Raw genomic sequence first — 141728 nt, 5'->3', positions numbered from 1 at the left:
GGCGGTATCGGAGACTGCGGGGTGCCGGCAGCCGCTCCCCCGTCCGCGCTCCCTGGGACATGCGCGCAGCCGTGCGCACAGGGTGCGCGCAGGGTGCGCGCCGCGGGGAGCGAACAGCAGATTGCGGGCAGCCAATGGGGAGGGGAGGCTGAGGTGGCACCAAATTTCCCGCAGCCAATCGGCTGGAGAGAGCAAGGAAAAAAAAAAAAAAAAAAAGGGAAAAAAAAAGAAACATTAAAAAAAAAAAAAAGCAGCAGGCATCATGCGAGAGCCTGGCCCGCGCCATCCTCCTCTTCCTCAGCATCCTTCCTCCCGCCTCCCGGCCCGCCCCGCCTCCCCTCCCGGGCACGCCAGGAGCCGGGCCCCCGCCGCGACTAGCCGCCCGCCGCGCTGACCCCGCGCATCCCAGCCTCGGGCAGAGGGTCAGCAGGAGGCCGGGGAGAGGAGAGTCCAGCCCCGCCAGCCGCCAAGCGAGCAGCCCCGCTTAAATACCTCCGCTGCCGCCTCCCCGAGCCGCACAGCTCGCCGGGCGAGGGGCCGACAACAAGCAGCCTTCTCCCGTCGCCGCCGTCGGGGACCTGCGCACCCGAGCACCGCCGCCGAGGAGCAGGGACAGAGCTGCCCCATGCCTGCGCACTTGCTGCAGGAGGAGGTAAGCGGGGGGCTGCCGGCGGGACCAGGGGCTTTGTTTTCCCTTCGCTGCTTCCTCCATTTCCGCAGGCTCCGGCAGCGCTGCGCTGCTGGTGTCTTGGGGGAAGAAAGGTCTGGCCATCCACGCGTGTGCGTGCACTCACACGTATGCACACATATGTGTGTGCGTTTGTCCCCTCCGTGCCGCTTCCCAGTCATGAGGTGAAGTCATTCGGTGCTAGCTGAAGACATCACCCGAGCCTCACGGGGAGATGTGAATGAAGCGGGGATACCCGCCTCTGGGATTAGCTCCCCGGAGCCTGTGTCCTCGGAGAGACCTAGCATAAAATACAGGTTTATCCTGAAAACATCCATCTAAGCGTGCTGGCAAGGGCTGTTCAGGAAAGGCTTTTGTGCCAAGAGGTAGTGGGAGTTTCGGTAACACTCATGCTCCGGGTTGGTTTGTTTTTTTTTAATTTTCTTAATTTTATTTTATTTTCGTTTTTTATACGAAAGGGCTTTAACTTGCAGCGTTTTTAAGCCAAATGTTGCAGCATGGAGCGTCCCTAGGACAGACGCAAGGTGAAAGCAGGCAGCTGCCCAGATGAAATGAATGACTGTGTCTTCATTGCCTGAGCCAAGCAAGCATACAATAGGGAGACTGCCCATTTTTGGCATAACAAGGTCTGAATAACAAGCCAGCACCAGGAAGATACATAGAGCTGGTTTGATCTTCAGAGTTTTTATTTTTGCCCTCCTGGCAGCCACCCTTTGCCCAAGGGGAGGCAGGGGCTTAATTCCTGGTGTTCCTCTGCTCGCCTTCTCATCTTTCCCCCTTCTATCCCAAAGAGTGGAGGTAAATCACAGCTTTGCTCTCTTGCCTGTCACCAGCATGCGGGATTTCCCCCGGCCCTTTTGTGCAGGTGGCATGACCTTTCAGGGATGCTGTGATGTGAATAATTTTACTCCTCTCCCCACCTAAAATGGATGCCAAAGGCAGTGTGCTCAGCCCAAGTTTCATAGTCTTGGCATGTATTTTGGGGCATATCCTGGAGGCTGGAAAGAATCCTGTCCCTGGGTCACGCTGGGCATATTCAAATATACTGGACCAGAGATTCAGTGCCCCGGGGCCCCTGGACTGAGCCCAGTGTCAGAGCCTTTGAGCTGCAGTTGGTTGTATAAGATGGCTAGGTGCCAGGATCACCTATGGTGTATTCAGTGCTGGGGAGGGGTGGTGGAGGTGGGGGAGCACATCTGCTCTGCAGATGAGAGCTGTGAAGTCACTCAGAAATGAGGGAGAGCTCATGAGAATGATTTAGCTGGCTTCCTCCCCCTCTCAGCCCTAGACCCCAGATCAATCCCCATTCTATTTTCGTTGGTAGGAGATGCAGAAGCCACCATGGCCATAAAGGGGTCAAAATCCTCTTTCATTCCCCCTCACTTCATTGGTCTCCAGCTAAATAGCTGCCCAATCTCCCTCTTCCCCCCATTCTCTCCCCCACCGAGTCTGTAATGGTGGAGCTGTGTTTATAGCCCATTTGATTAAAGAGTAGTGTATATGTGAGAAATGACCAGTTCACCAGTTTACACCAGTTCAGTGTATTCCAGCAGCATGGGTGTGCTGGTAAAATTCCTCATGTGGCTACTAGGACTCTGGAAGAAGCCTTTTTTTTTCCTCTCTGCTGTTTTCTTTGCACTCTCCCTCCTCCTCCTACTGCCCCTGTGTAACTTTGACAGTGACATAAGCTATCGCGGAGGACAAAAATGCAACTCCAACCCCACATTCTTACTCTGGGAGCAGCATGTCCATATGGGGAGCGTTACCCGTCTAATTATACCACCAGATCTCTGCTGGGAATTTTTCCTGCATAGACAAGTCTTAGGTCTTTTTGGTAGATTGTCTTCCAGCCAAGGAAGAAAACAGTGCCTTCGTTCCAAAATGCCAGATGAGAATATCTGACACTTTGGAATGGACAGGACTTTTCCTTGCCTAATCTCTGGATTAGAAGGAATTTCTCACGGCTCTTTTGGTGGGGGGTGTGTTGCCTCTAAACTCTTCACCAACTCAGAGTATCATATCCTCAGAACATTAAGTAGGAAAGCAGGCAGAGCCAGCCTGTAGCCAGGATGCAGAGATGCCGGGCCCAAGCTCAACAGCTGCCTGAGTTCAGTGAAAGCAGCAAGATACTGTGTCCAGGTTTTTTCCTTTCTAACCTTTGATTCCAGAAGAAAAACGAGAGCTCCCTCTGTAGAGATCATTTTACTTCCCAAGCCTGGGGAATCTGTCAGCTTTGCCAGCTCCTCCCTGTAGGAAGGTATGTCTGTAGCCTTCTAGTTTCTACCCTTGGGAAAGGGAGGAGTTGGGGTGGCCACGTAAGCTGCCTGGCCTGATTTTAATGCCTCCCTCAAGTAACTAGGCCATGGCAGGTCGGTGGTCTCTTGTGACTCCTGGGTGCCTGCATGGCAATCTACTGCTAGTTCAGGAGATGCCCCTATTGGGAAAGGAGCTTTCCTGCTTGGCCATGCTCTCTCCTGTGGCCCTGGCTCTCACATTCCTGCTGGCTGACCTTTAGTGCACATGGAGGCAGCAGTGCAGGCCAGAGGGATGCAGGTTCCTGGGAGGTCATACGATGGAGACAGCATGCCCTCCCACCACTTGCATCCCACATGCTTGGTACCCCTGGGGTTGAGCTCCATCTAACGCTTGGGCTCAGGCCTGACAAAGGGCTGTGAGCACCAGTAAGCACGTGGCTGTCATGATGGAGATGGAAATCTGTGATTCAGGGTTCAGTGACATGTCTCATTAGGGTCAGTCCTGCCTGCTCCTTTTGTCATGCATGCCTGATTGGGCAGGCTGTCCCTCCGCCAGGGCAAACAACCATGTGTGGAGGGAATGTTGTGTCACAGTTATCAGTCAGAGCCAGGAGCCAGGTTGAGCCAACTTGCTGCTTAAAACTTCCTCTCTGCATGCTGGTGGCCTTGGCTCAGAGGATTGTCTTCGCTTGCCTCAGTTTGCCTGTGGGTGGAAAGCGGGACAGGGATAAGAGGCTTAGCAGTAGGCGTGGGATAGAAGCTGTAGATCTAAATGGAAGTACATCGATTGACTGCTTCCATCCATTGATTTCCAAGCATGTTGGTCTTGCCACATCCCAGCCTGGAAGGTGAGGCCTGCAAATGATCTCACCAAAGCCACTGGTGGAAAAAAAACTGGCTTTCAAGTCTTTCTCTTTACTTTCTGTACCCTGGCCACCATTCACCTCCTCTCTCTGGAAAGACCAGGCTCCCTTTCAGGCCATGACTCCATGGGAGTAGAGTAGGCTCTTCCTGGTGCCAAGCTGAAAGAATGGAGCCTGCCAGGTAAACTGCAGGCTGCGAGTTTTGGAACTGCCAAGCCTACAGGCTCATGTTTCTATTCCCTGCACTGGTAACCGCGAACTTTTTGTTTTGTTTCTTTTCTTTCTTGAAAATGTCAATTGCTGCCTCTCCAAGGAGTTCTCCTCCGGTTCCAGCACCACCACTGTCGGCACTGTCACCTCCCGGGTGACCAAGAACGGGGATGCCATCATGGAGAAGAATGTACTCAATCATGAGGACTTGGCAGGAGACCGGGGCATGATAGATGATATCTTTGATGAGACCTACCAGGAGAAAGAGGGCCCCAAGCCTCCCATGCGATACGTCTGGAGGAATATCATCCTCATGAGCCTTCTCCATTTAGGGGGCCTATTCGCATTGACACTGATACCTTCTGCAAAGATCCAGACATTGGCATGGGGTAAGCACATTCCTCCATTTGTTTATTGCCATCTGCAAACCCCAAATCTGTTGGGTGGCATTTTGTCTTCTCCTCCAGGCCCACAGACTCAGGGAGAAAAAAGGAGGAAGTGGAGGTCTCTTAGAAGCAGCTGCTCAGCCAGCTTTGTAGCAGCCTGTGGGAGGGCTTGATAATGTCTCTAGTAAGGTCATGCATGAGAGGGGAGGATTTGGCAGGGGACTGCTTGGCTGCTTAAAGAACAAACTTAATTCACAGGCATTAGGCTTAGAAGTAGCCACTTGTGGGAGGAAGCACAGAAAATGTTTGATGGAATACTGTGACAGTCCCAGAAAGTTAGGAAGAAAGATGCTAGCAACAGCACTTTAAGGAGTGACTGGGGAGGTGAGGTACAGAGCATGATTTGGCATGAGGCTGCTGCTCAAAGATAAGAGCCATTCCTGTCCTTACCAAGGGAAGGTAGATCCCACAGAGCCTCCACATGTGTATGAGGAGAGACAAAATAGAGTTGTGCTGGAGATAAAAGTCAAGAATCAAGCGTGAAGCTCAGGTCTTTTGTCATTCCTACAAAAGCACAGATTAGCCCCCATCATCTCGGAACTAAGCCTGACAACTTTCAAAATATAAATAAGCAGCTCTCCAGGCAGCGAATTCCAGTGGAAAGCACAACCCAGCAGAAGGTAGCTAGGCGAAGCTCTCCCTTCTCAGAGACCTTGCCCTGGGCAGGAACCAAATCTCCTCTTTGAGTGTCTGAAAGGCAGCTGGGCGCAGGTCCCAAGCTGCAGGGGAGCTTCACTTTCCACCAGCCTTTGTGTGGACCTCTGGAGGAGTCAAGAAGCCAAACAGCTCCCAGTGGGGAGGTTGAGACTTTGCGTCCAGCCCCTGCCTTCCTGTAAAACAGAACATCCTAAAATGAATAGCGACAGTTTAATTTGAGACCTGCTGGCACGGCTTTTGCTGTCAGTGGTGCTCCTGCAGAGTACTCGGCTGTGAGCAGCATCCTGGTCAGGCCAGCTGTGCACAGGCCCTGGAGCAATCCACAGGGTCTGTCACACTGTCAGTGTGTCCTCCCAATGGCTGTGAGCAGCAAGCTTCACAGTGGGACTGGGAAAGAGATGGCTCCATTGTACAGCCAGACTGACTCTTCTCCTGGACCATCTCAGGCTCTCACAGGCAGAGGGGATGAGCATCACTAGAGGCCCCTGGACTTGGTCAGAGGCAAAAGCAGAGGCACCAATGTGTTCCCTGTGCAGCCAGCATGGCCTTTCTGGGGGGGACATTAAGAAAGAAGACTTTGCTGGGCCTTTCCCATGTGAAAACCTGGCAGGCTGCACATTTCCTCAACGTGGTAGCACTGGGCAGAACATGCAGCCTCAGCATGACCTTGGAGGAGCATTCCAGGGCTCTCAGTCCTGCTGTGAGTCCCATGCCTGGGATTGCAGCTGGAGGCTAGGCAGGAGCTGCTGTCTTCTCTCACTCACTGAGCTGACAGCCTGGGTCCTTCAACCCCAACCCAATACGTTCAGGGCACTGGGGCAAGGTGAGTTGGGTTTACTGTTTTCAATTCAAGCTGCTGAGAGGCACTGTGATTTCCAAATCCATCCAGCCCTTCTCGTCGGGCTCCCCTGAGATACTTGAGTAGTCTTGAGTATCTTGATTCAGACAGTTAGTGCTGCTTTGCATTCTGGTAAGCCCCACTCACCCCAAAATGGTATCTGAGGCAGTCTTTACAACCATGTGCTTGTTCAGGATGTCTGTATGGCATCCCATGGCATTTTGTGGGAATGTGCCTTGCTTTTTACCTGTTGCCATTCCTTCCTGCTCTCCTCCTTCAGTCAACTCTGATGTGCCAGGTTGGATAAGGCTTTGAGCAACCTGGTCCAGTGGAAGGTGACCCTGACTATGCTGGGGGGAGGGTGGAACTAGATGATCTTTAAGAAATGCCAGTTGCTCTCCTGCCACTGTGAGGCACTACAAGACTCCTTGGTGGCTTCTGGAGTCACAGATGTTCTGGGAATGGTAGATAGACATGGAATTTGGGGGGACAGCACTGTTCTGGACTGGCCGAAGATCCACCCTGCCTTACCAAAGCTGGAGTAGCCCCACAGAGCTCCCTGTTATGCATCGCTGGCACCTGTTCTAGAAAAGGACTATCTTCCATGCAGCCAAAACAGAGCTTTCCCAAACAGTCCATTCTCCTCTCCAGTGCTCCTCCATTCTCCTCCAAATGAGAGCTCAGACACTCTGGACCTCCACAGGTCTGGTGCCTCAGCAAGACTTCCTGCTCCTTCATGCACTGCCCTTTTCCCTGTTCATACTTTTCTTTAGCATATACAAGGCATTTGTGGCTGTCATCACAGCGACTTGCTGTTATTTCCCCAGCACCCACTTGTAGCAAGGAGAAGACTTTGGTTCGCATTTTACATACAAGGATAGAGCAGCAAAGACACTGCTCCCGGCAATACAGCTTGGGCTTAGGGCAGAGCAGCTGTCAGTGGTAGTTATAAAATCATAGAATCATAGAATAATTAGGGTTGGAAAGGACCTTTAGATCATCTAGTTCCAACCCCCCTGCCATGGGCAGGGACACCTCACACTAAACCATGTTACCCAAGGCTTTGTCCAGTCTGGTCTTGAACACTGCCAGGGATGGAGCATTCACAACCTCCCTGGGCAACCTATTCCAGTGCCTCACCACCCTAACAGGAAAGAATTTCCTCCTTATACCCAATCTAAACTTCCCCTGTTTAAGTTTTAACCCATTACCCCTTGTCCTGTCACTACAGTCCCTAATGAAGAGTCCCTCCCCAGCATCCCTATAGGCCCCCTTCAGATACTGGAAGGCTGCTATGAGGTCTCCACGCAGCCTTCTCTAGGCTGAACAGCCCCAACTTTCTCAGCCTATCTTCATACGGGAGGTGCTCCAGTCCCCTGATCATCCTCCTGGCCCCTCTCTGGGCTTGTTCCAACAGTTCCATGTCCTTTTTATTTGAGGACACCAGAACTGCACACAATACTTCAAGTGAGGTCTCACGAGAGCAGAGTAGAGTGGCAGGATCACCTCCTTCAACCTGCTGGTCACACTCCTTTTGATGCAGCCCAGGATACAGTTGGCTTTCTGGGCTGCAAGTGCACACTGCTGGCTCGTGTTCATTTTCTCATTGACCAACACCCCCAAGTCCTTCTCTGCAGGGCTGCTCTGAATCTCTTCTCTGCCCAACCTGTAGCTGTGCCTGGGATTGCTCCGACCCAGGTGTAGGACCTTGCACTTGGCATGGTTAAACTTCATGAGGTTGGCATCAGCCCACCTCACAAGCGTGTCAAGGTCCCTCTGGATGGCATTCCTTCCTTCCAGCGTATCAACCGAACCACACACCTTGGTGTCACAGGCAAACTTGCTGAGGGTGCACTCAATCTCACTGTCCATGTCACCAACAAAGATGTTGAACAAGACCGGTGCCAACACCGATCCCTGAGGGACACCACTCATTACTGGTCTCCAGCTGGGCACTGAGCCATTGACCTCTTTGTGTGCGGCCATCCAGACAGTTCTTTATACACCAAGTGGTCCATTCATCAAATTGATGTCTCTCCAATTTAGAGACAAGGATGTCGTGTGGGACAGTGTCGAACGCTTTACACAAATCCAGGTAGATGACATCAACTGCTCTACCACTGTCCATCAGTTCTGTAGCCCCATCATAGAAGGCCACCAAATTGGTCAGGCAGGATTTCCCCTTAGTGAAGCCATGCTGGCTGTCACCAAGCACCTTGTTGTTTTTCATGTGCCTTAGCATGCCTTCCAGGAGAATCTGCTCCAAGATTTTGCCAGGCACAGAGGTGAGACTGACTGGTCTGTAATTCCCCGGGTCATCCATTTTCCCCTTCTTGAAAATGGGGGTTATATTTCCCTTTTTCCAGTCATCGGGAACTTCACCTGACTGCCATGATTTTTCAAATATGATGGACAGTGGCTTAGCAACTTCATTTGCCAGCTCCTTCAGGACCCACAGATGGATTTCATCAGGTCCCATGGACTTGTGCACGTTCAGGTTCTTAAGATGGTCTCGAACCAGATTCTCTCTTACAGTGGGCCCAAGGTTTTCATTCTCACAGTCCCTGTGTCTGCCTTCCAAGACTTGGGTGGTGCGCTCAGAGCCTTTGCCAGTGAAGACTGAGGCAAAGAAGTCATTCAGAACCTCAGCCTTCTCCAAATCCTGTGTAGCCAGTTCTCCCGAGAGCTTCCTGAGGGGGCCTATGTTGTCCCTAGTCTGTTTTTTATTTGCTACATAGCTGTAGAACCCTTCCTGTTATCCTTAACATCCCTAGCCAAGTTTAATTCCAACTGGGCCTTGGCTTTCCTAACCTGGTTCTGGAGCTGCTGGGGGTTTTGCTTGTTTCTTTGTTTGTTTTTCAGATAATTTCTTCCTTATGCTATGTACATATAACATAAAATTAACATGGCCCCAGATGTTCTCTGCTGTGCTGCTACAGCCAGCTGTGGTGCCTGGTAGCTGATTATCTGCCTTCTATATAAGGACCAGGCCCCTGGTTATACCCTTTTCATCCAGGCCACTGTCTCCTTGATGTTCCTGTCCCTCTGAAACCAGTTATGTTGGTGACTGTGTCCTCTTTTGTTTTCATTTCTCTGTGTGCTAATTCCTCTTTGTCTTTCAAGCTCTCCAGCCCTGCCTTCATCATTGTTTGCTGTTCAGCACTGCTGTGTGCATTGTATCCCCTGATCTCTTTCTGGTACAGAGCTTCCCAGAACGAGCTAGGGTTGTTGATCAGGTGAGAGCTTGCCATAATGAGAGCTCTCCAAGCCCTTCCAGCACTGGCTTTTTATCCAGCTCTCTTTCTATTTACTGTCTTCTCCACTGCACTTGACGAAATCTTGCTCAGTCTTTTCAGGGATCACAGACAAGTTTCGCATCATTTGCCAAACAGCACAGAGACTGAGTCTAGAAGGGCAGGATGCAAAGGGGATAGACAGTTTCTTCTCTAACTGCTTTGACCCTCCATGGAGTCACAATCTGTAGATTGTCTTCCTGGCCCTCTGGTGCAGCAGACTGACAATATTTGTCTTAACCCCTGTTGGCCTGGCAAACAGTGTCTATAAAACAGTGACAGTTCCTCCTGACATAGTGCTCATGTGTGAATGACAACACCTCATCCCCCTTCAGTGTCAGAGGTGCCAGAAGCATGAGTTGATACCATTTTTTGTTGCTGCATCATCTTTGGTCCCAGGAGAATCTTGCTCGATAATGTAGGCAAATCTGACAGCCTGAAAATCTCACCACCCGGGATGTGTCCAGCAAAGCATTTACAGAAGGTTTTTGTTACATTCGCATCAAGACCGTGCTGGCAACACCTTCCCACTTAGTGTCCCCTCCAGGCCTAACTAGCGGATGGTGTGCTTCTCCTCAAGCGTGCAGGGGAAGTCAGGTTTTAGCAACAGCAGCTCCTATTGCTTCCTCTAAACACTGTTCCCCTTATGCTGCCTGCACATGTTTCCTTGCTCTTGGTATCCTTCTTCTGAGATTAGCAGGACCCACCTGGGTAGCAGTGACTAGGAGGCATGGAGGAAACAGTCTAAAGCTGTAGTTTTCCCTTGCACTGAGCAAGAAGCCCAAGGACATCTGCTAGAACAAGGACACCTCTTCATGTAAACATCCGTGGTGTTAACTGTAGGTGACAATACCTTTAGCACATTCCTGGCTTCCCATCATAGCTTGAGGTCTGAATCTGGGCCTTAAAGAGGTAAAGGATAGTGAGTCATACAGACAGGACTGAATCAGGAATATTTTGGGTGTAGTTTTTGAAACACTGAGTGCATATTTCTGCCAGTGGTCATAATTTTTTGTATCCCAGTTAAATGTGTCATTGGGAAACATCACCGGTGAGTTGACTGTCTTTTGGATCTTGGATACTTCAAAACATGGTGTGGAAGAGGACTTTGAAGCCTCAGCTGATGGAGTCTCTAAGTCCTTCAGTTTGGAGCAGCATCACAGGGCAGCTGTGAGAACCTGTGCTACTTTATTTCACCTTCTCTACTCTTTCCAATTTCATTCTTACTGGATGATCTTAAACGAATTTTTCTTCTTCCCTGTGAGAGATGCTGATTCCCTGCCTATGCAATGATCATTATTGTACCTGTTTGCAGGGATGAGCACTGAATCATTAGGGAGCTGTATTCATCTGGTTTCCACCAGACTTACTGTCACAACAATTCTTAGGCATGGCTGATGGAGCTAATAGTCCTCAAGTAGGCTTTAGGGTTCTGTGGGGCTGGATGCCACGTAAGCATAGACTGAGAATCAGCTCCTTTCACACAGAAAGTGTCTGGTCCTTAGATAAACTGCAACTGCTGCATATGGGCAAGAGGCAGGGCAGCACAGGAGTATAACTGGAGAGTTGTGACCATTGCAGTGGCCTGCAATGCAGCTCCAAGAGAAGTCAACAAGCTGCTGAGGCTCACGGGCTTTGGATGAAGAACATGACTGTTCTATGCCAGGGCACCCAAAAGCAGGGGGTACTTTCCCAAATTTTTAACAAAAGCTTTCAGGTAAGGCTACCTAAAAGCAAGTACTGGTTCTACTGGTTTCTGGGTCGGTTGGTGTCCCCACCACAACTGTTTTGTTATTCCCTGTGCTTGCTGATACGTCTTTGTTGCTGGCATCATCTCCTGAAGGGGATATCTACAGGCAAATTACCTATATAAACAAGATACAGATGAGTTTCCTCCTGCAAATCTTAAATACCACAGTCCTCAGCCAGAGGCATCTTCCTGGAGGCCTCTTTCACCAAAAAATTCCCAGTCAGCATGTGAAGATTCACCAGAGAGGGAAGCCTGAACAGGGCTATCGATAGGGCCTGTACTCACCCAACCTGGAATTTACGTTCTCGTGCTACTGAAGACCATGAAAGATTGCATAGTTCATTTCTGTCCCCAGTGCACCATTAACACATGCCTCCTTGCTCCACAGTGGAAATCTGGGATCTTTCCTTATCAAGCTGCACCACACATCCAATGCAAGCTGCCGTTGTTTATCCTGGACTCCCTGTATGGTGTTTCTCATAGAGTCTGTATAGGTTGGAGCTTAAATCCTGCTCTCAGCTCTGCCATAAACTGCTTGTCACCCTTAGAAATCTACCTCAGCTACTGAGGTATGCACAGTAGGTATAAAGCTTCCCAGAGGTGCTATGAAATGTGGTTTGCAGGGTATATAGCTGTTTATGATCAAGGGAGAATGGTGGTGAGTCACACTTCTGCTGCTAGTAGGAAGTGCCTGAAACATGCAGGAGTGGGTTTCGTTGTTATTGTAGTGTCTTAGACCAGAGAAGTTCTGCAAATTGGAGTCATATGTTAGGTGCTTTTTCAAGGTTTGCTTTTCTGTATGAATCTGTGGGGATAGTGACTGGTTTAAAATGGGATTTAAAATCTAAGACAAACAGGGAGCTGGTCATGAGCTAGTTCATAACTTTCAAGCCCACATCATTTTGCTTCAAGGGGTTCAGCATAATTACCTTCCTGTCATTAAGACCAAAGGGAAACCTGCTCCAGCATCCCTGCCTTCACCCCTTCCAGGCCAGATCCCGCTTCATTTGCATGCATTTTCACCCCTCTTCATGACCAGTGACTGCTTGGCCCCTCCAAGACACCACAGAGGTGCTGGGAGACACGAGGCAGAGGTATGTTGGTCTGAGGCTTGCGCTGTATTTGGCAGCAGGTGAGAGAGCCACAGGAGAAGATGAAGAAGGGAAATCACAGTCGGATCAGCAGAGAGAGAACATCACTGTTACACAGCAGGATGGGAGCGAGGAGGGTTCATGGAAGTTTATGGGGCCAGAACAGGATGTCAAATCAGTCGAGACAGGCTTTTAGCAGGTAAGAGATGAGGTTTGGAATTAAAAGGAGGTGACAGGAGGAAGAGAGAGCAGAGGATGATAGAAATAAAGCCTGGATTATTTTGAATGAAAGAACAGGGCAACAGTGCCTTGTGCATGTTTCAGATCTCTGATTTCAGACAAGTTTCTGGCTCAGTATCTGTTTTTCTGGGTTCAAGATAAGCTCAGTTAGAGCCATTTGGCTGGACTGAATAGTATTGTCAAGCATTCCAGCAATTCCTCTCCTTGGGTTTATGTGTAAGAATAAGGAGCTGTTTTCATGATTGATCCAATTGGCTGAAATCTGCAAATTTTACACGAAGGGAAGAGTTTTTCCCTAAGGGACTGATAAGAAGGCATCCTCTACCCCAGGAGACTGAAGGTGGATCAGTTGACCTGTGCACAGATGTCCCTCTCAGTGTCTGAGCTTGCAGGGCAAAACAACTGCTGAATGCCCTCCATCATTCTGCCAGACTTCCTGACCTAGAAGCTTCCATGAGAAAGAGTTAATTTCCAGATACAATTTTCTTATTCCCAGCATCCTAGTGCAATGCTACTATGCTTGTAAGTGTCTTTTCTCCATTTTAGCTCTAGGACAGGATGCTGGGACCCAGGTTATATTCCAGACGTCTCAGAAGGACATGTGGGGGAACACACAGCCCAGGGCAGACAGAAACACACGATCCAGAGGGAAAGGGATGTGGTTTTTACTAGCTGCCAGAAGGCATACCTTCTGACCTGTGTGGTGAAGGAACACATGGAGCAGCCTCGAAGCCCAGCCACATCTATTTCTGCAATGGGCATGACTTGCAATGCCCATGTCTGCTCTCACAATGAATTGTTGGACTTACATACATGGTGCTGGAGCTGAGCAGATGGGGGGTCAAAAAGACCCTGGAATGGGAATCTTTAGGCAGATTTTAAGTGGGTGGTGTAGATGAAGGTGAAGCCCAGGCTTCAGTAGGATGGTAGGTAGATCTTCTAGCCAGCTTCTGCTTAGAAAGGGAGCAGAAGAGAAGCCTACCCCTGGTCTTGAGCCATCCCCCCAAAGATGGGGGGATGATGTAGAATCATCTACCAACATGAGATGAAAAGAATGCAAATGAGATGTAGTGAGGAGTGGTGAGATAGGTTATTCAGGGTGGGAGGGAAGGGAGAAGCTGTTCTGAGGTTGACTGCAGAGCTGTTACCACAGGGCTACATGGAAGCAGTCACTTTATACAGTCTTGATCCTACACCATGACAGATGGCACAATGCTGAAGAACCAACCCTTGTGACAAGTCTTGAGGAGAGCCTCCTCCCTTGTCAGAGTTGAAGAACTGAAGTGATTTGCTCCATGTTGCTTATGAAGCCTGTTGTAGCTTGTGTACTCTCACATTGATTTTCATTGCCCTGATCTCTGCTCTCCATGGGTTTCTCTCTTGCTTATACAGCTTTGGGGCAAGGCTCTGCCTGAAACTCTGCTGCAAGCTGACTTGCTCTAACTGTTGCACCATTTTCTTTTCCTCTCCAGCCTTTCTGTGTTTCCTGCTGAGTGCTCTTGGGATAACAGCTGGATCTCACCGCCTCTGGAGCCATCGGTCCTACAAAGCCACGCTGCCCCTGCGGATCTTCCTGACTATTGCAAACTCCATGGCCTTCCAGGTAAGCACCCCCTCAGTGTGCCTCTGTTCCTCAGAAGGAGTTGCTCCCCTGAACCCCTGTCTCAGATATGTGGCACAAGCTGATGGAGAGATTTCTCCCTCCTACTACCTCCTGTTAGGAAACAACCTGTCCTTTCCGTGCTAGAGACTGTCTCATTGTCTCCACTTTGTCCCATCAGAGGGTGACTCTGAGAGGAACTGGGTGAGGAGAGGACTGTTGGCCAAGACAAGGGCTAGGAAAGTTCTCCAAAGCAGGAATGTACCCTTTCCCCCAGGTGTGGTCTCCCTATGCTTGCTCCTGTTCCCATGAAAGGCATGAAAGTGCTAAGTGCTCTCCTAGTGTTACCTCACCCTCCTCTTGCTGCATGGCTGATAAGGGGGGAAACATCTGCACAGCCCAGGCAGTCAGGCTGTGGAATTTGCTGTTGCAGAAAGACCAAGGACTTACTGAGATTATGCAGTTAGGGGGATGCGTCTCTGGTTCAGAAGAGCGATAGTTATGAATAACCCTGTTATAAGTCACACCAGTGGCTTCCAGAAAGTCACCCCAGGTCAGTGATGTTTCAAGGAGAGAAGGGTTGGGCCCAAATGACTGTGGGCAGCTGATAAACACCTCAGGATATTACCTAACCACTCAGAGAGTACTTCACAGTCCACACAGCAAACAAACTGGGACTGTAAAAGAGATGGCCTTTAAGAAGTCAGAGTGAAAACCCAGATTGGCACAGCACAGAAAAACCCTGGGGGCCTCTTGGGTTTGCTGCTGGAGGCAGCTGTAATGGCACTCTGTCCTCCAACTGTGCTTGAAGGGACTTCATACAGGCTTGCTCGTCTGTAGGAAGTAGTCAGGAGGGTGGCAGGGTGCAGCACTTTCTGCTAGAAAAAGGGGAAGAGAAAAGCATCAGTGCTGTGCCCCTCAGTAATTCTCCAGCTGAGGTATGGGGGAAAGGTAAAGCCCAAGTGGACCAAGTATTTTAGACATTATCTTGTTTCTCCCCACTGTGTAGCCATAGAGGATATCACCTCATTGACATGTAATGAAAACAGGCTGGGGATGGAGTCTGGGTTTTTTCTTAGCCTTGAAAAACTTCCTAAAACACCGCTGACTTTCCTATTCTCTGTTAGTACCAAACCAGTCTTCCATGAGGAACGACCAAGGTGCTGATTCCAGCACCTGGTCCAGCACTCAGCAAGAGAACAGGATGGGTTGCATTGGCTAGTCCTGTACAAAGACCATCTTTCTTTCACAGGGTTATAGGGCAGAGGGGGAAAGAATTTGCTGAGCTATTGCTGTAGTGGACAGGAGTAGACAAAGATGAGAGACAGACAAATATTTCAGCTTCAATAGGAACTAATCCAAAGTTTTACTGAAAATTCAGTACTGTTCCCTGTGTATTTATTTTTTTTTTTCTGAACAGTTAGTTTCAATGAGATCCAGAGGAGGTTTATTTTCAATTTATCTCCTTCCTGTTAGTGGCAGCAGCTCTGAGGCCAGACCAGTAACTTTTAAGGCCAGAGAAGATTACTTATTCTGAGGTCCTCCACAAGATGCCTGTTGGCTGTTCAGGGATCTGAGGCTTCTGATTTCAGAGAATTTGGGAAATGTGCACCTAGTCACCTCTTCCACCTGCAAGACAGGCAGCTGCAGCACAGCAGAAGCTCTTCGGGTTACAGCCTGCAGCTGGTAACTCCCAAGGAAGGAGGCATTCTCCTAGGTTTTGCTTGCTGGGCCAGGAAAGCTGTGATGTTCAGACAGTGTTGAAGCGAGAGGTGGTCCCAAAGTAAGATCTATAGAAAGATAAAAGGCTGGACTTTCTCATGTTACATGACACTGTGTAGGGGCTGGAATATGAAAGGGAAACCTGGGGCACAGGTGAAACATTTCCTACATGGGTACTGGTTGTATTTCTCTTCTCTTTTTCTTAGATAGGGAAGGTTGCTGAGCTACCCTCTTCCGGGGGAATGCTGAGTGGCCACGCTCTAGCTAACAGCAGTGCATAGATCAGATACTCTGAGGTGTTCAGGATTTGGCTGGAAGGAAGGCAGCTGTTCCCAGTATTTGGAAACAAATGATAATTGAATCCTGGCCCATGTCTATCACTGGCTTGTTGCATGGCCTGCAGGTAAATAATGTTATCTCAGGTTAACGAGGAACAGTTACAGCACTTGACATGGACTTGAAGAGTTGTTTCTCTGCTACAGGTTCCCTGTGCGGATAACTCTCTTGGTCTTTACAGGCAATAAATAGGGATGATTATGCCACTTCCCTACCTTCAAAGTGTTTTGAGGAAAAGTCCTATGTACTTAGTAGATTAAGGAGCCTTTTGTGTAATACAGGCAATAGAGGTGGGCTTGGATCTCTGTTTCACCAAAACCTTGGTATAAAGGAATGAGCATCAGGCTCATTAATATCTTCTCTTAAAATGGACTAAAGCAATCATTTCGTAATACAAATGATGGAAGATTTGACATTTTCCAAACTATTGATTTTCCAGCTTAACAGAGTGGTTATGGGGCTGAAGGGGGATGATTTTGACAACTGTCATTGAAATGGTGTATTTATTTTATTTCTGAAGAGGTGTCTTAATTTTAAGACTGTTTTGATTTCCAACTGAATAAAAAAATAACAAAACCCTTGCCCCACGTTTAACAGGTCTGATTTGGCAATCCCAGGAAAAGCAAGGCAGGCTGACCCATAGAAATGTCAGGGTGAAGGCAAGGGGCAGGTTGATCAATCCCAGCTGGCACTGTGTAGGGATGGGGACAAGTGACCAACAAGAATGTGTGAGGGAGGAGGCACTAACTGGCCACTGGCAGGGGTGGAGGAACAGGCTGACCCGTCAGAGCCTGTGATGCTGCAGAGGATGTGCAAACCAAAGCTCTAGGTTAGCCAACTGAAAAGATGAAAAGGCAGCCCACAAAAGAAGCAGATTTCAGAGAAAGCTGAAGAGTGAGCAAAGAATACCCAAACTTTGTTTTAAAAGCCAAAAACTCCAAATGCTAATGAAAGATTAAAATGACTGATACAAGTTCAGGTCAATGGGATTTGGGTGTATAAATGTTTTAGGCCCTTTTATCAATTTGAAGAAAACTTCTCCCGCCCTGGCCCTTAGTCTCCACTCCGGTTGCCTTGCAGAATGACATCTATGAGTGGGTCCGGGACCACCGTGTCCATCACAAGTTCTCCGAGACAGATGCGGACCCACACAATGCGATGCGGGGCTTCTTCTTCTCCCACATCGGCTGGCTGCTGGTGCGCAAGCACCCAGATGTCATAGAGAAGGGCCAGAAGCTGGATCTGAGTGACATAAAGGCTGACAAAGTGGTCATGTTCCAGCGGAGGTGAGTGGTGGGTTCAGCCTCAGCACAGAGCCACTGTGGGATGGAGCAGGGACCCCACAAGTGCTTTTGATGGAGCATGAAGGGATTAAGGGCATTGTGAGAAATATGAGTCTTCAGTCTGCCCTTTGCAGCAGGATGAACTGTGAGAAATAAGCTGTGCCACTCCTATAGGAAGCACTGAGTAGCTAGTGATGCCTCCAGCCATCCCACACCCCTTTCTTGCCCACCTGTCCTTTAGCATCTTGCCAGCAGCAGGCTGAGCTTCCCTCCACAAAACACCTCCATGCCTTCCCTGCACACAGCCCAGCTGCTGCTTTGGCTGGCCCACAGCCCACCTGCAGGTGCCTGCGGGCCATCTTTGGAGATGATGTGGTGTGCCTTCCAGGAAATGACTCTGGCCCCTCTCCCACCAGTCTTCTGGAAACAGTGTGGTGAAAGAGGGGTTGAAAGTGAGGACATGAAAGAGGCATTAACCGGGAAGGACAGTCTTGTTTTGCTGGTGCCTCTTGGATGGGGTATCTCTTAACTGCCTGGGGCTACAGTGGAGCTGATCCCCAGAGGAGGTGAGCCTGTTACTAGGGCTTCAGGGATGGGGAACTGAATCCATATAGTAATTACCCTCGGCAGGTCCCTAGTTCAATCCCACACACATCACGCAAAAGTTTATGGCTTCCCTCCTTTTTGTGTCTGTGATTTTTCTCATGGGTGATCAGAGTGGTTTGGCTTTCTCTGCTCCCATGCCTTTATTGTGAGAGACCCCACATGCTCATCTGTTTGATGGCAGAGGAGGCCAAAAGCAGCAGCTGGTGTCTGGACTCATGGTGATTGGGATATTGCTTTGTGCACATGTGAGATTGAGACAGGGAGAACAGGACTTGACTTTGAGTTTCCTGACTGGTGATAAGACTTGGGAGTCTGCAGGCATGGCTTCTGCACATCCAGGACAAAAGATACAGGTCTTAGGGGTAAGGTATTTCTGCACTCAATTCTCCCTGTATAGCTGAGTGTAAATCCTCTAAAGGTAGGACTGAACCAGCCCTTGCTGTCCTGCTGCCACCACTGAGCGCTTTCCTCCTGGTCCCTTCCTTTCCAGATACTACAAGCCCTCGGTGGTGTTGCTGTGCTTCATGTTGCCCACCTTAGTGCCCTGGTACTTCTGGGATGAATCCATCATCATCAGCTTCTTCATTCCAGCCATCCTGCGCTACACCTTAGGGCTCAATGCCACTTGGCTAGTGAACAGTGCTGCCCACATGTTTGGCAACCGGCCGTATGATCAGTACATCAATCCACGGGAGAACCCCCTGGTCAGCCTGGGGGCTCTAGGTATGTTCAGCATCCATGTCTTTTGCTGTGGGTATACTGTAGAGTGTGGACTGCCCCTTGGGACTGCAGCTGCTTCTGGGAAGTTCTGTGAATGCAGGTGTCCCTATTTTCCCCTGCACCATTCCCCTTCAGCCTTTGCATCCGGGGGTGTTTCCCAGGCTGGCCAGTGAGTACATAGGGCAGTGGGGTTATCAGCTCCCACCAACTTCTTTTTAGACTGGAAATGACTCTGCTACACTTAGCACCTCCTTATCTCATAGCAATATTTTATTTACCCTGCTTGAGGGTCTCTGCCACATTCATCAGACTGAAAAACCCATGTTGCAGTCTCTGCTTATCTGTCTTAGATTTGTCAATTTGAAAACCAGCAGATGCACATTTGGACATGTTCTCAGGGCAGCTGATGATTTTGAAGGTACTTGAGGATAAGACAAGCCAGATCATCTCATGTGTTTTCTGAAATTTTGGGGCCTAGGAAAGTATACCCCCGGGTCAGGACTTGCCCTGATCTGTTCTCCCAGGCCCAAATCCCGAGTGGGTTTGCATCACTGTGTATCACTGGGGCTGCACTGATTTCCACCTCTGAAGGATCTGCTCCTGGGTTTTTAACAGGGAGGGGTTTGAACTACAGAGACTCAGGAGGGTAGGAGCAGGAGTCCAGGCAATGTCACTGAAGGGGTGAGGGAGCACTGAATACAGTGTTATGCATCTGGAGCAGATGGTTGCTGATGGGTAGATCGCGTAATAGAAGTCTGTCTGCATTATTCCCATCTGGAAATGTCCTTTGGATTTGGCATTAGGACTGCCAAGTTTTGCAGAAGTATTTATTAGCCTTGCTTACTGGGGATTTGCTGCAGGTCTAGCTGGTAGCTGAACCACCACTAGGTTTCTCATGGTGGCAGAGGAAAAACTGTTACGATTCCCCTGGTGTTTTGGTGCAATCGGTGAGCCAGGGCCTTTCTCAGTTCCTCGCCACCCATTCATTTTTCAATAAAGTACCACAGGTCCTCTGTGACTGTCACTGCCTCATTTGGGCTAGCCTGGGCATGCTGGAGCACACCCAAATGAGGTGGGGTAGATTGCAGAGGCGAAATTGGGCTGAGAGGAGCCTGGACTCAATCCAGAGCCTGCTTCAGGAATGTGGTGCTTTGGGCCAAGTTAAAGGGGCCATCAATCTAGAGCTCTGCAACATCCTCTCCCTGGTTGTGTTTTGCAGGAGAAGGCTTCCACAACTACCACCACACCTTCCCCTATGACTACTCCACTAGTGAGTTTGGCTGGCGCTTCAACTTAACCACAGCCTTCATCGACTTCATGTGCCTCCTGGGGCTGGCCAGCGATCGCAAGAAGGTCTCCAAGGAGGTCATCCTGGCTCGGAAAATGCGGACTGGAGATGGGAGTCACAAGAGTGGTTGAGTTCCTGCTCCCTTCACACACACATCCACACCTCTCCTTCCTCTTTTTTTTCTCCCTTTCTCCCTTCCTGACCCCTCTGAACACGCTGGACAAAGATATAATGTTCTGTTTACTGACTACTGAATAATGCTACCAGTTTGCTTATGATAATGAGTTTTAACCCCCCTTCCATGCTGTATTTTACATGATGTACTTAAGATCTAGGACTCTGCCTTTTATAACACAAGGCCACCCCTTTCCCTCCTCTCCTTCTTCTTTCTGTTCTTTCTCTCCAGCCCCCACACCCCAATTCCCACTGCTTTATGTCGTCCTGGTCTCTCCCTGGCATAGGAGCTGGTAGGAAGCAGCCTGGGGGAGGCCCAGTGCAGCCGGCTATATACTATGGAGTTAAAGGAAGCCTGCACCAGCCAGCTGAAGAGTTGAGCCATAGTCAGTGGCCTTCTCCCCCAAATTCTTTCCTCTGTCCCTCCTCCTTTCTGAGGGGCTGCTGACAGATGTGGCATGGCTAAACTGCTCTCCCTGGGAAAAGTAGCCCCATTCACTTCTCTTGCCATTGGAAAGAGATGTCTCTTGCAAAGTGTTCTCCCCCTCATCCCTATGCACAGCCTGTCTGGCTGGGGAGGAGAGAGCCCCCAGAATCTCTCAGAGCTCCAGCCAGGTCCATCAGTGGCCAGGATGTGTGGTGGCCACAGCAGGCACTGGAGGGGGAGCCTTGGTGGCCTTATTACCTCCTTCCCCTGGCATCACAGCCTCCCTCCCTGCACTGCCTGCTGTACCCTGTGATACCAGGGACTGAAGGCAGGGCCACAGTGATGAGGGGGATAGTTGGAGGGGTGTGCCAGTGGTGCCATGGGATGGCACCAGCCTGGGGTAGTTTTGTTCACCACCGCCACTGAGAATTTTGCTGGTGAATAGGACTTTGCCAAAATAGATAAGGGGAGAAGGATGTAAACCAAAGCTCCATGGCTGAGTTAAGCTGCTTTATGTGCTGGAGAAACAGGGTCCCCACTGGGTGGCAGGCAGGTGTCCTGATGTCCATGCCTGCCCTGCGCCTTCACATCCTGTGCTGAGTGCAGGGACAGGGTAAGGGAGCACCTGCAGGCATAGGGAGGAGAGTATCTGCAAGAGCATCCCTCCATTATCAGGGGCTCTGCTCAGTCGATAAACAAGTGCCTGAGAAGCACCAACACAGGGCCAGGTGGCACAGGGGCTCAAGGGAGTCAGGACCTCCAAGATGAGACACTGCTGCCAGTGTCTGCCAGCTCCGAGCTTTCCTGCCCAGGGCCCACTGGGGTCGTTTGCCATTCCCTGCTCCCTCCTAAGTCCCTTATCTTGCCTCCCAGCCCCCTCAGCAAGCCATCTCACCACCTCGCTCCTTCACTGGCGAGACAGGCAGCGAGAGTGGCTGCAGAAAGATCAGTTATATCACTGATATGATGTGGGCATGAAGCTGGAGAGTGCTGGGGAAAAAATCCTTGTGGGTGTTGTTTCCTGTGAGTTGCAGAGACCACAGGTTGAGTTCAGGCAGTGGGTTAGGTTCTGGGCTTGTGGCCCGTAAGCCCATCACTGGGATGAATGTGCTTCTTTTTTTCCCCCTTAACTCTCCCCATTAATATTAATTTTTATTATTATTATTAGTTGTAGTAATAGTATTGGTTTTGTTGCTTAAATGCATCAAATGGAGCTGGAGGAAAGCACAAGAGGTGGGTGGAGTGAGGTCATACTGGACAGGGGTTTGCAGCATCTCCCTTATTCAGGCAGGCCACGGAGGGCAGAGACAGAGCAGATACCAACTTCCTCACCTCAGCTCTGACACGTATCACCCAGGAACATTTCACAGGAGCGAGTCTCTGCACCTTTGCTTTCTCTTGCTGCTGTGAAGCTCACTGGGAGCTAGGACAGCCTATGATGTTCTTAACAAAAGCATGCTTGTTACTCAGAAAAGAAGTCCTTCTCCTCTCCGTTTCTCCCCCCGCTACCACCATGGCCTTGTTGTTGCTCAGCAATGGGACCTGTCAAGGTTTTGAGACATTAGTGGCAATGTGATGTTCAGCCAAGGGTACACCAGGGAGGGTACAGAGCAGGGAGCCCTTCAGTTCCCAGTGTTAGGAGATAGCATCCTCACTGCTCTGGGGCTCGTGACTGCCTGGAGACTGGCTGAAGCAAAGGGGGTTGTGGCTAATATTGTATCTTACCACCGAAAATGTCCTCTAAAAAAGGAAAAACTGTTAGCTCTGTAATTGCAGGCTCGCTTGGCCATAGTCTACATCTCTCTGAACTCACAGAAGTCTCCAGAGAGGATAAGTTTGCTTCTGCCAGTAATTTGAAATGGGTATTGGGAGGGGAGAAGGTGAGGAGAATGACTGCCTTGCTCCTGGTGCCCTTAAGGTGTTGTGTGACATACCCCACAGTAGGGAAGCATGCTGTGACATGCTGCAGTATTTCACATCCTCTCAGCAGAGAAGCAGGGTTTGATATCAAGGGTTCCTTTGAAATTTCAATTGCTGATTTGGGTCCATAATCTGGAATTAGGATGGAAGCTGAGGAGTATAACCAAACAGTCCTGGTGTTTGCACAGTCACTTTAACAGTAGACTGGCAAATATCTCTGGGTGCCTTAAATCTTTCTTTAATATACATAGGAGTATTGACAGCTATTTGCCATAATTTTTTTTTTCTTTTTGCTGAATTATGAACATTCGAGGGGTTTCTTGATTATTTAATTGCCTACATTGAACTGTGGGTGCAGGTGATTTTGAATGTATTTGAGTTAGAATTTTTGTTAGATTAAGAAACAGATACAACACTTTAAGTAGAACTTTGAGATATATATATATATACCTATAAATATATATATATATTTTTGGTGGCATGTTTGTATCCTGGATGCGTTGTCTGTATGTTTAGCTTAAATGAGTCTGTAAGAGGAGGAAGCAGAGAAGGCAGCAGTGGGACCTTGTAGCTAGAGCAGCCGTTCTCCTGGGACTTGTTCCCAGCTTAGCTGCCCACTCACTGCGTGACTTGGGACAAAGTGACTTAAAAGCTCTCGGTGCCTCAGTTTCCCTATCTGTCGCAGGGGGTTACACCCTGCCTCCCAGCAGTGCAGTGAGGCCGAGCGTGGAGGAGGGACGCATACGTACCACACGCACACCGCTGCTGGCAGAAGCATGGACTGGTTTGTTTTCCAAAACCATTCCCAGCCCCGCTGGTATTGTGAAGCGCAGATGTCCAAGTGTTGGGTGTTCAGGGAAGGATTGGAAAGTTGAATCTGCACATTGTCTAAGCTCTGTCACTGTTGAAATGTGAGTAGGATACGGTTTTTCACAGCGTAGGGATTTCTGCATAGTAGTATCTCTGTTTTGTGTACTGGAAAAGAAAAACAACTTTTTGAAATAATTTCTACTAATACAGAAACAGATATCTGGTTGTGCTGATCTGAAATTTTATTTGTTCGTAATAAAAATGTTACTTTAAAACTTGTTGTGCTGATGACATGGTGAGCTGGGCTTGGCAAAGCACACGATGCCCCATCAGGATGGATAACACTATGCATTACTGTTTCCAACCCATCCTCCCTTCTAGGAGAACAAGGAAAAAACTCCTTTGGCTCTTTAAGCACCATGAATGAGCAGATTATAATGGCTTTCATACTCCAGCGCAGCCCGGGCAGGCACACCCCGCCAAGGCTGCCCCTGCACAGCGGGGTTACTACAGGTTAATTCCAGCCGGTGCCTCTTGCCAGAGCCTTGCGGCTCATGGATATACATGCAGCATAACACGTAATACCGGCAGCCTGTCTCCCAGCCAGGCACGGCCGCCACCACGCCAGGCGGGTTCATTAACCTCAATGAGGGGGAATTTTTCTCCTGCGGGAGCGAGTGTCCCTGCTCACCGCACCCCTTGTGCAGCTGGAGGGAAGGGGGAAATCCCTGGACCAAATCTCATCGATGTTAGCTTCCCTGTTTCCCCCACCAGACTGCCTAATGAACATCTGATCATAGTGGAGAATAAGGCCATCGCTGCATGGCACCAGCCCGCTCCATGCAGTAGCACGCAGAGGGGACAGCCTTGTCTGCAGCAATACCACCACCTGCAGCATCTGGAGACCCCCTATCCAGCCTGTGTTTGCTGGTGTTGCCAGTTCCTTGCAGCTGGCATGCCAAATCCCTCAGCAAGACTGGTCCATGCTTTTGTTTCCAGCTGTGGCTACTGGAAAGTCCTTTGGATGGGAAGGCCAGAGCAGTGTGCAGCAAAACAGAGCACGAGGGACAGCAAAGGAGGGAGGGAGGGAGAAAGGGAGAAGAAACCTTAGGGAGGAAGATGTTGGCTCTTCCAGCAGCCACATTCTCCCAGGTGGAGGTGTGCGACTGCCCTGGGCTCTGGAAAAAAATCAAATGAAATGCTGTGGCTCATCACTGAGGCATAGAAGTACATCCCTGGAAGTGACACAGAGCTGCTGCTTCGGATAATCCAGTGCACTTTTGATCCCAGCTACGCTGGCACAGCCTCTCCTAAAACAAGTGAAACACAGAAGGCAAATCCTCAAACCTCCTGATTATTCAGCCAAGTCTAAAAATAAAGTTAATGATCCCTCGGTCTGGACTTCATGAGAGTGGAACTCCAATCTCAGCCTCTCCCTCTTTGTTAAACACTATCATTAAATCCCCTGCCCAAAATATGTTCTCCTATACTACCAAGCCCTTCAGCCATAGCAGCTCAGCATTCTGAGCTCGTTTCCTGAGTGCTTTACACCAGTATTATTCCCGGTTGCCTATGTAATCCATGAATTTGGGTTGCAATTTCAGTGCTCCCCAACTTTGCTTCTCTGAAGACGTTCCACCCACCAGGGAAGGGGAGGGAAGGGTTAACACACCAGCCAGCTCTGCTGGGTAGGAGAGGACAAGCAAACAAGTGCCTGCTTGTTCAGACCCAGCTGAGGGAGCTCAAGGAGGGTTGGAGGCCTTGGTTGCTGGCTGTCAACAGTGAAGCGGAAGGTTTGCTGCATCTTCTCAGTCCAGGCATAGTACACAGGAGATGCCAGTGTGGTGTTTGGCTGGGACACCAGGTTCCAGCTGCAGCCCCCACTCCAGAGTCAGGATGCAGTGAGCACAGCTGTGTGGAGCCCTGCGTATCCAGGCCAGGACCCTGGGAACAGGTTCCAGAAAGGTGCCCCAGGGAAGGCAGTGGTCCCACAGAGAGCTGCCCAGCAGTAGGGGTAGGTGCCAGTTCTGCACGAAGCCATGTGCTCCCACCAGTGAGGAAACAACTGCTGCTGACCCTCCAAGGAGGAACAGGGCAGCAGGAAGGCTGTGTGACCTCCTGGGGAGCAGGGGGAAAGCTGTCCCGAGGCTGAGGAGGGGAACAAAGTCCCAGGAGAGCGCAGAGGTGGCACCACAGCAACCCTGTGTGCCAGAGGGATGGGGTGGGTGACATCTGGTTAACACCTAGCCAAGTAGCCTGAGCACTGCCACAGTGGGGCCTCCTTTCCTGGGGAGCTCAGCGGCCACCCTGCTCTGGTGCGCAGCGCTCTGGTGTATGGCTGCCATGGGCGCCTGCGGCAGTGTGGGTGCCAGCCCGTCCCCGAGGGTGTGCCCACAAGCACTTTTGGCCAGAGATGCCGCGTTTTGCTGTGCCCCTTGCCCGGCTGCCCAATGCCAGCAAGGCCCTGCTGCAATCCCCGGTGTGGCCGCGCCGCAAGCGCCTCACGCAGCGCAGCACAGGCCAGCGAACGGGAGAAACGCGGCGGCAGCGACCGCGGCCTGGGGTTACTGCCGGTCACCCGCCCGTGTTTACCACCGCCCACAGCGCCTGACCTGCGCCGGCCAATCCGCGGCGCCGCTCGCTCTCAGCCGGCCTCACCCGAGCCGGGGCACGGCGCATGCGCAGCAGCGCGGTGTGTGTGGGCCCGTGTCTTCTGCCTGAGGCGCTGTGCGCGGTGGGTGTTGCCTCGCTCCATCCTCGTGGGCCGCAGGTGGGAGGAGGGAGCAGGGTGGCAGCAGGGCAGTGCTCTGGAGCATCTGCCTCATGTGAGAGCTGGGAAGACTGCGAGGGGATCTCATAGTGCATATAAATACCTAAGAGGCAGGTGCCAAGAAGATGGTGCCAGACTTTTCAGTGGTGCCCAGTAGCAGGATGAGGAGCAGTGACCATAAACTAAAACACAAGAAGTTTCACCTCAACATGAGGAAGAACTTACTTACATTGGGGGTGGCAGAGCACTGAACAGGCTGCCCAGGGGGGTTGTGGAGTCTCCCTCTGGAGACGTTGAAAACCCATCTGGATTATGTGCCTGTGCAACCTGCTGTGGGTGCCCTTGCCTTGGCAAAGGGTTGGACTAGATGATCTCCAGAGGTCCCTTCTAGTCCTCGTGATTCTGTGAGATGACCTTTCCAACGGGGCAGCAGCTCTTCTGCCACCCTTGGTGAGCATCACCCATTCTTAATTCAGCACAATTGCTCCCAGCTGCTGTCAATGTTAGCACTTCCTCATAAAGCATCAGCTCCTGGAGTCATGGGAAGTAAGGCACTTCAGCTTTCATTTATAAACGAGCTCTTTTTTTAGCTTTAAAAAGATGGTATAAAAAATGAGGAGACAAAAGATTATAGTCCAGTATGCATGTGGACACAGGATGCACATAGCCTCAGTCAAATACGTATACATACACCTAAATAAACACAAGTCTCAGTCATAAAGTAGAATAACTTAGATTTGGGAGAGAAGCTTAACATATTAAATATTAGTTGTGTTATAATCTGGTCACTTTGTGTCTATACTGAAAATTGGCATTACATGAAAACAATCAAATTCTTGCTTACCCAGAAGTCTTAACTCAAAAAGCAACCTGTAAAGCTATGCCTTTCATTTCTTTTTAAACTGCATGGAAAGATACAGCACTTTGCAGAACAAACAGTATTTCATAATGGAGACAATTGTGACGACAGCTGTTACATGCCAGTTTGGCTCTGTAACAAACACGCATCTGCTTGCTTTACTTTTTTTTCAGTTTTCCTAAAATAGCTTTTTACAACCCCCTGGTCTTCAGCACTGAGTCTGAAGAAATGCCTACCAGTTTCGAAATGTCTGTAACCTTCAGTAACTCTATAAACCGACTGAGCAAAATTGACATTTTGACAAAATGATCATAAATACTTGTCCATTTGTTTCACATTCTGTCACACTTATACATAAAATTAATGGTTTCTAAGCCAATCACCCCATTCTGTGGTGTGATTAAAGGAGAGATTTCTGCCATGTGATTTTTAACGTTCAGAAACAGGAGACTTACACAGTCATAATATTGCTCTTTTTCCTTGCCCTTTTTGAGCTGCCCAATAAAATAATGGTGATCCAGATATCATGCACTTGACTGTTATTTTATCACCTAAAATAGATGTGGCTTGACCCTGAATCCCAAAGAAATTATGCTTAGATACAGGGCTCTTGGGTGACCACTGGGAAGTGCATCATTAGAAAACCAAGAAAATGAATTTAAAAGCCCTGCAATACTGCAGCTGGGACTGAAGTCAGGATGTTTTCCTACCTCAAGCAGGTGTCAGAGTGTCAGGCTACTCTGCACTCACCTGCCCCATGTTGCACTGCAGCCAAAATTCTTCTGAGATGACTTAGAGTTCTGGTGTCTCTTTTCAGAGGGCAAAGATGGTGGGGGCCACTTTCAACTAACTTCAGCAATTTTAGACTTCTGTATTAAATCCACTCCAGTTAAATAAGCATCCTTTAGAGTCAAGAGAGACAGGGAGGTGTTCGCGCAGTGACTCACAGTAGAAATCTGAGATACCTGTTTTAGAAAAGGGTGAATCATCTGCTGGTGCTGCATCTGGAACTTCTATATACAGATACCTGGATTAGTTGTTGGACGCCTACCTTTATGAGTTTGGTGCAATGAGTTCCACGCCTGGATTTTAATAAGGAGAGCCCTCAACTCTCCAGCAGCAACCCACAAAAGTGCAGGCTTGGAGTGCATAGAGCAAGAAATATGTCATCTGAGGCTTCTTGGTGGCTTTGGGCTGTGACTCAGCTTCCTTGTTGAGAGCTAAGGAGGTGCAAAATGCCCCAAGAATTACTGGAAACTTGGAACTGGAAAATTTTAGATGTGCTTGACAGATATGAGGACTTTTGTTTTTTTATGCAGGGGATGATAAACTTCTGGAAATTATTGCCATAGGATATTGTGGCAGCAGACAGCATCAATAGGTTCACAGAGGGTTTAGAGAGAGTCACAGTAAACATGGTCCATAAACAGCTGGTAAAAGCAGAGGTGTGCCTTCTGACATGCGCAAACACAGAAGGTTTGTGGACACAGGTCTGAAAGGAACAGACCTCAAACAGCCCCCAGGTTTGCAGGCTCTCCCTAAACAGCCTCTCCGTTTGCCACTGACAGAGAACGTGAAGTGGGGCAGGGTGGATCATTGGTATGAAACCGTCACACCATTCTCAGGCAGGTACAGCTAGGTGAGGAATAGTTGGCAATAGTTACCCTGCTCTAAATTCCGCTCTTGTGACGGCCCCTGCCTCAGCACTGCAACACAAAGGGCTGGAGTCACAGCCCCAGGATCCTACCTGGCTTTGGAGGCAGCAGTCCTATTCCTCAGTGTCATTCCTTCCAGATCTTTCAGTTCACTTCCCCCACTCTTGTTTTTAATACTGCAAGCTTCTGAGAAGTCGAGCCATCAAATTATAGAGCTGTCTGATGGCACACAATAAATATTGAATCTTTGGGAATGAAACTCGTAACTCAGTTTGCTACTCCTGGCTAACGAGCCCATCTCAAACTCATAAATTAATATGTTCTTTGGACTAATGACCACATAACATGCTGGGATTGATGTTGTGGAAGATACTGCAGACACATGGGAGTTTTCAGGAAATATCAAAGCTCTTTAGAACCGCTACTAACAATGCACTAGCTTTGTTTTAATATCCGTGTGGGATTTATTTTCTGTGTTTATGAGATTTTTCTTTGTCTCTAATCTCTCCAATTCCAATTAAGCTGAGTCATATGGAGGCAGAGCAAAAGGGGTTGTATTAGAGGAGAATCAAAAATGGATTTTTTTGTTTCACAGAAATTATCAATATCACTACTAGCTTTTATTTGGATTCAGAAAGGTGAAAAATAGAAGGAATAACTTCCTAATCCTTTTGGATTTATCTGAAGACAGACAAAAAGCCGTGATCTCCTAGCTGTCTTGTCCGGTTGCTTGTTTGTGAAGCAGTTTTCTCTTTCAGCCTTGGCAGTGTTTTCCTTCCTTTCTCTTTGACTCCTTCCATTATAATCAGCACTTCTGCACACAAATACAGCTGAAGTGTCTTTTCTAAGCTTCATCTAGAAGCATTTCATTTTGAAAATACCCAAACCAGAACATTGCAAAATGACCAGAACATTTATTTATTTATTTATTTACCCTCTTAAGATGGTATTTCTGGTTTCAGGCAACATTTCAATTATGGTGTCCACATTTTCTGCTGGCAAGAGGACCCCTCAGTGGAATTTAGCTGGGCAGAAGGAGGATGCACTTTTATACCCCTTTGGCTGGACCAGCCTGGAGTCTGAGTCACTACTAATGCATTTGTTTGGTTCCCACTCTCTGATTGGCTTCTTACATGGTATTGTGCAGGTCTCCTAATCCTCCAGAAATTGGTGCAGATGCTGCTTTCCTCCTTCCCTGTTTTTCTGCTGTGCTGTATGGAGAAGAGACTTCACATTCCACATCTAGTACAGGGGAGCCAGAGTGTGGTTAGGGATGGTATAATCCAAATGGTTGCAGTAGAAACATACTATATTATCTGTATTGTTAAGAGTTCAGCCATTCCTGTTTCTGTGAGGTTCACAAGGCTGATCCTCAAGCCATCCTTCAGACTTTTGAGGGAAAACAGAGGAGAATAGTACCCCATCCTTTACTGCTGCAGCATCCTTGCAAACCAAACACTTAGGCAATGAGAGTCATTGAAGCACTGAAACTAAAGGACCCTCTCCCAGAAGATGCACGCACGGGTTTTTTCTCTTAAGGGACTTAAATCAGTTCTAACTGCATATTTAAATACTTAATGCTTTTGAATGATTGATGGGTTGAGGTACAGCTCTCTTACCTTGTTTGTTCTATGCATCCTCATCTGGATGTTTTGAGCTACCAGAACAGCACAGACTAATGATAAATGCTTATGCCATGGGAACTGGACACATTTAATTCCTTAGCAGCATGTTACTGTCAGCTCCTTCTTCTACCTGAACAGGTACAAGACATACTGCAAGGATCACTAATTCCCTGACACATCTTTGTCAGTATTCAGCTCAGCTGAATGTTTCCTGTCTGGCTGAGTAACTTTTGTTCAACCCCAGTATCATGTTGTGCTGTGATGTCCATTCAGTTGGAAAAACCTTTCTCTGTCTATTGCCCAGCCCTGCTCCGCCACCCAGCAGCACAGTTACTGAGCTGGGGGCACAGGTGAACTCTAAGCTCAGTGAATGCTAGAGACAGTCTCTTTGCCCTTTAGTTGCACAATAAAATACACCTCCCCTCTGTACAGCCAGCACATACAGGTATCTATAACCCAAATGTTTGTCTGGTCATAGTGTGTGGTGTCAGTGCCAGTGGCCTCTGACCTTATCTGGTCTCCAAGAGGTAGAGCAGATATATTTCCTGGCCTGCTGGCCTCAGCTCTAGCACAAAGGGTGAGACCACACACAAACTTACAAACATGCTTGCTGTTTACTGCCATGCTTAAATGCATAGGACTGCTTAAGGCATATAAAATGTAAATATTTATAAGGTCAGTCTAGGATCAGGCATTGCATCTTTCATGCAAACTCCAGAGCACATTAGCCTTCTTAATTTAATAATGCACTCACTTCTCTTCTGTAAAAGGCTACTGGAGAGAAAAGAATCCATTTCTGCTCATGAGGTGGGCCAGTGCAGCAGTAAAAGAGAGCAGTTAATAAGTGAGTTACTTAAAGGTAGTCTGCCCCTTAGAGATGATTCCCCATGTTCTCAGTTAAAAATACAGAGACACTCTAGATTAGCTGGCATAGGTAGCGTCTCCCAGGTTTGTAACTACTGAAAAAGTGCCTCCTTCCTCCTGTGTTTGGAAATAGCTTTTCCATGGTTGAGAGGATGGGGTGAGGCAGCTTTTCCTTTTGGAGGAGGGGGGATACCAATACAAAAATGTTCAGACTGCATGATAGGAATTATGAGAGTATCATCTTTTGAGAAACAGGCAGCAGAGGCTCAGAAATCACCTGGTTGCTGAAGAGCTGTTTGACGGAGGCAACAGGGAGCTAATTCCAGTTACAGGGCATAACAGATAACAAATGGCACCCTTTCAATGGCTGGCAGGGTGTCTTTCGCAGTGACATAAACAAAGAGAGAAGGCACTTGGCACTGCAAAACCCCCAGCAAAGTGTATGCAGAGCATGATCAGTCAATAAGGGCTGCACGTGCCTCTGATTTCCCAAATGGCAGTTCTTTAATAAGCTGGATAAGAAACTTGGCTTTGTGAAACAACCTGTAACACTTCACTTAGCGTTTAAATCCACAGATACTGACCCTTCTTTACCAACATGTTAGCATGGCCTTTTGATGCTTTCCTGATGGTATATACTCTTTATCATATGAACCACAAGCCACCATCTGTTTTAAGTTCTGTGTGGGACTTCTGAATACTTTTGAAATCTAACCTATGTTAGGCTGTCGACCATCACAGGTAATAGCTACATAGCCAGTTGTCAAGCACAGCGGCACAACCCTCTCAATTTTCCACACAATGTTATGTGGTGAATGAAATTATTCTCCACTTGCTTGCTTCTAAGAAGACAACTCCTCCCATTTTCTTGCTTATACTAGTCAGATCCCCCCCATGCCTCCTGGTTTCCCTGCATCTGACCATCATGTGAGTCAGTGCATAGGGCAACTGGCAGATCAGTCTGGGTCCTCTGTCTCTGCTGACTGCTCTAGTTGCACTGAAAGCCAACGATCCTGGTAAAACAGGGAACAAGACCTGGGGCATTCTGCAGTACAAGAGGGTCCATATAATGGTGATCAGGAGCCCACAGACTTCTTTACTACAGTGTCCCTTTACCCAACCCTTATTCCCAGCCACTTTGTCTGCTCAGGGCAGGAGCCTCTTTGTGAGGTCAGACTCCATGAAGGGAAAACAGCAGGGTTGGAATCAGGAAGTTTCAGAACACTCACCTCTTTCCTCCATTGTGGACAGCCAAGATGATAAACACTCCTTTCTCCAGTCTTGCTGGATGGCGTTAAATTGAGGCTTGCCAGCTGCACGCCAACTACAGCTCAGACTTCTCTGGAGACCCTGGCTGTGCAGCCAGCAAAAGTGTTTCCTCTTTCAAAGGCAGGAGACCAAGACTCATATGGGCAAAACCAGGGAAAGCCAACCAAGACCATTGGCAAAGCTGCCAGACTGAGCCAGTGCTGCTCACAAAGGAGCCAGGCTAATTGAGACCTGCTGAAGGAGCAGAATATCTCATTAACCACATGTATAGGAAAGCCCCAAGCAAACCTTTTCATGAGCAACCTGTGCAGCATGCCACATGGCTAAGATCCCAGAAAACTCTCCTGGTTTAAAAATTTGGGCCATCCTACTCTGCTGTGTTCCATATATGGCAGAGATGTCATTTGCTAGCTGCTGGATGCCATTCAGTCATGGTGCTCCTTTTAATCCGTCTAGAGTCTGCAAGAAACTGTTCTTCACCAGCAGGCAGGCTGGGCATTACCACACAGCTCTTGGAGGAGGTCTTCACTCCACATTTGAGACAGCTGGACCACCAGGAAAAAACTCTGCATGTCTAGGTTCAGTTCTGTAGAGTAAGAGTGTTAGAAGGAATGTCCTGGAGACAGAAATGCTGGGACAGGACAAAAGTCCATGGATACCATTAAAGATCAAGAACAAGAATTGGTCAGCCTTCCGTGGATCCTATTAAAAATCAGGAACCAGAATTTGTCTACCTGAATTTTTTGCATGCTTATGTATCTCTAAAGGTTGTAATTGAATAGTTTTGGTCAAAAGGGGAGATAGGAATAGTGGTCATACAGTTGGTCACAGGCCCAAGTACATGCTTTAAAACTGGAAGCGAATTACATCTCCATGGATGGAGAGACCTAGGGGACAGCAACAGATGGGGTGTCCCTAACAGCCTGCAAAACACAAAGGGCAGCTGTGGGAGGAGGCACTTTTTTGTCACATGTAGGCTGTTAGACCAGTTGGAGTAGATAAATGTTGACTCCATTCATGTAAAGGTGATGGTGACCGTGTGCTGAAGTACTCATCCACCCAGCTTAGTCCCTGTGAATTTGAGCCCACCTCATGCCACAGTATCACATATTCTCCCGAGGACATGTATCTTCCACCACCCCAGGAAAGTGCTCCCCCCAGTATCATAAACACCAGCTTTGTGCAAGTTTGTGCTATTAAGCTGTATGTTTCTATAGACTGGATGGAGAAATAGTTATCAGAAGACATCACAGGCCAAAGACAAGAAAGACAGATGTTAAGAAGATAATATGTGGAAGTTGCCCAAGAACATATTATGTGAAAGTTTCCCAAGAAATGATAAGCTATGGAAACAACTAATCCTAATGAATTTGCAAGAACTGATAGACTATGAGAACTAATGCTATACAAGGCTGCCAGCAAACATTAGCATCTACAACAGGTTGTATAACTTGAATCACACCCAGTAGGGCAGTGGCTGCTATACACAGATAAAGAACGCAGAGTTATGTATACACCTGGTGAAACAAAGTGCCCTCCGAAGGAATTTCTAAAGGCCTACCTAGAAGGCAGTGGTGCATGAGGATGACCTCTGCTTCTGACTGTGCATGTTGGGGTTGGCCTCCAAATGACTGCTCCAGCTAATAAGTGAATGTGAATGAGCAGTACATGTGAATAGTTACCTGCTATTACTAACAACACCTTGATTCTATTAACAACAACAGCTAATGAATAAAATCTGTTTAAAAAAATAGCAGTTTGAAGTCTGTGTTTTCCCCTAATACTATCCCCTATGAAGGAAAAAGGAATTTATGCCACCTATTTGGGAGAAACATGCTAAAGACAGCATGACACTCATAAATCTTCATGGTAAGACCTGCAGGTAGGACAGATGGTGTTAGCACAGCACAGCTCCTTTGTCCAAACAAGCCACTAACCATTAAACGATTTGTTGAATTCCCAGTGAAATCCTTGCCATTGCTTGTCAGAGGCAGTTGGTGACTGTGGGGAATACATTCCTTCTCCTGAAATGTGCTGTACGAAATTCAGCTAAATCCAGACCTGAGGAGGGACTTGACAGGAACCACGTGCATGTTTGTAAGGGTGAGATCTGTTCAAAGGGAGAAGGTCCCACATAAAAGCCAGCTGTCTGCTCCGTCACCCACGCATTGTTTTCTCTGCATGCTTCAATGCTTGGCTGGGGACCATGACCTGCCAGACCCAACTGTGACACTTAGCAACTCTATAGGCATGGGTCATTCTTGAGTCTGCTTGTTTTTGTAAAGCATCTCCATAGGTGGTGCCTCGTGCCTGCCACTGATGTCCAGAGAAACTATGCAGACTCAGCACTTCTAATGCAGAAACCCAACAGGTGTTGCAGGTTACACTGCTGAAAAAAAGGAGACCCACAAGGTTTTATCTTGTAAGCATCCCCCTCAATCTGCCTCCAGGTAACCTGCATTTCTGTCTTTCCAGGGCTGTCAAGTTTGTACTTCCACTTAAGGAACCGTCAGATCTTTCCATACAGAAAAAGAATATGAGGTTGCTTAAATAACTACTGCAGCAAAACTAGGTTTCTTGAGTCAGACCAAAAGTATCCTCTAACTAACCACAGCCAGCAGCACATGCTTAGAGGCCTGTTGAAGTACAGTCAGATTATATGTGGACCTTTATTTTTAACAACTACCAACAGTTTAATCCACTGTGAAGCACTCCTTGTGTGTTAAGTGCTGAAAGGCTCGGGCTAGACCACAAGAGTCTTGCAGCTCCTACCCTAGAGAGAGTTTATAACCCAAGAGGCAAAACCCCCGCATACAGGTGCAGTCACAGAGCTGACCTGCAAGAGGCAGCCCAAAGCATTTGTGGCAGAGCTGAGAATGAGACGCAGTCTCTTGTCACTAGATTATATATTTTCAAAACCATCTGTCCAAAACATGCTGGAAAAGATTAAACTAAACCAACAAAGGCTTTGACAGGTGAAACTTCCTTCCAGATTTTCTGGTGGTGTTCCAGCCTTGATCACTGAAACTTCACATGCACACCCGACCTCTGTGAGCACAGTGCCAACACACGCCTAGCTGAAACACCATTCAAGCACAACTTTTTGCTTGGTGAGCGTGTTTCCTGTTGTTTCCAGTAACTCCTTCAGTCCCAGCACAGCAATATCAGCAACACCATGATTTACTAAGACATGGAGTAGAGTTCTTCCAGTGTTTCACCCCTCCCCATTGTTACCACTGATGAGGTCCCAGCTTTGAGAGCTTTCTGTGTTCAGGCAACAAGAGCAGGTACCTCCAATGAGCTGTGGTCAGCAGACATTCGCAACCAGCAGCTGACTTCCCACTGTCACGGGCCTGCTGGGGCAGACAATGAAGTGCTTTGCTTTTGTGCCTAACACCTCGCTCTAAGGGCAAAAGAAGGTCCTCCAGCCTGTGGGATCTCCTGAGCCCACGCGTTGCCTACAGCTGTTGGATTTATTTAACGCCCAAGTAAAAGAAGCCAAATTGGGTGTGATCAAAGAATAGGGGGAAAGTGAGCTGGCTCAGCGCTGCTTTAATTGTATTAGTCATGATTTTTACTCATTCAGAGTCCTCAAAGCTTACTTTCCTTTTTTTCCCCCTCTTATCTCTTTCATCTGTGTGAAACACAGGCGATGTCTGTTCTGCTGAGACAGTCCTGGAAACTGCATTTAGCTCTGACACTTTTGCCTCTACCTCAGACTTCAAGGAAAACCTGTGAGATGTCAGCACCTGAAAAGCTAAAGGGACTCCTTTCCAAACCTCTCTGCCAGTGCCAAAACAGTATCAAATCCCCACACTTCAAGCAGAAGTGTTCATATTTGAGAAAGCAACATGCCTTTCCCTCTACCTCCCCTGCACATCAGCAAGCAGGGTAGCTGATGGCATGGCTCCCATGCCCTCCACATTTTCCAAACCACCACTGCCAGTGACCCAAGCAGATGCCACCTCTGGTGGCATGGAGAAAGCCATAGTGTATAAAGTAAGAGTTCTCCAAGGCTCTTATCACCAGACTTGCTAGAGAAGAGTCAGCAAGAACTTTAAGATTAAATCCCATTACTTTAGGAGTTAAATTAATTACAGTGCAGATGGAGTGGGTGAGGGAACATGTACAAAGTAATTAACAATACACCTACTCAAGTTAAACGCCAGTGACATCCACTCCCTCCCCTCAGAGAAGTGTCTCCAGTCTGGGCCTCTTTGTGACAAGGTGAACATACCAAGTCTTCCACCAGTGGGGTAGAAATTCCCAACTCCCCTTCCCCTCTCCCAGTCCCATGAGGATAAAAATGTTAGTTATTTTTTTCACCTCATGCATGAAGCGTGAACCGGACTGGGGCTCAAGAAGTTTGGATGCTCATTTCCAGTCTGCCACTGACCACCTGAGCAACCTCAGCCATGCCCTCTGGTTCCTTCTTCGCAAGGACTAATCCCCACCTCATTGAGCCTTATGCAACATACCCTTGCTGCAGCTTATGTGATATTGATGCCCCCATTAAAGGAATAAATGGATCTTCCCTAGATGGCCAGAAGCTCGAAGATCAAAAATCTGCAATTTTCCCTCAGATGGGACATCCTGCCAACCACTGCGGGGACATAGTCATGCTGACAAAAGTGCCAGGTTCTCTGTTTGGCTTCAAACACCAGAGAGTTGCTGCATGTTTGGCTGACCACAGAAACAGGAGAACAGTAAACTTTATGGGTGATAAGACTGATGCCAGGCAACGAGGAAACCGGATGATTGATGCACATCCCATGATCTCTGACATGGGAGGAGCAAGGGGTTACTTAAGTGACATGACTTGAGCAGGCACTGTCAGCACACAACTGTTAAGGCTGAAATCACCAAACCAAGACAGCAGCTCTGGGACAGACATCGTCCAAAGGTGGCCTCAGACCCCAACTCCTCAGATGACACTTCATGAGCTCTGCCCCTCCACCCCAGTATCTGCAAGGTCATCAGCTGAGAGACATTCCTGGCTTGGCCAAAGAGACCCAGCAGACCTGCTCTGGCATAGGGAAGATCCTACAGATTGACTATGAAGTTCTTCAGAGACCTAAGAAAGTGATCTCTCCTATGCCCCTAGAAGAGGGCACAAAGGCACTTCAGATAACACCTATGTATCCAGAACTAATTTATAAACAAGCAGAGAAATGATACATAGGAGGTCAGGCTGCCACATCATCAGAAGAGAGACTTTCACAAGCCTTCATTGCACTTAAGGCCAGGGAGAAAGGCACTGTTTTCCCCAAGGGCAGGGGACTTTTCATCTGCCAAAACCACTTGCAGGCTCTGGAGCCTCAGGACTGCTTCAGGTTCCTCTTTCTCACTACCCAGAGCACATCTATTCACAGAAAAGAGATGGAAATGAGGGAGAAAACAAAAGATAACTCGCTACTCAAAAAGCATGCTTACTTTCCTGAGAGCAGGCCATGCATTGCTTTGCTCCCCTTCCCCTACACAGTACCAGTTGTACTAGTTAGTTTCCAAATATATCTGCTTCCCCTTTTCTCTAGCAGCTGCTTTACCAGCCTTAAACAACTGCCAAAGCCACAAGCAGAATTTCTGAGGCTTAATCTCTAAACCTACACTAGAGTTTTGCTGCAGCACATCATTACTCCAGCACATAATATCAGCAACACTCTATGTACTCTCACCCCCCAAAACAACCTTCCAGAAGCTCCTCTCCCAGCAGGCTCCTTTATAGGAGAGCCCCACTGCCCAGCTGCCCTCTACCCACTATGAATCCCCATCCAGAAGGGGCTGGGCTCAGCCTGGCTCCCTGTTAGGGGTCAGTCTACTTTTCCTCAGCAGAGAAATGACAAGCTTGTGCTGATTTCAGTGCACACTTCCCAAAATGCCCAGGCTGAGCCTGTAACTATGCCTGAAAGAAGTTTGTTAACACGTTTGAGTGAGCATAGGAGAATGATCCACCACCGTAGACTTGCATAGAGCATCCAGCCCAGGGTTTACATATGCAGAAGCTGGTTTTGGAAATCCTGCCAAAGGTACTGTGAAGCACCCAGTTCTCAGAGGGCATGGTCTCTATTTTTTTCTGGAAATAAGGATCAGAGAGGATTTTATGAATGTTGGTTGGGTTTTTTTTTCCTCAGATTTTTCTGAGTTCTGTTCTTGGGAACTTGCTGATAATCATCAGCTGTTTGGCCAGCAAAGATGGTGGAAGGAACAGCTCTGAATCCAGAGATTCCCAGGCAATCCTACAGGTACAGGAAATCCCACAGGAAATCGTACAGGAAATCCCAGGCACAGCTACAGGCTGGGCAGAGAAGAGATTCAGAGCAGCCCTGCAGAGAAGGACTTGGGGGTGTTGGTCAATGAGAAAATGAACATGAGCTGGCTTCTGTGTGTGCTTGCAGCCCAGGAAGCCAACCATATCCTGGGCTGCATCAAAAGGAGTGTGACCAGCAGGTTGAAGGAGGTGATCCTGCCCCTCTACTCTGCTCTCATGAGACCTCACTTGGAGTATTGTGTGCAGTTCTGGTGTCCTCAGCATAAAAAGGACATGGAACTGTTGGAACAAGTCCAGAGGAGGGCCACAAGGATGATCAGGGGACTGGAGCACCTCCTGTATGAAGACAGGCTGAGAAAGTTGGGGCTGTTCAGCCTGGAGAAGAGAAGGCTGCGTGGAGACCTCATAGCAGCCTTCCAGTATCTGAAGGGGGCCTATAGGGATGCTGGGGAGGGACTCTTCATTAGGGACTGTAGTGATAGGACAAGGGGTAATGGGTTAAAACTTAAACAGGGGAAGTTTAGACTGAATATTAGGAAGAAGTTCTCTACTGTGAGCGTGGTGAGGCACTAGAATGGGTTGCCCAGGGAAGCTGCGAATGCTCCATCCCTGGCAGTGTTCAAGGCCAGGTTGGACAGAGCCTTGGGTGACATGGTTTAGTGTGAGGTGTCCTTGCCCATGGCAGGGGGGTTGGAACTAGGTGATCTTAAGGTCTTTTCCAACCCTAACTATTCTATGATTCTATGAATTGCCATTTAGCTGATGATAAAAGCAACATACCTGGGGCCACCTTCACCCCGGTTTTATAGAGCTTAAAACATTTCGAATGTGTGAGCTTTGACTCAGCTGAGATGAAGCCCCTGCAGTGTCTGCTGGTGGTCCAAGCCAGAAGGATCACTCAGCTCTCCATGAGCAATATCACATGTAGGACACACTGGGGCTGAGGTCAACAGTGGAGATGGCAGTGGGCACTGTCCTCAGTTGTTGGGACATTGAATGCAGAAGTCTGAGGACTGAGGGGTTTTGTTGGAGGTCCTACAACTTTCCCTGTGACTTGTAGGGCACTTGCTCCTTCAGTGCATGGCAAGATGGCAGACATGGTAGGACACTGCTGAATTCTCCTCTACTACATCATTAATGCAGTTGCTTTGGCAGAGAAGGGAGAGATAGAGACAGAGTCTTGATGTTCAGACCCTTCCTCCAAGAGGAGACTTTGCTTATTTGGGTCGACTTAGCAAACACAATGCCATTTGATTAGTCAGCTGTTTTCTGGGTCAGTATGGCCAGAAATGATTGCAAACTGCTTTGCCTTTGGGCAGGCATTTGATAGAGTGCTACATTATGTATTTATTAAGGGAGTGGAGAAATCCTAACTGGATAAAAATAGCAAGTCTTGGATTAGAAACTGGCTGGCAGATGAGGAACAGAGGTTCATTGTTGCTTTAGGATGCCTAGTGTTGCCAGGAAGATTCTGCACAGTGTTGATGTGGGTCTGCTAAGCTGGGGCAGAGAAGACACAGAAGACACAAGACTGGCCCGAGGAAGCACAGTGAAAAACAAAACCAGGTCTTTTGGATGACTGATGTCTTGATCAAGAGAGGTCGTAAGCCAATGAAATAGACTCTCTTTGGTAGAGACTGAACACAGATCAGTAGCATAGCAAAGATTTTTAGCCTAGCAAAGCTGGAAGACATGCTGTTGGAGGTGAGGTGCACAGTGGGGTCCACTCTTCCGCCATGCAAGACAGGAAGTTCACTCTGTTAATGACAGGTGTAGTAGTATTGGTGGTCCTCACGTTATTTACAGAAAAAGAGCAAATACTCCTATTAAAAATGGTTAAAGATGGAAAAGGGATCAGAGGGTGCAGTCTCCTTAAACCTTTGGGTTTTGGTTTTTCAAGGAAAGTCAAGGTTACCTTTGTAATGAAGGTGCCAGTGTGCTATTAGCCCTGCTCCCTAAGGAGTTGATCTCTGCAGAGAACACCACAATTGCTACAGAGTCGCTCTTTGGAATCCAAAACCAAGACCAGGAGTTGACTTCTTTCTCCCCCACAGAAGAAAGCTTCTAGCAGGCAGTGTAGACAGTGTACACATCGTGTCTGAGCTGCCACTTGGAGGGCAGTCACCTCCGCTCACAACCCAGGTGTTACATCTTCAGTCACTCCAAACCCAGAAAGTGGTTTTACATACACACGCTTTCCTCTGTCACTTGTTATCACACATGCGATCTGGAGTCAGTATGGCCAAACGATTGTTCAGGTAAATTAATTCATATAAAGACTTTGATGCTTCTATTAAGATAATGAGTGATGGCTGACATCAAGATCAAGGTCTCATTGTGCTGAGTGCCGTACAAACCCACGATGGGACATACCCACTGTCTCCAAAAGTTTACAGTCTGAGTAGGTGCTTGAATAGGGAGGGAGACAGAGGCATGTCAAAGAGGATTAATTTGTTCATGGTCAAAGGCTGAGCTGGAAGGAGGAGACCCTGTGTCCTGGTCAGGATCTGCTATCTCCTCTTCGCATCACCACCTACCAAAGGGCGATACAGTCTGTAAATACTCATAATGAAAAGCCTCCCAGAAACAAGCCACACTTAATTCCTGAGGACATTTTGTTCTTTCTCTGGTTACAAGCCATGGGCGGGTAAGGGCTGTTTCAGCAGCTGCGTGCAAGACTTCGGACATAGCAACAGCACGCGGGCCGTGGCTGTATGTATGACTCCCGTCATATGCAATCATCTATCAGCACACCCTGTGGTGCTAATGAAAACCCTTCACAGAGCGAGCGCAGTGTGCATTATTAGCTGAACCGAGAGCTGAGGCAGCATCGCCATCCCTGCGTCGGAGAGGGAACTGCAGGGAAAATGTGCCTGAAGTTGGTGCCTTCAGTGCTGCTGTATGTAACATATTCCTCATTGATCAGCCCGATGCCATGAGGTCTGAATCATATTGCTGTATTTCTGAAAGCTGAGGAGAGGAGGGTGGGATTCTGCCTCCAAACAGATACTGGGATGAAATCTGACAGCAGAAATTCTTCTTTCTTCCTTTTAGAGTGTCAATGGGCAAGGACAAAACTGCCTTTTTGTTTCATTCTAGAAAATACCACCCAGTGATGAATTCATATGAACATTATTTTCTTCTAATGTGGTGATGGTTGGGTGGGTTTTTTTGCTTCTTCTCATTTGATGTGGTAATGAATGCTTTGTCCTCTAAACATGGGGCTCATTCCTGCTTTGCATGTGTTAATGTAAAACCAGTGCAAATGTTGCTGTTTACTTTCATTCTGAGACCAGATACAGGTCCCCATATAAACTCTGATGTTTGGGAGGAGCTGACTTTATACAGCATCCTCTTTTGCTCCTGGGATGGTGCCATCCCAGTGTACTGGGGTCTTTGCCCACAGCATTCTCTGTCCAGAAGCCAGAAGGCTCTTCCATTCTTTGGTAGGGTGTCCCCCTTTTCAGCACTGATATGTTGTAAGGGTACCCCCATCCCCCTCTTCCTCTCCCTAGTAGCAGGCTCCTAAGTGTACTGCAAGGTTGCAGTAGAGACTGCTGTTGGCTACTGCAGTAGCAAACAGCTCCTAAGTGTACTGCAAGGTTGCAGTAGAGACTGGCTCCTGGGGTGCTGCAGTGATGAAGGCCAGGTAAGGATGACTTTGTACAGCATTCATACAAAGCAAGCTTGCTTGCTGTCAGTTGTGACAAATGAACTGGCCAGAAGAAAGTTTGCCATCATGCACTGACTTCCCTCAGCACCACCTGACCGACATGAAGTGCTTTCCTAGCTGTGCTTCAACAGTGGCACTCAGAAAAGGGTTATTATTTCTAGCCACAGTTCTCTTTCCTTCACTTTCTGGGTCTCTGTTTTTTAGGCCTTAGTGGAAAGTCCTCATCAGGACATAGGCCATGCTCTTAGACTGAAACCAAAATGTCTGGTCCCTTTAGACAGGAAAAGAAACGCCTCCTTAAAAGAGGGTTATGTTTCAATAAAGCAGCTCTTTGTGATGGCCTTCATCAGTGGTGAAATCTTATCCAGGCTGACAGTATGAAAGCCAAGGGCCTTCTCCCCAGCAGGTCAACAAAAGTGCTGCTGCGTTATTTATGCAGCAGCCTGTTTCTTGGGACACTTAAAAAAGAGGTCAAGGTTGTCCAACAACAGTGTATCTGCAACATTTTCCCAACAACCATCAGTAAAAGTGCCTCATGCTTGAGATTTTGACAGGAAGCTGGATTCTTGCTCTGTCAGCAATGACATTTGCAAGGGATTGGTGATAGATTTTGTGGTGCCAGTTTATCCGGACCATCTTGGACCTGTTTCTTCATCTTGGCTGCCTGATTCAGCCTCCACGTTTCTCATCATCACCATTTATTGGGACTGACTGACTGTTTTGGCAGAGGAGATGGTCCCAGTCAGTACGGATGACACTGGGAAAGCTGGAGCTGGAGCCAAATCCTGAGCCCTGTTTTTTATTGGGAAACAATTCAGCTTTCCTTACAGCTCGTGGGGGGCTCACCACTGAAATGCAGCCACTCCCAAGGTGAAGAGCAGCAACACACTGAAGGCCAAGAGAAGTTGTTGGCCAAAGGCAGAGCAGAAAAGAACCAGTATTATAATGTATGAACACTGTGTGAGATCTCTCAGGGAAAAAGCTAGGACTCATACTCAACAAGCTTGGGCAATGCAGAGAGCTCCTATGTGCATTCTCAGCCTCCCTACCTCCTGTGATTTATGGCAAGCCTTTTGACATTTGGTGTTCATTGGAAAGCCCAGTTGCCCAGAGCCCAAGAGTTTCAGCTTGCCTTTCATGCCAGAGAACAGCATGTTCCCACCCCTGCCAATTCCAGAGGAAACAAGCCCCAAGAGTACCTTAAATAGCTCCCACTGTGTATTATTTTCAAGCCAGTCTCATGATTTTGCAGGCCTGACTCATTCCAAGTAAATGCCGAAGGTTACTCACTCTAGTCATCTGTAGGCAAAGAGGAAAGACCCTACTGGACTTATGCCAGCACAATTTTTACTGCTGTTTTAGGGCACAGAACTGAGCCAGATTTTCAGACCCCTGACCCTGGAATTTGTCCTAGGATGTGTTAGGGGACACACCAGTGAAAAAGTGTGGATCCAGTTCTGTGCATATTGCTGATGGCTTTACATCCATGTCCCTGCTGAGAGCTGATGAGCACCTGATCCTTCCCAAGCTAAGGACAGGTGTCAGCAGAAGACTGATGGGCTGCCACAGCAGCTGGCCCGTGGGCAAATGTGCCACAGCACAAGAGTGGCACTGTGGCACACTGGACAACCAGGTCCACCAGGACAGCTGACATCAGCACTGCTGCCCTCTGCCCCTGGGTAGAGCCGCCAGCAGCTCTGTACCACTGCTGTGAACACTGAACAATTCATGATCATTTTTGGGCTTTAACCCATGGAGAGGCCTCAGGGTGCTCAGTCTGGAGAAGCAGGAAGGAGGAGAGGAGATATTTTAAGCCCGGATTCCCTGCAGAACCTGTTGTCTGCACTGTACATGGCCATGCCCAGCACAGGAACATTTGCCTGCATCTCTGTGATCCAAGGATGCTCTTGAGCAGCAGCAGCAGCGCTGAGCCCCAGCCTGGCTGCAGACTGAGCCGGGAGCACCATCTGCCGGCTTCAAAAAAGCGAGCTGGCTCACCAGAGGACAAATTACAGGGTAAATCAAAGCTACGTATGCCGCTGCATGGTCATTAGACCACATAGCAAATTGGAGATGAGAAAGATCGCATGATTGCATAAAGCCCTGAGCTGAATCTCCTCTTGTCTGTGTTACAAAAAGCAGTCCAAACCAGTCAGTCTCTGCACTAGAGCCGAGGTAAATTGCTTGCGTGAAGGATATCCAGTTGTAAGTCAGCTGGAGCTATTTACAGCTCCTGCAAAGCTTGTGGGCAGTTTAAGCTGAAAAGGGTCACAGCATGTCACTGGGCAGTTTTCTTAATAAAAAGGATTTATTTTATTCAATTTGAAATGTGGGTTTGTTTCCAAATATTCCTAATAATAGTAATATTGAGAAGAGCACAGAGAGCCTGAAAGGAAAAAAAATATATGTCTCTGGTGCAACAGTGGGCCATTTGAAGCAGCTCTGCATAGATTTTTCTCGGGTTCCTCAGGTCTGCCAAAGACACAATCTAGCAACTATTTACACCGCACTGCTGAGACATCTTCCTGCTTTACCTGCCTCATCCTTTGGTTCACTGGACTCCGCACACCTCAGACCCATAGCATTTTCCTCCTCCAGCTACTAATGCTTCTGGCCAGTATAGAAAGCTATCTCTGCCTGGTTTTATTTTTATCCTTTTTTCCATGTCCTAAATCTTTATATGCAGAGGCCAAGCATGTTCCCCCGCTGAGAAGCAGAGCCCTCATGGGTACTGAGGAGAGGCTCCTCTTGCAGAGCTGCCTGCATTGATGACTGTGAGTGACATTTACTTCCCATGACGCTGCGCTTGTCTGTGCTGTGGTGAGCCTCTCTGAAGGACGGTGGCAGGCCCCAGGATGAGCAGTAGTGTGTGGCCTGGGCTGTGCTGGGGAGTGCCATAGCTGCTATTCCCTTTGGGGGTGTGTCTTTCCTTCGAGGTGCACAGCCACACGAGCGAGGTGTGGCTGGCAAGCGGCCAGGGTATGTTGCTAGACTTGGGAGCTCAGTATGCTTCTGCTTGCCTCCAGGGTTATCTCACCCCCTGCCAGCCAGCCAGGAACGTGCTTCGACTTGCTCAGTCCTGCTCTTCCTAATTATACCTTCCTGGAGAGCTAGACGTAAATCCCCACCCATCCTCACTGTTCTTCTCCGAGCTTGCCCTTTAATGGCACACCTTTTTCCTTTGATTCTCATCCCCAGCTATTCCACCTCTCAGCACTTGTGTCCCTTTCCCTCTTGCAGCCCTCAGCTGCTGGGTTGGTGAGTGCTAGAAAAAGATGCCCTGGACTCATACTTGCTTTCTGGACTGTCAAAAGAAATACTCTTATGGCTAACACAGCTTGAGCCTGTGCAAGTCATCACCATGGTAAATCAAGACCATTCAGAAGGAATATCCTCTAGTATTGTAACTGAGAATATGTGATAAACGAATTGTTGTAGCCCAGGCTAAAGATGAACCAGAAATTTTGAAGTGCTTTAAGGTCACTTGCTCCGGAGCACAGCCATCTTCTACATACCATGGCTAAAGAGGATGTTTCTCTAGACACCTTTGACTTTCCTTTGAAGATGATGTAAATAATTTTCTTGTGCACACCTTAAGCTTTTCTGCAGCAACAGAAGAACAGCCCAAACATCTGAGCCTTTCCCCACAGTTTGGTGGAAAGCACTTCCTATTGGATATGAGATGGACGTGTCCAGTCATACAGTTCACCCCAGGAGGCAGGGATCCACTGAGCTGTTGCTGCATGAACTGTAAGGAGAAACTGCAAGTGTGGGAATACATTCAATACTGGTGAAGCACAGCAGACCACAAGGGAGGCTGCTCAGCATGTCACCCATGCAGAGAGCAGCGTTAGGAAACGTAAAGGTTGCAAAGTCAAGCTTACAGCAGAGAGGCCACGGAGAGGTTTATGTGTCGAGGTGTGTCAATGCTGTCTTTAGTGGTACAATCTCAGATTGTAATATAAATATAAAAAACATATAAACAGACAAGTTTCTGGGCACATCGGCACCTTTCCTGTCCTTTCAGAGCCAAAATGCTTCAAAAACATGTTTGCTTCTCCTGCTGCATATAAGTTGATCTAATAAAAGCTATTACCTTTCCCAGCGTTTGTCTGCCTTTGTTTCTGGAGCCGCTTGACTGAAGGACCAGAATAGCACGGGGCATGTTCAGTACAGGACTGCAACCAACACACTTTCTTGGGAATGTTTTGACAGGCATTAGACACCATTGAATCTGTATTTAGCTTTTGCTAAAGGCGAAGCTGCAGTCAAGTCAGTGAAAATCTGCTCACTGCAATGGGAAGCCAGAACTTCCTGAGACTTTTTCAGCTGTTGCAGGGTTGAATTCTGTGTGCTCCCTAGACAACATACATTTCTATAATTTAATCATGTACCTTTCACATATCTTTTAACATATGAGACTTTCAGTTCCTTCTCAACCTTTTTAATTGTCTTTTTCTTACAAAAAAAATCTGTCATTTGGGCACACCAGGAAACTTTTGAGGTATCTGTGAGCCAGACTTGGAATTTTTACCCCCAGTCTTTAGCCTCATTTTTCATATCCATCATTAGCACTGGTACCAGTGTGGAAGGCAGCAGGAGTGTTACTCATTCTGTGATTACTTGTACTAGCTCCTTACGGACAGTTCAGATCACCCCTGTTCTCTGAAAATTAAACTTGGATATTTTATATTAATGTTTTGGGTTGGGTTTTTTAACAAACTGCCGTAGATGGCAGCAGGTTCTGTACCTCCTGTTGTCCTCAAACCCTGTCTGCCATTCTGCGAGATGAGCAAATAGTCAAAACAGCATTACAGCACTCAGTGCAAAGGTCAGTAGAGATCTGTATTGGCCAGGAGGTCAGATGTGATAATATACCAGTCTTTCTGGACATAAACTGTATTTTAATGCTCTTTGGGACCATTTAAGAAACTTTACAGAGCTTTTGTCAGTAACAATAACAAAATTTGAGGAACATTATAAAACAATTTTGCATCTTTAGAGAGTACCTCATAGAGCCTATTAAACAGCCTTTGAGAGCTGTAATTAAATCTTTGAAATATGTCTGGGACAGTTTTGTTTCAGACTTGCCTCCAGCCCCTTTGACTTGAAAAAACATGCTTGTTTCCAGGAATATGGCTGTTGCATTTAACTGAAATGAGAAGTTGACTGGGGGGGCTGCTGGCTGTGAAACACCCTGGTGCTGCTGATGCTGCTCGGAGCTTGGAGGAAGGCCTGGTTGCCTCTGGTAACAGCTAATAAGAAAAAGTAAATTCCTCCTCTTTATTTAGACGCACTTTCAATTATTTATTTCCTCATTTTTGCAATACTATTACTTAATTTGTCTTGGAATAAACAAAAATAGTTCACCCCATAAGCCCAATAGTGTTCTTCCTTTCCAGTCAGTTGAGACACGTCTCAAGAGTTGCATGATTCAAAATGCTGTTGCTGCCGGACCTGAGGAATTAAAAAACTCTTGTTCAAGAGTCCTGAAGCAGGCATTTGGAGACTAGATTTCTTCTTCCTGCCCTAGGAAATAAATGCCAAGTGCAGGATGGGAGCATCCCCTGCACCTCACCAGCACCACCCTGGTGGGGCTGAGCCCCTGCAGGGCAGGCAGCCTCAGCAGCCCTTCAGCTCCCCTGAGGCAGCATCAACCTCGCAGTTGCACTCTGCATTGGGTCAGGGAGGGGCAGAGTTGTGGGAGAGAGGGCACAGCCACCAAAACCATTGAATAAACCCACCAAAACCACTAAGCCCTGCTAAACATCACAGCATTGAAATTCTATTTCCATATAATAAATAAATAATAAAAAGCTTATTTCCTTCACCTTTCAGTTTCTGGTGTTTTACTTTCTATTAGATAAATCTTCAAGTTTTTTCTCATTGTACGTAATACGTTGAAGTGCTCACAGCTCCTCAACCTAGACCTTTACTTACTGCAAATACCCTCAGCCTTGCTGCAGTAGGATGCAGCTGGGAAGCACAGCTGGCCCTGGGATCAGTAATTGCATTTTCTCCTCACCTAGGTCCTTGAAAACTGCTCAGCCACGCCTAGGGTGAGAGCTCTGGGGCAGCCCTCTGGGCAAAGGTAGCATCTTGTCAGCAGTACCCTGCTTGTGCCTGGCTGGATCACCATGGCTTGAGCAGAGCTGGTCTCTGGCAGGGGATGGCCAAGTCTAGCTGAGAGCAGATCTCTGCTGGGCAGGTTTCCCTCCCCAAAGCTGCACAATCCAGGAGGGATTTCCATCCACCTGAGGTGGCCCCAAGAGCTCCAGCCAGCCCTGCCTGATGACTCTGCTGCAGACTCACTCCCCTTCAAATCCTGCCCTGGTCCAGGTCTTCTGCCCAGCACCTGCACCCCAGGTGAAATGAGTTTGACTGGTCTTAGCCCAAAGTTTACCTGATTATGTCCACAGCACAGAAATGAGCTCTATAGTGTGGAGAAGTTGCTCCTATGACGCTGGGACAGGGTGGCACAGGTGGCCCTCTTGAGCTGGGGCTGGTCAGAGTGGCTGTGGTGGGCAGTGTGACAGTAACTAGGCTGTCTTAGGTGGCCAGGGGCACAGGCTGGATGCACTTCAAAGTAGCTCCAGCAGCTATTTGCCTGGAATAAGATGTCACTGAGAAACTGCTGACTGTCCCAAACCAAAGACCACCTCCCATGGACTTCATAGGAAATCCCAAAAGTAAAAAAATAAGGAGGAATGGGAAGGTTTAGTCAGAGGCCTTTCTACTGGAATGAGAGTGGCATGTTGCAAACAGGAGGTGGAGAAGAAAGAGCAGGTCACCATGATGAAGGAGGAGTGGATGGAGCTAGGAACTGGTCCTGATTTCGCTTAAATTCCTGGGGGAGACTGAGGCAGAGATGATGCTCATGTATCTGTTTCCCAGCTATCTCCCTGAGGCACACTGCATGGCCTCCAAGCAGCGGGCACAGGTAGCCCAAACCCAAGCCCACCACCCCAGAGCACCCAGCACACCCAGCGATGTCTCCAAGTCAAGAGGAGGCGAGGGCACGCTGAAAGCAGCCCTTCCAGTTGCCATTGCAGGGGATGGGAGAGGCAAGGCAGTGTGGTAGAGATTGAATCTAGTGATTATTTAAGGGATTTGCTGTCTCTTTCGTTATCCCTATCTCTCTTTTTCCCTTTCTTTCTTTATTTTTTTGTTTTCCCCTTTTCCCTCCCTCTTATCCCTTTCGTGGTGCATTTGTCTTCGAGGAACCTGGGGTGTTCTTTTCATCAGTTCAATCTCTCTCTGGCACTTGAGTCCTGATTGGCTGAAGGACTTAGGGAAAAAAAAAATCTTTAATTAAGTAGATAATCTCTTCTTAGGAAGTTCTGCGGCTCCATTTCACCAACCCCCTTTAGCTCTTACTTTAGGATTGGTTACCCTTCGCAGAAGTTGGGATTCAGGAGGCATATGCCTCTTCATCACACTAGGACCGCGGAGTGGAAAATAGCTCCATCCCTTCCCTAATTCTGTTGTGTTCCCTTTTTTTTTTTTTTTTTTTTTTATTTTCCTCTGGTGGTACCCAAGGTTTTTTTAGGATCTTTCTCTCTTTTTATTTGGATTTTATATTTCACATGGACCCTTATCTGGGCATCTTCTTCCTCACTCCCTTCTTCCAATCCTGCTGTGCCTGGTGAGTATTGAGAGCACCTCAGTCTGTGTCACAGGCAGGTGCTCTTCCTGGACACCCTAAGGAAATTCTTCTTCACCTTCCTAAATGTCCCCTTTCCCTCTTAGCTCCGTTCTAGTCTTTAATGGGACCAGATATTTAACTAAGTCCCAACATGCCCGTTGGCAGAGAGGTTAGATCTAGTTTTCCCCCACACCTCCCAGCAATAACTATATGGGCCAAATCCTGAGCCAGGGTAGAAAAGAGTAGGCAAGAGTGGAAGCAGAGGATCTGGTCCCTCACTTCCAACTGGGAAGATAACGGGAAAGCCAGGGATTTCTGTTTCTCCAAAGACTCACAGTCAACTTGTCTCTGGTCTTAATCAAATCAAGTGGGGCTTCTCCCGTGCTCCCCAGATAAGACAGTCCCTGATTAAGAGCTCAGAGCCAGCAGGGGTGAGTTAGATCTGCAGAAGCATCACTCCGGATGAGCAGCCCGAGACCCAGGCTCCTTGGCAGGCACAGGGTCAGGATTACACGTCTGAAATGCACGTATTAGGATTTCCTGGGGAGAAGCTTTTGCTGCGGAGATTGCTACAGCTTGGTTCTCATCTACCTGAGTCCTGTCAGACCAGCTCCCCTGTCTGCAAACCTGCAGTCATCTCCTGTGGGCATCCTGCGCTGTCCTAAAGGTGGTTTTAGATTTGTTTTATGAGGGTAAGCAGAAAGGCATTACAGCTGCATCAAATCTCATATCATTCCTTGCAGAGTGTATTTATACCATACCCAGATGGACTAAACTGATCTGCCTCTGGAGGTGTTTTTCCTTGGTGGTTTTTACTGAGCAGTAGTAAATTTTACTGAATTTATTCTCCATTTCTGTGATGCCCTGGGGAATCTGCTTCGCAGGTAACAAACTCATCGCTGACAGCAAGGAAACTCTTCTCCTGTTCAATTACCAAAATCCCCTGCTTCCCCCATAGCACATCTCCAGGGTTATTACCATGGATGGAGAAACCAAACTTACAGAGAGAGAAACTCAGGAGTAAATGGGAACTTTCTCCTGTTAGGCTGGGAGTGAAATTCATGTTCTTGCAGAGATTTTCTACTCCCTTCATTAAAAGAATGTGTGTCAATTTGTATCTGTCTAAATATTATACAGCAGCAAACTCCAGATAAATCTCCCTTCTGGAAAAAGAGGAATATGTACTTTTTGCAGAGATAGGCAAGAACTCATTCTGATTTTATCTTTCTGCTGTCTGTGTCTTGCTTTCCTCAATATGAACAGGTTTAGAATACATTTATTTTTTTTTTAATCAGCATTTTAAAGAAACAGTTCAAAGGGGAGAAATTTCAGATCACAAAGTAGACTTAAATACAGAAATCGCAGGCATTTTCAATGGAAACTGGATGTCTAAATTCACTGTCTGCCTTTCAGAAGTTTTTACCTAATAGGAAAGTTTATATCAAGAAAGCCCTGTTTCTTCCTGCACGGGGCTCATAGGTAATGATTTCCTAAGAGAAAGTAAAATTGCAAACTTTATTCAAAACTATCATATTACAGATCCTGTCCCTTAAATGTTGAGGAGAAAAAAAAAGCAAGGTTCATGGGAATCATACAATAATCTGCTTGAAATTTTTGCTGGTCTTCTTTATCTGATCCAAAAGCTTAAAACACAAGAAGATAGTTTCTTCCTATGATTTAATTGTGAGAATTGGGACTGGGGGGCAATATAGTTCAACAATAATGGTTTATATGTATATATGTTGCCACTTCCCTTCTGTGAGCGTGGATTAGATTCTGCCGTGTTAGCTAGGTTGAATGATCAATGTGTTCCTAGATGAGCAAAATGTCAGGGTTGCATTTAGGAACCTAAAAAGAAATAGAGCAGGAGAAATGAAATAGAATAAAAAAGTAAGGCTCCAAATGCTACTGAGTTGCTGGCTGTTCTTCTATCCCCTGGGAATAACGTTATCAACCTCTAACAGCAGCTTGTTTCTGAATGTTTTTTACATTTCATCTGTGCCATTGCCTTTAGTTTTTGGTGTCACTGGTTTTCTAACAACTTAGGGGAGCAGTACTTGAGAATGAAACCCAGATCCAAAGCAAAATTGTATCCATTTTCTGTATTTACAGTAATGTCATTAGTGTAAATACAGCTTTATAATTTTCTGAAGAGCTGAGCCAGCAGCACAGTAGCATGAGCAGCTGATAAGTTACCAAATACTTTAACAGGAGGTTTCGTAAGGCTCTTGAGGCATATTAAACTGAGGAGCGAGGTGGTATTATTGCTGAAAGTTGCAAGTGAGCAGAAATTACCAGAGGCTTATTAGCATCAGATATGTGTAAAATATAATGGGACAGCTGCTTGGCAGGGTTATTTGTTTCCTGGTTCAATAAAATTGCAATCGAGAACTCCTGTTACAGATATTAATTAGCTTTGAGACAATTTCCTAATAGCAGATGCAAAGAAAATCACTTGCCCTAGATTTGTCTTTTACTTGAACGCATGGAGTTTCAGTGAGGGAAGCAGCGTGCCCTTCCCAGGGCTCTGCATGGGCTGGGAACAGGGCTGAAGAACTCGGTGGGACTCCTCTCTCTACCTTCTGATCTCTGCTCCACTTCAGTCCTGTAGCACTATGCTGGAGTTTGAAGGTAGAGGGAAAGAGGTTCAAATACCTAAAACCCTGTGAGCTTTCTTAGATAAGGGAAATAATTTCAAATGGTTCCTTTGAAGTGTGTGATTCCAGAAAGTTTTAAATCAGTGTGGTGACACTGAAGTCACTGGGGGCTGGTTTACACCTGCTGTGGATGCACCTAGCTGGTTAGTTTTTAGCATTACATTCCACTTTCCTTTACAGTGGTATGGAAAATTAGTAGAACTAAACTAAATAAAAATCACACTACAGAGACAAAAATCAAGAGAGATTAATTTTCATAGTGATTCCTATTTGTAGCACGGGGATGACCCTAGTAGCATTAACAGTTTTGCACTACATCCGTGGCTTAATTATTCCCTGCCCTTGCTGGAGACCATATCCAAAAGAGATACGCATTTTGCTTAGCTAGATCATATGAGCAAAGACAAAGAGCACAGATTTTGTCTCTGTTATTATCTTCCCTTCCCTCTCAGTGTAAAAATGAAGAATTTCAGCTAGCCTCCAGCCACATAACAGTTCCGTCTCCCCTTCTCCCAAACCCACTTGCAGCTGCAGGAGTTAAATGTGGGGGTCAGGTGTACCAGTCTAAATTAATCCTTTACTTTCCTAAGTCCTACAAACCTGCCCATCAGCGTGCCTGCCCGTGGATCAGAGAGCTCAGGGAAAATGCCTTCTGTCTCTCTGACTTAATAAAAAAGTTCAGAATATCCTGCTGTGAAATTGCTACTGTACCGTTTATTCAGCTGCAGGTGATGAACCAGCATATCCTGAACTTGGCCTTTTTGTGAACCTTGAGGTTTATCCTGTGAGGAACAGATCCTCTGCTTCAATGCAGTTATGTCAACTGACTCCTGCTAACAGGCTGGTTTGCTGTAAACCCTGAATTTGTGGATTACTGTCCTCCTCCTAAAGCTACCCTTCTAACTGCTCAGATGTTCCTAATCCAAGATAAGGCCAGCAAGGGTTTGCAGCAAATCCTTCTTGAACGCTGTCAATTCAGCTTTTCCTACCCAGGTAGGAAGCAAAGCAGATGGGATGTATCTCTTGTTTTGGCCACAACAGCAAGATAAGAAAGGACTTGCAGTTCTCTAGATCTTGCCTATATGGGAGCATTTTGCAGCGCTTTCTTACAGCTGCTACCAGGGGCTCAGATTCACACTGACACCATCCTGAGTGTGGTCCCCATAGCAAAGCACTTAAGGTCAAGGCAAAAGACGTGAGGGAAACCAGATGGAAAAATGACTTGTTCATGCTGCTACCCAGTTGCGTTAGGATGGGGACCCATGGAGCTTACACAGTCTGAATAGCCCCAGGTTCATGGCCCTGTGTGATTCAGGTCACCCGATGCTCTAATCACCCAGCTACAGATGCCGTCTCTCCAAGTCCCAGGAAATATTTAATTAGCTGTACAATGCAGAAGCAGCTCCCAAAGGAAAATTCCTCTGCAAAACAGCCATCGACTTCGTGCTAAAGTACCCATGGGGGCTGGAGCGCAGCTGGGTCTGAATCCCAGGCCTGGAACAAAGGGAAGGGATCTCCTGCTCTCACAGTGCTCTGGCACAGCCCTCTCCCTCCTGTTTTGGCCCAGGGGAATCTTTCCCAATGCAAGCTCCATCAATACAGATGAATTTCCACCAAAAAAAAAAAAAAAGAAAAAGAAAAATTAGACTTGCCAGAGTAGAACTTTGCAAACCAGTTCTCTCAGTTCTGACTAAACTGTGAGCAATAGCAAAGGGTGGGTTTCTTGTGATTTCTACCAAGCTGATCACCTTTTTGTGGTGTACTTCGGAGAGGACCTCTGAGGGTAGTTCTAGTGCAGGTGAACAGGCTCGCTGACCACATGAGTGGTTTTCCAGGGCAGGGAAACGTCCTCTCTAAGTCTCTCGTGTCTGATGTCTGAGCACCAGTCCTGCCACCCTGTCTGCCCCTATGTGCATGGCATGGCTGCAACATGGCTACATTTTGTTCCTGGTCTTGGATGGCAGTGCTTGCTCGTGCCTGTGCTGAATGCCACGCTGGGATGCATCCACATTCTCCATGCTGGATTTGTAGCAGAACAGGACAGTGCCTTTCTCTCCTTTACCAGGGATACCTGTGGCTCCAGACAGCACCACTTGAAAACACACAGGGAGAAAAGCTTTACCCTAACCTGCACCTTTCTCCTCTACATCTATCCATGGTCACCCAGCTACTCTATTTTCAGGGAATGGAGAGGAGTTAGAAAAAGTAGCAAAAATCACTGCACGCCAGGTAGCCCAACTGCAGCTTTGAGCTTGCTTCTCTACTCAAGGGACAGATGTAGGTTAAGGCTCTATAAGGGAAAAGGAGAGGCATCCTTCACTGGGAGACATCCAGCATTTGGAGCAGAACATAATCTCAAGGAGAAGCCCAGTTCCTCTCAGTGCCTGCTCTAGCATTTTTCCCACTCACTCCCTACAAGGTGAGTACTGGATTCGCAGTGGTGGTCACTGAACCTCATAGAGTCCTAATGCTGACTGATATTTGGACTGAAACAGGCTTTCTTGCTGGAGGAAGAGACTCGGACAGGCCAGCATTGGGTCTGCTCTGCATGCCTCTGAGGAGAGTGATGAAGACCAGCCTTGCAGTCCTTGGAGATGATCCCTTCACACCTTCAGTGGGAACTCCAGGAAGTCGTTTTGGCTAGAACATCACACCTTCCCCTTGTACCCTCACTGCCCCCCATGTAGTGCCCAGCAGGATGGGAAGGATAAGCGTGTTTGTGCTCAGCTACCACTCCAAGGGGAGAGTGCAGGCAGCCAGTGCTGGCACCACAAGAAAACAAGGGACCGTGAGCTGAAGGGATGCTGCCAGGACACACACTGTGAAGGAACAGCGGTGTGACCTCCTCCTTCCCTTGGCATAGTCCAGCTCCTGGCACTGGGGGCAACACTACCCCCAGTTAAGCCAAGAAAGGTAAAAAGCAAGGCTGGTGGAACAGGAAAACACTAGAAAAACAGAGGGATTGGCATGAAGGGTAGATGTGCAGAGAAAAGGAAAAAGAGGGAGCAGAGGGAGGGTTGCATCCTGGTTGGAGAAGCAGGGTGTGGGGGAAGGAGAAAGCAGCATCCTGTCTCGCAGCAAGGGGAGAGACCAAAGGTGCTTGCAGCCAGGAGACAGGCAGGCTGTGGGGGCAAGAGGAGAGCCCTGGGATGCCAGGCATTCCCCAGGCCCCTCCACCATCACCCCCTCCCTCTGACACTGTCTCTGTCTTCCAGGTCAGTGAATAATTTCCTGATGACGGGCCCCAAGGTAAGAGAAATCCCTTTGATCTCTGTCGCTGATTCCACTAAACCCAGGGAGGGAGGGACTGCTCCTTCCCACTTCTCTCCACGCAGCCTTAGCCAGAGCTCCCCTCACCCCCATGTTGCCAGCAGCAAGACAGGACCACTGGGAGTAACCTGCTACGAGCTGCAATTCCTTGGGCTCCCCAGCCAAAGGCTCTTTTAAGCTGGTTGGGGCCAGATTTTGGAGTTTGTTGGCACCAGCTGAGGGTGTCACTTGCCATCTATTGCCTCCTGATGATGAGGTTAGCATCAGAACCCACATTCATAGAGCTGGAAAGGTATTTTCTATGGGCCTTGGAGAACACACCTCTCCAAGGAACACAACTGGAATTGCCAGGACCTTGTACAGTGTTTCTGACCCCATGCCTCCTTGTACCCCTCTTTCAGAGGCTTTTTTTCCTAGCCAGGACCCACTGTAAAATTCACCCCATTTTTGTTCTGGCTGTTCTCCAGGAACACCTCCAAGCCCATCTGGTTTTTTCTACAGGTCTTAATGCTACACTGGAGTGACCTTGCCCCAGAGCACTGTCTGTCCCCTGGGTCTGCAGTGAAGGAGAGGGCAGGCTGCAGCAGCGCTGGCCTGGGACTCCGTGGTCTCTGAGGAGAAGGTTCTGCCTCCTCTCAGGCTGGGGAGATAAAAGGCTCTCCATGGCAGGGCTGGCTGGCACACAAGAGACATTTCATCTCTGCAAGATGGCATGCAAGTCATTTTCGATTGAAAGCCAGCCTCCTGGGGAGCCTGGGGCCATGTTCTGCCTCTTGTTTTGCACTGTACTTCACCATCCATCTAGACCCCAAAGCAGCAGGACCCACAGTATGCAGCACCGGGCAGGAAAGCTACACCTGCATCAGCCCCACCGCTGAGGCTGGGGCTACACCAGCTTTGCACTGTGTGTGGTGGGAACTAGAGCTCTGAGTGCCTGTCCTAGGAGTAGCCTGGGGACATTCCCGTCCTGTCACCCACGGGGCTTGTCTCTGCATGCTGGCCGTCGCACCCAGGCTGTTTTGCCACCCAAACGCCTGAGGTTTTGCCCCATTGTTAGGGGGGCTGACCAGGGCACCCACCATTCCCCTCCTGACCTGCTGCTGTGCTCCTAGGCCTACCTCATCTACTCCAGCAGCGTGGCGGCCGGGGCGCAGAGCGGCATCGAGGAGTGCAAGTTCCAGTTCGCCTGGGACCGCTGGAACTGCCCCGAGAGGGCACTGCAGCTCTCCAGCCACGGCGGGCTGCGCAGCGGTAAGGAAAGCAGTGGATACCACTACCGACACCCCCCCCCCGCTGCTTCAGGTTAGGGCCGGGGGGACCCATCTCTTCTCAAGTGCCTCCTTTTCTTCCCCATCCCAACCTGGGATGTGCCTCTCCCAGGAATGCCCAGGGGTTCTGTACAAGAGACAGGCGTGGGTGTGGAGGGACTGGCAGCAGGCAAGGGACCAGGGCCCCAGGCAGAGGGGAACAGAGGTTTCAGAGTGGGGTCTTGCAGAGGCAATTACAGCACAAGGTAATGCTCAGGGACTGGGATCAGGTCCCATCAAGATTATCTGCTCAGATGCAGGCCTTGCAGGTGTTAAATGAGAGCCAAAGGCTCAGTGACGTCAGGCGATTGCTACACTGATCCTGGTGGCTAGGTGTATGGTCACTGCTCCGAGCCCTGCACAGTGTCCAGTGGAAGGGAAGACTCGAGGGCGGTGGGGAAGGAGCTGTTTGATCCTTGGAGAAGGCCACTTTCCCTCTGGGGTGTGTTAGTGAGATACGAGGACATTTGGCTGGCTGTGCTGTACCACCACTGCCGAGCTCCCACAGGGAGAGCCAAGTGCTAAATTTATCTGCACTCTTGGAAATGGCACGAGTCAGTCTGGTTTGCATTTGGGAACTTCTTTGTGCAGTTCAAGCCAAAACAAAGCTGATCTGACATATAGGGCTTCATCTCCCCTCCACTCCGCCCTGCCCATTGCAGGTCTCTTCCTACACTGTCTCCTGCATGGCAGGAGTCATTTCCAACACTGTCTCACTGTGGAATCTGCTCCCCTTGTATTCCCACTTGGCAGCAAACCGGGAGACCGCTTTTGTGCATGCCATCAGCTCCGCAGGCGTCATGTACACGCTGACCCGGAACTGCAGCCTGGGGGACTTTGACAACTGTGGCTGTGACGACTCCCGCAATGGACAGCTGGGTAAGGAGAGACCAGCGGCCATCCCTCTTCCCATCCCTGGCAGCAGAGACAGCTCTTCTCTCCTCTGCTGAGGCCTTCAGAAACAAACAACTCCTCTTCCTGGTCCCTGCACCTGGTAGAAGTGCCCAGAGCAAAGCTTTGCCTGGCTCAAACCAAAATAGCTCTGTGGAAGCTAATGAGGCCACCTCCAGTTTACACCAGCTGAGGCCAAGCCCTTGATGTTTTCCATTACTTTCTAAATGAGCATGAAAGCAGAATGGGGTGGCAGTTTCCCTGGCTCAAATTAAGAATGACTCTGTTTAAGCTGCTGGAGGGAATGACTGTACCATAAGGCAGGGGAGAGGATCTGATGTCGTGCATCTACATGGCAGGTCTGGTTAGAGCAATACTGACCAGGTACCTCAGGACTCCCAGGGTCAGCAAGACCTGGGTGGCTCCAGAGCAGACTTACCAGGAGGGAAAGCAGGGTGGCATTCATAAAGCCCTCCAATGTTTGCCAGCATGGCAGGCACACGAGAGCATAGCCAGGAGAACCGCTGTGGTAGCAGACAGCCTTTATCCCGTTCCCATCACAGTGGTACCCAGGCCTGCAGCCACTAAGGAATCCTGTGTAGAGAACCCCCAGCTGCACTGCTCCAGCTCTTGGCTCAGCTTTCATTGAAAACATTGACATTTCAGTCTTTTGTTTCGAAATGAAAGATGTCTAATGTCAAATTACCAAATCTTAATTTTAAAAGCCTTGCCTCAAGCAGCAGCACCAGCGTCGGTATGTGTCAGTTTATGACAAACTCCCCTGGAATATCCAGTATTTAACAAGTTGCTTTATTGGCTAATAGTTTTAAAACAGCCACTGGTGCTTAGGTGTCTGAGATGTGGGGTAGCCCATCTCTAGCAGAGCAATGACACACCAAATTTTATCTCTTCTGGAAAACAGAGTTACTCGTGCTACACTTCCTTGCTCCCAAACAGCTGTTTTTATGAAAATTTCCACTATAAACTGAAAACCTTGGGAAGCAAAGAAAACATTTGCTTCAGTCTGAAACTGTGATTCAATTCTAAATGCCGTTGCACTGAATCCAAGTTGGTGAAAGGTTTGCATTCTCGGTCCCAAGCACTTGATTTGGACTTCATTATCCACTGTAATTACCCACCTCCCATGAGACACCCCTGCCTCTCCCTGAGAGAGGGGACTGCCATGCTCTGGTGAAGCCCAGGCAAGGGCCAGGCCTTTCAAGAGAGGCTCAAGGCCATTAATCCACAACTCCCAAGATGTACCTCCAAGGTGTGTTACAGCCAGAATGTTCCAGATCTCAAATCTTCACAAAGGATGTGGTATTCTTCTCTAGGAGGAAAAGCAGCAAACCACTTGACATGTTTCCAGTCAGCCGAGCTGTTACCAAGCTCCCACGCAGTTAGGAAAAGTACCCTCCACATCTTCCTATGCAGTTTCCCAGTTCTGTGCTGATTCCTTTGTTTCTTTATGATAATTGGAAAATCAGACCCTTCTGGGGCCTGATCATCAGGATTCTGGGTGTACCAAAAAGAGGGCCTCCTCGATATGTGTGTGCCAGGCAGGGGTTGTTTGCTAGCAGAGGGGAATCTGTTCTCTCTGACCAGGATGCCTCCACCAGTTTGCTAATCCATGTTAGCAAGACGGTGTCCCTGCAAGTCAGACTGAACCAGCTCAACTCAGGGGTTGAGGGAAGTTGATGAAGACCCAAAGCTTTATCAATATAGCTGCTGGCGAATGATAATGAACTGCTTCTGAATCCTGCACCATAGAAAGCCTGGGAATTCCTGAGTTTGTCACACAGGACATTGACTCATGCAGGCAATGTCCTATGCTACTATCCAGGCTTCAACACAAATGCATGAGCTGAAGGGGAGGGAGTTGGGGAGTATCAAGAGGCAAAAGGCTGGATTTGCCCCACAGCCTCCATTCCCTCTGATCACTTCTGAGACCCTTTCTCATCCCCAGAGCCACAAGCCAGGTAGGCGAGGGGCTGGCTCCCTAACATCACACATCTCATCTTTCCCAGGGGGCCAAGGCTGGCTGTGGGGTGGCTGCAGCGATAACGTGGGCTTTGGGGAAGCCATTTCCAAGCAGTTTGTGGATGCCCTGGAGACTGGACAAGATGCTAGAGCTGCTATGAACCTGCATAACAATGAGGCGGGTAGAAAGGTGAGCCCCTCTCTCCCCCCAGACCTGAGAGTGCACACCAGATTGGCTCTGGCCATTCACTGTGCACAGTCACAACTTGCTGTGGCTGAAAGCACATGTCCAGAAGAAACAACCACCCTGTCAAGGAGAAGGAGATGGCAGCAGTGCTGACGTGATGGGTGGCGCTTGTTGTAAGGTAGCAAACCTTCTGTGATTACACTGTTAATGGCTTCCTGCTGCCCTCTTTCTCTCTGTTCAAATAGAGGAGTACCATTAAGAAGCAAATCTACGAGCTTTAAGCCAACAAACCCTGGGCAGGACCACTGTGCAGGGAGGGTCAATGGCAAACCCCTCCTGAAGGGCCTGGAGCCATGTTTCTCCATGTACTGCTGCATGAAATGACCCCTCTGGGTTTTTCCTGAATCCCCTCTCTCTCCCTCACCCCGTAGGCTGTGAAAGGGACCATGAAGCGGACTTGCAAGTGCCATGGAGTGTCGGGGAGCTGCACCACCCAGACCTGCTGGCTGCAGCTGCCTGAGTTTCGGGAGGTGGGCACTTACCTCAAGGAGAGGTACCACAAAGCCCTGAAGGTGGACTTGTTGCAGGGCGCAGGGAACAGCGCTGCCAGCCGGGGTGCCATCGCCGAGACCTTCAGCTCCATCTCCAAGAAGGAGCTGGTCCATTTGGAAGACTCTCCTGACTACTGCCTGGAGAACAAGACGCTGGGGCTACTGGGCACGGAGGGCAGGGAGTGCCTGAAGCGGGGCAAGGCGCTCAGCAAGTGGGAGAAGCGGAGCTGCCGGCGGCTGTGTGGGGACTGCGGGCTGGCGGTGGAGGAGAGGCGAGCTGAGATGGTGTCGAGCTGCAACTGCAAGTTCCACTGGTGCTGCGCTGTGCGGTGCGAGCAGTGCCGCAAGCGCGTCACCAAGTACTTCTGTGTCCGCAAGGAGAAGCGGGAGCGCAGCGGCGGTGGTGGGGCCGGGCGTAAGCTCAAGAGAAAGCTCTAACTTGTTTCTGCTTCTCCATGGTCCCGTCTGCCCCTCTCCTCTCCTGCCCTCCCCATCAGCCCCCAGCACCATTTCCTTCAGCTTACTTCTATTTCATCCCCAATGCTGCCACACAAGGGGCTGGGTAAAGAGCTTATATGAGACTCCAGGCCTTAGCCATACATGGCGTTTCCCATTAGTGTAGTGGGTGGATGACTTCTGGGAAGACCCTTAAGTGTTGGCAAAGCAAGGTGAGATTTGGTCCGTTCAACTCAGAGTCACTCTATCCAGTGACTATGGTTTTCTTGTTGGAAACACAGGCAGTCTCAATGGCTCCTGCTTGTTTGAGCTTGTCTGTTCCCCAGCAACCAACTGCTCTGGGCTTTTAAGTGAGGTCAACACTTAGGAAAGCACAAGGAAGCAAGATGGCACCACCAGAGTTGGGAAACCCAGAGTGGTAATCTCTACACCAGAAGATATTTCTAGTACCCTAAAAAAATAGAGGAATTAAAAAAGTTGTTACTGCCTTTTATTACATACTACACTATGAGGGAATAGAAAAGGTGTGCAACTCCTTCCTGCAGTAAGCCAGCCTTCACGAGTCCCATAGCGTCACTTCCCATCCTTTGACAGCTTTGCTAAGCTCTCCAGTGCTTTACTTTGAATTTGAGATGGCAGAAGCGAGATTGAAGCTTCTGCCTGATCTGCCTATTAAACAGCCATCCTAAAGAGGAGTCCCATCATGGGGTTTTAATATGTTTTCTCTCTATCTTCTGAGCATCCAGGTATGGTCTCCCTTTTCACCCCAGCATCCCTGCCAAAGCCCTTGACTGATGCCATAAACATGCCCTCACAGTTCTCCAGTCCCTCTTTCCTCCTATATCTCTCCCAGAGAAGAGCTGCCAGCTGAACCCATTCCCCAGTTCCTGGTGTACTTGCCAAGCACTCTTACCCTGTCAGCTAACTAACTAAATACTTCCTCCTAGTCTGAGAAAATAATGTCAGTTACTATTTAATGGTGGTGTAAATAGGAAAGTGAAGCACTTTGAAGTTTAATTTATTGCACAGTTACTGTGATGTATACATAACAGTTTTCCCTCTACCACTTATTGTATATATTCTATAGGCTAAGCAAGAAGCAGGAAGATCTGGTTGAAGCATCTCTGTTCCCTTGCCTTGGTTGGGGTAGGGAGGGAAGAAGCTGTCAGCTGCAGTACCTGGGGAGGCTAACTGCACCATCACAGTGATCTCCCCTGGCCTGTGAGGTTATCATCTGCTTTGCTGTTTGAAGTGTCCTTTAGCCACATGAGAAGCCAGCAGAGCTGTTACTCACTATTAGACCTGTCTTGTAGCCAATACTTGTAAACCAATAGCCAATGCAATAAATCAGTAGCCAAGTGCTTGCAAAACGTTGTTGTGTCTAAGTAGTTGGTTGTCTTTGGATGTACATAGTTACAGTGCTGGAGAGTAAAACCCAGCTGCTTACCCATCTGTTGAGCACCAGAAGAGCAGACCAGTTCCCTCCACACAGCACAACCTCAGCCCCCACCAGGAGGAGAATCAGCCTGCTCTCTCCTTGAACTCTCTTGAGGTTACATCTAACTGCAATGCAGTTGCCAGGAGCAAAGAGTGTGGGTAGGGGGCCAGACAGGGGCCCAGTTGCCCACTTCAGAGATGCTACATTGAAGACACTTGGCAGTCTGTATGTCTCTTTTATTTATCAAATACTCCCTTGATCCTAGGACTGCTTCACTGGGTGTGGCAGTCTGCACCTAGGGCAAGCTGGAGTCTCTCCAGAGCAAGAGCATTCATGTCAATCTGGCGCTTCCAAAACTGCAGGAAACAATCTTGGCCCATTCTCAGGGAAACCTGAAACTTCCCCTTCACACACAGATCGCCAGCTCTTTGCGCACAGGTTCTTACTAATACAGTGACCTCGCCCTCGGTCTCTTTTGCATTTCTTCCAGCAGCTCCTCCACCCGTTGACATGGTTTAGTGGTGGTCTTGGCAGTCCTAGGGTAACAGTTGGACTTTATGGTCTTAAAGGTCTTTTCCGACCTATTTGATTCTGTGATTCTATGTCCCTGTGGTGGGAATGCATCCTTGGACAGGAAAGCAAAGATGTGGTGAGAGCCTGTCACTTAGCCGGGAAAGCTCCAGCACAGGCTGGCTTGAGGACCACTGCAAGGCAGAGGACAGCTTATACCCCCATGCCCCTCTGTGCCCACCATTCCATGGCCAGCTGGAAAGGTAAGAAAAGGAGAAGATGTGGAAGCCGTTTCCCACTTCCTCCTCACTCAGCACCTCACAGGGACAGTACCACCCCATCCCTCCCCTGCCGACAGTACTGCCCCACACGTTTGCCTGTGAAGGCCATGGCAGAGCCCAGGACGTGCCCACTGGGCGCAGTGCCTCCTGTCGGCGCAGGGGCCGCGGGGGGAGCGTTACAAACACAAGCCCCACCGCCACACGCTCCTTTCTCTGGGCGAACACAGCGACACCGCAGCTGCAAAATGTGCTGACCTCAGCAGCAGGTCGGGGCCGCAGGGTCCCCCCTCCCCGGCGCAAGGAGCCCCGAGCGGTAAAAGCCCTGCTGCCATTGTGCGGCAGGATTGGATGCTTCCATGTATTCATTTCGGTTTAATGAAGGCGCATTCCTCAGAGGAGAAATATTTACATTCAGCTTCCCAGGTGGTCACCTTCGCCCAGATGACACACAAACAGGCAGCCCCCCGCTCCCTTTTCCAATCCAAACCTCTTTAGAGGGCTCGGGGAGGAGGGGGGCTGCTGGGGGGAAGCAGAATAGAGAAGGGAACAAAATGCTAATAAACCAGCCAGCCAGCCCTTTTCCCCTCCCCTCTGTGGAGTCAATGGAAAGTGTCATTTCACATGCTAATCCCCCTCCGCTCTCTTCACAACACCTTTTCCGAAAAGTGTTTGGGAAAAGTCCTTGTGGCCCGTTTACAGCTCCCTGCCGCTTCGGATTCCTTCTTGTCTAAGGCCGCGGCCCCCGTGTGGGTCTCTCCCTCCAGCAGGGCTCCTTACAAAAAACATCTCAACAAAGACTTTGGAGTTCATCAGCCTCCCACTGAAATTCACAGCTGCTGAACAAACTAATCCCCTCTCTTGGCCTTTCTTCTTTTCAATGGGTTCTTGGCTTCAAAGACACTTTGGGAAAGGACTTTGTGGGGACTCACACTGCTCCCTCAATAGAAGTTAGTGCAAGCATTATCTTCAGAGCAAGTGGCTTTACAAACAAATACTGCCTAACAATCTCTGCCCCTCCAGCTCCCCCAAACACACACAAGCCTAGCCTGCAGACATGATGTTATCGGCGACAGGATTAGAGCTCTGTTCTCTGTGCCCAGGGATCTTTCCTACTGCCCCCCCCGCCCACCCCGCCCCAAATTCTTTGTCAACCCAAAGGCCTTCTCTCCCAACAGAAATGGTTTCTCTGTCGAGCTGCAAGGGGATGCTGTGGTAGCATATGCCCACATGGGAGGAGGCAATGCTGATGAGCTGCTGTACATAGACCAGATGCTGTTACCAGCCAGCTGAGATAGTGCTGTAATCAGAGGAGCATTTTCCAGCGGGGTTTGCAAGGACATATACTGCACCATGGCCACTGAGCTTCCACCACAAGACTCTCAAAGACCCTTGAACAGGTCACCTTGCTTCCCCCTGCCTGGTTTCCCTGCTACAAGTTTTAGGGACAGTGCTCACTGGGGTAAACCTGAAGCAGAACTGAGCAACAGTAGGACAAAGGGGCAAGCAGGAAGGACTCACAGCAAAGGCAGGATAAATAGCCAGTCTCTGCACGAGTCCTTGGCAGCAGGAGTTGTGTGTGCTGGAGGCAACTAGAGTCAAATACATCTGAGAAATACATGGAAAACACATGCTTATTTCTCAGCAGTACAAGTGGGCTGAGTTAAAGGGAGGGGCTGGACTGCATAGGGTGTATAACTGGATCCAGAAAGGCACAATCTAAGAAATACCAGGCTTGTTAAATGATCTCAGGAAGCTAGGACTTCCCTGATATACTTGTTAAGCAAATGCCACCTCCAGGGCTACCAGCTCACTTGTGTTATGGCCCCTTCTGATGCTGTACAAGTGCTGCCTTTGAAAATCAGCTTCCATCTCCTTGGTGGGGGACAGCCAGGAAGCCAGACTGGTTGCTAACTACTCCCAGACCAGGCTGCAAAAGCTATTCCTTACACTTGGAGTTTGCCTCTGCCAGCAGCAGAACTAACAAAGGCTGGCTTTCCCTGAATGCGTGTGCTGGGTCCGTAACACCACAGAACTCTCATAAGCCTTGGTTCCTTCCCAGCAATAGCCCTTCAAATCTTCCCCATCCAAACAGGCTTCCTCAACCTTTACTTCCTCCCATATCCCCCAACCACAAGCCAAGTAATACAGTCCTGCTTACTTCAGAGTTTCATGAGTGCTGGCTGACAGCAAAAAGGAAACAAATTTGAGATACTCTTTTTTTGCAGAGCTAGTTGGATCCCCCCAACTAACTTAGTACTGACGTTCTATCAGCTTCAGCCTTCTTACCTGTTTGAAAGCATAAATAAAATCAACCAGCAGATTCAGAAGTTATTAATTATAAGAACAGACAATTCAATGGTATAAACCTGATTTCCACATAGGTCAAATCCTTGTCCTGGCTTAAGTGGCACGGCTTTAGTGGTGTAGCACTGATTTGCAACAGGAAAGGATCTCATCAAGGGCTCTGTTTACTTACTGACATACTTCCAACTCCCAATACCAAGCATAAAATCCCCAACACTGCTATAATTCCCCAAGGGAACCTCAGCCATCGCACGGACCTTGTTTCTAATGAGATGAACAGCCACAGCTGAGGCAGGTGATCTGGAAAAGATCAGTTCTCTGATCCTGCAACCTTAAAGAGCAGGTAAGGCCCAAGGCCTCACCACAGCAGGATGCTTGCTGCCCACCTCAGCAAAGCCCAGAATCTGGCTCACCCCACACCATTCTCAACTGCCTGCCTCACCAAAGCTGAGAACTCAGCTCTCAGTGGGTGGCCCTGCACACTGAGGGAAGTCCCTTGTAGCCAGAGGTGGAAAAAAAAAAAGCTAGCAGCATCACAAAACACAGCTTTTATTTCACTGTTCTGTAATCTCAGTGCATCAAACCGCAGCAATAGAAACACAGCAGCAACAAGGAGGCACTTGGACCTGGAAAGGACAGAACGAGTGTGTCCTCTCCCTCCCCTGATTCTCCTCCATCCTAAGTCTCATGGTATAGCAGGCTGATTCGTGTTAAGTCACTGAACCACAGGCCCACGATGGTATTATTACTCAAGCAGCAAGCAGAGGAAGTAGGAGCTGGCTGCAGCCAAAGGTTGGGAAGAAGCCTTGCTCCCAGCTAAGGCCCAGTGATTACACTGCCTGGTAAGCATGAAAGAGGGTCAGAGAGGAAGAGAGGGAAAGACACACACACACAGATATGCCCTAAAATTCCATCTGCCTTTCCAGACTTCTTCCCCACAACTGATACGTTTCACTCGTCTATTTTACCCTAAATGGAAAAGCCACAGTGATGAAAAGCTTCAGCACAGCCATATCCTTGAAACCTGACAGCACCAGCTCCTGCAGCATATTCCCACCACCTTTGAGAACCACCTTTGCATGCATCTGTTACTTGTAGGCAGAATGAATGCACCACTCTTGGAGCAATGAGCTGTCTCCTGCTCAAGTCTGGGCTAGTCAGAGTAGCTTGAGGGGATTCTTATGGGATCTGAACAATCCCTGCTGCTCTTACAGCCCCTAAACTACCTGAAAAGCCCAATGTAGGAAGGCTTTAGATAACACCAGATGGCAAAAGGACAACTGTGCTAACATAAAGGAAGTGAAAAAGGCCAAGAGCCAGACAGGATGGCTTTTAGCCCAACAACAGGATGTGACTGGCTCTGGGGAAGAGCGCACAGAGCAGCCCAACCTGCTAGCATCCCTGAACAGGAGAGTCCCAAGAGCTGGAAGGGGGAATCAACCCTGGGCGTGAAACATAAGGGCTCAAGCCTGCAGCCTGAGAATGGTGCCATTTCCCTATGGGGAAAAAGATATAAAGGAGGTGGGATAGAGATTATACAGGGGTAAACAGGAGACTTGACTATGAAAAGAGAAGACTGGGTGAAGAATAGAGAGTACACCAAAGCTAGCCCAGAGAAGGCTGGTAGTTAGCCCTAGTTGTAGCAGGGTATTGTTGCAGAGGGGTGAGAGGGTGAGTCAAGGATAAGCATGAAAAGAAAGGAAGAACCAGAGGAGAGATCCTCACTGCAGCCCAACAGAGCAGGGGCACCCCAGCTAAGGTCCCAAGGGCACCCAGGTATCACTCAGGCAGTTTACACTCCAGCAGGGAATACAGCCTGAGGCTCTTCTGTCTGGTGGTGGAGCTGGTGCCAGCCCTGTTTGTTTCCTAAAGAAAGGTGCCACATCAGCCTGGAAGGGAAGGTGTTTCTTCTTTGTGCTGGGGATACAGGGAAGAAGGAGGATCTCTGTGCAACCTGGACAGCCTGAAATTGAGATTCCTCAGCTGGGAAGCAGCCTCAGACTAGTAAGAAAGAAAAGAGAGAGAAAGAACAGTCTCCAGGAGTCTCAGGCACCAGCGGGCTGTCTGGAGAGTGGATGTGGCCAGGCATGCTGGCCCAGCACAGTTCCAGGCACTGGCACAGACTTCATTCTCCAGAGTCAGGAGAATCCACAACCTGCAGCATATCAACAGGTGAGGCAGTCCAGCAGCTCTCAGTCTGCACTGTTCCAGATGCTCCACACTTTACACATTCAGCTTGCCAGCAATGGTCATGAGGACTTTCAGAATGGGCATAAAACCAGAGACCTCACTGAAACTGCTGCTGCTCACCACTTGGGTGTGAACCAGGAGACCCTGTTGGTAGTTCCTAGCCTCAATGCAGTGGGCAATTTCATGGAGACCCATGAGGATGGTTGGAGAAAGCTGCAAGGAGGGAGCAGAAATGAGTCAGCAAGCTCAGCATGTAACACAGACCCCCTCCCTCCATACCATTCCCTCCTGTTCTTCACCTCATCTTCACCTCATCCTCACCAAACAGCACCTATGCAGTCAAGGAAGGATAGCCTGCTTCCTCCTTGGGTTTCCTAAACTAAACAAACATTAATCTAATACCCAGGTTCTGTTACAATGAATGCAGGTCCTAAGTAATGACATTTAGGCATTAATTGAATATCTGATGTACCTGAAGAGGTCAAAGGTCTATATAGCAAGGAATCCTGTCTCTGTTCAGGCCTAATATAGACAACTCAGAGAAAGGGTATATGTTAAAAGGATTCTTCCCCTGACAACTATCCCTCCAGAAATTGCCATCAGCAGATTCAGAGATTTTCAAGCTAGAGGTTCACACTTAACATCTACCCCCAGCTGCCTCTTTCCGTCTAGAACTTGTCTATATGCCTATGTGCTTCCTGGGGGTAAAAGCACCCTGCAAATACCTTTCCAGCTTTTTCTTGTGCTATGTCTGGGCCAAGGTTAAGGAAGAAGAGATAAGGCTTGGCTGGATTCAAGGTGTGTTATAAGGTTTGGCACTCCCCTAGCTGGTAACAGCGGGACAGGCACCAAGGCCCACTACCCAGTGCAAAGGTGGGATCAGGAACCCAACTGGAGTACAGGAAATAGTGGCATCTACTCACTGCGTGCTCGCGGAGCTTCTCATACAAACACTCCAGCCGCTGCAATGCATCCTCCAGCTTCCTCCGGGTTTTCTGAAGTGAAACAGGTATTGCTAGTTCCACCAGAGCTTCAAAGCCATCTCTCCCAGAACCAAGTTGTTCTCACTCAGTCCTTCCCCCTCCCCTATTCTTCCCACAGCACCTTACAATTCACTGCATCTCAGCCTGGCTCTGGGCAGCCTTAGGACCTCAGGTGCACTGCATTGCTGTACTAACCCAGCTATTCAACCTTCATATAAGCCAAGTGCTTAAGCCCAAACCAACAGGCATTTCTGTCCATAAAGGGGACCTTCAGGTTATTTCCCAGAAGTTGCTACACTGTACTCCCAAAGCACACAGCAAACATGATGAAGCTTCTGCTACATATAAATTGTCTGACTCTGGGATAGCAATTTGGGCTCACTGCTTATCCCAGCATCCACTAAGCAGAGGTATTCTGGAAGGCTTCAAGGTGCCCCCAAACTGTGGGAACACTTAGGAACCTAACACAATGCTGCCAACACCACTTCTCTGCTTCCAGACAGTGTGGCCTGATGCATTCACGCAACATGATGTGTATGCCAAGAGCCTTCCAGGAACCAGGGTGGAGAAATTACAGTGACTTGGACACAAACATCATCTGGCTTTCTATTCCAGCCAGGATATCTCAGCTTTTCCCTCTAAGCTCTGAGGATGACTGGTAATACCAGCTCTGCAGGAACTATCTATAGATCAAGCTAGTGAAAAAGGAAGCTGAATAGCTTTGCTGTTTTCTTCAGCTTTCCTCAAAGAAAAGAGTCAGAGAACAGAACCACTGCTCCAGAGAGGCAATGAGAAGCAGTGGATAAATGCTAGAGAATGCATCTCAGTTCCCAAGAGATGGCCAAGCCTACAGCCTAAAGAAAGGAGAAAGATAGAGATTAACTTGGTTATAAGGACAAGACTCTTCCTCTTTTTGCCCCAGCCAAAAGTGAAACATCTGTGAGGGTAAAAAAGTTAAAGATCAGAGAATGAAGAACTTACTGGATCAGTGGCGACAGCAGAGCAGCGCTGCACCAACCCTTCAAATGTGGTCTTCAGAGCTTGGTGCTCAGGGGGCACCTCCTTCCTCTCAACCTTCTCCACGGGTAGCTGGTGATACTGACAGAGAGAGAAGCAGCTGAATAAATGCAACAGGAGCATGAAAGGCTGGAGCGGGTAGATTCCCCTCCTGCAACTATGGACAGAAATAATCTCACCCCTTCGCAAATCCCGAGAATACCTGGAAGCACGGAGTTAAATTATCATCTTCAGACTGTGGTTATAGCTTCAGGCCTCTGGATTCCCAACACTCAGCAGGCTGACAGCCAACCTGGCCTCCCTCCCTCTCTCCCAACTATACCCAGGTGTCATTTTCCACCCTGGCAATTAATCTAACACACAGGCAGAGGTGTCTTATAAGGGCTGGGGAGCAACATAAGCCCTGCAGCTGCCAAGTAATAAGAATCTCAAAAGCTGAGTTGTTTTGCACTTGACAAGGAGCTGGTGGCTGGGGAATGCGCCACTTTCCCTGGGTACCTGCAGGCTGCCTTCCTTTGGTGCTCCTGGGGGTGACTGGCCAGATTCTTGCAACCTGGACAGCTGAGGATGGATCCCTTGGGGCTCAGCGGGCAGACTCATTACTGGAGCTGTGATGGGGGCTGGAGGAGTAAATTTCTCAGGCAACTGCCAGCAGAAAGAAAGAAAAGAAAAAAGACAGTATCAAGAAAACCAAGTCCATGCAGGAGGGTCAGTTACACTCTCCACAGTCAAATCCAACTTCCTTTCTAATTTGCAGAGTGCCCAGATCTCAAGATGATGTGTAACACATCCCTGTTCTTTCAGTCCCCTGTCTGAGAGTGTGAGGCCCTTCCTCTTGCATCCCAGATGAACAGTCAAAGCGACAGCAAGAAAACTCCTCTGGAATTGTTCAATCAAACAGATCCGTTGCCCCTGAAAGCACTGGTCCTCAGAAAGCCGCCTTGGCTCTGCGACGGCACGAGTCCTGAATGTAGAGATTAGCAGCAGTAAAGTGTCCAACAGAGCAAGTGTTGGGGAAAATCCCACGACATGGGGGGAGAATCCTCTTGCAAACACTTCATCATGCCCCTGCTAAGCCAGAGAGTCAGGATAGATTCACTCCAACAGGGCTAGATCAAAAGGAGATGGCTTTAACAAGAGGCTAATCCTGTTGTAGTGAGCACAGCCTGAAGCAGGTTCCCAGCTACGCTGCCAGAAAAAGGGCGAGAAGTCTGTTCCTAGATAAAGAAGAGGAGTGGGGGGTGGGAATAGTGCCAAAGAAGCTTCTTATCACACCTGCCAGCAGTGATAGAAATGGGTTACTGAGAGCATTGCTGCAAAAACCTCAGCTCACAGGTCTTTCAGTGCAAACACTATGAGGCAGAGAGCAGTAGGAACAACATGGAAGGCAGCTCACAGCTACATCTGTCCCAGCTTCTTTCAGCAGAACTGCCTTATCAGTCAGCATCAGCATCTGAGTATCACTCGGCTCTCACTGTGCCGAGGGGAAATACTGCCCCCAGCTGTCAGGTGTGAAGTAAGTGTGATCTCCCCAGCCATGATCAAAACTACTGTGTGGGCAAGGGGATAAGATTAAGTCCGTATTTCTGGAAACAAATGACTGGGAAAAAGTCAGCCTGGGAAGTACTGACAGATAATGCAGCATCACAGATGATAATCATGTTACAAAACAGCCACGATGGAGAAGAGCATGCAGGTTTGGATGGCAAGTATCAAGATGACATAGACTCCAGTCCTGGCTACATATGTAATGCAGAAGTAGATAGACCCCTGTAGAATGAGACCTGCTGAGTGTAACAGGGAACATTTACAGGAATGTATCTGTTGCATGGAGCTCCATCACTAAAAGACAACCAGAAAGAGCTCACCTTTTTCTTTTGAAGGCCTCCTTTTCCAGCAGTAGAATCAGTCCAAGATTCCTGAGCTGCCAGGAGATAGAACAAGACACAAATGTCAGAGGAGGTGGCCACAGCAACAATTTATAGTTGCTTGCATGGTTTGGAACTTCCCTCAACAAAAAGGCCCATGGTTCCGATTCCCCCCCATTGACCTTTGGACCATTTCAACTGAGGCCCAGATCATGGGCCCAAGAACTGCTCTTGCTTCCCTTTCTCCTTTTTAATTATATTCTTAGCATTACAGTATGTGCAGAGCCATCATGAGGTGATGCCTGATCATACTGAACAGGCACACACCCGCTCCCACACAGAAAGCTGTTTCACAACTATCTGATGCTTTCTGCATCCTGCACAAGCTGTGGAAGACAGAGAATCTGGACTATGGTACCACAGTGTTACGGGTGAGAGAGGGCTTCTTACCAACACTCACAGGAGTGCCTCACGGTAGCAGTCTACAGCAATGCAAGCTGCTGTCAGAAAGGGGGTAAAAGTTAGGGTGGGCTAAAATTTTCCCCTTCCAAAATCATGTTCAGAATAAAGATTAGCAAAATTTGCTGCCTTCCCAACTGGAATAAAACAGACTTAACCAGTAAATGCTTTGGAGCAGACCCCTCTGTGGTACCTAGCCTCTAACCTTACTCTAGGGAATTAAAAATCCATCAGACAACATGACATCAAAAGAACTGTGACCACGCTTCGTGGCGCAAAGGTCAAATTCCAACTACCTTGTCTGCTGCTGTCCTATAAGGAAGGGTATCTGCACGTCTGGACAAAACCCCAGTGTTAATAACCTCAAGCCCGTAACACAAGAATATCTGTGAGAAAGTGGCATAATTCTAAGGGGCAATATCAAAATTGCTGGAGCTCAGTGGCACACTTAATGAGCCACTGATCCTGAACTGAGCTTTAAAAATCACAGGGGAAAGATGCAAAAGGTGCTTCATTACTTTAATTACCTTTATTATTAAAATTCTGGCAGCCTCTTTTTGCCCTCCCTTTTCCCATGATTTCAAGACTCGCTCTCTGATGAGTTTGGATCAGTAGTTTAATTAAGCTGGCACTTATTTCTAGCTTGGGGATTCTGTGCCCTAGAACTCTGCTGGCCCCCACTGAGCCTGTGGCCTAGCAATCCTTGGCACTATTCCAACCCAGTGACACTTTGAATCCTCACAGGAAACAGCTATTTAAATTTTAGTCTTTAAGCCAGGCACTTAATCATCAGACACAAGACAAGAGGACCCTGCTTCATTTTGCTGGGATGAAACTCTATCTTGCCTATAATACTTGTGAAATAGGATTTCTCACCAACCCTGAAAGGAATGCCCCATGGCAGCAGTCTCCAGCACTGCTGGTCCTAGAAAGAACAAGACTCTCACAGACTGGAGTCAGGGATTACCCTGGCCAGAAAGCAGATCAGCCAACATGTTGCTGCCCTTCACCTGTCCCTGACAATTCCCAGGAGCATGGGATTTCTGAAAGTGGAGACCTCTCTTCACTGCACTAGTAAGAATGTGCTTGTGAGCTGTTCAGGTCATGTTCAGGAATTTCCAAAGCAAGCAAGTTTGGCCAGTCAGACTGAGTGATCTTACAGTCCCTTTCCAGGCTAAAGTACCCATCAAAACCATAACAATAATAGCAGGCAAGAAAGTACTCTGACGGAAGGCAGTTTGCACTGCTGATCTAGGCATGCCATATGCTGCCATTAAAACTAGGGGTAAATGCTGCCAGAAGGGAGCTTCCCAGCAGTGCATTCCCACAGGGCAATTTCAACCTGAGCAACTGCTTGAAATCCTTGGCATGCAATCATCTTTCCTTTAACAGGGAAACACTGGGGTCTTCAGTTTCTCTGCTGAAGGAACAACTCCCTTTCTAGAGTCCCACTCCACTCAGCAAGGCTTGCTTGGTGCTGTAAGTAGCTACTGAGCACTCAGATTTCCTCAACAAAGCTGAGACTCTCCAAATAATCTTTTGTGCCTGGCAGATGGTCTTTGGCACAAGCAGCAGTCACTGTGCAGAGACAGCTCACCAAGAGCCTTACCCCACTGACAACATAGACTGGAACATACCTACTCTCCATCATCAATGAATCAAAGGAGATAAATCAGTACAAAGCATCAGTCAGAAAAGTTCTACAGATCAGATTCTTCCCCGCAGACGGACTGATTCAAAGCCAAACCTTGCCCTGTAACTAAGGTTAAGAGGGCTTTTTATCCCCTTGGAACAATCCCCGGATTCTGCTTTGGAAACTCTATTCCATCACTGCTCATGCTGGGACCCGCTTCTTTAAAACTACCTGGGGAAAGCATGAGCTCAAGTAAAGCCATGCATAAGGCTGGGAGTGTAACAGGGAGAAAACAAGAAATGAGTTACAGCCACTGGCCTGCTCTTTTCCTAGAGAATCAAGAAAGGAAAAGAGGATGATCTTAAGGTCCTTTCCAACCCTAACTATTCTATGATTCTATGATGCTTCTCAAAACTGTTGGCACAGCAACTGCCTGAATGGGCAGAGACACTGAGAATATTCTAATTCCTCCAGGACTGGGGGAAAGTAGAGAAGGAAGGAGATAGAACCTCTGTAAGAGCACAGTGCTTTCATTCTCACTTCCAGCTGTCACTTACTAGTCCTCAGGACAAGTAAGTCCACTACCCCAGCTGTAAAACCCCCCAGGCACGCAAGGACACAACAAACAGGAATAAGCATGCATGCATGCACACACAGTAAAACGTGCACACCCCTCCACATTTCACAGCAACATCGCCTCCCCAACAGGTCTGGAGGCTTCTCTAGGTACTACCTGGATGATCCACGTGTGGATCTAGCCAAGGGAAGAAACCTGAAAATCAAGGCAAGGTGGAAGAGTCATCATCACCAATAGCTTTTACTCAGCAAATAATGTCCCTGGACTACCATCCCTAATAGATTTCCAGAAGGAATTTGTCCAGGTGTAGCTCAGAGCCTTTGCATATAGTCCCCCCAGGTTTCACACTGTGGGATTCCCTATCCTTGGTTAAACACAGCTCAGCAAAGGACTCCAGTTACATAAGCAGGGGCTAGATCAGCAGTCTTTCCCCTGGAACCACCACCCTTGCAGTCACAGCAGATACCTCTGGAGTGGATGACTACTCAGGGTGCACTCAGGACCTGAAAAGACAGCATCTTGTAACCACAGCCTGAGGGACAGAGCAGCTGACCAGTCTGAATGAAACGCTCATCACTGCTGTGTTTTACCACCACCACAGCAAGACTCAACACAGTGTGTCTGTGAGGTTATCCTCAGCACCACATCGAGCCTTTATGGTGACAGACCAGACTTCAGAAGGTCCATGTCCATTACGTACTCCAAATTCCATCCAGGAGTGTCCTGGTCACACAAATCACACAAGTAGTACTTACCTGTAGGAGGAGGAGGAATGCTGGCTGCTGGCAAGGGCTTAGTAGACGGAGCTCCAGGACCTCCCTGAGGGTAACCCATATTCATGGGGCAGTTAAAAGGTGCTGAAGAGAAACCCAGAGGAGGCTGGTTTGCCACAGGGAGAGGACAAGCTGCCGGAAGCTGAGATGATGGGACTGAGGCTGGAGTGAGGAGGGCAGGTCCAGGTGGTGGAACACCAGGAGATGTCATGGGCATAGACTGTCCTGTCAGAGAAGGCTGGCTGGGGAAGGAAGCTGGACCAACAGGTCTGAGTCCCGCTGGTCCGAATGGCTGAGACTGTGATACAGCTACAAATGAGAAAGAGAGGGTACCAGCATCACTTATTTAATATGTGAACTACTCCTGATGCTCTCCTTCATGCTATTAAGTCTTTCCTTCTCCAAGCTATACTCTAGAATATCCACCTCAGGCATATCCCCCATAACCCATGCTACATCAGTCAAATTCAGTCACAGACTTGGTTGTGGCTTTTCCACCCCATATATGCTTAATATCAGTGAACGTGCAGCAACCATTGCTAAAACAAGATGTGTCAGAAGCACTGAGAAGCCTCTCAGACAGCTGACTTGTTCTTCATAAGTACAATAGGCCTGTGAGGAAGAAAGCAGAGCCATCCATGTTGAAGGCTTTAGTCTAAGAAAAGCTGGAGAACAGACACGACCATAAGACAATGCTTACCTGGCCCTGAAGCAGCTGCTGGGATGAAGCCCATGTTGTACTGCGGGTACGGTGGCCCTCTGGAATAGACATTTGTCTGTGGACCCGTGCTGACCTGGGGATGGGCAACGTGGTGAGGTGTCACAGACATTGCTGGCACTGGCTGAGGCGTGAAGAGGGAAGGCACTGAAGGCTGAGAAGGTGCTGAAGGGGCAAACGATGACTGAAAGTTGGGCTGCAGTTAAAAAAGAACTTGTAAATGGATGACACAGTCACACACATACACACAGAAGCAGACACACTTTATATCCCTGTCACTTCTCAGGCATGAGAAGATGCTGCTGCTGCCCTGGATGGACTGCATCAAAGGCCCTTCCCACCACATAACTTGCTTAACAAGGTGAGCACCACATTCTTCAGACTTTCTCCAGCTCCCCAAAGGGTTAGTCCTTTTGGGTTAGCCAGTTCCCATGAAGTGATTTTCTTGAAGCACAACCAGAGGAAATAACAAAGGAACAATAATGAAGTAATAGAGGCTGAAACAAAACTTCCTAAACAGTCTTCTTCACAAGAACTGAGACTAATTTTACTGATATGTGAGTGAGATGGGTGTAGGAGTGTGAACCACAGCCCCATTCTTCCTCAGTATGTGAGATCTCAGCAGACCACTACATGTAACAGTCTCCTCCAGTGACTCCATGTGGGACAGAGTTTTGTGAAAAGCTGCCAGACAGCCTGCTTTTGGATTATCAGAGAGCTCATGTTTGCTCCAGTGAAGGGCATCACGATGAACTCCTCCATGCCTGCAGTCTGTGTCATCTCATATTACCTCATATACCTTCCACAACTCAGTAATCTTCATCCCTCTCCCCAAGCCATGAACACCTGACTTTAATGCCTACCTTCTCTGGATGTCTGGAGCCTGTTTTGTGGGCTGCTCTGTCAGCGATGGAATCACCTTTGGCTGCTGGAGATGTGTGTTTAATGACACCTACATTGACACGAGTGTAGGGAAAAGGGGGTGGCTGCTGATCACCCACATTCTCTCCTTGAGCATGGAAAAGCCGGTCTCGGAGCTGTTCAGTCAGAAGCTGAAACAAAATGTGCTTTAGAAGTGCCTTGAGGGCCTCAGATGGAAGGTGCTGGGGAGGCATTCAAAGCAGACCCTAGCCCAAAGTACTGATCATCAACCTGCAAAACTAACCATTTCTCCAGCAGTCACCAGGGAATAAAAAAAGCAAAAATCAAACCCAAAACCAAACCAACAGAACCCCTCCCCAAAAAACAAAGAGGCAAAACCCTGAACAAACAAAAATAAAACCAAACCAACCAACCAAAACAAGAGGCCAAACAGTCTGGGACATCACTTGCCATATTCCCAGGCAGATGAAGACTCACCAATCCTTCCCTGAGTCTTTAGAGCATCCCCTCCCCAACTCCTACCTACATTTGGGCACTAGACAGATTTGTTTCAAACTAAAAGGTAACCTTCTCCCATTCCCTTCTTCTAAAAGCTAGTTTCAGGAATAGATGCAGCTTCTCTGGAGAGCTGCCTCCCAGCATTGCTCTACAGGAACCATTTTACAATTCTATGGCTCCCTTTTCCCTGGATCAAAGGCACTACAAAAAAAATGTAACTGAAGACAAAAGCTAGAAAAAACCCAAACCCAAACACATCTCTATTCTCAAGTTACCATAATTAAGGTGAAAACTTAAGTCCTGATGCATGTTAAAACCCAGGATCTCTCATACAAAGTATCATTTTCCTTCCCATACTACTTCTTCCCACAACAACCCGTTTCTCACTCACCTCTTTAGAGCTGCTGGGCAGGTAATTCATTGCAGCTGTGATGCATCCTTGTGATGCCAGGAGACTGGCATATTGGGTGATTCGTTCTGCCAAGACAGGGCCTGGTGCTGGTACTGCTGTGCCTCGGAGCATCTCAATGGACCTGCTCAGCACCATCACTTTCTCTATGAGATCCTGAATAAGTCAGGAGGAGGATAAAAATAGACTACTCAATCTGACTTGCTTTACTGGTCCATCTCGTGCTGAGACAATGCCAGATGGCTCTTTCCATTTTCAGCTGACATCAGGCCCAATGTGACTAGAAGTTACTCTGCCCCAGATGCTATCACTGATCACCATTTCTTAAGGTGCACTTTGCGGAGAAAAACAGGAACCAGGAAACAAGCCCTGACACTACTACTTCTATGGTAAGGGCGAAAAAGATAATCGGAAGCCACAAGGACATTCAACTCAACTGTGACCTTTCCAATAGGAAGTTACTACTGTAACTCCAGAAGTTACAAGCTATGAGCTTGGAAGAGGAAGGATTAAAACCATACCAGAAGAAATTCACTAGGAAAAATTACTATTGATCACTGGCTGATAACTGGTAACTGGGAAGAGGCCAGTTTCAGACATAACCAGGAATGCTGGAGATGCCTTTTTGTTGCTGTTACTTACTAGTCAGGTTGCAAACCCAAGAAACTCCATACCAGAGGACATTATCTGCAGATACCCGAGTGGAAGACTTGTCTAGACCACTCTAGGGACCGATGGACAAAACCTGGGTTAGTGACTTAGTCCGGACTGGTTTAAGTGTAACAGGTAAGTAAGAACACTGACTGAAGCCCTGATTCATCTGCAAGCTGTGACTTCCCATACATGATCATTCTACTTGCAGTAGTGGTATGCTGTCTTGCCTTTATTTTGCCAGAGGCTGTTCTGAAGGTACAGTAGATAACTGGAGCATTACAGTTAGACATGACAAGCACTGCAATTGCAGTCTCAGGCAACAAAAGCAGGTACTGTCTAAACTTCACTAAAAGGAAGCTCAGAGATTACATCAGTATAGAAAGACAGGAAGGTGAGCTGTAAATCTGTCCATGGCTGGATTTATGTGCAATCTAATCACTACTCCCTAAACACACAAACCATAAATGTTTGAAGGTGAAAGCCTCCTTTAGATGTGAGCCCATAACCCAGGCTAGAATGAGATACCTTGGTGACTACAAACAGGTCTTCACTGTCTGCTGGTAGCCAAATACTGTTTGATGAGGTAGTGCAAACAGATCAAGGCTACCAGAATAGCCCAAAGAGGAGTCAAACCAACATTATAGCACCTGTACCTGCAGGGCAAGGGGTGACGAAGTCTCATGGTTTTTTACCCAGCATTCCACCAACCTCTCCACATTGCCTGATGAGATATAGCAGAGACAGGCATCATTGGATAGGGCCGTATCTCCCTCTGACTCTAGGCGGGAACCTAGCATGTCTAGAAAGGAAGAAATACAACCAACATTTAACACACTCTTTCTGAAGAGCTCATTAACTCCAGTGCTCTTCTCTTAACTATCTTACTATGGCTTGAAATGAAAAGCTGTTGACAGTTTTGGATCTGCACCTAATTAGAATCATAAAATCATTTAGGTTGGAAAAGACCTTAAAGACTGAGCCTAGCCAAAAACCTAACACTGCCAAGTCCCACTAAACCATGTCTTTAATTGCCACATCTACACGTCTTTTAAATACCTCCAGGGATGGTTACTCCACTACTTCTTTGGGCAGCCTGTTCCAATACTTTGTAACCCTTTTTAGTGAAAAACAAAATTCCTAACATCCAGCCTAAACCTCCTCTGGTGCACTTTGAGGCCATTTCCTCTTGTCCTATTGCTTGTTACTTGGGAGAACAGACTGACCCCCACCTCACTAGAACCTCCTTTCAGGCAGTTGTAGAGGGATAAGGTCTTCCCTCAGCCTTTTTTCCAGACTAAACAACCCCAGCTCCCTCAGCTGCTCCTCATAAGACTTATGTTCTAGACCCTTCAGCAGCTTTGCTGTACAATTCTTGGATAACACAGAAAAATGGACATCATTAAGGAATCCCAAAGACAACTTGGTTGAAAAAAGAAGTATTTTTTATATATCTGCCAATTTTTATGTGTCTTTCCAGATGGGCGACATTACTGTGGGGATATGTTACAGACTGCCTGATCAAGAGGACCCTGTGGATGTTCTCATGGGGGACTTCAACCACCCTGATATCTGTTGGAAGGACGGTACAGCCCAGCACAAGCAATCCAGGAGGTTCCTCGATTGTGTGGAAGACAGCTTCCTTCTGCAAGTAATACAGGAGCCAACAAGGAGAGGTGCCATGCTTGACCTCGTGCTCACCAACAGGGAAAGGCTGGTTGGAAATGTGATGCTCCAGGGCAGCCTTGGTTGCAGCAATCATGAGATGGTCGAATTCGAGATCCTCAGGACAGTGAGAAGAGCATGCAGCAAGCTCACTGCACTGGACTTCATGAGAGCAGATTTTGGCATCTTCAGTAACCTGCTTAGTAAGGGTCCCTGGGATATAGCCCTAGAGGGCGGGGGTGCCCAAGACTGTTGGTTGATATTTAAGGATCACCTGCTACAAGCTCAGGACTGTTGCATTCCAACTAGAAGGAAGTGCAGCAGGAGGGCATGGAGACTTCCTTGGATGAATAAGATGCTGCTGAGGAAACTCAGAGGGAAAAAGAGGCTTATAAAAGGGGAAGCAAGGACAGGTGGCCTGGGAAGAGTACAGGGATGTTGTCCGGGAAGCTAGGGACCAGGTCAGGAAAGCTAAGGCCCAGTTAGAATTAAACTTGGCTAGGGATGTTAAGGATAACAGGAAGGGATTCTATAGGTACAATGCAAATAAAAGACAGACTAGGGACAACGTGGGCCCTCTCTGGAAGCTCTCGGGAGAACTGGCTACACAGGATTTGGAGAAGGCTGAGGTTCTGAATGACTTCTTTGCCTCAGTCTTCACTGGCAAATGCTCTGACCGCACCACCCAAGTCTTGGAAGGCAGACACAGGGACTGTGAGAATGAAGACTCCAGGCCCACTGCAGGAGAGGATCTGGTTCGAGACCATCTTAAGAACCTGAACGTACACAAGTCCATGGGACCTGATGAAATCCATCCGCGGGTCCTGAAGGAGCTGGCAAATGAAGTGGCTAAGACGCTGGCCATCATATTTGAAAAATCATGGCAGTCAGGTGAAGTTCCCGATGACTGGAAAAAGGGAAATATAACCCCCATGTTCAAGAAGGGGAAAATGGATGACCCAGGGAATTACAGACCAGTCAGTCTCACCTCTGTGCCTGGCAAAATCTTGGAGCAGATTCTCCTGGAAGGCATGCTAAGGCACATGAAAAACAACGAGGTGCTTGGTGACAGCCAGCATGGCTTCACTAAGGGGAAATCCTGCCTGACCAATTTGGTGGCCTTCTATGATGGGGCTACAGAACTAATGGACAGGGGTAGAGCAGTTGACATCATCTACCTGGACTTGTGCAAAGCGTTTGACACTGTACCCCATGACATCCTTGTCTCTAAAATGGAGAGCCATCAATTTGATAGGTGGACCACTCGGTGGATAAAGAACTGGCTGGATGGCCACACGCAAAAAGTTGTGGTCAGTGGCTCAGTGCCCAGCTGGAGACCAGTAACGAGTGGTGTCCCTCAGGGATCGGTGTTGGCACCGGTCTTGTTCAACATCTTTGTCGCAGACATGGACAGTGGGATTGAGTGCGCCCTCAGCAAGTTTGCCGATGACACCAAGCTGTGTGGTTTGGTTGATAATGCTGGAGGGAAGGAATGCCATCCAGAGGGACCTTGACATGCTTGTGAGGTGGGCTGATGCCAACCTCATGAAGTTTAACCATGACAAGTGCAAGGTCCTACAGCTGGGTCGGAGCAATCCCAGGCACAGCTACAGGCTGGGCAGAGAAGAGATTCAGAGCAGCTCTGTGAAAAAGGACTTTGGGGTGGTGGTCGATGAGAAAATGAACATGAGCTGGCTTCAGTGTGCGTTCACAGCCCAGAAAGCCAACCATATCCTGGGCTTCATCAAAAGGAGTGTGACCAGCAGGTCGAAGGAGGTGATCCTGCCCCTCTGCTCTGCTCTCATGAGACCTCACTTGGAGTATTGTGTGCAGTTCTGGTGTCTTCAACATAAAAAGGGCATGGATCTGTTGGAACAAGTCCAGAGGAGGGCCACGAGGATGATCAGGGGACTGGAGCTCCTCCTGTATGAAGACAGGCTGAGAAGGTTGGGACTGTTCAGCTTTGAGAAGAGAAGGCTGCGTGGAGACCTCATAGCAACCTTCCAGTATCTGAAGGGGACCTATAGGGATGCTGGGGAGGGACTCTTCATTAGGGACTGTCATGACAGAACAAGAGGTAATGGGTTAAAACTTAAACAGGGAAGCTTACATTGAATATAAGGAAGAAGTTCTTTACTGTAAGGGTGGTGAGGCACTGGAATGGGTTGCCCAGGCAAGCTGTGAATGCTCCATCCCTGGCAGTGTTCAAGGCCAGGCTGGACAGAGCCTTGGGTGACATGGTTTAGTGTGAGGTGTCCCTGCCCATGGCACGGGGTTGGAACTGGATGATCTTATGGTCCTTTCCAACCCTAACTATTCTATGATTCTATATATAAATGAAAGAAAAACCCATAAAAATGAGAGATTAATTCAGTGAAAAAAAATCCAACACATTTTTTATCCCAAAGAGGGATGAGAATCTCCACCAGTAGTATCCAGTATCAGGGACAACTGGCAATCTGGCACTTGTCAGTGTTTAGCAAATGCCAGGAGATAAAGATGAACTGGAGCTATCTCATTATCACCACAACAGCCATGGTCCACCCCCACAATTTGGTCTGTAAGAAATGTCATGTTTTCTTGCATTTCAAGTCGTATCATCTTACTTGTATAAACTGCTGGCATTTCTCCAACAGCACTTAGCTCTTAGCTATTCCCATCAGCCAGGAGCAAGTTCCCAGCTAAGCAACATGAGTAACTTCATCAGATTCAGTCACTAGATTGCCTCTAACTCTGACCCTCAGAACAACCAGTTGCTGAGCATGTTGAACCATTAACAGAACTGAGGAAACTACTGAAGTCATCAAATGTTCATTAACCCCTATTTCTGAGCTTAAAAGGGAAGGGAATGTGCAGGAAGGGTAAATCTCTTTCAGATGGGAGTGAAGCTACCTGACCTTTTACTGTCAGAGAATCCATTTCTCCTTAGAATGAAGTTGTAAATATCACCCTTTTAGTGTCTCAGCCTAGTGCCCATCCTGTTTTTAAGCATGCTTTTCATAGAGGTGACATGATACATCAGTATATATAACTTCATACCACGATTCTCAGCTACAGGTGCATTTATTATTATCCTAACACAACTGTCCACACTTAAGTTCCAGCTGGCTGTAATGAATAAGGAGCGCTTTACTTCCTCAACTGTATCCACTTCTTTCTGTAAGTAGTTCAGAGGTGCCCTCATCTAGGGAAACCATATCAAAACAGTACGCTACATACCACAGAGCTGGGTATAGTCCTCATGCTTTGAGTATGTTAACAAGATGGCCAGTGCCTCCTTCCAGCTTTGCAGATCACATGTGCAAACAATATCTTGCCAGTTCTGTTGCACAATGGAGGAAAGCAGCTGTAAGGGAAGCGAAAGACCTGTCAATCACTGAAGACAAAGATAAGCTGACTGCTTAAGACCTACAGTGACAGCTCACTTTCAGACACACTTCCCACACTATTACAGTGAGCAACTAGTTCACCATTCCATCAAGTTCCACCAATCCCAGCATCCCAATCTTAACAGCATACAAAACCAGATGTCTCTAAAGAAAGTAAAAAAAGCCCAACAAATTACTTAAGAGAATACAGAAACAGCTTCACTAGGCAAGACTAAAGATCTGTTTAACATGTCTTGTTTCAGAGCAGCTAGTATCAATGACAGGGAATACAGTGCTAGGATATCCCAACCCCTGTTGCACTTCCTAATTTGTAAATTAATAAGCTAGGACCTTCCCAGCTTAACTGTAGATGGGCAGTATGCTCCACAGGTTACAAGCATGGGGAGCTAAGGCACAAACCATTACATAAAAAAAAGGATCAGAGAATACAGATATTCTATGTGGGCAAGATGGAATTCGTCATAAAACTATACCAGAAGTAAATGTTGAGTCAAGAGGAGTTGCGCACATTCTGCTGACATTCTACTTCCTGCCGAAGTATTTCCACATCCATTCAGACAAACACCTGCCAAGATATCACACACCTTCCCCAGCTCAGTGGGTGCACAAACCACAGTGGGTCACTTACCACAGAGAGTTTTGTCTTCTGCTTGGCAAAGTAGCGCTTCTGGGTCTCCTTCAGGAGGTTCTCCCCACCAGCAATCGCTAAGATGATGGCATCAGCAAAGCGCTCTGCTCGCATGCACAGCTCCACTGCACTCGCAAAATTTCCCAACAAAAGGGCCTGGCTGATGAGTCCATCTGTATCTATAGAGGTGAGAAGCAGAGTCAACCCACAGGAGCATCATCCAGATGTGCTGATGATGCTTGCTTTAAAGAGCCAGCAGTAAAAAACCAGTAACATATATAAGCCCAGCTAAAAATAAAGTAAATAATAATTTGGAAACCCAAACCAGATCTTGCACTTCAAAAAAACCCCACTGACTTAATTGCTAGTCCATAATCTAGAAGATTCTCCTATATTTTTAATGGGTCTCTTATCTAGAAAGAGCATTTCCCTGCACAATGCTGAGATACTGTGTGACACTGGGAAGGGCCATGTGTTTTAAAAGTATCCATCTGCTGGAGAGGACCAGGTTCTTTGGGTCTCTAATTTTCCAGTTTTTCTTCCTCTCCTCTTTTCTTTTAAGGGAAGAAACACACTTTATATACCTTCTGTGACAGGAATCTCCAATGTGCTCATATTCTGTGGGATGAGGTTGTCAAAAAAGGCTGAAGAGGAGGAAACAGCAGCTACATCATCACTGGTATTTATCAAAAGCTGTGCGAAGAGCACAAGAGGTTAATTAATTTATTAAACACACAGATCTTGTCCAGAACAGGTTTGTGGATTACAGAGTGGGGTGGGGCTGCTCTCCATTTGGTTGAGCATGCTCATATAAATCTGATTTCAACTTGGAAACCCATCATGCCTCCTGTTACTGCTCTATCAACCTGCACAGTTTCACCAGGGCAGCAACAAAGAGCAGTTATAAGACATGCAGTGCCACCAGTATCACTGGCCAGCATTCATCAACTCAACTTCCAGCTCCTGAGCAAGTTAAACGATTTTGGACAGAACAGGAACAAGCCAAGCAAGTGACACCTGTAACTCACAGGCAGGATTACAGCCATGCTTCGTGCTCCATTGAAATGCAGGACACAATTGCTACCCCTACAATATCTCAGCCAGTGTTTTAGGCTTGTGAAGATTACTAATTTGAGGACAGCAGTTTTAGGTACCTTAGAGGAGCAAAATTTACAGTGCATGGTGAACCAGGCCTTGGAAGGCATCTGAAGATGGACATCCCAAAATCATGTGAGAATACATTTAAAGGATAGAGGTGAAAGGAAAGAAATGCAAAAGAAATACCACAGCAGAAGCTTCACAGAGGAAATCCAGAGCTGAAGCATGAAATTAAGCTGGAGTGAGGTTAATTCTATCACTGAAGAAATCAGCACTGGTGAAGCAAGCCTTCTTGCAGTGCTAAAAGCCAGGAGCCCGTCTTCATCATTCATTGATTTGTTTTAAAGCCAGCAGGGGCCTCTAGGATTGTTTAGGCTGACCCTGTGAGTGCCTGTGGACTGCCTTCTGCAATGCTCTCACTGAGCCAAATGATTTTTGGTTGGAATTAAACCTTCCCATTCATTCTGCCCTCCACTGTTCTCCCAGGCTGGCAAGACGTACAGGACATACCTGATCTGGCTGTGCAGCATTTATCACATCTGCCTCAGGAAGGGATTGTGTATCTGGGATTCCATTACTCAAACATGAAGTGATCTAGAAAAGTAACAGACATGCAGAGATTGAAACCCCTAGGCGACAAAGCCACCAAGTGACTGGAAAGCCCCAGACACAATTCCTGGAGCTCCTTCACCTGTCTGAAAAGCTCTACCTCTCTCTATTCCTGGCTGGTTGCGTATCAGAGGTTATTTATCCTTTTCACAGCACTGTTCACACAAGGAAGTTTCCTCTCCTGCACCTCCATCAGTGCTATGCCAGACTGTCCTCACCTGCCACCTTCTTCCTGGCTAAGGAATCCCCTAAGACACAGAGAGCTGGATGCTAGATGCAGCTGTCAACTGCACTATTATTATACACTTCCCAGAGTTCCAGCAACTGGAACCAAGATACCTGGGCTCAAGACCCCTTTGATTTGATCCAGTACAGCTACAGTACCCCCTTGTAAGTGCCCACATTTGCTTTTTAATTAGAGATACCTAAGGTGCCCCTCAAGCATCTGAAATTTCTTTTGTGTGCTGTAAGATCACTCACTCATTTTCAGTACGGACCCTACAACTCTCCTGCAGCAGCTTCAGTCCAGTAAAGGTTTCCTTCTATTGTAAAGACCCCATACCTTTTTTTCCAGATCCTCTTTACTGTAGCCCAGCAACTTGAGGAGTTTAGTCCTGGATTCCTGCTCCAGGTTCACCTGAGTCCCAAAGGATATCAAAAAGACAAGAATATATGTGAACTCTTAGACATCTCCTCACTGTCAATGTTTATCAGCATCAAAGTTTAGAGCTAGTTTATACATAAGGAACTCAATTATGACAAGTCCACCTAATGATTAGTGTGGGAAAATCTATGTAATTTAAGTTATAATCATGAGAAAAGGATGAAATTCGAATCTGTCACATACTTAAAACTACAAATCAGGGCTGTAACTGTATGCATACCTGTAGTATGTAGTGTAGTTGGACATTAATTCCCTGGATAGTCTAGGAATTACCAAGCTAATCTCTGCACAGAAACAGTGGACTGATTTGAGTCTGGATGAAACTGAGACAAGGTGCTTGCCTGAACTCCTACACAGCTTCACAAAAATTAGTTAACTAACTGGCACAGAAGCTCCCTGGGTGGGGACCTCAGACAGTCCTAGAGATCCCCACACGCTGCAAGCAACCTAATTGATAGGTTCTATTTGCATGCTTTAATGCACGGCTAACATTCTGCAAGGAGAATTTGTCTCAGTTAAGTCCCAGGCTGTTCCTACTACAGGACTGGTAAACTGTTCTTGAAGATATAAAAATGGTCATGAGGGGCAGTCTTTTGTACAGAAGCTTGGTTTGTAGTTTAAGACAATAAATAGCAATAAGTCTTGTATGTTCTATAGTGGTCTCATAGGACCATAGGCCAGCTGGATTACAAAGATTCACTAGAACGACAGTTCAAAGTATCTCATCCAAAGCAGCTGAAGACACTGTTGCAATGACCCTTGCAATGAAGACTATTTCACCACCTAGATAACCCCTGGCTACCCTATTCAAGAGATCTGATTCCCCAAGCAAATGTAACACTCAGGAAAAGATAGCAATATTGTGCCAAACACACAGTCTGCCAATACGTGTCTGTGTCTGTAAGGCTCTTCCAAGGCTAAGCCCTGCCTGTCCAGAAAAGTGGCCACTCCTCATTACCAAACTCTTTCATATTACCAAAATTGTCAATGAAACCATTGTCCTATGTAGGGCTACAGTCAGTCCTCATGGCACCACAGCTCTCCCCCTCATTACTGGGGAATCTCATTGCCTATTTGGAATTTGCCTTGAGAAATAATAGCTCCACAGGTAGCAGGCAAATATAGCGTGGTAGTGGACTGAGATGAGAAAATCCAGTTTAGTACCTTGACAGGAGGCCCAGATGAGTCCACTGAAAAGCCCATTCCTACTGAAAAATAAGACAACCTCCAAGAGCTCAAAAGCAAACACTTTTCTTTGGATGAGTAAGTAAACAGCCTATTCAGCTCCATTTTATATCTTACAGAACAGGAATATAAAGGGCTATAGAGGACCATAATGAACACATTCCACCTCAGGACTGTAGAAGAACTGACCTCTGTGTTTCATCAAAGTCATCCTACCTTCAAAAAGTTCCAAAGATTCTCATCAAATGGAAACTTGGCTGTCTGGATCTTGCCCTGGCAGTAATCAAGAAGGTTGCCTGACTGCAAGGCCATCTGCAGTTCTCTGGATCGGAGCAGGAATTCAGTTTCAGTAGTGACTTGACTGATGAATACCTGGTGTGGGTAAGTCTGCTGCATTTGCTGTCCAGGAGCTTTGGTAAGACCAAAGGTAACTAATTTTCCTCCAAACTGAGAAAGACAAGAGGCAGACACAGTAAGCACTCTTACAAATGAAGGTCAACACAATTCACTCAGCTTTTCATTTAGCAAGGCAGACTCAAGCTCAAGCTGTGATCACAAGGAATCCAAACAGTTTAATGTTTATGGACAGTAGGGACACAGGGAGAGCTCACATCACAAGCCCTTCAGCTAAAAACTGAAAACCATGACACTTGTGTATGTGCTATCAGGCCCAGCCAACGGCAAATGTGAGAGAGGCATAGAGCAAATGTAACCTTTGGAACTGTTTGCTCTTTTCTGACATGGAGAGGAAAGCTGCAGTGATAAAAACTATCATGTAAATGTCACGCACTAAACTGACAGAGGACAAGTCAAGCCACAGGCCAAAAGAACAGTTCAGCCTTTTGATTTAGGAACAAAGAAGTGAAGAAAATTAAAATACCTGGATAGGAAGGAGAAAGACACAGGAGAATAGGAATGCATGTCATAGCCTACAAGGACAGTTTTAATGAATCTTCCTTATCTTTGTTAACTCCTACTTATAACCTCCCATTCTCTGCTATAGGACTGTCTGGTTGGAAATACATCTGAATGCTGAATGTTGAGCTGCATGGGAACCCATACTGCACCTTAAACAGGCATTAAAACTAGTAATGGGAGGATAAAGGTTTCTCTAGGGAAAGAAAAGGACTGTGTTGCAAGATGACACATCTACTGCATTTTAAGTTAAGGATGCTCCATTCACTTACTGCAAATGAAACCCCCACAGGTCTGCGAATCCACTTCGGTGGCTTTTTTAATGGCGGAATCAAGGTGGTCTGAGCTACTTGCTCTGGCACCTGCAGAGGAGGGAGGATCTGTCCTGTCCCAAAGGGATCCAAATTGTTGAAGGAGGAAGAAATCTACAATCAGATGGAGAAAGAAATAAGATATAATTCAATTTCTCTCAGCATAGAGTAAGCACTAAAAAAATATTGCTTAGTAATTAGTTGCTTTCCCTGCTGATGAAGAAAGAGGCTATTAGGCTATTACAACATCTCTTACTGGAGTACCACCAAGACCCTCTGTGAGGTGAACTCTATTTCCAAACAGTTCCTGACATAATTTCTCAAAAAAGCTTCACCTTCAGAGATTTCCAAGTAATTCTTCCCTTGCAAGGTGCAAATTCCCCAACAAACACTGCTTGGCCTAGCGTCCAACTAAAACACAGAAGTTACAAAATTACTGTTTGATGCAAGACAGTGACAACACACAATCAAAATTTGTCTAATTTATTCCTTTTTTTGCTCAGACAGGAATGCTGTTTCCCTTTCTGTTGCTGGGGTCTTTCAAATGGGTTAGTTTTAAGGACCGTCTCAAGCTTTTATAGCTTAGATGAAGCTAGTGAAAAATCTCTCCAGACTTTCTTGCCTACACGAAAGAACATCAAAAGTGGCCCCTGACCTGGATTTCTGACCCTCAGGAAGTCAGGGAGCATACATACAGTGCTGTTGAAAAGAATTCTTGATTTTTAACATTGTTGCTATTGATTTGTTGTTTGCTAAAGATAAGCCTCTTCAAGATTTTTGTTCGCTAACAACTCTCTTCAAGTTTGACTGGATCACAGGGCATAGCTCCAAAATAGAGCCAAGCACCATATATGAAAGGAAGGCTGATCAAGCTAAGGTTGCCAAAGAATCACAGACAACACCTACGTGTTTTGCCTTTCAAGTCTTTCTTGAGGGGAAACCAATTCCAAGGAACGACCATTTCCTGAAGGAACAGCTATACCTAACAGATCAATCAGCCTAAATCTTTGATGAATAAATACACACTACCAGGGTAGCAGTAACATCAATCACCAGGTCTTCAATAAACTTTCTGTCCTGATATCATGAAATCTGGATAAAAGACCTCTCCTATTTGTGTTTTTACTTGTTATTCTGTTTATTTAGGAGTTATTCGACAATACTGTTCTCAAATTTAGAACAGTGGAAGTGCGGTACATGATCATGAAGAATGCACAGAAAGAAAATTCTCCATGGGGTTAAATAAATCCTTAATCTCCTACAGCTGTTGCTTGATAAAGTATTTTCTATCTCTTGCAAATCCTATGAAACTGAACTCAGTCAGCTGTAAACTACTATATAAATAACACTTAAGCCAGCTCATATGTATTCACTTAAAACCTGAATTGTTGGCTGGGAGAGAGGAAGGGAATTAAAAGACTAGACACCAGATTAAAACTAAAATTTTAGACAGTACTGGCATTTAATCTGTTCAGACGTTGCCCATCTATTCATTGGCCAAGTAATGGGTTTCAGTATCAAAATATTAATATGCTCCAAATTACAGTAAATTGACTTGAGGAAAATTGCTAATAGTGGCTTATAAACAAAGTCTTAAAATTATCTTCTAAACTAATAAAGAATCACATATTGTATCAACTAATATCAACGTATTTAACATCACAACGAGACAAACTTGTTGCTAGCAGATGTACTGCTTTATTTTTAGTCTAGTAGCAATAACCATAAAATATATGTAACATTAAAACTACACTTGGCTTTGCTTGTCTTTACACACTAATGAATTTTACAAGAAATACCGAGACACCTTTGTCCAGAGCAATGTAATCCCTTTGGGACTTGGTGGACATTAAGAACCCCACACCGGTTCCCACACCACGCAATTATCCAACCTGGTGGATGTAACAGACTGCATCACATAAAATTCATATTGTTACACATGTGCTTCTAGTGCTCTCAGAAGTCAGGTGAGTAACTGCCAATCTGTCAAGCCATAACATGTTCACAGGACTTTACCCTGTCAGCCTGCGTCTTCTGCTGAGCTTCTAAGTTCCCACCCATGACAGAATAAATGTTGATCCACCCATCAAAAGTGGCAGCAGAGAAGACTGAAGGATTCCTAGGACACCACTGGACATCAAAGCACCACTGACTCCGAATGGGCAACTCGTAAACCACCTATCAGAAAGAGAGAAGGCAGATGCACAACATTAGTCCTACACTTTCCCCAAATTAGTGTGACACACCAAGTGTGTCACATCTTATTTGCATATCACCACTGTATATGAATCTTTTATTTTTGCTTCTTGAAGGACACATTTGCAACTGAGTTGTAGAACATTTAGCCCAAAAAGCAAAAAGACACAGAAAGCTGATATACAACAGGATTCTGATTGTTGTATATATAACAAAATCCAAAAGCAACAAATCAGTTTTGCTCTGCTTCCTAAGTACTACAGTATCAGAGTGGCATAATATTGTCGCACCTGCTGTTAACCAAGGGAGACACACATAAAAGAACACAAGAAAAACAGAAGCCAGAAGGGGAAGAAGGTGTCATCAGCAAGAACATAAACAGAAAGAATAGTCTGGAATAAAAATTTACAAGGAGAACATAAGTTTATAGAAAAAAAGTAAAACAACAAGAGGACTTTAATGGCTGCAGATGAACTATGAAGGACATTGCAGCCAACAAGTTTCTGGTCTAGTACTCAAAAAACAAAGTTCAATTCATGACCTAGTCACAGACTTCCTGCCTGATGTTGGGCAACCCGCTAACACAAACTTGACTTTGAACCTCCAGTCTCCAAAATGGAGAGATTTCCTTTATGCCTCACGTGCATATAGCACAGAGAACCACAGCTTCTTTTTCTGTAGGAACATGATCTGTGTTCTCTGTTTCAGGTATAAAACTTTGCATTTGCTTATATTAAAATCCAGACTGCTAATTAACAACAACAACAACAAAAAAAAGGCTACAGAAAAAAACCCTATAAACCAAACAAACACAAACAAAACCACAAACCACCAATACACAAAGAAATCAACCCTTCCCCAAACTTAACCAGATCAGCCATTCTATAACTGCACTGTCCTTACTACTGAAAACCTTCCCAATTTTTGTATCAACTGAAAATCTTCTGTTCGTTAGTACCAAATCATAGTTCAGGCATATATGTCTAACTTGAATTTGGACTGCAAATCTACAGTGGCATGCATAAAGATAAGCCAGGTGCACTAAAACTGGTTTTCTTTTTTTAGGTTTTTCTGCTATAACACAGCAAAAAGACATTTGTAAAATTAGACATCAGGAATGCCTCAGAGTCTGAGTCTCTTCTAACCACTGGAAGTGTGCAGAAGGAGCATCAAACCCCAACAAACCACAACAGGAGCATTTCATGCACTTTATGAAAATGGTTTTGTTGGTTTTTTTCCATGCCTCCAAGGCTAAGTGAAATTGTCCCATGAAACAAATCGAGCCTGGGGCTCCTGCTGAACTTTTTCAGTATTGTGAGAGTACTTCCCCTATGCTATCATCAAGACCAACTGAGTGAATTTTGTTCAAAGTTCAAAATTCAGTTTTATCCAGAAACTCTGCACTGAAAGAGTAAGTGTGCAAAAAAATTTTTTACACAGTCCTATTTTAATTCAGGTGATACCTAAACATTTCAAAGAGAGCAATTTTGAGATATATGACTAGATCAGCACGTACATGTGAAACCACTGCACTATGAATAAAGTTCACACACATTTAATTACATTGTTCCCCTCTCAATGACCCTAACAAATGCTCCTCGTTCTCATTCAAGTTCCTCCCAAAAAAACTTACTACCCTAGAGAAAAAAAATCAAAAGGACACACCGAACACTCAAGTGTGAACATAACAAGAGTAATCATAATTAGCTGAAATCGAGTTTCAACTAAAGCTTTCTTCCTTTTATAGTCTCTGACACAGATATAGCAAAGAAAGTCTCTGCCTGTCTCTGTTGTTTTCGGTTTGGATAAGGACAGCACTCTCACATTCACACCAGACAGGAAGAATGTAGAAGACACACTAGAAGAAATTCATTGGCACTCCATAAGGATACAGAGAAAAGACACACACACAGAATAGCACACAACTCTATGAAGCAGACCATGTGTACTTAGAGCTGTGATTATGTACCTCCCCCACACTTGGGTTCCAGCACAAGATCCGGTTGTCTTTGGCGCTACTCAGCAGCAGTTCGGGGTCAGCCTGGCACCAAGAGACAGAGAGAACTCCCCTAAAATAGATCAGAAAGAAAACAGTTATATTTCATATACAGTCCACTCTCCCAACCTGTTACCAAGAAAATAGCATGCACTGGTACTTAAGCTCAGAAATACCAGTTCTCATCTCTACCATTAACCATTCATCTGCGAAACAAAGCAGACCTAGCAAAAAATTATAGGTCTCCTAAGTTCAGTCTCTCAGATGTCTACCTTTTAAAGATGGGTGGTGAGGCAATGGAATAGGTTGCCCAGGGAGGTTGTGAATGCTCCATCCATGGCAGTGTTCAAGGCCAGGTTGGACGAGGCCTTGGGTGATACGGTTTAGAGCGACGTGTCCCTGCCCAAGGCAGGGGGGCTGGAACTTGATGATCTTAAGGTCCTTTTCAACCTTAACTATTCTATGAGTCTATGATTCTTGAAGAGGCACACAACAAGCAAACCCTCACCTTGTGTGCCCTTCCAGCTGGCTCAAAGGAGAGGTAGCAAAACGTAAGTCCCATATTTGGATCACTGGCAAGCGGTCATCCTCAGAAGAAAGGACTAGCTGGGTTGCAACTTCTGGATGCCAGGCCATTCCTGAGCAATGCATCTAGGGACAAAAATAGCACAGGCTGAAAATTCAGCAAAGCAAGCTGGCAATGGCACAAATAGCCCAGAGCCATATCATTCTGCACTTAACTAGAATGCTTAAGACAAAGCAAACTTAGAAATATATTGCTGTGGGAAGTATTTTTACCTTTACTACACAGCAAAAAAACCACACCCCACTAACCATACAGAAGTTGAAGTTGAAAGTTGACCTAGGAAGACAGCTGGAATTAAATCACAGGAGGCTTCTCATAAATGAACTGTGAACACAGAAACTGAATGCAAGGGTGCCCTAATTTTAAGAACAGCAAGGGGTCTTGTTTCTCCATTTCATTAGGGAAGAAAGAGGTATATTAAGAAAACCAACAGCTCCCCCAGTAAAAATACTTGATCTCAAGAGCCTGTGCCACTGCTTCATAGTCACATGCAGCATGTCGTAAGCTGGTTAGAATCACAGCCTCTCTTCCACTCACTCTGTTACTGTGGTCACTGACTTTGATGATAGGCTCATTCTTCCTGAGGTCCCAAACCACAGCCTTCCCACTTGGGTGAGCAGAGGACAGGATATGCTGCACCTGCCGATTCCAGGACACCACACTAATGTCTTCATGAGGCTGCCAAGACAGGAAAGGCCACATATCCATTATCCCCATGCTAAGGGAACACTAATCACAGGATTCTGTCTCTAGCCTAACTAAGGGATTTGATATATATAGACTTCTCTCTTCAATCACTGATCAACTGGAAGTATCAGCAGCACTGAGAAGAAAGACTTGGAAGCATAGGAAGTCCTTTACTCAGGAAGTATAGTGGACAGTCAAATTCTATGGGGGAACATCACCTGGAAAAGCACCTTTGCATTTTGGGGGCAGGTGCTGGATTCTGCACTGATCATATGTGTTACAAATCAGTCCATAGAGAACTGTAGCTGAGATAACATAGATGTTTCTACCCTGACTCCTGGGATGAACTTAATGTGTGCAACATTTCAGGAGTGCAGTGAGATGGAAAATGATGAAGCATTCAAGGCTAATTGTTGTTACAGTATCTACCACAGGGCAACGAGATAGGCAAGGAAACAAAGAGGAGGCTTACTGGAGGCAAAACATGGCCTGCTTTTAGGCTAGTTTACTATGATTTTTTTCCACTTACAGGAGTTGATTGCCCTGAATAGCACTATCAGCACCAGAATATCAGAAGCTTCTTCCTCTTCAAACTTGGGAAATGTTATCTGGGAGTAATAGCCAAGATGCATTAAATGGCTCAGTGACTCTGCTATGGATATTACTTCCATGAGATATGAAAAGCTTCAGCTGAAGCCTGAAATAAATTCATCCCTCAGAGAAGGTCCAATAAACCTTCTTAATCCATCACACATGCCCCAGCTGGATCACAAGATAAACTGGTCAGTTACTTGATTCAAATCCACAAAGAGCTTACCCATCCATGCAAAGTGCATCACTCCAGCACTTGTCAGCCTACCTCCCCCCTCCCCTTACAACACTCTTTCCACCTCCCCAGAATTAAGCTAATCAGTCACTTCTGATTCATCTTTCTTCTGACAGACATCAAGGTCATTCTCCCTTCACAGCCTGACTAGACCAGGATGACTCCACACACATCTTTTTGCCTTGCCTAGTAAGATTTAAAACTGCAGGGGTAAAACTATCCAGAGGAAAACTTATTTACCTGTGATTTAGCCCCTGGAGTCATAGGCACACTGAAGTTATTCAAGTCCCAGATGAAAATTTCAGAATCATTGGCTCCAGAAGCCAAGAGGTTACTCTGTAGAAGGAAGAAAAGCAAAGCTGAGTTTCTGCTTACAAGGAAAAGTACAGATTTCTTGCAAATAAGTGTCAGATAAGAATTGCATTTTGCAGCCACTGGTAAGAAGAAAGATAGTAACCAGATTATAGGCCCCTGTGCCTTCGGTTGTGTCATGGTACAGACTAGTTTAAAATTTGCCTAGCAAGCTACATGTGCAGGTGGCTGCTGCTAGTCATGAAACTCTGGCACAGGGGTGGAAGCCACTGCCTCTGGCCAGTTGAGCCTTTGCCCTGCATCCCAGCACCAAGGGTATTTCTGCTGAGAAGATGCAGGCTTCCCACAAGGGTCTGCAGACAACTTTCAATCTACCTTTGTGTTACCATAAGAACTGTGTTCTGTTCACTACTTGCTTAAGTTGCAGTCCTTTCAAGTGTGATCAGAGCCCCAGTGAATTAAACAACAACTGAACAAATTTTAAAAAAGAGGTTCTGATTTCAAATGTGTAATGGTCTAGCATGTTACAGTATTACAAGACATGATTTTACAGGGAGATAAGAGACTTAATCAAGGTCACTGGGGAATTCAGTGGCAAAGCTGTGAACAGAACCCAAATCAGAGTCCCAAACCAGCCTTGTGTCACAACTACCCTGCCTCTTTCAAGTTAAGAACTGTTTCTTTAGTTTATAAATCACTATACTCAAGGGAAAAACAAATTTCTTAACATGGAGGTTAACCTTCCCTTGGTTATAAGTATGTTAATGTTGCCTACCTGGAAAGGGTTGAAGTCAAGAGCTCGAACAGGACCTGAATGTTTTTCTGTCTGCCCAATTACAGGTTCGCCCTTTGAAGCCAAGATGTGGTGCACACTGTACATTGTCAGTACACCATTATCCCCTCCACCAATGATCACTCCAGAGGACTCTGGAGACCCATTTCCAAAGTTACCCCAGATCAGCTTATGAAACCTAAAAAATAAGAAAAAAAAAGCTGGCATAGGCCACAGTATTTGGTGGAAATCAAGCTGTCCTCTGCATTACCAAAAAACACATCCATGTTCCAACCTATCAACCATAACCATCAGTCTGCACCTTAAGTAACCATTTCCTTTTTTAAGAGGACTGTGGCTTTTACATGCAAGAAGAGAAATGAGCTTCCTTCCAAAGACTTTTAAGGAGAACTTAGAGAGAAAGAGATAGTTTTGTTTATTTAAAATGTTTAGGCCCTCATATGATATTTGATGGGTGATATCCTCTAACCTACACTATATAGAAAATTAGATAGAGGACTATGTCCCTTTCTTTCCAGAGCTATTGTCTGAAAATTATGTTTACAGCTTTTATGAATATGCTAGTTAGAAATCAAGACTGTTTCTTATGCTGAGTGCAAGCATCACCTACACTAATAAGCCTAAGAAATTACCTTGCCTAAAAAAGCTGGAAAGTAAGTTTCAATCTGACTCTAGTGTCTTTACTGGAAATCATTAATCCCAGCAAACTGACAGAAAGACTCTACTGACTGACTACCATATATTAGTCCTTTGAGGTTTCTCCAATGGTCCAACTGCTCTACTTTTACACCCAACACAATTTGTGTCAACAAAAATGTTCCGTTCTTGAAGACTGAGGTCAACTGATGCAAAAGATCATTTTACACCCTGAAAACATGTTCAACATGTTTTCTCCTCCCCTCCTTTCTTGTACCAGAAAAGCCCTTCTCAGTTCCACTGATTGATACATTGGTATGAGCCTCTAGTACCTGTTTGAGGCAGGAAGTGTTCCTCTCTGCTTCATGTCCAGGGAGGGATCCCTGAAGTCAACCTCAAATATCTCCAAGGTGGCATTTGTACTGAAGGATGCATCTAGTTGCTGGGCAGATGTTCCTAGTAGAAGTACAAGGACAACACAAGTGAGCACTTTTTTCAAGAGCACAAGCTACAGAAAGAGCAAGGCACTGGAAATCTATTTATTTCTTCATAACCAATACAACTTTGGTGTCCCTGTTCAAAGAGAGAACATGTCTGAACGCCTCAGAAAGAGAAGACAATAACTGTAACAAAGACTTTGAAAGAAATTAGAACTTCAACAAATTTTGGGCAGCAGGGTCACTGTTGCATGAATAGCTTTCTCTCTTGGGATAGATAAAATTCATATACCCTTTCCCAAGCAGCCACAGCTTCTGATATTAAGTCATTATCTAACTGGTAAGTACATTATTAAAGCCAGATACAATTATGATCCCATGTATTTCTGTATACTGCTCCTCAACCATGACCATGAAGTCTTGTCCTGGGTTTAGCAGTAGCAGTCATTTTTCTCTTTCTTGGTAGCTGGTGCAGTGCTGTGTTTTGACTTTCAGGCTGGGAACAGAGCTGATAACACTGATGTTTTGGTTTGGCCAAGGACTTTGCAAGCCTCATGCTCTGCCAGGGAGGAGGGGAAGCTGGGAGGAAGCAGAGACAGGACACCTGACCCAAACTGACCAAAGAGGTATTCCATACCACAGCACGTCATGCCCAGGAGGTAACTGGGAGTTATCCGGAAGGACAGGGGGTCTGCTGGGTCGGACTTATTTTTTGGCAGGTGGTATTGTACTCTTTTCCCTTGTTATTTTCTCTTATTGTTGGTGGTGGTGGTAGCGGTGGTGATTTGTGTTGTACATTGGCTGCTGGACTGTTTTTATCTCAACCCGTGGGAGTTGTATTCTTTCGATTCTCCTCCCCATCCCTCCAGGAGTGGGGAAGGGGGGGAGCCCTGGGCCTCGACTGCTTCCAGCCTGGCACCACTCACTGGGAGTGAGTGCACGAGCTGTCTGGCTGGGTTTAAACCACGACAAGTCTTAAACAGAAAACTTTTAAACGCAGTCTACAGCTAAAGTTCTTCAACCTTAGCCAACTAAACGTACCCCAATGACCCACAGACAGCAGTCACCCAGTGGTGGCTTCCTCCTTTCTGCCAGCTTACAGAATAAAAGCTAAAAATTGAATTGACATTGTCTAATAGGATGCTGCCAGGCAAACAGTCACTCAAGTTACCACAGGGATGCTTTGTAACTGTCTACAGCATGGAAAGTGCCCAAGAGACTATTAAAAAGCAGCACAAATTACGAAACTATGCAGTTTCCTACCTAAAGCAGATGAAAGCCAAGACTGTTGGTCCAATCAAAACTCTGGCCTCATTACAGAAACACAGAATAGACCATCTACTCCCAAAATAGTGCTGTTGCTTTTAAGGCAACAGTTGAAATTTTGTCACTTTCTTTTGCCATTCATCCCTGAGAAAAAAAATCAGGCCAAAATAGCAGTGCTGGGCACACAGCTGTGGTGGGTTGACCCTTGCTGAATGCCAAATGCCCACTAAAGCTGCTCTATCACTGCTCTCCTCAGCTGGACAAGGAAGAGAGAATAAAATATAATGAAAGACCTGTAAGAATATAATGAAAGCCATGGGTCTAGATAAGAACAAGGAGAGATCTTTCACCAACCACTGTCACGGGCAAACCAGACCTGACTTGGGGAAATCAGTTTAGAATTTGTTGATTATTTATAACCCAAATCAGAGTAGAATAATGAGAAAATAAAAACTAAATGTTAAAATAACTTCTCCCCACCTTCTCTTCTTCTTGGGCTCAGGTTTACTCCCAGATTTTCGATCTCCTCCTTCCTCAGCAGCACAGGGGGATGGGGAATGGGGGTCATGGTCAGTTCATCATACGTTACCTCTGCTGCTCCCTTCTGCTCAGAGGGACTCCTCACACTCTTACCCTCCTCCTGCCTGGGGTCCCTCCCACAGGAGACAGTCCTCCACAAACTTCTTCAGGATAAGTCCTTCCCATGGGCTACAGCTCTTCGTGAACTGCTCCAGTGTGGGTCCTTTCCATGGGGTGCAGTCCTTCAGGGACAGACTGCTCCAGCTTGGGTCCCCCATGGGGTCACAAGTCCTGCAGCAAACCTGCCCCAGCACAGACTCTTCTCTCCATGCTGCCACAGCTCCTGCCAGGACCCCACTCCAGCAGGCTTCCCACAGGGTCACAGCCTCCTTTGGGCATCCTCCTACGCCAGCGTGGGGTCCTCCAGGGGCTGCAGGTGGAGATCTGATCTGCTCCACCATGGAATTCCATCGGCTGCAGGGGCACAGCTGCCTCACCATGGGCTGTACCATGGGCTGCAGGAGAATCTCTGCTCTGGTGCCTAAAGCACCTCCTCTCCCTGCTTCTTCACTGACCATAGTGTCTGCAGAACTGCTTCTTCTCACTCTTCTCTCCAGCTGCATTTGTTCCTACACAGTAACTTTTCCCTTTCTTAAACACATTATCCCAGAGGCACTACCACCATCACTGACGGGCTTGGCCAATAGCAGGTCTGTCTTGGAAATGGCTGGTATTTGCTCTATCGGACATAGGGAAAGCTTCTAGCACCTTCTCACTGAAGCTACCCCTGTAGGCCCCCACTACCGAAACTTTGCCATGCAAACCCAGTATAACAATCCAAACTGTCAGTTCCACACAGACACTAAACTCACCTGTTGCCAACTCAGTAAAGAGACTGACTTTCCACTTCAGGAAATAAAATTAACACTGATGAATAATATCAACAAAATTCAAATGTAAGGTTTTGCAGAAGTATTGAAAATTGAATGTTAACCAAAACAGGCAACGTTAGGGAGGTTTCTATCATTTGATTGTCAAGCCAGTGATAATGACTGCAAACGAACAAAAGTAAAAGTGAGCTTGAATGACCAAAACAATTTTTTTTTTCCCCCACAGACATACCAAGTATTTTTCAAGGCAAGCAGGTGACGGAGCTCATGCAGACTTAACTGGAAGTTATACCAAAATCCCCACATATCAACCCCTTGAAAAACCACTAGCCTTTAAGGTGTCAAAGTTTGGCATAGAAGTAATCCTCTAACAGGCACTTTAAAAAGCATAAAGGCTGTAATATTCTCAGTATATTGCTAGTAGGTTTTCCAGAGATTATTAAAGTGGGAGCTGTTGAAAGTTCAAACCAACTGTACACAAGATCTCTCTGTGACTCAGAGTTTAATAGTCACGAACTGTGAAGAACTTTACCTGTTGCTAGGTAAATGGGGTGGTGGTTTGCTGGACTCCATGCCTGGACAGCTGTTCGCTCTATTTCCTTTAACTTCATCTTCCAGGCTCTAGAAAAAATTTCACAGTGGTTAGAACAGGCAGATAAAATCAACACAAAAATAATTGTATCAATAACAAAATATCCCCCTTACCAGGATAACATGAGAACGATTTGCTCTTATTAGAAAGAAGTTACTTGCTACTTCCTGAGGTAGTGAATAGAATTTTACTGGAATGAATTACGGTATTTTTTTGAATTAATTAAAAAAAAGAAACACACAAAAAAAACCACCCCAAAACAATCCAAGCTGTCTGACCCCAAATTTTGTTTCATATATAGCTCTCTCTTTCATATACTCCAATTACAGAAGAGTTTCAGGAAAAGGAATGGGATCTACATTAAACAACATACTCAGGTCTTCAGTCCAGGTTGGTTTAACTGAGCTGCAGAAACTAATTTAAACAAATGTATCTGCAAAGCACTAGCTGCTCTCACTGAACAAGCTGATGTCAGTATATACACATACATAAAAAGAGAGCAAAAGGAATCTCAGAGAAGGCTAAATTCCAAGCAGAAAAGTGACGTGGCAACAGAAAACAAAGTGCAATGCTAGCATGAGCCAATTCAGTTAATGTACTTTGTTCTCACTCTGAGAAGCAAATGGAAAAAAATCATTTGACTTTCTGCTTGAGTTTGTAAAAGGTAGGAAGTGAGAAGAAACAATCCAGAAGTAGCTGCTGGGTTTCAATCTCAGCTCTGACAACAATTCTTTTTATTTACTCTGAATGGATCAACTGACACCTGTAAAATGGGAGCACGACTTCCCCAGGTCACTAGAGAGAGATTAGCTGGGCAATAATGTAGCAGGATAACTGAAATTCAAACATCAGCAGCAGGCAGCCAGGAGGCTGCAAAACTGAGAATAAATGCAAATTATTGTTCCACGTAGGATCTCATTCTTGCTGAGGAGAAAGCATCCAGCACCTCTCCATCCCAGAGTGTGCCCAGGCCTTCTGGGCATGTCAGCAATATAAATGATGTGCGTCTGTAGTCACTCACAGACTAGCAGGGTCACTCTCATGTGCAGTTCCAAAACCTTTGAGCTTGGCTGCAGTGTGGTCTCATAACTCTAGCTAAACTGAGCTGCTAACTATCCAATCATGGTATCATGCTGAATAAAGTAAAGCTGTCAGCAGGGAGCACAGCACAACACTCTGCATCTTGCCAGCTTGCTGTGATTAACTTCTCCTTGGTTACCTGACACTGTTTTTATTAGCTGTGCTGACAGCTAAACCATGGTCTGAATCACGTGGCACTTTGCTCAGATGCAGGGCTACAAGTGTCAGTTTGGAAGGGAAAAAAAATATATATAAAAAATCCTGATTTAACTCTTAGGTAAGTGATCCTTCTACACACTCTGCATGTCTGCATCCATGTATCCAGCGCAGGACTCCCGATCCTTAAAGCTGGAAAAAGCCCCTCTTTAGCAACCTCTTGCGGCTACCTGAGAAAAATTCACAAGTATTCAACTCTTCCATGTGAGAATTTTTAGGGAGATGTTGCCACCTGCTGATACCTTCCAAACCAGCGTGTGAGACTTCTGAGAAAGCTCATGCTTAACTCAGGACCTCTGATTAAATAATCACGACAATCCCTCCTTCTCCTACAGACATCCGACTACAGCTCTAAAGTATTAACAAATCTGAGCCCCAAAGGGAGCCACATTATTTCCCGGCATCCTCCCCTGCACAGGGTCCTTGAAAGGTAACAGTGTCTGCACAGCAAAACCCAGCAGATCAGAGCACTCCCACCAGTGGGAAACGGGGAGCATGCAGATAAAACAGTGAAAAGTAAAAGCACGTGTTCTCAGATCATGGTGGACCATGCAAACAGTGCTGACAGGGGCAAAAATTACTCTCAAGTTAGCATACATTAACTTGAAATACTGGCAACTTTAGAATAGATTCTAAAAGACTATGTGGTGGTTGTATCAACTAATTGACCCTCAGAGCTGACATGATAATAATCACTGGTATCGCTCTAGTCACTCCTCTCACTTGCACCACCCAAACACTGTCAATCAGAAATCCCCTCCTACTGACTTTCCCAATCTTCCTCCTGCCACTGGGCACCCAATCATTTCTCTTTGAACAGTTCTGCTGACACTGGACTTCCCATGCGGCACCCAAAGGAGCTGACAGCCTGAACCCACTTAGCTAAAGGTGGAACTTGAGCAGAACAGAAAAGATTTGTCCAAGGTCACTCAGGTGAGAAGCAACCTCCCTAAGAATTGAAAAAGGCCTCTCAGCCACGACACAATGGTTAAAACACAAATCACCCTACTGTCTCCACATCCCAGCATCAACATGAAATCTGTGTACAGCCCCTTCCCTTTGCATTGTGCTGACACTCTCCATTTGAGCTCCCCAGTACCCTAAAACCAGGCTGTTGTCATAAGTGCTTATTATAAACCCCGATCACAGAAGGCACAGACACTAATCTCAGCTAATCGGTGTTTGCAAAGCAGGGTTGTTGCAGGGCAGGGCTCAGCACATTCCTCCATGACAGCTCCCATGGTACATAAAAAAACTTCTTGTGCTCTGAGCACTTTCAAAAGCTATTGCTAAAGCGCCACAGCGCTGTACAGATGGCAGTGCATGCACACATAGCGAGTCAGCCTGCTCTGCTCAACAGCACTGCACTGTGTGAGACTGAAAAAGAGGGAAGGCCCAGGAAGAAAGCACTGATGGAAAACAGCGGGTGTCACAAACAGGCTCCCGGCTACGCCGGAGGCCCCTCCACGGCCCATGTCAAACAGCTCAGCTCCCCCCACTCGGCTCTTCTTGCCCGACGCTGCCCAGGAGCCGGCCCTCCGGCAGAGGGGAACAATCTACCGGGGCTCCCGGGACAGAAGGCTAGGAACAGAACCACGGAACGTAGGGACGGAGCCGGCACGCCGACACCAAGGCCGGCAGGTAGCAAAGCGGGCCAGGGCTGGGGGGACACGGAGGCGAGGGGCCAGGCCCTAGGAGGGCAGGGGTGCCACAGGGAGAGCTGGCCCGGCCCGTGAACATTCCCGGGCCCTTATCCCTGGTTGCGGGGCTGAAGGGTGCGAGGGCAGGAGCAGCCACTCACATCAGACCGAGCTGAGCGGAGGCGGCGGGGAAGAAGGGAGGAAAGCGGGCGGCGGCGCTTACCGGCTCGCTGGCCGTCCCCGCCGCGCCGCCGACCCAAGACCCAGCTGCTCCCACACCCGAAGGCTCTGCCAACGGTGGCCGCCGGGAGCCCAAAAGCCGCCGTCCGCGAAGCACCGCCCGACACTCCGCCCCCGCAGCGCCCGCGCAGGCGCCAGGGCAAGCACCGGCGGCTGTGGTGCGGCCGGAATTGCCGCTGAGGGCGGGAGCAGAGACCGCAACCCCGGCAGGGGCGTGGGAGCCACGCCTTGGTTGGGCCACAGCCGGTCTTCGGTGTGACCCGAAAGTGTGTGTGTGTGAGGGGGGCTGACTCGGTCTCTCCTGCCCAGGTTCGGGGTGTCCCTTCCTCTGCCGCGGCACCACAACCGGGGACCTCAGCAGCAGCCGAGCTCAGCACAGGGCTCCCAAACACCTTTGTAACGATACTTCAAATATGCTCCATCCACGAGTCCGAAATGATTCATGCTGTAGGCCAAGGAACACCATAACTGGAGTGTGTGTCTTGCTGCCTCTGAAGTCAACCTCTCAGAATGTTGCCTCAATACAGATTCGAGCCTTCCCAAAAGGGCATGCAGAAGGTTTAGAAATAAAGGCTTAGAAATTGGGTTTCTTAAAAGCATTCTAGTTGCCAGGGAGAAAAATAAAACATAAAAGCCAGAAGGATCCAGACCTCCACCATTCTCCTGTTTTGAGGAAAATTTGCCCACACCATAAACCCCATTTTCAAGGATTTCTGAGCCATACTCTGCCCTACCCACATGCCTTACCCATAAAAACAAGAAAACACATCATTAAGTTACTGGCTAGATACAGACTGGGTATGAAACTCCAAAAGAGGCAGCACCACACAGTGCTGGGGCAGGGCAGCCATGTGGTATGCTATGAAATAAGGCTGATGGGCCTCAACCTGCCTCTGTGCCACTGCTGCATTATCATTTAGCATACAGCAAGATAAAGCTCCCATCCCATTACTGCTCTGATAATTTCCATTTTACTAGAAGACTCTTAACAACTCTCACATTGCATATAGTGCTGTCACATAACTGCTATGGAATGGTAATTCTTACTAGAGTACCCCTAAAGGTGTTTTTCTCCTGCATAAATACTTTGTTTTTAAAGAATTCAGTTTCAAGGTCCCCACAGCTCAAAAAAATACTTCAAAAACCCTTCTGGGGTTAAAATGACATTGTCCATAATTCAGAATTAAGCATTTCTGTAACTAGAAGAGGACAGTTTACAGACACCAGGATGAATGATGATTGTTCAGCACCTTCAAAAAGTTATTTTTAATTACACATAAATATTTGCATATCCTAGCATTCTGTCATGCAATCCCCTTGAACTTACACGCTTACAGAAACCCCTTCACAGAGATCAAGCTAACTGTCCTTTACAATTTGGGGTTAAAAATCTTTATAGATCAAAAAATCATGAATCACTGTCCCCAAATACCTGTTTCTCTTAAAGCAAGGAACTGTGAGTCATGACAGGGTGTTGAGAAGAGAACACAGCCTACAGTTTATAGGAGGCACCCAGAACAGTCCAAGCCCTTAGCCTTCTGTGATTACTCACTCCTGCAGCCAAACAGCAGGGCCTAAAACAGCACAGGGGAGTTGAGAGAACTTCCACTGTAAATCAGTACCGAGGGTACTGCCTCCTCCAGTAGCAAGAGGAAAAACTTATGGTAAAGGAAGAATGGAGCTGAACACATCTAGGACCTTAATGAATTTACATGTATAGCCTTCCCAAGCAAACTCAATGAATGCATTAGGAGGCTCTAGACCAGTGGTTTACAGCAAGACAGTCAGACTTCGTGGATCAGATGCAATGCCAACAGTGGTGGATGAACTCGGGCCACACAGGAGTAACTTGAGCATTTGTGTTCTTGCACCAAAGCCCAGGCAGAGCAGAAGAGGCCTAGCCAGAACTGTACTTGCTCATTAGCCACAGCTGGGCAGCATGCTTCAGGCTATACACAGCAAGGCTCTGTGCCTCACTGGGGCTCCCTACTGCTTGTGTAAAGCTTCTCTCGAGAGGGCATCTAAACCAGGAAGAGATCAATGCCAGTAAGGATGAACAGTTATTCACATAGTATGAGACTCCCAAGCACCACCACTTGCCAGTCTGGTTCTGCCTCTCATTTCACATTAAATTATGACACTCGAGTGCAACATCAAGCAGCACCTGCTGCAAGCCCCTGTGTAATAGGCAATATCTCCTTCACAGACAGGCTTAGTTGAGGAATGTTTGTGCACAAGGTACATAAACTAGCAGCTGTTCTAGGACTGTTCTCAGAAGTTTGCCTAACAATACAATGCCATCTAGAAAAAATGGCAAAGGTCATTTAATTTCCCTGGCCACTGTTCAGCTCTCTCAAACCAACAGAAGACAAGTAGGACAGTAGATGTCATCGGTTTATTTCACTGCAGTTACTGGTTGAACCTTGAAGGACAAGTGTTAACACAGTGAATGCTAGAGAAGATGCCATCCCCAGCATCAGTGTCAGAGGAAAGCATAGCACTCCAACAACTTTCAGATTTCATAGTGTGTCACCACTGGTGGCTCTTTATTTGGGTCTCCTCCTCGCTCCAGATACAGGTCATTGAAGGGATATTGCTTCGGTCCCTACAAGAGAGAGGCAAATTATTTCACCAAGCAAACAAAGGGGTATCCCATCACACCCCCACCCAAATCAAGGCCTGTTATTTCCAATTTAAATTTCTATTTCTTAAGTGCTTCAGTAGGAATATTAGAGTATAAGGGAAGTAAATTCAGTGACAGAGTTCTTTGTATAAACCCATGGCCTTTAATAGAAACATCAAAGTGGTCTTGCATTTAAACTTAACCAACAGTTCATCCCACAGCATGAGGATAATATATTGAAAAAGCTATTTGTGTATTATTCAGATGTACTTTTCAGAAGTACATTCCAACTGATACAGATTATGAGATATAACTAAAAACAGGGCAAAAGAAGAAATAAAGCATCACCCTCCAGCAGATGAGCACAGTGAATGAGAACAACACCTAGATCAAAGAAGGGGCACTGTAAGAAGCATAGCTTAAAATTAGTTCCCTGGGAACAGGAACTGCTAACTATGAAAGACAAACTGTGAGCTGAACCAAGCCAGTCAAAACAACAATTCAGGCTGGATGAGGCCACAGGACAACCCTTGGCCCAGCTCCTGCCAGCAGCAGCATTTTGCATCCAATCATTTCGCTTCAGCAAAACCACTCTTCTGGGTATCAGCAGTGACAAGAAACACACCTATTTGTCCTCTCTTTACCCAAGGACATCACTCACCACAGGCATGTAAGATGGATACATCCCTCCAAGAACAAACATGACCAGCATGGTACCCAGAAAGATAAAGAAGTGTCTGCGCATGATGTGCCAGGGTACTACAGTGGGGGATGTATCAACACGGTTCCGAGTATACATGTCAAAGTCCCAGTGCATCTAAAGAACAGAAGAAAACCACCAGGCATTTACCAACCATGCTCAAAGCTGCTTTTATCAAGGGAAGAAGTGTTTGACATCATTCACAAAACTGCCAGAAGCTGTTTCATCTCCACCTTGAAAATGGAGTTAAAGCCACAGAGGAGGCAAGCGATTTACCTACAGTCATAGCAAGTTGCCAGTTGCAGTAAAACTCAGGACTTTAAATTCCATCCTATACTTACACCAGGTAATATGCTTAATTACAGGGTAGCAGCAGCTTTTATTTGTATACATAATCACTGTATTATATTTGTTTCCCAACACCATTGAAAAGGCATGGTATAAACTGGTACCCTCATTTATGGAACATACCCAAACAGAAGTAGCAATGTAATTTCAAACAAAGAAGCAACTACCTGTCACTTGGAGGCTGGTTCCTCAAAACAGGTAGGGTACCTGCTGCTACTGTCTCTACCGTTAGCATGAAGAGGTCAAGTCAATCACAAAGTTCAGTAATCACAGTTAGATGGCAGTCATTCACAGAAAGATCCAGCACTAACTGAAAAGTTAGTCCTGACAAAAAGTTTGAAGAACTTAAGAGAAATTAATAGAGCACCTATGTTAACTTTCAAAGTCTAAAGGATAGCATGCAAAATTTCTTCAGAGAAAACCACCTTATTTGTATTCTATCCCACAAAAAACAGAAGAAAACCCCACCAAACAAACCCTGGGGTAATAAAGTAGCAATAGCTACTACCATTGTACTAAAAGGACTTACTTAAACAATGGCTTCTTTGCTAAATGATTCTGAACTAAACTCTCATATTGAGTCAGATCAGGCACAGAAAATGGATGAGAGTTTTTCTACGGATAAACTTTTTTAGTCTCCCTTCTCATATGTAATAAGACATTAAGAGTCCTCAGTGCTTTCAAAACACATACCCTGAGGGCTATAGCCTCTCTCCAAATGACCAATTGTCCATGCTTGCATAGGGAACACACACCTGAACTTGGCAATGCAATTACACAAAGAATTAAACAGAAAGTGCTAACAAAGATGCACATGTTAGCATTTAATAACAGTAGTACGGATTAGCAGCTTGAAAAGTGCTACTAGCATTCCTACCGGCTCTCCCCAGTTATGCCTCATGTCTGGCTGGTCCCACTTGTACCAGGGGTCTCTCTCATGATGCGACTTATCAGGGAGCTTGGGATAATCACCATAACTGTGAGAAAAATATTTAAAAAAACCAACCCAAACATATAAGAAATCTGTAGTAATTTATACATATTTTATAGGAGACGCTATAGGTTAGGCTTATGAAAATGGAAGCATTACTTTGATTTTATAGCTTCCATGAATACGATTTTTAAAATGCATACATGCAACTACCACAATCATTATCACATTGATGTCACCGTAGCAAAGAGCATTCCCCCAGTGTATCCTTTTGGGCTATGCCAGCTGGAAGAAAATGCAAGCTAGAGTGAAGAACAGAACTGTAGCTGGCTTGCCCATGCCAGTGTTCCCCAACATTTAAAGACTTCCTGAAATTTTTATACTAGAGTAGCTTTTGATTCATCCCTGTTAGCCCTGCATCACATCAGCATACAAAGCCTCTCTTACAGCATTTTATTCATGTGTATCTCCAACTTATTACACTTGTTCCTGTATTAAAAGTGCCTTCAAGCTCTAAGCTCACAGCACCTGCGAGCGCTCAGCAGAAGCCACAAGCACAGAGCCAGAGATGCTGCTGCTCACCGGACCGCCCCAGCTCACCCGAAGCCGTCGTCAGGATAGGGCTCATAATCCTCCACCCGCATGTTGTACTTCTTCGCGGCGGCTGCCCGCTCCTCCGGCGTGCGAGGATACGGCCCAGGCAACATGTCCCGGGTCATCTGCGAGGCTGTCGGGAGAGCAACACGACCGGATGGGCACGGGCCCCGCCGGCCGGGCCGGGGAGGTCGCGCCGCCCTCACAGCCCGGCCCCGGCGCCACCAGCCCACCGGCTCAAGAGCACCCACCCCACTGCCTGTCAAGGCATTCCGCTGCCTCTTCCCCAATCACTCACCCGCCCGCGCCCCCGGGAGCGCTGCCACGGCAGCCCGCGCCGACGGCAGCCGGGCAGCTGCGCGCTGCCAGAGGACACCGCGAAGCATAGGCGCCGCCATGGCCGACACCGCACAACCGCGGCCGACGGCGGCCGGTAGGGACAAAGTAGCACGGGCGATGGGCGGGGCTAGCCAGAGGTGGGCGGGGTTAGAGGGGGTGGGGCTAGCGCAGAGTACAGCGCACCCTCCCTCCGGTCCAGGGCATTAATTAATTATCAGCCGCTGCTATTATAATATCGACATAACAGCTAATGGACAGAAAGGGCATCGGTGCGATATTTCGCTCTGTCATCATCTGGAGCGGGATAATGGGAATTTATGTCAGGTATTACCTTGCAGATGCGGGGCAGCCTCCTGCGGAGAGCTGGGTCGATGCTCAGCCAGATCAATGCTGTAGCTGGTGGCGTTATGCAAATTGCCTGCTTTGTATCAGTATCAATATTATTAAAGTTAATACCGTCTTCTCCCTGTGCAGCCAGGGAAATTCGAACAGCTGAAATGGTGTGTTAATTTAGTGATGCTATTCTTCAAACAAGCAATACATTATTGCAGATAAAATCGATACGAGCATTAAAGGCTTTTGCAGTTTACTTCATTATGTAAACTCTGTGGTAGTTGAACTCATTTTCCTTCAGTTATTCACATCAGCCATAATGGGTAATGTCTCTATAACGATCTACATTATAAACTTTTTCAGCTCAAAAACTATCAGTGACAATTTGTCATTAAAGCCATTCCTTCTAATAACAATATTAATTGTACACCTACTAATTGAATGAAGAGAGCGATGAACCACAAGAATATATCTGAGATGCAGTGTGCCTGAGGTGGGGGCATTGTCACAGGCTAGAACAGGATTCTTCACTTATCCCCCAAAAAGGCCTCATCACATTGTTTTAGGGATGGTATCTTAATTCAGCCAACTCTCTTGCAACTGAATTTGCAGTGTAGTATGTCAGTTAGTTACCTAATAACTGGAGCCCAACCCTCCATTGCAGAGGCTGCTGGCAATTTCCATGCCTGTCCCACCTCTGCAGCGTGCGGCATGCTGGGGACAGCAGTGTCGTGCTGGAAGTGGGGACCCTCGGTTCCCAGCTGCACTGTCAATCTGGGCTCAAGAGCTTGATGCAGGTTTGGATCGTGGTCATCTGCTCCTTTCACTGGCTCTTCACGTCTGGGTATTTACTTTATGGCTTATGTCTGAGTCTTTCACAGCTTGGCTCAAGCTTTCACAGCTGTGGCTCAAGCTTCTTAAGCACCCAAATACATTTGCAAATGTGTTGTAAAGATTTTTCTTAATCTGCACAGGAGCAGTCCTGTAGATTTAAAGAGCGATGGGCATGCATTTTCATATAAACTAAGCATGCTAATATATTTTGGAAGGGCAGAGGAAAATAGGTCGTGTTATTCTCATGAAAGTAAAGTTCTACACAGACAGAATACCAAATCCATCTACTGTAAGATGAAAATCACTGAATGACCGAAATGTTCTCAAGACCTGATGGCCAACATGGCACTTATTCTTGGGAAAGAGCTATCATTGTTCTTGCCGCTTGCATCTTGCAAGCAAAATGTACTCAACTGCTTCCAGACCAGCACCGCTCACTGAGAGTGAGTGAACGAGCTGTCTGGCTGGGTTTAAACCACGACAGCCTCACATAACAAATTCACACAAATTCAATAGCTCTGACGCTGAGCTCATGAAATCTTACTAAACTGATGTAGTCAAACAACACTTGCCTTTTTCCCTCGGGATGTGGTGGTGGAGCAGCTTCAAGGAGCTGCACTAGTGGCTGTTGCGAGGCCCAGGCTGCCATCTGAAGACATGCAGGGCGGCAAAGCGACGAGACACGAGGAGCACAGCGATCCCGTCTGATTCCTGCGGCGGGCTTTTACCGCGTGTGCTCCCAGATCCAAAGATGCCCAAAAGCCTCGGGACGGGCAACAGGGGGAGGGGAGCAGATGCCGCCAGCAATCTCCCCCCGCGCGGGGGCGCTGCGCGCAGCCGCCGCTCCCTCCTCCCCTCTCCATGGTGCCTCACAGCCTTCTGCCCTCTCCCCTCGTTTCCGGAGTTGCTGTTTTCGGCCAACTTCCGTTTCCGGCTTTCTAGTTCCGGGTTCTCCGGTGGAGGCGGCGATGGCAGCGGCCTCCTCCTCCTCCTCGGCGGCGACCCCGGGCTGCCGTGAGGGCCCGGCGGTAGCGGCAGGGCCTGGCTGGAGCGACTCCCAGTTCCGTCGTTACTCCTTCGAGACGCGGCCCATCCCGCGGCTCAGCCACAGCGATCCGCGCGCCGAGGAGCTCATCGAGAACGAGGTGCGGTGAGCAGCGGTGCCCGGCCCGGCTTTGGGCCGGCGGCTTGTGCTTGGCGGCGTGGGGGCTGCTAGCCGTGCCCATCAGGCCTCCTGGCTCTGGATGCCATCCCGGAGGTACTCACCTCTGGCACGCTCCTCTTAGTGGACGTTTCTTCGTGGTGCTTAAGAGTTGAGTTCTGAAATTTACAGGAAACGTTTGCTTTAAGTGCTTAGTTGTCGGGATGGAAACTGTGGAAATGTTGTGTATGGGCACATGTTTGTTATGTTATAAGCGAGAGTGGCCACAGGTGTGAGGGTTGCCTTGCAATAGCAGGTCTGGCATTGGTTCTGGATAAGCTCAGTCTCATTCTGGTAACGTTGGTGTATGATTTTGTTTTTAAAGAAAGCCTGCAAGAAAGCAAGCTGTGCAGGCATGCCTTGGGAACACAACAGCTGTCCTTCTGCATTAGGTTGTTAACTGTGTATAGGTGAGGAGATAGGTGATGTCCTTTCTTTTGTAGTGCTGTGGGCTTTGGTTTGTTTCTGATATTATTTTAAACTTTTTTGGTGTATAAGAGATGAGATAATGTCAGGGTTTTGGTGGCTAAAGATTGGCTGTGATCCCTTGAGAAAAAAGAAATTTGCGTTGGTTTTGGATTCAGAGATACCTTTCTGTCAGTATTTACCCCTTCATAGCTGAAGCTGGAAACAAGCAGACAGAATATACTGCATCTCCTTGCTACGTGGCAGGAGCAGAAACTGTTCCCAGCTAGTGTTTGTCTAACCTCATGTGTTAGAGATTAACTAAGTAGGTAGTGGAATCTGTCCCATTGCTACCAGGAATTTTCTGTGGCAGCAGGCTACCACTTCCTTAAAGCTTCCAGTCGTGTTTTGCTTGATCTTACTCTCCAGATCAAGGTATCCAATTACTCTAAACACCTTTTTCAATTCCTTGTTTTCAAAGAGCATTTGTGTGGTCGCAGTAATGAATGTGATCGGTCTCAAGTTCAAGAGGTACTTGAATCAATAGACTTCCTGTTTCTCTCCAGGAGCCAGTGGTGCTGACAGATACGAATCTGGTTTATCCTGCTCTGAAATGGGACCTGGACTACCTCCAGGAAAACATTGGCAATGGGGACTTCTCAGTGTATAGTGCCAGCACACACAAGTTCTTGTACTACGATGAGAAGAAGATGGCCAATTTTAAGAACTTCAAGCCCAAATCAAGCAGGGAAGAGATGAAGTTTGCTGAGTTTGTGGACAGACTCAAAGAAATTCAACAGAAAGGGAGTGCTGAGAGGTAAGTGATGTGTGGAGGTTTCTTTGCTTCTGCAGGCCTGAGTAGGGGTTAAGTTTCTTTTTAGTGAGTGTTGATCCTGCAGGGCTGCTAGTTGACAGCAGCCTTGTTACCTGATTAAAAACGTTATCCCACTAATTAATCAAATTTTTCACATTACCTGCAGAGATTTTAATTTTTTTTCCTTCTGTTTCCTTTTTGTCCAAGGCAGGGTTTGCATAGAGAAAGCCTTGAGCTTCACTTGCTTTTGACAGAGTATGGTATCTGATAAAAGATACAAGCCATGGCACTCAGCCTGTTTTACAGAAAACCAAGGCAGCTGGTGCCAGCCCTCTTTCAGAAACATGAGAAAGGTTGCATATGTGCTCTGTGTTTGGTGGTGGTGATGGACTGCGCTACTAACAGAGCGGTAAGATAATGAAAAGAGCTTCACATTTACACAGAATATAACTACTGACAACTGTACTTAAACCCTCAGTTAACTTTATCAGCCTTTTAAAAGGATGTAGTGATACTTAATTGGAAGCAACTCAATGCCTGTGTCCACTTGTCATCTGTGGCTTTCTCTTCTTTCTTAGCTTTGGGTGTGCTTTTTCTAGAGAAAAAGCAGTCCTTGAGCTTAAAAATGCATTTCTCTTCCAGCATTGCAGACAGTCTGTAGCAGTGCAATTGCTAATACAGATGTTTGATTCTGCTGATTCTCTATGTCTAAACATAAACATAGTTTTAAAGTAACTCGGTATTGAAATGTGCTGAGTTTCCTAGCCCTTTTTGCTCTCACACAGTCCTAGCAGAAGAGGTAACTGTTATCATAGGCGAGTTAAAGTGGTAATATTTATCTGGGGGTTATTCGTAAGTGTGTTTGATATTTGAGAGTGGCCAGTCTGTTTACAGTATCCTGCTCTTGCACTGCAGCCGAATTGCTCTTGCTCTGAAATGACCTTTTCCCCCTGTGATTGTTCAAGCAGAACTGAGTTCTGTTCCCTTCTGTACCAAAAAGTCTTTCAGCAAAGTTTGCGGACTTTTTGAAGCTCTTTCCTTCCACAGGTGTTTACGGTATGTGGTGATAGAACAGAATCTTGAGAATTATGTGCCTTTGCTTGGAGATCTGTCTAAAGAGATGCAGAGGTAGGTCTTTATGTTCATTACAAAACTTAATACTTGATTTTTGCTTATCTGGGAAAATACAGGCTATATCTGCAGCAAACCCTCAATGACACAGTAGGAAGGAAGATTGTGGTGGATTTCCTTGGTTTCAACTGGAATTGGATTAACAAGCAGCAAGGGAAACGTGGTTGGGGTCAACTGACTTCTAACTTGCTTCTTATTGGCATGGAAGGTAAGCATTTTCCTCTGCACTGAGGAGAAAGGGTGAAGATTTGGTCAGCAGTTCTATATTTCAGTTCCAGAAGGTCTTTCAAATGGAATTTCCATTAGTTTGGAAGTGTTCCTTCAGAGCAGACAGTTTAAAGCTTTGGGCTGTCACAACTTAACTTGGATTTCAGAGTGGAAATAACCAAAGAAATAGCTCATGTTTCCCTAGAGGTGCACTGTGAATGCATGAATTGTCTGCTTATGAAAAAGTTCTGTGCGATGCTGGTAAAGCTGTGTTTTTGGTAATTTATTCTGGGCTTCTTAGCATGTTGAATGTCTACCCAGGAGGAAGTGTGATTATTCTGTGAAGCATTTGTTCTTATTTGAGCTGGTACACTGTGGGAAGGAATTCTTTCAGTTAAGAGCTGAGTTTCTTCTAAGAAGGTTAGAGGCCACTGGGGAGCTTGAAGATGGATAAATCCTAAAAATGGTTGGATAGAGTGGAGTTCTAAATCCATGGGAAGACTGACTCATAGGCATGTTAGAATTCAGAGGTACCACTACACTGTTGACAAGGAGAGCATTCCAGTAGAAAGTAATCGCAGTATCTGGGTAATGAGTGTACACAGTTTTCTGAAGTGGGATGGCCTATAATCACTTGGCTGTTACATCCAGTTACAATTGTCCAGTTGCAATTACTTAACCATTCTTGACTGTTCTGTTCTCACAGCAGATGTTTTTTCCCTTTGCCGCAAGTCATTTTTAACTTATGGGAGTTTCTTTGCCACTTCTTTTACTAGCTGAGAGAAAAGAAGTTAACATAGCAGCCTTCCAGTATCTGAAGGGGGTTTATAAGGACGCTGGGGAGGGACCCTTCATTTAGGGACTGTAGTGATAGGACTGGGGGTAACGGGTTAAAAATTAAACAAGGGAAGTTTAGATTGGGTATAAGGAAGGAGTTCTTTACTGTAAGGGTGGTGAGGCACTGGAATGTGTTGCCCAGGGAAGCTGTGAATGCGCCATCCCTGGCAGTGTTCAAAGCCAGGTTGGACAGAGTCTTGGGTGAGATGGTTTAGCGTGAGGTGTCTCTGCCCATGGCAGGGGGGGTTGGAACTAAATGATCTTAAGGTTCTTTCCAACCCTAACTATTCTATGATTCTATAAAAGTGCTGCACTAGCACTTCCTTAAGGGTTATAACATGATCACTAAAGTCCTGTTATCAACAGCTTATGCACAAGAACGAAGGAATCTTGAATCAGTGTGTGCTAGAGAATAGGGTGTCTTTACATGAGCATGCAATTGTGTGATCTCTTTAGGGAAGTTATGGGGTTAAATGTTATCTTAATTCTCTTTAGTGAAAGCACATACGAAGAGCAAGCTCAAAGAATAATATCTGAATTGGCAGACATCCTGAAAAATGTAGTTGTGATGGGGACAAAATGCACCACTGTATTTAAAGGTTTGACTAAATTAAAGATCAAGTAGTGACAGCCAAGCTTCAGAACTGTTGATCATACTGAGGAGGTGCTGCTATTGGGAGCTCAGTGACAAAGAAATTTGTTTACTTGTTTTCTTGCAAAACTACTGTGACTTTTTCTAAAATCAGGCTGTTGGACTCCTTTTCTCTAAACTAATAATTTTTGAAAGTCTGTTCCACAACTTGTCATCTAAACAGTATTTTATGAAAAAGTTTCCAGTCAACGTTCAGCATCTGCTGTTCATGGTAACAAGCTGGAAATCTGAATATGGTAGAGCATAAGTTGCTAAATATGGATTTAGAATGGAAATTAAGTGGAGTAGCAACTGCTCAATAAAGGCTGACTGATACAGTGATCAGTTTGTTATGTTCCTGTGGGCTTTTTCCTTGTTTAGTTTTCAAAATATGTGGGAGTGTATTTGCTGTCTTAGCAAGGAACATAACTTGTTTCTGTCTTTCATACATGTACATTGAGTGTCTTGTTTATCATCTTTTCTCTATAGGGAATGTGACACCAGCTCACTATGATGAGCAGCAGAACTTCTTTGCTCAGATTAAGGGTTATAAGAGGTGTATCCTGTTCCCTCCTGATCAGTTTGAATGCCTCTACCCTTATCCTGTGCACCATCCCTGTGACAGACAGAGCCAGGTGAGAATAGCAGACCTGTTCTCCATGCCAGAAAAGGGCATTTGTCTAGCATTTGCTGGATGGGAGGAAACCACCCTGAAATTAAAGCCACACACCACTGGCGGAGCTTTTGCAAAACCTGTGTTCAGATCTGTTAACTGGTGAATACACTGAGGATAGCTGGAAGAACTAGTGGTGTTTCAGTATATGTCTGGTCCTGACTTGCAAGTGCTAGGGCTGTAAACATCTCCTTACTGATAGTCCAACTGGACTGCAGTTTCTGCTTTCTTCTGTTTTACCAATAACTTGGTCAAACACAGATTTGCTCAAATTGCAGGACCCCTGTCTAAGTTGGTGGTACTTTGAGGAGTGGAGTTCAGACATGAATGGGAAAGTAAAAGCTATATAGGGAAGATCAGGATGGTTTGATACTGAGAGCCAATAATGAGGACTGTCACTGCAGGAAGTTCTTCTGAGCTTCTTAATGTTTTCTTCTATTAGGTGGACTTTGACAATCCTGACTATGAGAAGTTCCCGAACTTCCGGAGTGTGGTTGGCTATGAGACGGTGGTGGGTCCAGGGGATGTACTATACATACCTATGTACTGGTAAGAAGGCTGGTGGGATGCAGTGACCAGCAAACAGAGATTTAAAATGCCTTCTGCTTAAAGTGTTGGGTTGGCTCTTAGACAATTTTGGTTTGACTTCTTCAGTAAGTATGGTATTTTCTGTGATATCTTGGGCCAATCTGTTTCTGCTTCCTGTCTGTCAGATGGGAGTGGTAATTCTTCCTGGCACCATGTTATTGTGCAAATACTCCACTAACATGTACAAGAAAAGGATCTGTATTTAAATAATGAGAGTTTTCCAGAAGTTCCAAGGTCTTGATAGGGCAGGGCTTGCCTAGTGCTGTCTGAACTCATCCATCCAAGGTATTTCACTATAAGTTACAGCAACAGTTTCTTTTCCTTTCTGTGTGGTTTCCATGCAGGTGGCACCACATTGAGTCTCTCCTGAATGGGGGGATTACCATCACTGTGAACTTCTGGTACAAGGTGAGTACAAGGACCTTCCTGCACAGCCTGGGTAGCCTGTCCCAGGGGATTTTTTCAGGTAGAGATGTATTGGCACGTGTTGTCAGTATGAGAACTTAATTGCACCAAATCCTTTGCTTTAAAGCTGAAAGCTACTTTCTCCCTTTTGAGTGTCATGTGAAGAATTAGGTGACTGGGAGAAGGTGGAGTAATCTGCTAATTCAGGAAGCTACAATGAGCTCTTTTTGATATTTCAGGGTGCCCCAACCCCAAAGAGAATTGAGTATCCGTTAAAAGCTCATCAGAAAGTGGCAATAATGAGGAACATTGAGAAGATGTTGGGAGAAGCCTTAGGAAATCCACAAGAGGTACAAACAAAAACCCAATATACAGTCACTGCTGTTGAAATCATCATGGCTTATTGCAGAACTCGAGATGCCAACTATTTGGCTCTGCAGGTGTCACAGTGAGGGTAGGAGAAAGCAGGGTTGCTCTGTTGCTGTGAATGGTTCTTCCTGCTGTCTTCAGAAGGTCCTTTGGCTGCAAAAAGGCAAGCTCTTTAAATTATAATTCTGGAGAGGACCTCTACAGTGGTGTAATTGTTCTTGTATGTGGGGGAAGGTGTACTTTGGCTTTGGGTCCTGCCAGGAAAGTGTTGCTCCTAAACACTGCTTATCCTTATGTGCAGCAACTGCCCAGTGTTTATCAGAACTGTTTTACCTGTTGAATCCAAGTCTCTTTGACTAAGAGAAATCTCTTCTGTTAAGCCATGTGCTTCAGTCATCTCTGAATTCTTTGCCATTTTAACCAACTGGTATTTCAGAAAAACAGATTGAAGTTGTATGAGTATGCTTTTGAAGATGTCCTGCTCATCTGAAAGTGGAAATTCTGGATGTGAATAGAAATGTTTTCACGGTCTGTAACCTTACCACTGTTCAGGAACTCCTCTTTGGTGCACTCATCGTGCCTCTCCCCTGAGATTATCTTATTGCCCTAGCATGCTGAACTTCCCTCAGTGATCAGGCAGTGCTGAGAAATGGGAGTGGTCTTGACTGAAAACAAAACCTTAGCAAAATCGTCAGTCCTAGCCTTCCTTTCAAGTGACCCCAAGGACCAGAGAGGATTCAGTGAGTAAGAATGTTCCTTCTCTGCCCTGCAAAAAGCAACCCCTGATGACTGCTGCTCCTTTAAATAGCATCTGCTCAGAAATTGCAAATCTAGGGTGGGAAGTTAAAAAGTTTCAAACAAATACTGGTGATGCAGTATTTTGGTGGAAAAAGTTGGGTGTGTGCAATTTTGGTAGGGATTTGTGGATGTGCTCAGGGGTGCCCCAGTGTTTTATGCAGAAGATATTTCAAAATTGATTTGGTGTACCTTAGGTTCAGTTTGTGCATTGATATCCTTTGTCCTGGGCTGCTCAGCTCCTAAGGTTGCAGAAGGAGCAGGCTCTGCAGCTGCTATTGCAGTATATCTGTCCCAGCTAATGATTTGTTTTTGCTTTGAACAGGTGGGTCCCTTGTTGAATATGATGATTAAGGGACGATATGACTAATGCCTGGCTGCCGGGTGACTGATGTTGGAGCTGCTTTGTTCACAAGCAATGGAAGATACTGAGCGCTAGTATTGCACGCAGCACTTAACAGACTGATGGGTTTCCTGACCTATCCCTGCCCCAGTACAATAAAGGGGGCTACTGGAACTGCAAAACTGTTAGTACCCCATTCATCCTCCATTCTCATTTAACCGAACCTCCCGAGAAAGAGTCTGCACTTGCTGGAAGCTGGATTCATGCTCACTAGCTTGTTTTTTCTCCTTCTGCCCTGTTTGCCACAAGGAGCATGATTTCTGGCATTTTGATCTGTTGCTTCAGGATTTTCAGGCATTTGAAGAAGAGCTTGGAGGGGAACCACGTGTGATCTTGTTTCCTCAGCCTCACAGGGTTTGGACCTCCTGGCTGGGTTTATGGATTGGTGCCTGCAGTGAATATAATATGGGTATTATAGGTTTAAAAGTCCTCTGTTGTTAGAGGACCTGTCCATGCTCAACTCTTGGCACCTTTTTGTAAAATGGAAACAAACATAGCCTGTGTGTGATGATCAACTACACAACTGGTTTGATTTCTTCAACTTATGACATCCATGCTTTGGACTTAGTACAGGGTAGAGATCAGAGTGAATTCATCTAGTGTGTGAGCACCAAATCCAATGCTGTCCAAATAACATCTGTGTTGTAGGAGTCTAGATAAACCTCCTTTCCAACAGCTTTTTTGGGGGAGTGAAGGCTTCTTTCCCACTCTTCTGAAGCTGCAGTGTGGTTGAAGGGGGATATACATTATGAAGAGGGATGCATTAATGCTGGGGCACTCTCCAAGTCTGGAATGGTTAAGCCACATTTTCAAATTAAATTCCCCAGGGGTGTTGAGCTAGACAGTCAAAACGCAGCGTCAGATAGGTACAGAGCCTCTGTTCTCTCCTCACCAGGGGTGCTGGCTCCTTGGAGTAACATGGGAAAGTGCTCTTTTTACTGAAACTTCAAGAACTCAAGTGTGTGTGGCTGCGCACAGATGCGTGTGTTTGTGTGATGATGTGTGGCTCCTGTCCATCAGTTATTCCATGCCAGTGTGTGGTTCCCTTCCTTGTACAGTCATGTGAAAGAGGTTGGGGCTTTCTGTTTAAATGTGGTTAAGTTTATCTTGATCCTTTTTGTGTTCTGGGACTTGACATGGCAGGCTGGGAAGTGACAAGAGAACCAGACAAGCCTCTGTTTAAGAATCCTTAGCAATGACCTTCAAAAATGATTTTGCTTTCTTCCTCCTTTTGCAGACAAAAGCCTTAGACTCATATGGAGACTGGCTTTTTATTCCCTGAGGTGTGCTGCACTGCTGTCCCTGGATTAGGGGGTGGTGCAAAGGTCTTGTATGTTTGACGCAGTTGTAATGGGTCCCAAGAACCAGAGGTGAAAGAAGCCCATATATCTCATCCCAGGGAACAGTGGGGAAGTCATTCTGTTGAGACTTCCCAGCATTTTCTCTGTTGTTCTTTGGGGCTTGTTCTGACGTTCTGATAAAAGCATTAAGAACATGGCACTCAAGAAGTGTCTTTGGCCTCCTGTTCCATCCTTGGGTGGGACAGCTCATGCACCACTTGCAGTGAGCTTGTCTTGCACAAAGGTGAAAGGCTTCTCAAACAGGAGGTCCCAAGGGCTAGTTTCCTGGCTGCTTTACAGGTCAGAATAGATGAAGTGTAATTGGCATGTGCAGGGTTCTTGTTTAAGAAATGTATCTATGTCACTGAGTAGTCTGACTGCCATGTTATTTGTTGCAGACTCTCCAGAGCTGTGGTTAGACCCAGATGAAGGTCACTCAGCTGGATGCTTATCAGTGTTCAGCCTTTGGGCAGGTGAGAAAAAAGGCTAAGCTGCTGACTCTTGCCAAAAGCCAGGCCTTCCCAGGAATCCTGGGCACATGCCCTTGGCTGAAAGATGCTCAAATGAAATCTCATCTCTGTGCTGTTAACACACAGTAGTCACCGGTACTACTTGTTAGACACCATCAGCTCTTGAAGCTCAGGGTGGGAGTTCATATCCCATGGGGAGAGAGAATGGTACTTCAGGATGCTTTTTTTTCTTTATTTGCCAAAGGTCTAACTCTTAAAGTGTCTGAGCAGGTTTTGCTGCACTTGACTTCGTGAAAGCTCATTTACAATGCACTGATGGACTGACTCCTTGCCCCTTCCCTTTTCACCTTGTGCTTTCAATGCCCCTTGCCATGGTATTCGGAAGCTGTGTGTTCTCTGCTAGGGGTGTGTGTGCAGGGGGTGGGGTGTGACCAACACACGGTACCTTCTGAAGTGTAGTTCTTAAATACAACCAATGTTGAACAACAAACTGTGTGGCTTTTATTTTGTGAGTGGCTGTATATGAGAGCTATATAAGAGATGCATGTATAAAGCTACCTTTCAGTAGCTTCTAGTAACTCCACTGATATTCTTCACTGGTGAAAGCTGCTGGTCTCCAGCTATGCCTTCAAAACAGCAATACCAATTGTATTATCATAGGTCTTCACAACTTTCCCTGTACTGCTTCTCTAAGCCTGAAACTAAAGCTGGGAATAAGATGGTATCCTTGAACCCTGTCACCGACAAGTGTGTGTGAGGAGGGAACACATTTCCCTCCCTGCTGACCTAAATGGAGTCGCCATGCTCTGGTCACTGACAGAATGATGGAGCAAACTACACAATCCTGTCTAATGTATTCTATCAGTTGCTTATCTGTTGGGTTACCTTGTTCTCCATGTTGTCCTTTATCCAATTCAGACATTGGTCAAAGAGATTTTGGGCAGGCGGCTTTGTTTGTGTACCCCTGCTGTATGTTAGCAGTCTTGGGTGATGGAGTCTTCTCTGCCTAATAAAAGCACATGTTATCTTATGGTAATATTAATTCTACAGCAATCTTGACATCTTGCCAGCAGTGAAATGTTGGCTAAATCTGAACAAATTTCTAACATACAGTAAAATGTGGAAGACCTGAATAGAGATTAGGGATGTTGGTGTAGTGTTGGGGAAAGAGAGACAGCTGTCTGAACCTGGGCTACCACAACTGGCATTGTCCTCTCACACTCTTGGGGGGGACAGGGTGAATGTGGAAGTAGTAGGAAATACAGGAGTCTTCTGTAACCTTGGGTGTTCACCCTTCCCTGCTGTGCCTGTTGGGATCATCGTCTCTGAATGCACACTTGCTTCTGTTACACTGAACTTAGTGGTCTGTTAGTCTGATCCTGTAGTCTTTCTGTTGTGCACATCCCTCTTGGGTAGCATGCATGGCTAGCAGCACAAAGCCCAGAAGTGTCTCAGGCTGTGCTAAGAAACATGAATGAGAACTGTCATTTGAAAAGCAAGATCGGACTCCCAAGATTTTTCTCTTTCACTATTGTTCGGTTTTATTACCTTAGGTCCTAGAATACCTTTCTTTTCTTGTTCCCTCATTTCTCTATTCTTTGAGAAGTGGGATTTTTTTTCCTAAGGATAAATAATCCTTGTAGTGTATGGCTGTTGAGGAGCCGTGATCCCTTGGAAAGAGAAGAGACTTGGTCTTTACACTGATGCACTATTTTACCCCTTGGTGACCAGGTTCAGTGCAGTGATCACCCAGGAAATTTGGAGGGATAAAACAGATTCAGGGTGAAGCCAGCAGGCCAGGGTTGAGGAGGTATGAGACATAGCTGCACTGCACAGGCAATCCAACAGGTGCAGGTGAGAGGGGAGACCCTCAGCATCAAAGCAGCTCTTGAGGGATAGGGGGACAGGCCTGGGCCAAGACTTCTTGGGCTTCTTTCTTTGCAGTAGCTCTTATCAATGAATTAGCCAACCTTGAACACAGCCAACTGGTCTTTAAAATCCTACGACGGGGATGGTGCACTCGTGGTCATGACAGTTTCTTGGCAGGCCTTTAGGCTGATACATGTGCAACCCATGCTGCCACACCAGCCCTGGAAGCAGAGCCGCAACTGCCGCAGGGGATACTGCCTTTGCGTGTGTGGTTTTTTCAAAGTGCTTTTCCCTAAGCCTCTCCTCTGTGTGTGAGGAGCACCTTGCACTCTGGTTTGCGGTCTTCATCTTCTGCTCCTGTTTTGGAGACGGCACCTCTGTCACCATTGTCCTGGGGAGTCCTGAAGTCACCATCTGAGTGCTTTTCTGCATTGATGCTGCCTAGAAGAGAAGGGAAAAAGATGCTGTTACTGTGACAAACACATGCGAAGTAAGTTCTAATTACTGCCTTGCAAAGTCAAATATTTGTTGCAAGCAGAGAACTAATTGCGGGGGGGGGGGGCCCCCCCCCCGCGGAAGTGGAGGCTCTTGGAGTGTAAGTTGAACAGATGCCCGTACGCCTTGGGGAAACGCAGCTTTCCTCTACAAATCAGAGCTTTAAATTACAAGGCTTTTACCAACGAGAACAGTTGTGGGAAGTCGTCTGCTCTCATTTGCGTAATGGCTTCTGTCACTGGTGATTAGACACAGGATGAAGGAAAAGAAATTTGACAATTAGGAATGAGCGATCATTAATCAGAATCTTCGTTAGAAGCAGGGAAGCGGGGGGGAGAATATCCCGCAAACAATGGAGGCAGCCACTAGAGCCACGGTGAAGTCCATGAGATGCCTAACTCTGAGTGCTACTGTTGCTCTACAGAGCCCCCACTGCCTAGGCACGGAGCAGCAGCAAGGGTCTTGGTTGGGTTGGAAAGCTTGTGGAGGAAGGCAGCTAGGCAAAATCCGTCCCATGCTGTTCAGTGGTCACATCTATCTGTCCCATCAACACCTTGAGTTTCCTTCTCAGTGCCTGGCCACAAACTGCACGCAAAAAAGCACAGAAACAAGTTGGTGTGGTCTCCTTTTCTCACACCTTGCATGCAGCCTTGCAGTTTCTGGTGCAGAGGAGAGCAGTTGAGGGCCTTGACTGGCATGCAGAAGATTAGGATGAGCAATGCGAAAGCAGTTCCAGGCTCTTTCCGATAATGTCATTTCCTATAAGAGCAAGGAAGCACCTGATGGGCTGCACAACAGGTAAAGAAAAGAAGGTAGTTGTGACTTTTCCGCATCTGTCATTTGCTCTCTTAGCTCCTCATCCAGCCATGTACAATCCAGTATATGCGTTTATTTGGTTTTTGTGGGTTTTGATTAAATTATCGGTGCACATGAAGTTTGTTACCTGTTCTTCCTACAGCTGTCATTCAAAGTCTTGACAGATGAAACATTTTGGTATTGCTTACATGAAGAGGCACTGTCTCTGATTAGATCAGCAGCTATAGCTTGGGAGGGAGGATGACATACTATTTGTGCAACATGTAATGCTGGCTGGTTCATCTCAAGACTTAAGCTTACTGGATTCATTGATTTCAGTGCCAATTCCTGTCTTTGTAAGGCTGGGTCATTCACTTGAGGCAGAGGTCTCCGTCAGGGTGATTATTCTTTCTGTGACTGGAAATCAAAGCGGGTACCTCCAAAGGGGAGAGCTGAAGCCATGTTGTCCTCTTCCCAGATGGCTCTGACCTCAGACAAATGATAGCAGCTTGGATTTGCAGCCTCTTCCCATGGCTAGTGTTGCTCACCACAGGAACTCAAAATGAAAGAGAAAACAGTGGATCTCAGGACGTGATGTAACAGTGCTTTTCATCCACTGCTCATCATGGGAGAAGTTAGGAGCATCACTGATCACATTGCTCAGGGTGGAGAGATGTGTCAGGTAGTGACTTTTTTCCCTCTTAAACATGTGAGGAGAGGGATGCTATTCTTTCACAGCAACATTTTAAACACATTTACATTTGGAGGAGTGTAGCTCATGTGTTTTGTGAAACTCAACTTGTGATGTTGTGGAGTTGCTGTCAGAATTCACCTCACAAACTTGCAGTAAACACTGAGAAAGCCCAGACTTGGACACAGCAGGGTGTTGCTGTCGCTGTAGGGAATGTCACTGTGCTGGACGGCAGGAGCCACAGGTGTGACTCCCATTGCAGTTTTTCAGTTGTGCTGTTTTTCTTGAATAGTCAGGATTCACCACTGAACGCCTTGACAGGGAGGATCTTCGGATGTGACTTGAAACCCCTTGGGAAGCCAGGATGGGGGGAGAGTGTATGTAGGTAATCTGTGTTATGAGATCTGCTGCACGCTCTGCGCTCCCTGAGCTGCTTAAGGACTTCTGGCCTCATGCAGTGAGCTGTGTGAGGGCTCTGGCTGAGGTGAAAGCAGCTAAAGGGGTAAGGTCAAACCATTTGCTTCTATAAAAGGACAGTTGCTGTGCCCATGGAGAGGGCACATTGGGTTATAATAGCAGCCAAGGGGGCACTTTCTGTGGGAGAGCTTAGTGCTGCAGGTGATGGACTGATTCTGCTCCAAGTTTCTCTGCCAGGACCTCTGCCAGTCTCTCAGAAGCTGCTCCTATCCATCTGTGTTTCACTGGGGTAAAATGCTTCTGGCAGTAAAGAATTACTGGTGCTAGTGGGTATTTAGGTCACATGCCAGCCACTGGAGCTGGAAGGTAAGGGGCAGTAAGACCTTGCTTGGCATTTGAGGTAATAAGGTTCTGGTCTGTCAGTTCATGTGAACTGCAAAGATTTGTAGAGCTGGGGAGTCACAGGGTCATGTTACTTGTGCTGTCAGGTCTGACATGGCTCTGGCAGGGCAGACCTTAGTGCTCTCTGAGCCTGTTATTTCGGGGTGGTGCAAACCTGGGGTGTGAGCAGCAGTGGGAATCTCCCAAGTAGAGCTTGGGGCTATGAAGGACCCACTCATCTGCCACCAGTTCACTGGCCCCTGGCCTCTGCCTCCTCCCCACCACAGAGGCAATCCTGTGTCTCCTGCTTTTGCTGTTTGTTTATAGCTCCCCCCATCCCATCTGTCTTTCTCTCCTCCTTACTTCCCTTCCTTTTCCCTCCCTCTCCCTCCTCCCCCTCATTCCCTGTAAGCGATTAATCATTTTGACAGGCTCAGCGATGGCCTTTATTTCCTTGAGGCGGCCAAGAAATGTCTGTGAGCACCTTCTCTGACACCCCTCGTGTTCTCTCACCAATGAGATCAGCCACTCCGCTTGGAGTGACACCACCAGAAATGTGGGGAGGGGAGCAGGGGGGAAACTCCAGCAGAGCCAGCAGGGAAATGGGCAGTGGGGCAGCATCCAGTTGGGGTGCCATGTGGGACCCCATTAGCTGTGATGAATATGTCATTTCACTATAGCTTGCATGTGTCATACTTCGCTCCTTCCCTTTCCCCAGGCTCTCCTTCAAATCTTGTTTTCAGTGCAAAGGCAGTTGGGAAGAAATCAGGCTGCTCAGAAAAATATAAGCCTCCAACAGAGTGGCTGGAGGGAAAAGCTGTCGCAGGAGAAGGAAGAGCAGGCTAGGATTATCAGGGGAAAACGAATGGGGATGATTTTTCAGATGGATGTGGAAGCCTTCTTGGGAAAATCCCCTTTGTCTTGTACAGGAAGGAAGTTGCCTTTGAGTCTCTGTCATGGTTCACATGGAATCTTCATGTTGTCTTGAGGATGCCTTCCATTCACCTCTTCCAGGGAAGCTCTTGGGCCATGGTACATGCCATTGCAAATGCTCTGCCACCTAACTGGAATGACAATTGGGTAGTTCGGAGTGCATGATGTTCCCAAAAGGACTTTTTTTAACTACTCTAATCAGGCTTTGCAGCATCCTCTGTCCCCTCAGCATGGAACCAAAGAATGCCTTACTTCTAGAGTTACTCTTTTTCATTGTACTGTGAAAGCAGACATCCTCCACAGTGGGAAGGAGAGGCCCAGGGATAACCATAGGGCCTCTGGGGTTGTCTAGAAACCCTTTGTGCAGACGGGTGGATTGTAACTAAAATTTAGAGGAGTGGAGGAGATAGTGAAGGAAAAGAAGTTGTTGAAGATGCACTAGGATTCAGATGGAATGTGATGTAAAGATCTTGCATAGGGTGGTCAGGTATCGTAAGGCAGGAGACTGGATTTAATGACCCAAGGGATCCTCTCTAGTCTTGTGTTGGTATTAAAGAAGTAAATAAGCCCTGTGTTAAGCCTGGAAGACAGTGAATAGACCCATCCTGGAAAAAGGCCCTAGAGACTTCTACAGCTCTTCAAGTAAGCCAAAAAGCAGGGCAGATGGAATGAGGTGTCTGTGCTTTGAATTTGCCACCCCTTGAGATGGGACAAAGCAGCAACCCAAGGCCAAACCCCCTAGCTCAATGCAGCTATGCCTCTTGGAGTAGCAGCCAGGCAGGTGATATCCCTTAACCAACTCTGAGAAGCTCACACCTTCTTATGAAACATCACTGCTCACTATTCATCCCATGAGCTCAAGTTCTTGCCCTGCATGACAGGCGCAAGAGTTGGTTTTAGCAGCAGGCTGGGATGGGTTCAGTGAAGACGCTAGGGAAAAACCACCTCTCTCCTACACCTCTCATTTGTTTGTTTTCTCCTTGCGAAAAGGTTGCCCTTCAGGTGCAGACCTAAAGGCTGATGCTGCTCCTAAGTCAAAAGGGAGGGCAATGAATTTATCTGGAATAAACATCTTTGCCCCTTGTGTGCAACTGCATCAGACCTCTGGAAGGTAGGAAGACTCAAAGAAAAAAGGAGCTAACAGGGACTTTCTAGCAGATGAAAAGGCAGTGTGTGCTCCTTCTGACAGAGGGAGCTGTCATGTCATGCTGCCCCATGTCTTGGGAGTGACCTCTGCCAAGGCCACTGCTGAGTTCCTCCAAACTAGCATTTCTTTCAAGGGAATATTGATTTTGTGCTGATGGTGCTAAGCAGTGTTGTTGAACAAGAGGCAGCAAGCGCTTGGCAGAACAGCAGTGGCTATTCTTGATAGCTGGACTCACTGATCTGGCTTGTTTTCTGCAGGCCTGTGCTCATGTGTTCAGGATGAGGAGCATTGCCTTTGGGCTTCCAGGCTAGTGACGACTAATGGCTTCAGTGCCTCTTCTCCAGTGTGGAGCAGTTATGGTTGCTTTCTTGTGTTTGGTCAGGGATGGGACATTTCTTTAGCAGCAGAAAACCATCTGTCTGTGGACATTTTATATCCAGTGATAGGTGTTAACATTGATGGGAACATGGCAGAGGTCTTAAAGAGTTTATCTCAGGCCTGGGAGTTTTCAAAGAGAACGTATAAGACCTTCAGAAATGAAGTCCAACCAATACAGTTAGTGCTGAAAGCCTGTTTTAAATCATCAACAGTCCTAGTGAGATCTAGGTCTGTAAGGGACATACCTGTTGTGTACACTCAGGGCTTTGAATCATGTAGTGCTGCAGTGACAAAATTGGTGTCTTTCCCCTCCCAACCCATGAGCAGCAAGCAGAACACAATGCTGTCTGCCTTCCCTTCTTTCCTTATGAGATCAGACCATGGAGAGAGGAGCCTGGGAGCATGCAGCAGTGAGTTCTCACTGTTGCTTTCATCGTTAACTTTGCTTGCCCAGAGACGTGGTGTTTCCAACCTTAGAAATATTAACTTGAGTGACCAAGGCCCTGAGCAATCTGATCTAATTGTGCCTGCTTTAAGAGGGAAGTTGAATTAGATATCTCCTGAGGCCTCTTCCAACACAGATTATTATACAATCCTATGGGTATGCCCAAGAGAACTCATCACCTGGTGTGCTGTCTTTCATCTCACCTTACAAAATCATAGAATCACAGAACGGTTTGGGTTGGAAATTACCTTAAAGCTCATCTGGTTCCAACCCCCTGCCACAGGCAGGGACACCTTCCACTAGGCTGGGTTGCTCAAAGCCCCATCCAACCTGCCTTGAACACTGCCAGGGATGGGGAAACCACAGCTTCTCTGTGCCAGGGCTTCACCACCCTCACAGTAAAGAATTTTTTCCTAATGCCTGATCTAAATCTACCCTCTTTCACTTTAAAGCCATTCCCACTTGCCCTATCACTACATGCCCTTGTAAAAAGTCCCTCTCCAGATTTCTTGTAGGCCCCTTTTAGGTACTCAAAGCTGTTCTAAGGTCTCCCTGGAGTCTTCTCTTCTCCAGGCTGAACAAGCTCAACTATCCTGTCTTCACAGGAGAGCTGCTTCAGCCCTCTTATTATCTTCATGGTCGTCCTCTGGATTTACCCCAACAGGTACACGTCCCTCATACGTTGGAATGATTATAGAGCCCAAATAACCCAGAATATAAGGGAAGTATCACTTCATTCTTCTATTCAAAAGTCTTTGTGGCAGGATGCTGTTGGCTACTTTTGTTGGTCTCCAGGGTTATGAAGAGCTTCCTCACTGAAATTGCAGTGTTTGTCAGCAGAGCTGGTCAGGAAGGCAGGCTCAGGTACATGGTAATGGATTGAGAGCTCCCGATCATTACATGGCTGATGCTTGTCACTTCCCTGCAATGAGGGATGTGACATTCCATGCAGCGAAGAGGGTGGGACATTGAAGGACTGGGGCAGAGCTGTTTGACTGCATAACCAAAGCAGTGTTGCCACATCAGCATATGTTGTTGAGGCTTAGCTCACTACTGCAGAGGCCTTACCACTGCAGCTGGGCCAGAGTCCTCTGCTTGGTACTGTGCTGAACCAGTGACATAGGTGAGCTTGCATGGGGATGTCAGTATTGCTGTGTAGATGCATCTCTTGCCCATCCTCTCCTGGAAGGCTGTAGCCTGCTTGCTTGAGCACCACTGTGGCCCTAAGCCAGATGTTCTCAGGCAAGGTGCTATGTGCTGGGATGAGGTGACTTGCCTAGTTGTGAACAGGAAGGTGTTGTGATCAGGAGCTGTGGTCCCCACTACAGACAAGCCGGACTATGCCTGGTTAGCTGGAGGCTGAACAAGAACTTGCCCCTGCTTTCAGGGGTGTAGGATCTAAATTCAGAACTGGTCTGTGCTGCACTATTACTGTATTTCTGCAGCTTCAGGTGCTAAGCATCCTTGTAGTGCCCTGGGTCATCCCCTGTGTGCTGGAAAATCTGATATGTCATTGGTTATTGGCAAGCACCTTCGTGTTGCACAGCTGTTCCAGACTTATGAGCAGTACCCAGTGCTTAATGGGGAAGCTGGAGCATGAAGCTAACTTTGCATGTTCCTTTAGGTGACAGAGGTGCTTGTGCCCTTGGGGATTTCAGAATTGGAGGTTGGGTTGGCTGGATTTAGGAATCTCTCATTCTGAAGTGCCCTGGCCAATGGAGACCTTTGTGTCTGGGCTCTGTCTGTCTGGACTGCTCTGAATGTTATGGATGTGTTGCTGCTGTCTTTGCGGAGTGGATGAAAGTGTTTGTGGTAAAATGTAATCAAGTGGAAAATTGCAGTGCATATAAACACATATGGCACTCAATGACTGGGCATTAGGCACAGTGACTGCAGGCAAAAAAAAATTATCTGTAAACGTTTCTCAGCAAGTTTCAAAATCTTAAAGAACAATAAGATATTAGCAATTTAATGGGGTGATTCAGCGAGGCAGTGATCCTTGGGTTGGGAGAAAGAGGATGCATGCAGCTGCAGTGACGGGAGAGGCTGGGATTACTCAGCCAAGCTCAACAAGCCCTGTCTCCCAGCACCAGACAGCTGCCAAAAGTTTCCTTCACATGGCAAGGTGGCTGTGCTTGGAGAGCAGAGAGCCAGGAGGTGGCCCGTGAACCTTACCAGTGCTACCTTCCAGCCTCCTGCAGGAGCCTGCTGTTTTCAGCAGCATTTGGAAGAGGTTGCATGTAGGCAATGAGGCAGAACTGATGGGCTAGGTGGATCAGGCCTGGCTCAGGCTGGGAGCTGTGGAGGCACTGCCCGTTAATTGCTGGCTTGGCCTCCCAAAAAGGGAGAGCTGGGTCCCATTCACCTCCTGTGCCTCCAGGCATCTGCTTATGCTGCCTAGGATAGAACCTTCCAAGCTACTGCAGAACCTGCATGTCATGGTTTAAACCCAGCCAGACAGCTCGTTCACTCACTCCCCCACCTTTTCCTCCCTCTTTCTTTCCTTCCCCCTGCCCTCCCCTTCCCCACTCCTGGAGGGATGGGGAGGAGAATCTAAAGGATTCAACTCCCACAGGTTGAGACAAGAACAGTCCAGCAACCGATGTACAACACAAATCACCACTGCTACCACCAACAACAACAAGGATAAGAAAAAATAACAGGGGAAGAGAATATGGTACCACCCACCGAAAAAAACAAGTTTGACCCCCAAAGACCCAGTGTCCTTTCAGGTAATCCCCCCCGGGCATGATGTGCCTGTGGTATGGAATACCTATTTGGCTAGCTTGGGTCAGGTGTCCTGTCTCTGCTTCCTTCTGGCTTCCCCTCCTCCCTGGCAGAGCATGAGGCTCAGAAAGTCCTCGGTCAGGGTAAACATTACTTAGCAACAACTGAAAACATCGGCGTTATCAGCGCTGTTCCCAGGCTGAAATTCAAAACACAACGCTGCACCAGCTACCAAGAAGGAGAAAAATGACTGCTGCTGCTGAACCCAGGACACTGCAGCAGTCCAAACGCTTCCTGGGGCAACTGTTTTGCAACCTTCTAAGGAGTTCTGTCATCTGCTGGAGCTGCACTTAGATCTTTCACATCTTACACCATGGCGCTTCACTGCCTGAGCTAGCTGTCTGTCTCCAAACCTTTTGCTTTGATCGACTGTAACAGGACAAAAGCATGTCAGGCCAGTGTATGAAAATCACTGTTGCTGACAGAAGTACCAGGAAGGCGATTTTCTCCTCTTGCTGTATGCTGACTAACCTTTTTCTGACATGGAGAAGGTTACCTGTCAGTGGGAGGATAAATGTACCTTGCCAGTGTCACCTGGCTGTATCTTTCCAAGGGACACAGGAAAACAGTTCTAACACTAGGAGGAATATAGCTTTGGTGGCTCAACTGACTGCCCTGAGGTCCTGGATTTGATGGCCAAACTTGCTCAGTAATTAATTAGGGAATAGCTTTTGAAGGAGGAAGAAGAGGGCACCAAATGGGAAACCCCAAGGGTATCGGCAGGTTGGTCCAGCAAAGCCTGAATTATTCCAATTGCCTGGGGATGAATCTTCCCAAACTAACCACTAAGAACTGCTCAAATGAAATAAAAAATAACCAAAATCAGTGTTTCTGGGCTGGAAGCGACTGCTTTCCAAGAATGTAAGGAACAGAGTGAGGCCCTAAAATGATGTGAATAGAGCAGAAGTTTCTCTTCATCTATCTGCATAGGACCTTTTATTTGATGCTAGCTCATACACAGCCATGAGAAGATGCCTTTTCTTGGATCTGATGTTGGAAACTGAGACCCAAGTGCCTGGATCATTAGCAAAGCATAACATCAGTGAAATCACAGGCAGGCCTGCATTGGGTCTTTGGCTTCACCAGGCAAACTGCCTAAAGCTGGACTTCAGTAAGGCACCATACCTGCGACCCTTGTGTTTTCGACTCTGGATGGAACTGGTGAGAATAATGGTGGGAGAAGCTTTTAAAGAATTGCTATTAAATAATGTTAATTATAAGCTTTTATCAATTAAAAAAATTCCTTCTTTCATTCTTATCTCCTTAAATGTGGTAAATTAGAAAGAAATACTATATTCCTTGCCTTGTGTCACGTGCTGGTACTCCATGGTGTTTACATCTGTAGCATTCTTGCTTTTGCTGGCACTTAAATACCATAGGGAAGTCATTGTCCTACTAGCAAATCAAGCTGATGAGGCATGCCCACCTCTACTGAGTATAGATACATTTCCCTACAGAATTCTGCTGTTGTTATAACCTTCAGATGAAGCCAGTTCTCAAAGGGCTGCCCAGAAAATCCACAAAGTGTTCTGCTGTGGTGAAATTCAAACATGAAGCTCTTCTCAAGACTTGCTCCTGTTACAGGGCTCTGCATTTGTTTGAACTAGCTCCCTGCCTATTCCACTCTGCTTTGCTGCCTATGGACTGTAGTTTTTGACAGCTTCATCTTTTCTCTGGGTATTCCCATGCTGCTGCAGCACTAAACACAGGGGGTTTGAGCCTCCCTTCTCCATGTGGAAAAAAGGGATTAATAATCCCTGTCCTTTTGCCTGCTTGATCTCATCAGTCTGTATACAGATCTGGAGGTGGAGGTCTCCTAGGCCACATATGTGTGATGCCCAGAGTAACAGAGTCTTTACCTACTTACCTCAGCTCTCTGCTGAGAACACCAGCTCTTACCTTCTGCCAGCTGAGAGAGAAGATCATGTCTGCTGACATTTGGGTGGAAATGTAATGCCCAGTTTCCACAGGGAAGTGCAGGACTGTAGAACAGTAAGGCTTTCCATTTCTGGGTACATTGACATGATCAGTCCCAGCTAATATCTGCCTCTCCCCTGTCCATCATTTAAGTTTTCTTGTGAGCCTTACATGCATAGTGCTACATGAAAATTCATCCTCAGGACCTATGTATTGCTCAAGGCTCTCTACTGTGATCTATGTTTGTTTCAAGTTCCCTGTATTTCAGATATGTCAGCGGTAACTTCATCCATCCCACCCTAGAGCTGGAGTCAGATCACTGGTAAGTAGGAAGATTCCAGGTGACGGGAGCAGAGCTGTGGTCCAGAGTTCAGGCATTCAAGTGCAGATGGAAATAAATATGTGATGGTTGGATTTTCTTGGAGATGTTCATTGTGGTGTGTTTGCCTGAGGCATGCACTGGCCTTGCTAGAGGTGTGGTGTGTCTGGCACCATAGGGAACTTCTACACGAGCTCTCAGTCATGGCATTGCCCTTCAGCATGAGGGAACAAGCAACAGGCTGAAGCAGGGCCCTGCACTCCTGAGTTTACATTTACCAGTTTCCTCAGGGAGTTGCTGGGAAAACGTGGACTTAGGTGGGAGAGCCTTTGCTGAGCTGCTCACAAGGGTGAGGTATTTTGGAGGAGGGACTTTATGGTTCCCTGTGGACCAGTGGTGTCAAGGCCAGGGCACCTGACCCTGGGCCAAATCAGTCCTACTTGCATTGGTAGCTGCTTCTGTGACCAGGGGTTACGGTATGGTTGCTGTCACTCTGGCAAGGTCACCCATGGAAGATTGACACGTGGGTCTTCCTTCTGGCTTATGATCAGAACGGGGACAAAGTCCATGAGCAATCGTGTGAGAGACCTTGTAGAGAGCTGGTGAATCATCAGACTGCTCTCTTTGAGTAGGTACAGTCACATTCACTGCTCCTATGGCTCAAATGCTCTTCTGAGATGATGGTGGTGCTCTTTATGCAGGTCAAGAACAGAAAAGTGTTCCTTTTGCTTGCTGTGGCAGGTGGTTTGATGCTCACACAGGCAAACTAGAAATGGTAGGGTTGATAGAGTGCATGTGCTGGCTGTTCCTGTGTCAGATTATGAAGCCACCTGAGTCACTGTCCCATTGTCCCCACCCACATGGAGTCCATGGTGCTGGAGGCAGGTCTGCCTGTCACACCTGAAAGAGCTGTACAGCTCAAGCACAGCCAGGAAGAGATTTTAAGTCAAGAAGCAGCTGTTTATCACTCAGTGTGAGCTTGTAGGCAACTGAGGGAATTCTCCTGGTTTCTTTTGTCTAACCTCCTGCTTCCCAAAGGGCCTCCTGTCAGGGTTTGAAGGCACTGGGACAGAAAATCTACTGCTGTTCTGTGGAGTTTTCTCCAGAGGTGAAAGGTCCCCATCACTTCATATAAAACCCATCACCAGATCTGGTTTGAATGGAATTTGCCTGGGTTTATGTAGATTCTTCTTTCTCTGTCAGCATCAGAAACCTATGTGAAAACAGGCACCCTCCCCTGGTCCCCAGTTCTCAGGCTGCCTTTTGACCCCCAGATGTCACTGCTCCCGCTGTGCTGATTTCTGGTTTATCTGGCCTGCAGCTGCCCTTGCTGAACCTAAGCCAGAACTTGCTGGTCAGCCTGGCCCGGCGTGTGGGAGGATCTGCCATCAGGCCAGATGCTGCCTTTGTCTGCCTGCAGTCTCTGGTGCTGTGATGATGACCTGCCTTTCCCAAAGTGGCTCTCCAGCTCCATAAGGGTCGCTCCACTCCTCAGGAGCAGCTGTGATGTGCTGTCTCCCCTGGCCAAGGCATTGCTGTCACCTCTGGTAGCTGCTGTACGGCTGTCGGACCCTCTCGCCCCTTCCTGAGCAGGGCAGAGCTGCTGCTAGCACCTGCTGATGCCAGTATTGCCTCCCACATCCAAGAGGCTGGGCTGTTGTTGCTAGTTTAGTAGATACTGCCCTGGGAAGGCACCATCACATACGGGCACAAATAGACAGTCACTGCCAAGCAGCTTCAAGGCAGTGGGACAAACATACCCACCTGATGCTGGATGTATCTGCAAGTGCTCACACACTGGAACAGCAAGAAAGCAGGGATGGATGGGCAAATTCCTGCTATATGGCCCTGCATGAGGGTACAATGAAAGGAGGTGCTTGTGTGGGATATGAAAGACCCAGCATCTGACAGATCAAAGCATGACATTGCTTTTCATGTGCTTAAAGGCAGATGAATAACTGGGGAGTAAATGAGGAAATGGAGAGCCCATCCTGTGGGTCCAGGAAAGGAGGGCTCAGCCCCTTTGGGTCTGAGTCCTGAAGTGTCTGAGCTGTGATCACGTTTGTGGACACCAGTGTTGATGATGATGATGGTGATGATGGAGGTGTCTCAGTAAACAGAGCAGGAGAGCAGTGAACGAACTCTCCGCAGAGGAAGGCTCAGGCAGACAAAACCACCTCCCTGCCTCCTAGGGCAGACGGCGAGAGAAGGTGTCTGGGCCTGCCGCTGTAGGGGAGTGGGCAGCGGCCCGGCAGCGGTGCCTGTGCGGACGGGTCGGGGGCTGGCGGTCCCGTCCCGCGGCTCCCTTGTGCTGCCGCCGCCTGGCCGCGGCGTGGAGCCCGCGCTCCGTGAGGAGCTCGGCGGGGCTCCCCGCGGGCTGGGGCTGCCCGCACCCCTCTTGGGGGATGCTCTGGGCCCACAGAGGTGCTCGAGCCGCTGCAGGGTTTCAAGCTGAGCTATCAGAAGGGTCCGAAACCTAATTCTGAACAGGAGCAGCCTTCCCATAAAAATCCTCTTCCCTGGCACAGTCCTGAGGTGTCAGAGGCACCAGGCACAAACCTGAACCCAGTTTCAGCTTCAGCTTTGGACCCCAGATGCTAAAGGTGGATTTGGTTTGCCTCTTCTAAACCATACATACAGGTGCCGGGGATGCGCATGAGAACAGGTACCTACACCTGAACATTGATGTGGCAGGGTGGATGCTGACTGCTGCATAGTTACAGGTATACGATGCAAGTCATTTTCATTGTGCCACATATGTTGGTTCTATACCAACACAATCCTGCTGAGGTTTGTGTGTACTCTAGTTACACTGCTGGGAGGATATCTTGTGTGTGCAAGAGCTGATGTTGGCTATTCACATTTCCCATAGTGTTTTGCTGTGTTTTGTGGGTTTTTTTCACTACTATGAAACAAAATAAAAAGTTCTCCCCTGTTTAATCTGCTTTTCTAGCAGGTAACTCAACTCCAGGCCTGTTTTCTTGCTCGCATTGCCTTTTTTCTTTGCACCACTTGCTGCTTTTCTATCTGTCTTTTCCAGCACTAGAGATAACACTAGGTTGCACTTCAGGCTTGGAAGAAACTTTCAGGACCTCACTGTACTCACAACTGTTCACTGGACAGCCCCAGCGGCCCGTGGACATGTTAGGTTCAGCTGTGATGTGTTCCTGTTCAGAGGAAAGGAAGAAGAACAGATGACCTATGATGCCCCTTCCAAAGCTGAGGTGATGCTCTAGCTCCTGGGAGCACTCTGATGCAGAGGGGTTCTTGTTCTTAACTTTCTTTTCCACCACCAGCAGGGTTGGGACTGGGACCTGCCCGATGTTTTTCCTGAGTGGCCCCTGCCCCTCTTCCCCTGCTCCAGACCCAGCCCAGAGCTGCTTGCCTTTTCCTCCCTGCCCTTCCTCCCGGCAGGAGAAGCAAGAACCGGTGCCTCGGCCCCCGAAGCCCGGGCGCTGGTGAGGGGGCTGCGAAGCCGGTGCAGGGGGGCAGGAAGCTGCAATGTGCGCGCCGGACCCACGAGGGCAGCAAAACACCGCGGGAGAAGCGGGCTCTCCGCTGGGGTGGCCGTGGGCTGGTGACAAAAGGGACCCTGAGTCGGGGTCTGCACAGGCTGGGGCAGGGCAGGGTCCAGGGCTGCCGCCTGGCAGGCTCAGAGGATGCTGCAGGAGAGGTCAAGCGCATTGCCTGCCTCTGGAAGCATCCACCTCTGTCCACTTCTGGGACCAGGGCTCACCCCAGGCTGGCCCAGGGTCTATTTTGTATGCCTGAGTCTTATGGTGGTAGGAACAGGGCTGTGCCCCAGGCCCTGATGCCAAGGGGATGGAACTGGCCAACTGCCATGACACTGGTGTGCCCTTGCCCTGGCAAGAAGCACTATGCCTGTTGGAGCACCATGTCTGCCCTATGTGTGGCCATCAGCCCCCTCACACAACAGGTCTGTCATGGGAAACACATTGGATGGGGGTCTGTTTTGGTGATTTTCTCTGCACCTGCATGCCAGCGCTCTGTACATGGCTTTCACAACCCTCACTAAGCATCACCTATGTTTCTCATGGCTCAGAGGAGCTTGAATGCCCTTTTCAGTGCCCCTGAGGTGGAAAGTGGTCCTGCCTCTGGCCAGGTGGGACAGTCAGTGGCCAAGCTCAAGCTTTCCCCCTCTCCCAGCAAAGGCAAAGCCCCTTGGGGAGAAACATGAGGGAGTCAAGGATCTGTTGAAGTCTCCAGTGAAGCCACACAGCTCTGACTCCCCAGGGCTCCTAAGGCTTGGGGATGCCAGAGGCTAAGGTGAGCTCTGACCAGGACCGCAAATCCAAAGCCCTAACTAAAGCAAGGCAGTGATGTGAACAGCCATCCCTGTTTCCCTGTACCTATCACTGCAACCAGGGCATATAGGCCTAGGTCCTGGGGCAAGCAGTGGGGCGCAGGGCAGGCTGCTTGCCCTTTCTTCATGAGGGAGAGGTGGAGGGAAGGTGCCGCAGTGTGCATAGGAGGAGGGTTTCGCTTCCACAAAGCAGGGTATGGCAGCTGCAGCGAGAGGTTCAGAGACCCAGACAGCACAGCCAGCCACCGCCATCCCAGACCTCTGCTCACAGTGCTCCCAGCCTGTCTCTGCAGCCCCCTCCCCTCCTTTCCAATCCTCTTGTACTGTTTTCTTGGCAAGGGCACTGGCTTTCAGCCCCCGTGCCTCATGTGCCCTATTGATAGCTGGTAATTTATGTAAATCTCCTAATATATGGATTCTGGGATCAGGACGGAGGGTTTGTGTGTGAGATGAGATTAATATGTTTGCAGATTCTCTCTGCAAAGAGAGGGAGAGAGGCAGGCAGGGCCTGGACATTCGCCCTAGGTCTCTATTAGCACTTTTGTGTGCATCAGCCATGTCTGGTCTCTGCCTCCCTATGGTCAGCAGTGTGAGGGACTCTGCTTTGGCCACCCTGGTCACCCACAGCCAGCCTTACTGAACAGACACACCAGGAAGAGCCCATTTCTGGGAGGCCACAATGCACTGCGTACCGATTTCCGTCTCCATCTGTTCCCCTGAAGTTTCAGCATCTCCGGAAGGTGGCTGGGCTGAGCTGTGCAGAGGCTGCTGCTGCTCCAACATTGTGTGGGCCCCTGGAAGTGCTGGAAAACTGTGGCTCAGCTTTATTCTTCCTGTGACAGCTCAGGGCAGGGGAGGCTGCTTGTAGCCACTGGCCTCTTGGTGCAGCTGGGGCTCAGGTTGAAATCAGGGGTGGGATGGTGTAAGGAGCAGGGCATATGCTGGGGAGACCAGCATGCCAGTGGAGTGACAGGGCACAGGATCCTTGACAGGGGGAAGATGGTGAGCCCAGCATCTGATGTGCTGGGATGAGGCTGAAGGATGGGCAGGGGCATTCCACGTGCCCCTCTGCTGTCCCTCCTGGAGCAAGAGGTGGTACATCTACACCCTGCCCTGCCCCAGGGCTGCATGCCCTATCTGTGTACATCTCCAGGCCTGGCACCCACACTTGGCTGCCTGGGCTTACCGTGGTGCCATGGGTCAGATGGGGAGGCAGAGTCCATCATGGAGCTGGGGAGCAGGCAGTGGGGAAGGGAGGCATCTTCTGATTCAGATGTTCCTGAGGAGTTCCCGTTCCACACCTGACATTTAGAAACCAGGAATCCTGCTGATGGATAGGATTTGATGTGGTGGAGTATATTTCACACTGTGTCATTTATCCTGGTGCTGCCTCATGTGAAATGTCAGCCATCCAAGGAGCTTTTCTGATCGCTCTTTGAAGTACTGGTTTCTGATAAACTCAGGAGAAAGACGCTTTTTCTCCCCCAAGGTCAGGGACCAGGTGTGGCAACAACTTTCCTCCTCTCTGTACAGGTGCCTCAGTAGAACCTGCCAGCTCAACCCTATGCACTGAGGGTCACAGCGGGGGTCCTGCTGCCCTCCCTTCTCCTGGGGCACCCCTGCTTCCTTTTAGGGACTGTGCTAACCCCTTTCTCCCGCCCCACCTCTGTCTGACAGCACCCTGCCTGGTGCTCCCTCTCCCTGCCTGTGTCTGGATTTGCTCCCAACACTCTTTTCAGCCTTCGGAGGAATATTTTTAACTCTCCTGGGATTGCTGCTGTTGACAATGGAAATCTATTGTGTTTTATGTGCCTGGAAAATGAATTTCCATGTCAGAAGAGGAGAGCAATTACCACAAGCAAGAGAGATCAAATTGGGTCTTTAAAAAGAAAATAAAGTTCAGATCTTATCTGATTAATGAGATTTCTTCCAAACCTTAACAAATCTTAATTACAGTGACTCTGCTGGAAGGGATGAGGTGAAGCTAGGATTGGGGGCTATCTAAACAGAACTGCTCTCTTCCAAGCTAGAGTACATCCCTGCATGAAAGCAGCAGGGACGGCCATTGAGTGCAGAAAGCTGCTCAGCTGGAAATCTGCAAGGCAGGATTCTCCATGGAGCCTGAGCAGCTCCTTCCCCAAAGGCTGCTGGTGCTGGGGGAGAGCCCTGTCAGCCCCAACCAGCAGCGATCCCGCTGGCTTGCTCTGTCCCAGACCCCAGCATCAGTTTTGCTTCAGATCCCTCCTTGCTGCTGCAAAATACTCACTTTCTTTTTCTCTTTCTGCAGTAACAATAATTGCTCAGTTCTGCAGGATTTTTATTCTCAATTTCCTGTTTTGTTTTGTTTTCTAAATCATCCTCCTGTTTAAAATCAGCCGAGGGAGGTAAAGTTGTTTATCCAGTTTAAGCTCACAAAACATTTTCTGCTTATTTTACTGGATTGCTTGCGTAACACGGGCCAGAGATTGTCCCCCTGCCACCCCTTTATTTAACACAGTAACTTCCTTCCCGAAAGAACACGAGTCTTGAGCCGAAGGTATCGAGAAAGGGAGACTCCAGCGCTTCCCGTAAGAGCCTGCTCTAGTGGTTAATCACCCTGACTTCCTCGGACAAAGTAAAACCAAATAAAGAAGGTTCAGTATTTTTAATTGGGACTTGTCTGGCTTCAGCATTTATCCATTGGCTCTTGTTACGGCTTCCTCCAGCGATTAAAGAGTTGTTTAGTACCTGCTATTTCTTCCCTAGGATGATATTTATATGCGGGAAGCAAGTCACCTCTTGATCCTTTTAATAAACTAAATAAATTGCTCCCTTCATACCCTTGTTATAGTATGTTTTCCCCCCAGTTTTGGTAATGTTCTGGGCTCTTCAAACCTGTCACCGACAAACAAGCTGAGACGGAAAGAGGAGGAAACAGAAACAAGTCCAAACCCTTGGAAAATCAGACAGCCAAACCCTCCCTTTGTCTGTATGAATATATTGATTCCCTTCCTATTGTCTTTGGAATAAATTTGGGAAAATATGACTTGTCTAAAATACATTTTCTCAATCTCTGTATCATTTCAGTTTAATTATTAACAGCTATGAGCAGAGATGGAACCGGCTGTCAGCATTAGTGTGAGAGGTAAAAATGACAGCATATCTGTGTATTTAAGCACACGCAGAATTTCAGGGTATTGGTGGGAATTGCAGGATGGCTTGCGGAGTGCTCTAGCATCCCCTCTCTGGGCTCGCCTGTGGCAGAGCCTGGCTGAGATGGCAAGTGAATGGGCCCCTATGGGAGTTTGTGCTCCGGTCGGCTCTGGGAATGAGGCAGCCGAGGAACTGGAGTCGTGTGAGACAGCCAGGCACAGCAGGGTCTGAAGAGGAGGAAAATAAGGCAGGTACCAATGATAAACATGCGTCCTATAAAAACTTTCTTCTATTGGGCTCCCAGGATCTGTACCTGGTGTTTCCAGCTTGAACTGCTGGGCATAGATTTTGCTTGTGTCCCTGATTAACATGCCAAGATTTCACCCTCTCTTCCTTGCTAAGTTTCAAAACATGTGAATAGTTCATATTATTTTTGTCTCATTTCCACTGTCTGATATGATTCTCATCTGCCTGTCTTGTTTGCCTGATTTATGAAGGTTTGTGTTGTTTAGGCCTTGCCTCTGTTTTTACTAAGGAAGAGAATTTTTTTGTCATGACAAATTTTGTTATTTTCCTGGCAGCTTTTGGTGACCCCTTCTGCAGTTATTCCACTTCACATGTGCTTAAATCTTCTCAGAAGAAATGCTTTTGGGGACAAAATTAAAATCAAGTATTTTCTGAAATCGAAAGACAAATCTTCAGCAAATATCCCAACTTGCTCCGCTCCTAGTGGTGATTACATTTGCAGCCTTTGATTTCTTTCAGGACAATGGGAGAGGAGCAAACACAAATCCATTTAGAGAACTGTCATTTCTTTACACTTTGCAATTTAGAAATTTTTGCATTTAGAAAAAGGACACTTCTTCCCTTGTCTTAACAACTTCAGCTGTTCAAAAATCAAAGAGCAAGCCCCCAGACCAGCAAGACTATGAAAATAACATAGTTGGGATTCTTGTACTGTCTCTCTCTTTTAAGGGGGTGCATGTGTCACATTTTCAAGCCATTCTCTGCATTGT

General features: G+C 47.2%; 5 protein-coding genes across 7 annotated transcripts; 3 read left to right on the top strand and 2 right to left on the bottom strand.

Moving 5' to 3' along the window:
* The first annotated feature begins 256 nt into the window (after positions 1 to 256).
* Positions 257 to 23492, top strand: SCD (stearoyl-CoA desaturase). Its single transcript, XM_061358780.1, has 6 exons — positions 257 to 652; positions 4120 to 4405; positions 13804 to 13934; positions 17070 to 17275; positions 18369 to 18601; positions 19818 to 23492. The coding sequence occupies exons 1-6, from the start codon at positions 626 to 628 to the stop codon at positions 20015 to 20017; spliced, it is 1083 nt and encodes a 360-aa protein (XP_061214764.1). The 5' UTR covers positions 257 to 625; the 3' UTR covers positions 20018 to 23492.
* A 26220-nt stretch (positions 23493 to 49712) lies between these two features.
* On the top strand, positions 49713 to 61777 carry WNT8B (Wnt family member 8B). Its single transcript, XM_061358771.1, has 6 exons — positions 49713 to 49845; positions 55718 to 55751; positions 56885 to 57023; positions 57833 to 57958; positions 59998 to 60140; positions 60569 to 61777. Exons 1-6 carry the CDS (start codon positions 49787 to 49789, stop codon positions 61124 to 61126), a joined length of 1059 nt encoding a protein of 352 aa, XP_061214755.1. The 5' UTR covers positions 49713 to 49786; the 3' UTR covers positions 61127 to 61777.
* A 4756-nt stretch (positions 61778 to 66533) lies between these two features.
* SEC31B (SEC31 homolog B, COPII coat complex component) lies at positions 66534 to 103819 on the bottom strand. 3 transcript variants are annotated; one of them, XM_061358768.1, is made up of 27 exons: positions 103695 to 103819; positions 100476 to 100564; positions 97164 to 97287; positions 96178 to 96373; positions 95331 to 95426; positions 94115 to 94255; positions 93500 to 93642; positions 92965 to 93064; positions 90816 to 90977; positions 88761 to 88913; positions 87790 to 88020; positions 86287 to 86361; positions 85626 to 85709; positions 84602 to 84710; positions 84018 to 84196; positions 83220 to 83346; positions 78992 to 79137; positions 77667 to 77840; positions 76759 to 76947; positions 75878 to 76091; positions 75160 to 75486; positions 74561 to 74599; positions 71736 to 71791; positions 70366 to 70512; positions 69832 to 69948; positions 68791 to 68862; positions 66534 to 68080 (listed from the first exon to the last, which is right to left on the bottom strand). In XM_061358768.1, exons 2-27 carry the CDS (start codon positions 100552 to 100554, stop codon positions 67901 to 67903), a joined length of 3660 nt encoding a protein of 1219 aa, XP_061214752.1. In that variant the 5' UTR covers positions 100555 to 100564; positions 103695 to 103819; the 3' UTR covers positions 66534 to 67900. The 3 variants fall into 3 exon arrangements, with proteins under 3 accessions (XP_061214752.1, XP_061214751.1, XP_061214754.1); XM_061358767.1 differs by lacking the exon at positions 103695 to 103819 and adding an exon at positions 100909 to 101199; XM_061358770.1 differs by lacking the exons at positions 74561 to 74599; positions 103695 to 103819 and adding an exon at positions 100909 to 101195.
* Positions 103820 to 106091: 2272 nt separating this feature from the next.
* NDUFB8 (NADH:ubiquinone oxidoreductase subunit B8) lies at positions 106092 to 109342 on the bottom strand. Its single transcript, XM_061358766.1, has 5 exons — positions 109206 to 109342; positions 108914 to 109040; positions 108260 to 108359; positions 106996 to 107151; positions 106092 to 106316 (listed from the first exon to the last, which is right to left on the bottom strand). The coding sequence occupies exons 1-5, from the start codon at positions 109303 to 109305 to the stop codon at positions 106224 to 106226; spliced, it is 576 nt and encodes a 191-aa protein (XP_061214750.1). The 5' UTR covers positions 109306 to 109342; the 3' UTR covers positions 106092 to 106223.
* A 1807-nt stretch (positions 109343 to 111149) lies between these two features.
* Positions 111150 to 121172, top strand: HIF1AN (hypoxia inducible factor 1 subunit alpha inhibitor). The gene is given in 9 exon segments (XM_061358765.1): positions 111150 to 111241; positions 111243 to 111558; positions 112586 to 112836; positions 114024 to 114172; positions 116129 to 116274; positions 116755 to 116861; positions 117245 to 117308; positions 117545 to 117655; positions 118795 to 121172. Coding segments are annotated over 9 exon segments (1266 nt in total). The 5' UTR covers positions 111150 to 111164; the 3' UTR covers positions 118840 to 121172.
* Positions 121173 to 141728: the final 20556 nt, after the last annotated feature.

This window comes from Neopsephotus bourkii, unplaced genomic scaffold (assembly GCF_033783945.1).
Source record: "Neopsephotus bourkii isolate Nb327-2 ecotype Australia unplaced genomic scaffold, CSIRO-AGI_Nbou_v1 NB_951, whole genome shotgun sequence".
Taxonomy (NCBI): domain Eukaryota; kingdom Metazoa; phylum Chordata; class Aves; order Psittaciformes; family Psittacidae; genus Neopsephotus; species Neopsephotus bourkii.
This window is presented reverse-complemented; position numbering and strand designations above follow the sequence as displayed.

Excerpts from the sequence above, each read along its gene's own strand:
- SCD (XM_061358780.1), top strand. The coding sequence starts at position 626 with ATGCCTGCGCACTTGCTGCAGGAGGAG. Across the intron at positions 4,406-13,803 it reads GATCCAGACATTGGCATGGG|CCTTTCTGTGTTTCCTGCTG; the intron begins GTAAGCACATTC and ends TTTCCTCTCCAG. Across the intron at positions 13,935-17,069 it reads CAAACTCCATGGCCTTCCAG|AATGACATCTATGAGTGGGT; the intron begins GTAAGCACCCCC and ends GTTGCCTTGCAG.
- WNT8B (XM_061358771.1), top strand. The coding sequence starts at position 49,787 with ATGGACCCTTATCTGGGCATCTTCTTCCTCACTCCCTTCTTCCAATCC. Across the intron at positions 57,959-59,997 it reads CTCCCGCAATGGACAGCTGG|GGGGCCAAGGCTGGCTGTGG; the intron begins GTAAGGAGAGAC and ends CATCTTTCCCAG. Across the intron at positions 60,141-60,568 it reads ACAATGAGGCGGGTAGAAAG|GCTGTGAAAGGGACCATGAA; the intron begins GTGAGCCCCTCT and ends CTCACCCCGTAG.
- SEC31B (XM_061358768.1), bottom strand. The coding sequence starts at position 100,554 with ATGAAGTTAAAGGAAATAGAGCGAACAGCTGTCCAGGCATGGAGTCCA. Across the intron at positions 70,513-71,735 it reads GAGGCCTTCAAAAGAAAAAG|TTGCCTGAGAAATTTACTCC; the intron begins GTGAGCTCTTTC and ends TTCTGCTGGCAG. Across the intron at positions 68,081-68,790 it reads AGAAGCTCCGCGAGCACGCA|CTTTCTCCAACCATCCTCAT; the intron begins GTGAGTAGATGC and ends CCCTCCTTGCAG.
- NDUFB8 (XM_061358766.1), bottom strand. The coding sequence starts at position 109,305 with ATGGCGGCGCCTATGCTTCGCGGTGTCCTCTGGCAGCGCGCAGCTGCC. Across the intron at positions 109,041-109,205 it reads GCTCCCGGGGGCGCGGGCGG|CCTCGCAGATGACCCGGGAC; the intron begins GTGAGTGATTGG and ends CTCTCCCGACAG. Across the intron at positions 107,152-108,259 it reads GGCATAACTGGGGAGAGCCG|ATGCACTGGGACTTTGACAT; the intron begins GTAGGAATGCTA and ends TCTGTTCTTTAG.